General features: G+C 37.5%; 7 protein-coding genes across 9 annotated transcripts in view; 3 read left to right on the top strand and 4 right to left on the bottom strand.

Annotated features, from left to right (window-relative positions):
- Window positions 1–4,523: 4,523 nt before the first annotated feature.
- On the bottom strand, window positions 4,524–29,274 carry LOC121430977 (monocarboxylate transporter 1-like). Of its 2 annotated transcripts, XM_041628421.1 has the most exons (5): window positions 29,128–29,273; window positions 12,343–12,559; window positions 10,824–10,964; window positions 7,736–8,779; window positions 4,524–4,785 (listed from the first exon to the last, which is right to left on the bottom strand). In XM_041628421.1, the coding sequence occupies exons 2-5, from the start codon at window positions 12,548–12,550 to the stop codon at window positions 4,637–4,639; spliced, it is 1,542 nt and encodes a 513-aa protein (XP_041484355.1). In that variant the 5' UTR covers window positions 12,551–12,559; window positions 29,128–29,273; the 3' UTR covers window positions 4,524–4,636. The 2 variants fall into 2 exon arrangements, with proteins under 2 accessions (XP_041484355.1, XP_041484356.1); XM_041628422.1 differs by lacking the exon at window positions 10,824–10,964 and having other exon boundaries at window positions 29,128–29,274.
- Window positions 29,275–35,487: 6,213 nt separating this feature from the next.
- LOC121431022 lies at window positions 35,488–54,703 on the bottom strand. Its single transcript, XM_041628485.1, has 7 exons — window positions 54,516–54,703; window positions 41,629–42,018; window positions 40,545–40,616; window positions 39,784–40,046; window positions 37,925–38,015; window positions 36,915–37,020; window positions 35,488–36,447 (listed from the first exon to the last, which is right to left on the bottom strand). Exons 1-7 carry the CDS (start codon window positions 54,646–54,648, stop codon window positions 35,667–35,669), a joined length of 1,836 nt encoding a protein of 611 aa, XP_041484419.1. The 5' UTR covers window positions 54,649–54,703; the 3' UTR covers window positions 35,488–35,666.
- A 7,396-nt stretch (window positions 54,704–62,099) lies between these two features.
- LOC121431138 (retinol dehydrogenase 8-like) lies at window positions 62,100–68,617 on the top strand. The gene is made up of 4 exons (XM_041628645.1): window positions 62,100–62,364; window positions 63,018–63,197; window positions 66,203–66,296; window positions 68,130–68,617. The coding sequence occupies exons 1-4, from the start codon at window positions 62,100–62,102 to the stop codon at window positions 68,458–68,460; spliced, it is 870 nt and encodes a 289-aa protein (XP_041484579.1). The 3' UTR covers window positions 68,461–68,617.
- A 2,084-nt stretch (window positions 68,618–70,701) lies between these two features.
- Window positions 70,702–75,508, top strand: LOC121431438 (retinol dehydrogenase 8-like). Its single transcript, XM_041629006.1, has 4 exons — window positions 70,702–71,011; window positions 72,268–72,447; window positions 73,672–73,765; window positions 75,115–75,508. Exons 1-4 carry the CDS (start codon window positions 70,747–70,749, stop codon window positions 75,437–75,439), a joined length of 864 nt encoding a protein of 287 aa, XP_041484940.1. The 5' UTR covers window positions 70,702–70,746; the 3' UTR covers window positions 75,440–75,508.
- A 7,416-nt stretch (window positions 75,509–82,924) lies between these two features.
- On the bottom strand, window positions 82,925–89,590 carry LOC121431081 (retinol dehydrogenase 8-like). Of its 2 annotated transcripts, none has more exons than XM_041628561.1 (5): window positions 89,403–89,590; window positions 86,151–86,416; window positions 84,892–85,071; window positions 83,945–84,038; window positions 82,925–83,337 (listed from the first exon to the last, which is right to left on the bottom strand). In XM_041628561.1, the coding sequence occupies exons 1-5, from the start codon at window positions 89,432–89,434 to the stop codon at window positions 83,025–83,027; spliced, it is 885 nt and encodes a 294-aa protein (XP_041484495.1). In that variant the 5' UTR covers window positions 89,435–89,590; the 3' UTR covers window positions 82,925–83,024. The 2 variants fall into 2 exon arrangements, with proteins under 2 accessions (XP_041484495.1, XP_041484496.1); XM_041628562.1 differs by lacking the exon at window positions 89,403–89,590 and adding an exon at window positions 88,259–88,639.
- Window positions 89,591–95,386: 5,796 nt separating this feature from the next.
- LOC121430732 (probable protein phosphatase 2C 21) lies at window positions 95,387–128,054 on the top strand. Its single transcript, XM_041628106.1, has 9 exons — window positions 95,387–95,706; window positions 116,103–116,172; window positions 118,462–118,653; window positions 119,212–119,739; window positions 120,296–120,552; window positions 124,028–124,262; window positions 125,173–125,302; window positions 126,650–126,752; window positions 127,586–128,054. The coding sequence occupies exons 1-9, from the start codon at window positions 95,596–95,598 to the stop codon at window positions 127,769–127,771; spliced, it is 1,812 nt and encodes a 603-aa protein (XP_041484040.1). The 5' UTR covers window positions 95,387–95,595; the 3' UTR covers window positions 127,772–128,054.
- Window positions 128,055–141,890: 13,836 nt separating this feature from the next.
- LOC121431344 overlaps window positions 141,891–144,179 on the bottom strand; it is a 3,270-nt gene continuing 981 nt past the window's right edge. The window contains exon 2 of the mRNA XM_041628883.1: window positions 141,891–142,389. Coding sequence (XP_041484817.1) covers window positions 142,377–142,389 — 13 coding nt within the window. The 3' untranslated portion in view covers window positions 141,891–142,376. The remainder of the gene's footprint in view (window positions 142,390–144,179) is intronic.

Below are 144,179 nucleotides of genomic sequence, written 5' to 3'. Positions count from 1 at the left end.
TTTGTTGCCGACATAAGTGACGAGGGCCTTCTCGGATTTGATTTCATACACCACTTCAATTTTGTTCTCGAACCGAGACGTGGGCTACTCCTGAACGATCGCATGTTTCGCTTTCAGATTGTGGGCGACCACGTAAGCTGTAGTGTGACAACGAAGAGTAACATCGTCAGCCCAGCTAACTCAGAGGTTATCATTGCTGGGTGTTCGGATACTTCAAAGTTAGACACAGAAGAGTTACCCTATGGATTAATTGAACCAATGGGTGACAGGGAGACCTTAGATCCGATACATGAAGCTAGTCGCTTGGTAGATATCAGTAGGAAGGATATCGATTCACCAGTGCGCGTAGCCAATGCACTTGATAAGGATCCTGTGCATGCTGGGAAAAATATTGCAAACCTTCAACAAGGAGACGATGTGCATGGAAAATGTATGGATGGGGTATTTCCGCTGCCGGTAAAAGTAGTGAAAAGTAGTTCTGCATCTGATACATTGGTGTTTGAGGGTGCACGGCCAACAGAGAAACTGTCTGTATCCACCCAAACTCAAACAGCTTCTTCTGCAAAAGAAGGGGCTCCATATGTGAAGAATTTATCTTGTATTAAGTGGTTAGCTGCCGTAGTTGTTGTCGTCGTCGTCGCGTTAGCCGCAGGTGTAAGTCGTGTATTGTCAAGATACAGAGTTATGTTTGGTAGTATGTTAATGTGTTTAATTGGAGTCGTCGCGGTGCGCTGGAATAATGTTAGTGTTGCCCGTGTTAAGGACGGAGCAGCAAGGTCATTAAATTGGAGGTTCCGGTCGATTCTAAGGAGGCTTATGAGAGCAAGTAGTGCCTCAAAGCAGCAGAAGAAGACAAAGTTGGATAAGCATAGAATTAGTGTAAACCAGGATGTCATAGTTGGAAATCTTGCACATGAGGAATTGCTCAAAATTCAGCGAGATGATCCTGGTGTGTCGATTGTGCTTGACTGGCTCACCAAGTCCCCGGACAGACCTATCCCCGGAAGGACGCGACAGCCAACTCGGCTTGTCATGAACTTCAAGTTCGTAGCACTAACCTCGAGCATTGAATTGACTTTTGGATTATCTCATGGCATAAACAAGAAACTTTTGTAATGAAGAACTATTCCCTGTCGCTGTATACACGGACTTTAATTTAAGTATTGTTCTTTTTGTCTTCATTATATTTTTGTCATAATCTCTATATTCACATCCGTCTCCTTCTTTCTCCTCATCCTTGTACTTACTGATGCGTGATGTGCATCTCTCGCTTAACACTTCCTCTTATGGAGACAATATTTTCGTTAAATTTGGTGTGTCTGTTTTTATATTACGCCCTACCTTTTGCTTGAATTTGTTTTACTCTCTGTCTTAATCCTCCATTCTTTTTTATTCTTTCTCATCCTCTATCGGCTTGCTCTGTTTCATTCACTTAATATGTCATGGTTGATAACGTTATCTATTGTTTTATTCAGTAGTTGGTGGTTTAAACTGTTCATTTATTTTGTTTTAATTCATACGTGTCCATTATACTACTTACATATAGATCAGGATATTCCTGGCTTTCTTGGTTTATTGATATTTTTCTTGCGTAGCCATTTTTATAGTGTTTAATTGGTTCTCCCGTGTTGAATGTCGCACTTACTGCCCTGTCACTAATACTGTTGGCGACACGCAACCGTAAGGCACGAAATTCAGCAAAGAGATCGGACAATTCATAGCTAGCCTTAGATAATTAGCTTATATTTAGTAGGCATATCCATTAATTTGTCAGATCCAGTCACACATGATCGGGTTAAATACTGCTAATAATAGTAGTGTATGTTGTAGATAGAGGTTAATTACGACTGTCCATTTTTCTTTACTATTTGGTAATGTTTATTTTAGATGATTTTGCGTCATTATGCTTTGCACAGTCAATAGGTTTGAATCTGTCACTGAGGACAGTGACTTTTTCCGGGGAGGGGGGATAGTGTCACGAATTTGTATTTGTATTATACTGTCATTCTTGGTATTCATTTGTACTATACTGTCATTCTTGATATCCATTGAGAGCAGAGCCTTCTTGAGCTTGTAAATCGCACAGCTTGCGGGATGTCTACATCTCGCTCTGCCTGAGCGTCCTTCCAACATTCCCAGCTGAGGTCAAACATTATTTATTACCTGGGCCTCGCTCGTCAAGAGCGACTGTCCTTCGCTTACGTAACGGCGAGGATAGTCTCTCAGTCGCGTGCGACCTCGCCCAGCGATGACAGATCTCTGTCGCGTGCGACCTCGCCTGACCTCACGCCGAGGACAGTTCTGTTTTGCATAAGTCCAGGGTCTCGCTCGCTCGTAAACAGAGTCTGCCCTTGTGTTATGCAACATCAAGGACCGACTCTCAGTCGCGTGCAGCCCATCTCGGCCGAGGACGAATGTTGTTCTCGGGAGAGGGATATAAACTAGCTCAAGGATGCTTTGCTCGATTTAGCTCTCTATAAAAGGGGTGGTAATTCGCATTTCGGGAGAGATTCTCGGGGCACGTCTTGGAGTCCATTTCAATCGATTGTATAGTTGGATTGTGTCTTATTCCTCGAACGCGTTATTATAATAAACGGACAGTCTAACCTAAAAGTCAGCTCTGATTGTTTCACTTTGCTGTTCCCCACTTTTGAGAGAATAGATGTACGGATAGTTGATTTACGTTCTGAGAGAACTGAAAGAATTGAAGTGAGAACTTTTATACAGAGACAGTGAGAGGGGAGAAAACGAACACTTGTGAACTCAGTGAGATCTGTGAGAGCCTACAGTGATTTAATAATTTCCAATCCCCCTATATAAATTTCGTAACAATATTATAGATTATAATTACAACAGATTCAAAGATAATTAGTACACCACTTACTGTGACCAAAGTACATCAAAATGAAAATACCACCGCTGCCTATATTGGAAGATTTTCCAAAGAAATATATACATATGAAAGTCTGTATTTTACCAATGCCCTTTACATTGCTTTAAATTGCTTTAGAAATTATTTCTAAGATGAGTATAGGCTATGCATTCACTAACAAAGTCAAAGACAGTTTCCACAGGTGCATAGCAAGCAGCGGAAACTAGTCAGGGGATCTTCCACAGTCTACTTTAGGTAAGATAAGTGCTGGTTAGAAGCTGAATTTTTATATTGATGGCTAACCGCAGTCGAAATTATTTTCCCCTCCGCATTTTGGAATAAGACTTCGCATGCGCGTGAACTTGTCTTTACAAAATTGTGGTCATTCTCGTTGCATCCCATGATTCATTCATGGGCCACGAATGAATCAGCACCCTCAAATTGCCGGTACCCAAAAGGTCTTAAGCTTAGATATATGAATCTATTTATCACAAGACAAAATGTTAGGCTAGGCTACGGCTACGCTTGGCTAGGGAGTTAACTTTATCTCAAATCTGGACCTGTCTAATGCCTGCGGCCGACTACTCGTAATTGTTAATTCAGAACTTTACGTTTACTTACGTTAGACCAATGAGCTTGGTAGCCTTGGTTTAATATGTCTAGTCCGTATATAAAACTAGTTCTAGATCAAAAAAAATTTATTTTAGATCAAGTCTCTAGATCTTTATCTTGATAGACCACACACTCACGTATAACGTCAGGCACAACTTCGGTGCGCAGAACCTGCATGTTAATGTAAACGCGCGGTTCTGCATAGCTATTTCGATCGCCGGGGAAGTTGATCAAGAAAAATGTAATTGGTCAATAAGCATGTTCTTTACAAATCATTAAGTTTTTAAGTTCCCGTACTCGAATAGGCAGAATGTTAGTAGTTCTATATACGGACTAGACCTATTAAACTAAGGCTACCAAGCCCTGCAGTAGTTGAACGTAAGTAAACGTAAAGTTCGGAATTAACCAGCTCTAAGCTAACCATGGCATTAGTCGGCTGCCGACATTAGACAGATCCAGATATGAGATAAAGTTAATGCCATAAAGCTAAAACCTTTATAAGGGTACCAGCAACTTGAGGATGTTGATAGCAACGCAAACGACCACGATTTTGCATAGAGTCCGAGCGCATACGTAGTCTTATTCCGAAGACGAAAGTCCTGGGGAGCGTTTCATGAAAGGACTTGTCAGACGTTTCATCCGACAAGCCCTGTTTTATCCGACTGTTACCACAGTAACAGTGCCTCTCAGCCAATCAGAATCAAGGAAAGTTGTCAGATCTGACTACTTGTCGGACAAAAATGTTGATGAAACGTACGCTCCCCTGAATTACGGTCCGGAACTGCGGTGGGAAAAATAATTTCTCGACCGATGTGCAGGGTGGATGACGGACAGGAATACATGATTAGGAGGCGCCAAGTAAAGAAGAAGGGAGGGTTCCTTCTGAGAGGGATGCAAAGCTTTCCTCTGCGTGTGTTACTCTCTTCTTCAATGTCAGGTACGAGTCGGGTACTTCGCTAGAAGAACCTTGAGGACGTAAATAGTAGAAATAGTAGGCTATATTGGCAGAAAACACTCGAAAAGATGTCCTGACCATAAGTGAGATAATCTTTCCCGGCCGGAAGATGCAGATGTAAGAGATTGAGTCAGAAAGAAGGGAATCCCTGTAAGCAGAGGAACAGCCTGCCCTCAGCTCGTTAATCCTTGGAAGAATTACGCAGATTTGATAAAAACTGACTCTGAAGCAGATCTCCTTTTTAAGAGTAGATATATGACTGTTACATTGACGGTGAAACATGCGCTACTGATTCCAGTTATCATGAAGACTTTGGTGTAGGACTGGGTGAAATCCAGTAAGGTGCCTGCACGAGAACATAATATATTTTAGGATTATTACTTTTAGATAAAAGTGAATGTTCTTAGCGACAAGCAATTCATTTTATAAGTTTTTTTTTCTTTCATAGAAAGATTTTATTCAGAAATCAAACACGAAAGCAATTCAATTTACAAAAGAATCATGAAGCGAACATGTTTACAACAACTGTACATGCGTACTATTATCTGACAAAACTATTATATATTAACTATTATATGACAAAATTATGATGTTTTTGACTGAGAACCCTTTCAATTTCACAATAGCAGTTCAATACGCTCTTAAAAGAGCTAAAACACAACCGATTACCCTTACAAAGTGTGGAAAAGTGTGGGCAACCAAACAAAAATAAATTCTTATTCAAATACACGTTATTGTTCAAATAAGAGGTTTGGAAGTTTTGAATAAATTGTTGAGTTACAGGGCAGTCCCAAAACAGATGTGAAATACTTTCAACAGAGGAAGAACAAAATGTACATAAATTAGATTCAGACAAGCCAATATCGTAAAGATGTTTGTTCACCCCCATTATCCGATTGAAAAGTTTATATTGAAAGTAGCGGAGTTTTGTAGAAAGACAGCATTCAAAGGGAATCATATACAATCTGTTCCAATTATTAACCGGTTCATTTAAAATGGATGCCCATTTTGATTGCGAAGTGGGGGACTTTAAGATTTTATCAACAGAAATTCTATGGATAAACTTGCATACCTTAAAAACATTATTTAAATTATACAGCAAATCTTCTTGAGTTGTTTTACTCTCAACAAGATGTTGACTAAAATGTTTCCATTCATTGGGTATTGCAGAAATCAATGAATAATATTCAAGAAAATTACAATTAACTTTGTATTTTTGTAAAAAAGTTGTATGTGAGAGAAAATTGTTTTGTTCATCCATTAAATGTTTAATACTGACGATCCCATTTTTAAGCCAAAGTTATTTATATATAACTTTCCCATCTACTGTGATCAATGAGTTATTCCATAATACTTGATTTTTTATATTCAAATCAGATAAATTAGGAGAGAATGTTAAAAGACTCCAAGTAATTAAAATTTCTCGAATGAATTGATTTTTTACTTGTAATATTTTGGGATCATCGTATTTTAAATTACATGTCCAAAACAATTCTCCTCCAAAGGTGACCAAATTGTGTTCGAAAAAACATTTCCATTTTCCTTTATTTTCTGTGCTCATATAACGTTAACCCACGCAATTTTCAGGCCAGAAATTACAGAAGGTAAATGTAACATTTTCAATCCACCTTGACTATAGTCTCCAATAATTGTAAGACGACTGATTTTATCCGGTTTTTCATTCCAAATAAAAGAGTAAATTAAATGTTCTAATTCTTTCACAAAATCTTCAGGAGGTTTTGGTAATACAGACAACAGAAATATAATTTGAGAGAGGCCGAGTGACTTCAAAATAGTTATTTTCCCTATAGGAGTTAAATTTCTCATTTTCCATATTCTTAAAACATTCTTTATTTTCTTAAGCTTTGGAATAAAATTCAATTCAAATATGTCTTTTAAGTCAGGTGAAAAATATACTCCCAAAAATCTAAATGGGCCATTGGAAAATCTTAATCCGGAAAAGGATATGTCTGGAGGATATGCTTTGTAATAACCAAGTGCCACAATTTCAGATTTATTTCGATTAATGCAAAGCCCTGAAAAAACCTTAAATTCATCCAAAATATACATAATGATTTTAAGAGACTTGACGTCATTTATATAAAATGTTGTGTCATCTGCATAAGAGTTCAGCTTAATTTCTATTCCATTCACTGTTATACCTTTAATATCACTGTTTCCCCTTATCCATAAACACATAATTTCATTACAAATGATATAAAGAAGAGGACTTAAAGGGCAGCCCTGCCTTACTCCACATGAAATTTGAAAAAATTCTGAAGCATGTCCATTATTCAAAATACAAGAATATATATCACTGTACATAAGTCTAATCCATAATATCAAATCTTCACCAAAATTAAAATATTTCAAAGCTTGAAGTAAAAAGGACCATTCTAATTTATCAAATGCCTTTTCTATGTCGGCCATTAACATAAAACCTGGAATATCGTGTTCATTTGTAAATTCAATCATATCTAACAGTCTAAGGCTAAGCGAATATTTTCACCAATATACCGACCATGTAAAAATCCTGTCTGGTCATTATTAATAATACCACCTAACACCTTTCGCAATCTCAAAGCTAAACATTTTGCAAGAAGTTTATAGTCGGTGTTTAAAGTAGAGATGGGCCTCCAACTTTTTAAAAGCAAAGGATTTTGGTCTTTTTTAGGAATGAGGTGAATAATTCCTCTCCTCTGATCCAATGACAATTTACCTTGTATAAAACAATAATTAAAACTATTGATTAAAACGTCTCCTTCATTTTATAAGTTACTCTTTCTTTTCTTGTAAACTTTAATCAATGTTCATTTGGCTGAAAAACATTTGAAAACACCACTAATATATTTGATCACTTAGATATTCTGATTATGGTTATTTCTTCCAGAAGAACTCCTCCCATGTATTACACGCTTTTTGGATTTATTGTGTTAGAAATTATCTTATATTCTCTGGAAATGAGCCTTTGAAAGGAGCCATCATAATAGTGTATTCATCTACTTCAAACGGGATTTCATTCATTCATTAATTTGAATTTAGTTTTTCAGTGAGTCTATCCTAATTGGCAATTGTAGTAATCTTTCTTATAATGGCAAAACAAAAAGGCACCAGGCCAAGACAGATATTTTTTTTCTTGTTTTTCTCCTTACTATACTGCAGGCCCTATTCTTTTATGCTATTTTCGTCACTTGATAAATCAAAGCAAGGCATTGATCAAAGGGCTGTTCTACCCATTAAGCCTATATGTCGCCCCTTATACTCGCCCTAAATAAACTTATATTAGATTATCTTACCTGTGAAAACTCCGGAAAAGGTACTGCCAAAACAATGAGCTAGCAGTATCAGCCCAAGTGCGAAACTGAAGTTGCTTTCATCTCTCAAAACGAATTTCAGATAAGTTGCATCGCACGTGTCCTGTATGAAAAAGCAGACTCCCTGAATGAATGCCCAGATTGAACGAACAAGAAATGATTCATCGATAAAATCCAAGAAAAATGTCAAACTGGTTATAAAACCGACTATGATATAAATTTTGATCATGTCGATTTTTCTAACGAGTAAAACGACTACAATCAATCTGCCAATTAATCCGCCGACACCACCAATTGAAGACAGAAAAACGGCCCTGGATGAACTGATTCCGAGGTCTTCTGCGTGAGGCACCAGGAACAATACCCAAGCTTCGAAAGCATAAACATAAAAGAAGAACGATGGGATACATATCAAGAAAAGTGCTTCATTGGCCAGGAAGAGTTTACAGCGTGATATTAATAGCCAGCAGAATGTATCCTGAGAACCATCACCATGATGATCATCAGTGGTCAACCTGTTGTGCTGCTCTTCAGGCACTTCAGGATTGCTTCCACTATGTTGCTGCGGATTTCGGTGAATATCTCCATCGTCATATGATAATAATCCCTCTTGTTCATCAATCTCAGTTGCATCCTTTCTTGATTCACCTATCGTCCTTTTATCTTGTTGACTTCCTTCAATCTTTAGGCTGCATTTCTCACCGTCACAAAGTTCATGATAGCAAACCTTAGATGCATCTGTATCAGACATGTCAGAAGAAACCTGCTCAGTGATATGGTCTCTAGTATTGTATATCGGTTTCCGAATAACGGCTGCCGCTGCCACCAAATGAAGCATGATTCCCCCAAGTATCAGAAACACCCCTTGATAACCGTAAGCTTCCAGCGATCGTTCAGTAATGATAGGTAAGAACATTATCCCCGTTGTTATACCGAATGATGCTAGGGTATTGGCCAAAACATAGTTTTCCTTGAAATATTTGTTCAACAGGAGCGTGATCGGGAAATATACAAAGGATCTCACACCTGCAAATAGAATAGAGAATATCACAAAAATACACAATGAACATGATGGATCACTTAAAATCAAGGTTCTGTAGCCATCCTAATGATAAATTAAGAGGCATACATTTAAAGTGCTATGGGCAAAATGAATCTTGTATTCCGTTTCTGATTGAAAATTACACAATTTCCCCCCAAATATTACTGCTCGTATTCAGCCAGACGAGAAGGAGAATATTTGTTTTTTTATATATCTTAAAATAACGAACTAACATAAGCCTGGATGATATTTCGTAACACGCAATGAAAGCATTGACAACTCATCAACATGATAGTAGTAGGCTAGTTGATGCTCGTCAAATTCAATTTAGTTCAAGTCTGCAATTTGTTGTAGTCACTGTTGAGGAATATTTGTCATGGAATTATTACCTTAGTTATGTGTGTTCTAAAGTATCTGGTAATGTTTGAGTATTGGCAAAAGTACATTTCTTGCCTTAGCAAACATTGGTTTCTTTATTATAAGCTTTTCAAAAGAAAGCTAATTGATATGAAGAAAAAAAAAATCAAATTATCTGGCACCGAGTTTCCCACTTTTTTGCAGTTGAATGTTGAAATGGTCTCGTTGAATAGTGTTCATGTATATATAGTTTTCATGTATATATATCTATCCCTGCATTATTTCTTTTTAAAAGGAACTTTTGTGGCTTATTCTAAGATTCATAATTATAACTCACGTCTTTTCACCTACCCTTTGCTAGAATCAATGCTACGGTGAAATCCTTCAGAACATTTTGTGTTAAAGAATAGAATATGAGTCCTGGGGGCCGTTTCATAAAGCTGTTCTTGAGTTAAGAGCGACTTAAAGAACGACTGGTGAACCCTTGTACGCGCTAAACAATCGCATATTCAATACCATTTACCACAAGAAGGGATCACCAGTCGTTCTTAAAGTCGCTCTTAACTTACGAACAGCTTTATGAAACACCCACCAGGTGAGTATGCGTGGCAGCAGGACACTGGTTGTCTCGGTATAAGAAATTATGTCATGAATACGTATTAGATTAATCTAAGACCAGGGCTCCGTAACACAAAGGATAGCGATCAATCGCTAAATGAAATGACCAATCAATATCTATGATACATTTGCATTTGGTTCAAAATATTGACCAGGGACCAATCAGTGCGGTTCTGTCATATTTGCAATCCATCGCAGACCTTTGTGTTACGGAGCCCAGCTGTTAGTGGCACCTGAGGGTGACATGTTTGGAGTCTGAATGTGTGTGTGAGTTTGAGCGTGCGTATGCTAGGGTGTGGGTAATGTTTCCTAAATAATTTGTAATTTACAAGGTATGTATAATTATGAAGATCAAAACAGAAACATTACCCACATTTTGTAAATATTTTGTTTATCATAATCTTTCCATGGTCGAGTAAAATATCATATGCAGGGGCCCCTGATTTCAAGCTATGCTTCTTTTAGGGTCCCAAACCTGTCATTTTCAGTTATTTATTATGTAACACTTTGTTTGTACTTTGCACTTCTGTTTTTTAACTGGTTTGAATAGATTCAATTCAAATTAATGGTGCACGCACATTGCAACAAGTTTCTAATTACGATATACAAGATAAAAAATAAATGCACAAATTTTGTTGCAGCAACTCCTTATGGCTGATTTTAGTGAAGTTAAATTTATTTTTGTTTGGTTGCCCTGACGCTCAATACTCTATACTGTAAACCGTTATATTCTTCATGCTACATATTTCATTTTTTTCGACACGTTGCTAAGGGTAATCGGTTGTGTTTTAGTTCTTTTTAGAGCGTATTGAAACGCTATTGTGAAATTGAAAGGGTTCTCAGTCAAAAACATCATAATTTTGTCATATCATTAGATAATAGTACGCATGTACAGTTGTTGTAAACATGTTCGCTTCATGATTCTTTTGTAAATTGAATTGCTTTCGTGTTTGATTTCTGAATAAGAAAAAAATATTATTTTCATTAATACAACGACTAAATGTATTGCAACGCCCCCAAGATAATTATTCCCCATTCCATACACATCTTTACCTGTAAGTCCAAGAAGGATACCGAAAACAGTGAGGTTGTAAGTGAAGCCACATGATATTAGACACACTGCTATTATTACCGCTCCTGACATAGCAGCAACACGATGATCGACCCTCTCAAGCAACAAGGAAGTAAAGGGACCTGTCAATTATAAGCACGATAAATCATACTGCATAAAGTGTGTGCGTGCATGGGTGTGTGTATGTGTGTTCGATTTTTTAAAGCAGTTTAAGCATTAATTCATTGTTCCATCATTATTTTGTTTAATAATTGTAAATTCAACTATGTTGTTAACACAAAATGAAGATTTGTATATCTTGTTGTGATTTAGACTATAGGCGCTGCTTTTCCGACAGCCACGGCGGCGTCAACACCAAATCTTAACCGAAGGTTAAGTTTTTAAAATTACAGAATAACTTAGAAAGTATATGGACCTAGTTCATGAAACTTGGCCATAAGATTAATCAATATTACTGAATATCCTGCCTAAGTTTCATGTCACATGACAAAGGTCAAAGGTCATTTAGGGTCAATGAACTTAGACCATGTTGGGGGAATCAACATCAAAATCTTAACCCAAGGTTAAGTTTTTGAAATGTCATCATAACGTAGAAAATATATAAATCTAGCTCATGAAACTTGCATATAAATCTAATCAAGTATCATTGAATATCCTGTGCAAGTTTCAGGTCACATGACTTAGGTCAAAGGTCATTTAGGGTCAATGAACTTTGGCCAAATTGGGGGTATTTGTTGAATTACCACCAGAACTTTGAAAGTATATTGGTCTAGTTTATAAAACTTGGATGTAAGAGTAATCAAGTACCATTGAACAACCCGTGCGCATTTCGGGTCACATGACCAAGGTCAAAGGTCCATGAACTTTGGCCATAATAGGAGTATCTGTTAAATTACCATCATAAATTTGAAAGTTTCTGTATATGACTCATACAACTTGGAAATAAAAGTTATCAAGTATCACTGAACATCCTGTGCAAGTTTCAGGTCACATGATCAAGGTCAAAGGTCATGTGAGGTCAATGAACTTTGGCCACGTTGGGGGTCAGTTGTTAAATTACCATCATATATCTGTAAGTGTATTGGTCTAGTTCATAAAACATGGAAATAGGAGTAACCAAGTATCACTAAACATCTTGTGCGAGTTATAGCAGTTTCCAAAGTCACCACTGCTTCTATATTGAATCGCGCGATGCAGATGAGACCGCCAGAGGCATTCCACTTGTTCACCTTGAATTTATGTGATCTAGTTTGGATGAACATTTTGTGTGGTTCGACTGTGGGTGTGTGTGCGCATAGATGGGTGGTGTGAGAGTTTACCTGTGTAGTGTGGGTTTTAGTGCATGTGCGCTTAAAACGTGCGTCATGACGTTTGTGTGTGTATAATGTAGGTCTAGGCGTCAGAGGGAGGGTAGGTGAGCTGTTGTCTATGTATCAGGCAAAACGGTATGTTTGAATTTGGCTTAAGAGAAAAAAGTGGAAATACACAATAAAAACTCACCTAAAAAGTGCGTGATTGTACCAGGAATACTACAGATGAATCCTAAAGTGGCGTAATTCGCGCTGAATCTATCAACCATCTCAGGGAGGATAACACCAAAGGATTTGGGGATGCCACACCACATATTGATCACGAACTTGGAGAGTAAGATAGCGTAACCCCACTTCCAGTTAGTGATAGGGGTATTGTAACGGTTGGATTCCTCCATTCCTGTTGTCTGTAAAGATAAAAGCAAATCGGATGATGATAGTAATTCCTATATGCTTGTTTCCTCACATTTTACCTGTTTACGACCCCACAAAAGAAGGAAAAATTACAAAATAAAACATGGTGAAATGCGGTTTCTCTTTCTAAATATTACGTCAAAATTTATCACAAAATGTTTTTTTGATATAACAAAAATGTCAAAATTTTCGGTCGCTGGTAACTTTTAATGAAATTGTTGTACGTACTCATATTCTATTGAGATACATTCTTATGGAGGCCTTTTGTATTTATACTCTCATTGGATAATGATGATACTGTCCATTTAAATTTCAAATCCGTTAGATTGTTCAACCATCTTTTGTGATGTTCATATAATCATGATAATGGGTATTTGTTACTTGACTAACTTAGAGTTTAAAACCTCTTCGTAAACATTTTGAACCTGCTTATAGGTCATCATATCATCTGACGATGTTCAAAATTGACCTTGTGCAATGCAAAATTTGGAGTGGGGGATTGGAAATAAAGGTGATAAGAAAAAGGACAAAAATGAAAACAAAACAAACTTAACTGATCCTTAGTGAATTACTAAAAATAGACCTAATGTAAACAAACAAGCGACAAATATCAACAAGAACGCAAGTAAGCAAAATAAGGCAAGGACAGGAAAAAATAATCATACTGTGTCCGTCTCTCCTGATGAAATCTATTTAAAAAAAATAACAAAACGAGGTCATATCAAATGGAGAAAGCTAAATAGTAATTAAAAAAAAGCAAAGCAAGAAGCAGGACTTAAACCTGTGTGATCTGTAGAATAAGAAAGATCGATCAATGAATGCATTCTAGTGGTCTATCGCAAATACATGTCAAAATTGGCAAAACTGCCAAAGTCATACCAATACTAAAGATAGGTGCCTCTGATCATCTTGGTAATTATCGCCCTATTTCTCTTTTGACCTCCCTCTCTAAAAGTTTCGAAAAACTAGTATATTCACGTACGATGAAATGTTTAATATATCATAATATCTTATCTAAAATCACTTTGGCTTCACACAGAAACACTCCACAAGTCATGCATTACTTGTTTTCTTAGATAAGAGAGCCCATGCCATAGATAACCTGTCTAACACTGTTGGAATTTTTCTTGACTTCTCCAAGGCCTTTCATACTATCAATCAAAATATTTTACAGTAAAATATGCATAAAATATCCCATTATGGGATCCGATGAAAGGCCTTGGAGTGGTTTGGAAATTATCTTTCCGACAAAAAACAATTCGTTAGTATTAATGGACAGGATTAGTATCATGTGGTGTTCCACAAGGTTCCTTGTTAGGCCTCCTATTGTTTATATTGTATATTAATTATTTTCAACTTTCATCTGATAATTTGTCGTTCATTCTTTTTGCAGACGATTCTAATATATTTTTCTCCCACCGTAACCCCACCAGCCTCCTTGAAATTCTGAACGAGGAATTGAAAATTGCCCAAGCCTGGAATAATGCAAATAAGCTATATGTTGTTCAGTAATACTATCAAATCTTTACCCGGTGATATATTGATTGCTAACACAAATTAAAGTCGATTCCACAAAATTTCTGTTACGAGAACTATCGTGGGAATCACATATTCTTTGTATATTAGCGGCTAGAAACACAGGCATTTTAAAGAGACTTTAACATGATCTTCCCCCCAAAAAATCATTATCTCTCTACAATACTTTGATTTTGCCCTATCTCAATTACGGTATTCTTACTTGGGGCAATAGCAGTAAAACTCAACTACATAGGTAGTTTGTCATTCAAAAACGTGCGGTTAGAAATATAAATAATGCTGGTTTCCTTTCCCATACAAGTCGTTACTTTCATTGAAATCAACTTCTCAAAATCTCAGACTGATATAGATATAATTTAGGAATTTTTATGTTCCAGCTATCCACAAATGAATTACCAGCCATTGTCACCTTATTATTTGTTAAAAGAAATGGTATTCATTCATACGCAACTCGACAAAGTACATTTTATCATTTACCACTGAATCGAACATCCTTTGCTCAGAAAACAATTACTTTCTCAGGACCGAAGTACTGGAACGGACTATCCAAAGACATTTCAGACTCCAATCCATTGTTTATATTCAAACATAAACTCTAACATACTTTTCTGAATGATTATGCAGTTCAGGCACCAGTAGACTATAACTTCACCTTTCAGCAGCTCCATTTTACAACCACAGCCCCCTTTAAAACATTACTTTCCTTCCAGGGGAACTGATGATATCACTCACTATTTCTTTTGTATTTTATTATATGAAATGTTAAATATTTTTATTTTCTCGTCATTGTCATGTGAAATGAAGTTTCATTCTTCCCTGAACACGTGGAATTCCATTATTTTAACATTTTGTGCCCCCAGGCAAGGAGGTCCTAATCGTCAAATTCGTAAAAGTTGAAATATTGTATGATTCAAACAATAAAAATAAAAGAAATAGTGAGTGACATCATATACTCTTTCATTTGGATGTAACTGGCTCATTCATATAACTATTTTGCTAAAAATAAGCGAAACTTTGAAATGTCACAACTTTCTTATTTTACATCCGATTTGATGAAATTTTCAGCATTGTGCTTGTCTGATTTTTCTATATTGTTTCAAATCAACGTTTTTCTGAGGTGGACTTGACCTTTAAGTGTACCCATGCATTCAGTAGTGAACCATTGGATTGTAGAGGAACCTGATTCTTATATTACTTTGTATTATGTTTTGAATGGAAATGAAATAAAGAATTGAATTGAATTGAATTATGAGATATACGCAATACAAGACCTGTATATTATTATTAAATTTGTATTTCTGAAAGTATTTTCTCTTTAAATCAATCATTTTCTAAATGCAAGGGGGCACGTGGGGGGCATGGCCGTATGCAGCCGCTGGAGGGAGGCGGCCGTTACCCCCCCCCCCCCCCGACAATTTGAAAGCTAGATTTTTTTTTTACTGACAATTTTCACAAAGTTCTTAAAAAAGTGTGCACGAAATTCTTAATTTTCATTGAATAAAATAATGTCCTCGCGCCCAGTGTAACCAAGGAGATATAATTCTCCGGTGGGGGGGGGGCACTCAGTATAAATGCATAGTGGGTAAGTGAGTATTTTTACACTCAAATTTCCGTTCCAAGGCATAGCATTTTTGTCTCATTGAGAAGAAGAACAAAGAAAGCCGCTCCAAGGCATAGCGCCTCAAAGCTTCCAATATTTTTCGTTACGCCGTTCCGATCGCATTGATCTGCTTGAATAAGCTGCAATTTTTGTGAAAAGCGGCCGCAGAGCGATGTTTTGCCGCTGTACTACCATCGCCTCAGCTATTAGTCCAGGATAGAAGAGGCGTATAACCTTGTTTTTTTATATATACAATATTTTTTAATGGTTTCTTGTCAATTCGAGGGTGCTGATTAAGAATCTGAATGATGCCACTCGTGTAACCTTGAGCATTTTCCGCAAATTGGCAAAGTCCAATATTGCCGCCAAAATATGCAAATTACCCATAAAAATCCTAAAATTGTCCGCACATTTGCTACGAAATGCATGAAATTGTGTGGCAGGAGTGAGATACTCTCTGAAAAATTAACTTTTGACAAAATATTTATTTTCCTCATATTCAAAATGGCCGCCAAAGTCCATTGTATACTGTATTATGTACAATATAAAGAGGGAAAACTAGCTTTCGCAAAAGTGAGCACTAAACTGCAAAAAATCGCGATGTATGAACGAAGTGATATATGCAAATCATTATTACTAACAAGATATATCATTCATTATATCATAAATGGGAAGATTTCTGTATTTTGATATCTAAAATGGTCGCCACTGACCCAAACAGTCATGACAGTATTGCGTACAATGGCAATGGGGGCCAAAAAATTTACAAGAGTGATCACTAAAATGCATATTATTAAGATTACACGAGTGGAATACTGACTAAAAACATTACTGTTAACGAAATATATCATTAATATGCCATGTTTTGTGATGAATGTTGTATTTTGATATTCAAAATGGCTGCCAAATGCCCTAAAAGTATTATACACACAATGAGAAAGAGTGGCAAAGAAATCACAAGAGTGATCACTGAAATGCATATATATGTGATAAATTTATGAGATACTGTTTACAAACATATTTTCTAACGAAATATATAATTCAGGTTTAAAGTTTGTGTTAAATACTGCAGTTTTACTTTCAAAATGGCTGCCATAGACATTAACAGTATTATGCACAAAGCAAAGTGGGAAACCAATATGAGCACCATAAATGCAAGTATTAGTGATCTATGAGTAGAATATTGTCCGAAAGCATAATTTATATTAAGAGATATCATTTATTCTGCCAGTTAGGTGATGAATACTGTTATTGGAAAGTCAAAATGGCCGATACAGGCCCTTATGATATTATGCACAATGTGAATGGGAACAAATTATTTCAACAGAATTTGGCTTTGCTTGGCCAAATGGTGATGTATAATAATAATAATAATAATAGACAGTTCTTGTATAGCGCATAACACATTATAAATAACGTCTCTATGCACTTCCAAAGGACTTGGATATTATTACCCTGGCTTTAGCCCCGCAGCCTTTTACAGCGCGGTGGCATTTCAAGGAATAAATTCCTGCCAGGTACCCATTCACCTCACCTGGGTTGAGTGCAGCACAATGTGGATAAATTTCTTGCTGAAGGAAACTACGCCAAGGCTGGGATTTGAACCCACGACCCTCTGTTTCAAAGTCCGGAGACTAATCCACTGGGCCACAACGCTCCATGTATGAGTGAAATATCGTCTGAAAACACGATTTATAACAAAATATATTATCTTTTATGTAATTTAGGTGATAAATACTGTATTTCAACATTCAAAATGGCTGCCATATGCCCTTTTTGTGAACATTATTTGTCTACACTCAAATTGTATATTATACGATAAGGGCCTATGGTGGCCATTTTCAATTTAAAAATGCAGTGTTTATCACCTTAAATACACGACATTATGATATATCTTGTTACACTCAAATTGTATATTATACGATAAGGGCCTATGGTGGCCATTTTCAATTTAAAAATGCAGTGTTTATCACCTTAAATACACGACATTATGATATATCTTGTTAGAAACCATGGTTTTAGACAACATGTCACCCTTGCATCAGAATTCACAATTATAGGCAATATTTAGAGTCAAACAAAGCCAAATTATGTCAAAATTATATGTCTAATGTTACAATGTACATAATACTTTTAGGACCTATGGCAGCCATTTTGGATTTCAAAGTACAGCATTTATTACCTCCACAACCAATATGTGATGTATTTAGTTAGAAATCATGTTTAAGACAATATTTCTACTCGTATATCACAGTCATATGCATTTTATGATTCTCACTCTTGTGAAAATTAGTTTCTCCATTCGCATTATAAATTATAAATATAGGGATTATGGCGGCCATTTTGAATGTCAAAATACAGCATTTATCACATAAATGGCATATTAACAATGATGTTTTTAGACAGTGTTCCACTAGTTTATCTTAATTATATGCATTTTAGTGCTCACTTTTGTCACTTTTTTCCCCCCGGCCATTGCCCTTGTACATAATACTCTTAATGCCACTGGTCGCCATTTTGAATGTTGAAATACAGTATTTATCAGCTAAATTACATAAGATATGATATATTTTGTTACAAATCATGTTTTCAGACGATATTTACTCATACATCACCATCTGGCCGGCTCGGTGTAAAAATGGCAAAGGTAATAATGGCAGAGATAAAAATGACAGAGATAAAATTTGCAGAGGTAATAGTGGCAGAGGTAAAAATGGCAGAGGTAATAATGGCAGAGGCAAAGTGGCAGAGGTAAAAATGACAGAGATAATAATGGCAGAGGTAAAATGGCAGCTCTAGGTAAAATATGGCCAGCCTCAAACCCCGATGCAATGAATTGTCAAAAAGCCCCCGCATGTACATAGATTGAATTAGAAGTGCATGTCACGGTTAGGCATTTCATCATATCATTATGTCTTTATCGGCCTAACAATGCTATTTATGAATTCGTTGGAGGTGTACCGTGAAGGATTTTTAAAAAGAAATCAAACGACAAATATTTTTTTCATTCAATTCATCAGGAGCAAAATGAAACTCCACTATTCTCATTCATCATTTTTTTAACATTACTTTTTGTCTAGCTGTTTTTTTTTTATGTCTAAAGTTTTGCCAGGTTTACCGTTACAAAGAGGAGGAAGAGTAGACATAAGAGAGGTGGAGAGACAGAGAGGGTAAGGGGTGGGAAAAGAACATAGCGGGAAAAGCTTAGACCTTGAAATTGTCACGAATGATTGAGGTTGAATATTATGTCCTTATTTGTAATGTCGTCTGTACTATTCTTTTTAAATATTTGAATGACAACAAGCATGCATTCCCAGATTTGGCACTGAATATGTAACTGATTATGAAAATCAATAATAATCAGGGGCCCGTTGCAGAAAGAGTTGCAATCAATCGCAACTCTAAAAATCATGCGCAAGTCCCAAATGCGCGTTGTTGATTGGTCGAAAATCAAATTGCGCATGATTTTTAGAGTTGCGATTGATTGCAACTCTTTCTGCAACGGGCCCCTTGACTGGTAAACCAATTTGGGGTCGATCGAGCTAAATACTACAAATATATTACGTACCTGCTTATGGCTCTCATTCATAGAGTAAATAGCTCTCAGAGCTGGGGCCCGTTGCGCAATTTGATTTTCAACCAATCAACAACGCGCATTTGGGACTTGCGCATGATTTTGAGAGTTGCGATTGATTGCAACTCTTTCTGCAACGGGCCCCAGAGCTGGTCTTGGGTCTTGCTTTCTTGGCATTGATTTCACGTACTGTCTGCTGTAACTCATGTTACAGCGATAGACCAGGGGGGTGTTTCACAAAGATTTAAGTATGACTTAAGTCGCACTTAAATGCCGACGCGTACATGATATGCAACGCGCGATCTTATTGATAGATACGCATTAGTGCGCGTCCTCATGACACGATCTGACCAATGCGGTCAAGTCTTTCATACCGTACGCAACTCGGTATTTAAGTGCGACTCTAAGTCATACTTAAATCTTTGTGAAACACCCCCCTGAAGTTGGTACTCTGATATCCATGGAATATATTATTGAAGTGTCCTTAGATCCATTGCCAGATGTAAAATTCGTTGGTAAAAGAGACCCATATTATTCAACATCTGATAGTTCTACATTTCAATTGAGTTTCAATCAATGTGTCTTGGACAGAAACATGGCTCACTGGTGACAGTCGTGACAACATCCCCCTAGCTCAAATATCATCTACTCTTCAGAATTTTAACTTCCATCACAGGCAGAGATCAGATCGCGTTGGAGGTGGTGTCGCAATAATATGCATCGACAAGTCCTACCAAGTGAAGAGGTTTGAATCGAACAGAATCTTTGTATCATTTGAACACATTAATCATGTTAATGTACTTGTTACCTCACATCAACAAGTTTCTGTTCGTCTTGTGGTCATATATAGACCGCAACGTACTGTTACAGGACAGTCAACAGATCGGATTTTTCTGGAAGAATTTGCTACACTCATGGAACAGTTGGTATCCTCGTCGCATCAGTTGATGATAGTGGGTTACTTCAATTATCATTTGGACTCTGCTATACAGTGCGTATCAAAAAAAAGTTTACACTTAGAAAACATCCTGTAAAATTATACATTTAGAATATTCTGAAGATTTTTCCACATTTTAACATTGGTACAGATCCATTTAATCAAATGACGATATAACTGTCGAAAAATATTTCCGCTTTCAAGAGTGAGCACCACTTAATTTTGAAAAGCTGGTGAAAAATGATTTGCGCAGAACTTAAAATAGTTATGCAAATAAAAGTAGACCTTAATCATGAAGAACACGTGGAATTTAGCTAGTATGATTGATTTGAAGATCTCTTTAACCTTTTTAAACTAGTTTCCTTTCCCAAAACCCTCAGAAGAATGCATTGCGCCCCACCCAACTCCCCCACACACCGAGGCCATCGTAACGATATTTGCTTTACACTGAGCTGTGAATTAGATGAAATAACTTAAGCTTGATTTTCATTGTGTTAATCATTTTCAGGCTTGGGAAAACTGTGGAGAAACAAGTATTAAATGAAAAATGAAATGTAAACCCACTTTAAATGATAAAAACTTAGTGAAAAAATGCTAGAGATGTCTGATTTTAACTTTTCTTCAGATTCACTTATGTCCTCAGATCCAGTTGGCACAAAAATGGTAAAGGTTGTGCTTATTAAGTGTTGAAATTTCAATTTAGGTGGACAATTGTTACAAAATGGTTAAATGTACCCGTTTTATTTCAATTGACTGAAAGTGCAAGAGAAATGTATGAGAAATGTTTCGCAGGGTAAGTGTGATTTCGCCCTTTCCCCTTGACACAGCGTGAAAACGAGCATTTCTGCGCAAACAGATTTCTGCGAGCTTTACAAAAATGGATAGTGCTCACTCAAGTGTAACATTCTGTCAAAACTTTTACTTTCATGTGATAGATGAGACCCTAACCCAAGATTATATGTCAAAAAATTACCCACATGTTGTATATTTTTTAATTCCCAGAGCTTTTTCAAAGTGTAAACTTTTTTTTGATACGCACTGTATACATGTAGACTCTCCCTCTAGCATCTTTCTGCATCTGATCACGTCTTTGATCTTTAGCATCATGTCCAATTTCCAACCCATGTGAGTGGACACACACTGGACCTGGTTCTTACTCGAGGGAATGACGATTTTGTGAGCAACTTTTCATCAGTTAAGTTTCTTCCCTCTGATCATGTAGCTGTCTTTTACGCCATGCATATCCGGAAACATAAACCTATGAAGGTACATCTTCGCACTAGGAAGATGCGAAATATTGATAGTGATGCATTTCGGCAATATATCATTTTGTCTGAACTGTACTCACTCTCATCTGACAACATAAACGAACACGTTGATCAGTTTGAGAATACGCTCTCTTCCCTTCTCGACAAATATGCTCCCGAAGTTACGCGCATCATCACAAGTCGTCCTGAATCACCATGGTATTGTGATGATCTCCATCAACTCAAGCGTGAACTGCGAGGACTAGAACGAAAGGCATTCGTGGCTTGGCAATAGATCGTGAGAGCTTCCGAAAAGCAGCCCATCATTAAAAACAATTGTATTATTCATTATTATTCATTAATCCTTCCCCACATTGATTATTGCAGTACAGTCTGGGCGTCTTCAACCAAGAAAAACCTTTTAAGATTACAAAGATGTCAAAATAAATATGCCCGCCTCATATTAAACACTGATTATTATACCCCGACCGTTCAATTACTTAATAGTTTAAAGTGGCAATCCATACAAACGAGATTTAATTATCAATATTGCGTTCTAGTTTATAAGGTAGTAAATGGATTATCCCCTCCATATCTCAGAAGACTAATTACTTACCGTCATATCATCTACCCTACTCGACATGTTCTTACCAATCAGTTATACCTTCCCAACCCCAAAATAAATAACAAAAAACGTTCATTTTCATATATTGCAACCAAACTTTTCAACTCCCTACCACTTCATATTCAAACATCCCCTTCCCTCCAAATCTTCAAAATACGCCTTAGGCAACACCAGACCCTTTGAACAGATTTCCTATAACCATAATGACCATTGTCTTATGATGTTCTTTTTTTCGTTACTTGTACTTGCCCATCTACTTTGTCTTTGTGTTTATATATTATTTTCGTTGTTTTATACTCATTTCATTTATGATTTTTTTTCTTTTTGTTTTATTTAATTTCATTCACTCTGTTTATTTCTGTATTTGTTATGTAAATCATGTATGTACACTTTGACAGGGCTCCCTTGTAAAGCAGGCCTTTTGGCTTGAATGAGACTACCCTGTCTTTTAAAGAAAACGTGAAGAAATAAATAAATTATAGTAAACATGGTAAATGCCTAAAGTCTGCAAATAGCGAATATCATCGTGATCAGTTCAGAAACTGCACACCACGAGAACTGTTCAAAAAAGTTTATCAGTTGACGCGCCCTACCACTTCTGCAATAGTACCTAACGCTAATGGGTATGGTGCTTAATCATTAGCAGAACGCTTTGCCGAGTACTTGACTGAAAAAATAGAGAACATAACACATGAGCTGATAATTATCTCAGCCGACTGCTACAAGTGAACATGATTTTCTTGAGAAGCCATCTCCGTCAATGTTCAGATACTTCGGGACAGATGAGGAAGTTCGTAATGCCATTTTGAAATCCTCCACAACCATGACAACGACATGTGATCTCGACTCCATTCCAACTCTTTTTCTGAAAAAAATCCTTAGATGAACTAGTTCCAATTATGACAATTGTTAATGATTCGGTTGTACCTGGATGCTTCCCTGATAAATTCAAATGTGCCAATATTTTACCCAAACTATAAAGGAAACTACTTGAATGCGGAAGAGCTTCAAATGTTTAGAAATTAGCTTAGAAATTATCGTCCAATCGCTTATCTGAGATTCTGTCCCAAGATCTTAGAAACTCTTGCAACCTCTCAGTTACAAACTTATCCTCAAGAAAATAGTTTGTATGCAAAATTTCAGTCAGGTTATCGTCAGTTCTATGGTGTCGAAACTGTTCTGCTTAGGGTCAAAAATGATATATCGGTGTCTTCGGACAAAGGTGAGGAAGTTATCCTTAAATTTTTAGATTTTTTAGCTGCTTTCGACACCCTGACATGACATTCTCTCACATCGCTTAGAGCACACATTTGGAATATCTGACCTTGCTGTGAAGTGGTTCCAATCATATCATCTTAACCGTAGTTACCGTTTGGTTATTGGGAATGAAAGATCATCCACCCACCCTTTCAATCAAGGCGTTCCGCAAGGATCAGTATTAGGACCGACTTTGTTTACACTTTGTATTTCTCCATTGGAATCCATAATTGATCGATATCATATCCAAAAGGTGTATTATGCAGATGATACGCAACTCAATGTTTCTTTCACGAGATCGACTAATTCTGACCCTACCACTGAAATTTCGCATTGTATACAAGCAATCAAACAATGGTTTAAAAGAATGGTCTTAAACTGAACAGTAGTAAAACAGATTTCCTTCATATATCACGTGTTCGAGAAACAACACCAATACAGAGTTTATATCTTGATGAAACATCAATTGCAAAGGCAAATAATGTAGAAACCTAGGGGCAATATTTGACTCACGGATGACATTTGAGAACTTCATATGACATAAATGTCGCACTGCATCATACGCTCTTTATCGTATAGGAAGAATTCGAAATTATCTGGATAAAACCTACTTTTGGGTTTACCACAGCGACAAATAAACAAACCACAGTCTGCTGCAAGATTAGTTACTCAAACTCGAAAATATGAATCAATCACCCCTGTACTAAGAAACTTACATTGTCTTCCTGCTCATTCTCGTATATCTGTCAAATTATTAGTTTTTACATATGAAAATTTCTTTGAGATAGCCCCATCAAATTTAACCGAACTATCAACATCACATCAGACTACTCGTACTGTAAGATCAAGCATAAAAGCGACTGTTTGCTATTCCTCCCATTGTTACCAAAACATATGGTGGGCGCTCGTTTGCACATGCCTCTTCCGTCTTATGGAACGCACTTCCTAATTATATGAGAAATATACATGATTTAGATAAATTTAAGACTTTTCGAAAAAAAAGTATATGTTTAACTTGTTATGAATTCAGTGCCCAACACTCTTTAGTTATTTTTTTTTCTTAATTTCATCCAAGTGCATCGGGACATGCGTTGCTATGTGTTGTGCGCTATAAAATAACTGAATATTGTTATAACTATTATTATTATTTGAAATTTACGCTATTAGAGCATAATCCTAGTTTGTCCTTGATAGAAGCACTAGCGATTATTACTCATTTAAAAACACTCAACCTATTATATTTTGTGACTTTGCACAGACCTCCCAATTCTAATAGTGCGATTCTCGATTACTATAAACAAATGTTATCTTTTATTTGTGGATTTAACTATTCAATAACGATAATAATGGGAGATGCAAATTTTGATCTAAAACGGCCGAGTAATTCACAGACTTTAAAACATAATAAAATCAATAGTATTTATTCGTTAGAACAAATTATGCTAAATAAACACGAATAGTGGGCGGTTCCTCAACACTAATCGATCATATGCTTACAAATCCATTTCTCTAAATGGGAAAACTTAAATATTAGACCATGTATTGGAGCCCAGAGCCAGTTCTCCACCGGATAGGGGATGGGGGTGTTTAAGGGAGGGTGGGGGGGGGTAAGGCCCAGGGCTGAGTTTGTGTTTGAATTTATTTGGGTGAAGAGGCCGAGGTCATATGGGTTAGAAAATATATATGCTGATGGTTTCAGTTCGTTTAGGTTTTATTAATGATTTATTTATTCATTTATTTTTGTATTTGGAAAATTTCTCTTATGTTTTTTATTTGACACTGAAAAAAATACCAATATTTTGGAATTTTTTGTAGAAGTTTCTTCTTGATGCATATAATTATCATCAATGTTATTTATAATTATGTATTGGAAGATGTCTGACATTGTGTTTTATTGTAACATTCATGAAAATATTATGTTTCAAAGTTCTATTTGTTATATATATTCTATTTTGTATATGAATTGAAGTTGTCAATAAAAACTACTCAATAAAAAAAATCCATAAATAAAGTGAGGTTTTTTGGTATAATCGATAATGGGCTTAGTGATCATGCTAAGAATTTATATACTAATTATGTCATAAGCAAACTAAAAATGAGTGTTGGAATGTATTAAGAGTAAGACATTTTGTATCAAATCGTAATGTATCATCTTCTAACCATTCATGCACTGGTGAAAAAAATGACATTATACATACATGTATCATTAAATGATTACAGATATCAAAGTAAATAAGTCTCGACAATCAGAATAGAAAAAAAATACATAAACATTACCTTTTTGTTAAATTGACCAATGGGTCCAAATTGAAATGAAATTTTAGATAGGTCTAATTATTATTAGTGAGAGCGTATTCAAATTTGCATTTTTTGAAAATGAAATATATGTCTATCATGCCTTTGGAATAATTATATCATCCGTCTGCTTTCTATAATAAGTTGTCTTACACATGGGAAATTGCAATATATTTACAAGAAAATGCATGGTTTTATCATTTATTGCCTATTGAATTCTGTGATGGTGCTGGAAAAAAAGTCATTGCTTGTCAATGATTATGTACCAATTATGGCAAGCATGAATGGGTCTCTTGCAATGTGTAGGCCCATACCCCCATTTAATTGAAGATGATTGAAAGGTGTCCACGGTTGAGAGAGGAAAACACTGTGAGAGGGAGGGGGGGGGGTGAGGGTGAGACAAGGAAAAAAGAGGGATCACTGTTAGGACATGATGAGAAACACATATCTGGGGGCCGTTTCATAAAGATGTTTGTAAGTTAAGAGCAACTTTAAGAACGACTGGTGATCCTATCTTATGCGCTAAACCATCGCCAATGAATATACCATTTACCACAAGAAAGGATCACCAGTCGTTCTTACAGTCGCTCTTCACTTACGAACAGCTTCATGAAACACCACCCTGGATATAACAACACTATAGGCTAAATTATTAATAGTGCGCATAAAGAATCAACCCTCATTCTCTACTTTGAATAATTATACTGGTATATCATATAATCAGGTTAAATGAAATTTGACCATTAAGAAGGAGATTTTTTGCCACTTTCGTCGTGCTCAGAAAAAGGCTACACAATTCTTGGTCACTTGTACAGAGTCCAGTAAAAATTACTACTAATAATGCATGCATGGACAATTGTAAAAACTGTGGTGTTAAAACTGACAGCAATTGGTGTTAATAGAGGACCACACCCTGAGGTGTTAAAATTACACCCTAGAGATTGAACATAACACCAAAGAGTGTAAATGTAACAACCAAAGGTGTTCTAATAACACCTATAGGTGTAAAACTAACACCACCAATTTAACACCGGTGTAAAATAACTGGTGTGGTCCTCTATGTACACCGGTTGTGCTGTGTATATATAATATGAAATGAAGATTTACACACATTGGTAATGTGTGCTTCCATATTCAATTGCGAGTCAAGAAATACTCAAAGATTTCTTACGTTAGAATTTGGTTGTATGACTGAACTGCCAACTGATATCCCGTCAAATTCTAGCTTATTCAGTTATTTAGATGTGCCGATAACTAGCAATTCTGTTTTACTGTCATTTAACATAAGTTTGTTATGCAGCATCCATTCACGTATGTAACCAATACAATCTTCTAGAAGAGAGATGCTCTGCTGCTGAGCAAGCAAGTCTGGCGTAAAAGACAGATAGACCTGTGTGTCATCTGCGTAGCAGTTACAAGATACTTTAGGAAATATACTATGTATATTTGTAATGAGTTGACTTGTGTATAAAGTGAACAGTAGAGGGCCGAGACGGGCCCCTTGCGGGACTCCGAAAGGTACTGAGAAAATTTCAGAAGCAGTTTCATCAATTTGGATCCGCTGACATCTGTCAGTTAAATATGATTCTATCCAGTCAAGTACAACACCCTTGATACCAAAGAATCTGTTTAGTGTATGTTTGGGGTCAATATATACAAAAATTTTAGCTAGCGCTCGCATTGTTTGTTTAGTGAGACAGGTATGTATGTATGATTACAAAAAAAATGCTTATAATGTCCCTTTTAAGGTCTGAATATAAAAAAAAATCAGCTCGCGCTTCTTGCTCGCATTATTTGATCAGTGAGATACATATCCGTTTAATGACACAGTCCTTAAAACACCTCTATTAGCAGAACAGATGCATCGATCCTGGGGGCAGAAGGGGGGGGGGCGATCGCCCCACCAATGAAAATATTGGGGGCAAACGTATAGTTTTGCCCCCCTAATAATTCAGAATGTGCAAAAAATAAAATAAGATTGTAATGTAACACAGAAATCAGCAATTGATAGCGAGATACACAACTCGTTCTTTATTTAAAATATGAGCTCAAAATGTCCGCTTTCATATAGGAATATAACAATTTTCAGCTCAAGCTTCGTGCTCTCATCATTTCTGTAGCGAAAACCCTTACTTTTTATGATTAGATAGGTGAATATAAAATGTCCCGTTCTCAGTACTAAACCTCATAAGAATTCCCGCTCCGATTTGCAATAGTCATGATAATCTTTTGTTGGATATATATCTTGTTCTTAACTAAAAACCTCCATTTAACTGTCACTTTTTCCAGATCGAAATATCAAAATTTTCAGCTCACGCTTCGCGCTCGCATCTACATGTATATTTATATATATAAATATATACAGTGCGTCCCAGAAAAAACGAAACCGAGATTTAGCGATCATTTATCATTACTTAATCATAATAAGGCTTGAATTTCAATAATTTCATAATTAACGAAGAGGTTCTCCAGGCTTGCTTTCAAACTCTCTCGGCACTCTGTTTTGTTGACGATCAGCCATGCATTAAATCTTTTGTTCACCATACGAAACCTTCTGTGGGAAACCGGTGAAAACACGTTTATCTCATGAAATTATGGAAATATGAGCCTTATTTCAAATGACGAGAACTTTTTTATTTCTTGACCATTTTTTGTAATGCGTGAATAAGAAATAACCTAAGTAATATCAGATGAAAGAAGAGATTCTCAGCTTTAAATTGGTAGGTCATTTGTCTATTCTATTTATGATTAAGTTATGAAAAATGATCGCTAAATCTCGGTTTCGTTTATTCTGGGACGCACTAAAATGCTTAGAATATCGAGCTCTCAGGTCAAAATATAAAGAAATTTCAGCTCGCTCTCAGCACTTGCATCATCTGTGTAATGAGGTATCCTCCTCATGGGTTACTACAAGTACAACAGGTCAGTATGCTAAAAAAAATTGATCCCGCGCTTGGCGCTCGCATTAATTTGTTGGTGAGAGATGTGTCGCTTTCTTCTGAATCATTGTGTGTGAGAGAGAGAGAGGTGTTTGTGATTCATGATTTTGCCCCCCCCCCATCTGAAAAAAATGGATCGACGCCCCTGTCTATTAGGTCAGCATACCTGGCAATTGAGGACTTTAAGGTGCTCACAAACGAGATTTCATTTTAAAAGTCAACGCAGAATGTGCTTTCAGTTATTTATTCATAAATAAATGATTATTTTTTACTTTTATTGCAACAGCCATTTAATTCAATGCTTTCTATGTCCGAAATTATTATCACTGACGATTTTCTTTCGAAAAAACACAATGACAATAAAAATAACAAAATAAAAAACAAGTATAGGCCTACGTACAACAAATGAAAAAAAAGAAAATAGAATCGATTATGGTTAACGAAGACTGTTTCCCTTTTTATCATTCATTGTTAGGGATTAAAAAAAAATCTGATTTTAACAAAAAATTGCTGAATTAAAAAATAAAATGTATGAACTTTGAGCAACTTACTTTTATGCAACCGCGTAGCTAATGTAATTCTCTACCTTTCGTCCCTAGACCATGCATGTACACCAACAACTTTGTGCGAGCTGCATATTAACTGCTTGGGCGCACAGCCTAAATCAAGATCATGATCATGATGAGTGTATACAATTTGAACAAAGGCCAGAACGACTTGCCTCACTGCACTAGATTATTCAGGGAGATTTGCCGAGGACGACTAACAATTTCATGTAAAGCCAATGCAATCTTGGTCTCCACCAAAGACTACATGCTGGAGTGCACCTGTGTATTCTTTTGAGAAAATGAAAGAAGAATTTATATTCATTCGTTGTGCATGAGATACAAGTGTGTAAATGGATTAGCTCCCCATTTATTAACTACCAAATTTATTTTTAATGATGATGTATCAGTGCGTATAACACGAAGAACTAATAAATTAATGCTACGAGCCCCGAAATTCAAAACGCAGTATTACAAAAATACATTTATACCGGTAGGCATAGGTGAATGGAACTGTTTATCCCAAGACACTCGATCTGCACAATCATTAGCAATATTCAAACGTCTTCTGAATTCTTGAAAATAATCCCACACCATTTATATCTTAATTGTATCTTATTTGTAAAATTTGTTTCGCTTGTGTCAAATGTAATCATGTTGAATTTATGTTACAAGTAAGTCTGCAGAGTGTAATGGGGGGTGTGTGTGTGTGGGTTTGGTTGCTTCTGTGTGTTTGTGTGTTTCTGATGAGGATTTGGACTTTTAAAGGTTTATTTCTTGTATATTTTGCATATTATGTATTTTATAATTTGTATGTATGTTGATTAACAGGGCCCAATTGCAAACCAGCTTTTTATCTTTGTTAATGTTTTTTATCGTGTATAGCTGAATTGGTCACCCTGTATAAAGATGTGAAATAAATAAATAAATAAATAAATGACTCCATCCTTTCTACCTGCAACATCACGTTTTGCTCCTAAGAAAATTGCTCCTGTCTCGATAATCAGGGGCGGATCCAGGATTTTCCAAAGAGGGGGGGGGGGCACATTTTCCGAGGAAAAATATGACAGACAAACAAAAAAGTTTGGCAAGCAAAAAAAAAACCGGGTTATAACAAACACGTTGAGGGTATTTGTTGATTTACCATAATAACTTTAAAAGTTTATCAATCTGATCCATATAACTTGGACATAAGAGTAATGAAGTATCACTGAACATAGTCTGTGCGAGGTTTAGATCACATGACGAAGGTCGAATGTCACATAAGGTCAATGAACTTTGACCATGTTGGGGGTATTTGTTGATTTACATGTATGGATCTAGTTCATAAAACTTATTCATAACGGTATTCAGGTATTATTGAACATCCCTTGCGAGTTTCAGGTCACATGATCAAAGTCAAAGGTCATTTATGGTCTATGAACTTTGGCCATATGTTGGGGATTTTTGTTGCATTACCATCACAACTCTGAAAGTGTATTTTTCTAGTTCATCAAACTATAATAGTAACCAAGTATCACAGAACATCCTGTGCGGGTTTCAGGTCATATGGAGTGCTAATTCAGCACTTACGGTGCTTGTATAATGACCTGATGACTGCACTACGAGTGTTGATTTTCTAGTTCAAATTTAAACTAGAAAATCAGCACTCGTAGTGCAGTCACTATACAAGCTCCGTAAGTGCTAAATTAGCACTTCATTTTTTACAGTGTAGGGTTGTTTTTAAGTGCTTTTGAATGCTTGCAAATAAATCCATTTAATAGTTTCATTGTTGCAAACAAAAGAAAAAAGGGGAAAAGAAAGGAAAAAAGAAAAAGAAGGGAAAAGAGAGGAGAAAAGAAGGAAGACAAGCATAAGAGGAGGAAGATGAGTGAATAAAATACGATGAGGGGAAGACTTTGAAAATAATTTCTAACAAAATCTTTCATAATGGGATATAAATTTTTCGCTCGCGCTTCGCGCTCGCATTGCCTTTTAGGTGATATCTTGCTCAATATGGACCTTAAAGTTAAAATATCAAATTTTGAAGTCAATATACAAAACATATTTCAGCTGGGAAATTGAACTTTCATTATTCTGTTTTATTTACAAATTGATTTTTTAAAAAAATTTGATTTGTCAGGTACCTATTATTTTCCTGTATTTCATAAAGTTCTCAAAATATCCCTATTTAGGTCAAATTTTCAAAACGTATCAGCTAGCGCTGCACGCTCGCATTTTGATTAGTGAGTTATGTATATCTCAATATTAATTCTAAAACAAACTACTTAAAATCACCATTTGATGACAATTAATCATAAATTTCTGCTCGCGATTTGCGCTCGCATTGATAGATATTAAACTCATGCATCTTATGCATATTACAAAAGTGCTTTAAATGTCCAGTTTTCAGGCCATAATATTAATAGATTTCGCGCATTCATGCTTAGGAAGAGAAATAGGAAGATATTCATCATTTTCTTATGATGACATAATGTCCGTATAAAATATCCCAGTCCTATGTCATAAACTCAAAGTAACAATAATGAAAAATATCAGCTCTGTTTTAACTGTGATCCTTTTTCACCTCACAAGCAATACAGAGCTTAAAGTGACCCCTTTTCAGATCGGAATATCATATATTTTAGCTCGCTCATGATAAAAAAGGTATTTAGAATACCCAAATTCTAGGTAGAAATCTGAAACACACGTTTATTCAGATACGCAGCTTGTTCTCCATTTAAATAATTATCCAGTTTTAGATCACAATATAAAACAATTGTCTGCTCGCGCTTTTTGCTCGCATTATTAATGTATGAAAAGTGTCCAGAATTTTTCCGCTCGCGCTTCGCTCTTCAGTGCATCAGTACTGTTAAGTTTTTGTCTTATCCTTTCCGCGATTACAAAAAGTGCTTAAAATTTCCATTATTCAGGTAGAAATGTCAAAAATTTTCAGCTCGCACTTCGCGCTCGCAATATTTGAATGTTGAAATATGTAACGTCTTTCATGGCTAAGTTCAAGCAGTCCATAACAGGTACGTTTTCGATCAGCTCAAAACGTATATAAAAAATTTTCGCTCGCGCTCTGCGCTCGCATTAATAATGTAAAGAAGATCCCCACTTCCTCATCCTTTTCATGATTTATAAAACTTGAATAGTGTCTCGTTCAGTAGGTCTAAATCTCGAAATTTTTTGCTCACGCTTCGCGCTCGCACCAATCGTATAATTATATACCTATTCTGTTAAGTTACAAAAAAGTGCTTAGAATTTCCATTCCTTACGGGTAAAAATGTCAAAAATTTTCAGCTCGCGCTTCGCACTCGCATTGTTTGATTTTTTTTAAATATGTAGCGTCTTCATCATGGCTAACTGCAAGCAAGTCCTTAATTAAGAGTACCTTTTCCATCAGCTCATTTCTGCTTGCGCTTCACGTTCGTAATAATTATTCACTTGCATACACATCTTTTTTCAGGATAACAAACATTGCCCAGAATGTTCAAAACTTTAGGAAAAAGTACATAAGATTCCCACCCCCCAAAAAAAACAAATAGCTCGCGCTTCGCGCTCGCATTATATAAATAAGGATAACGGTGTTATATATGTTTATTCATAAGAATAAAAGCTAAGAAGTGACTATTAGGACTACCCATTTAAAGAAACCAAAAATCCCGGCAAATATCATATTTGAGTGGCCGATCGGGGAAAATATGGCTGAAAAAAAAATTCCGGGCCCCCCCTATTGGCGAAGGCTGGATCCGCCCCTGTTCATTAATCACTAAAAACAGTCCTAATTGAGTTCCTTTTCACGTTACTATGATAAAATTTTGGCTCGCGCTTCGCGCTCGCATTGTTTAGTTGGATACTTATCTTTTTCATGATTATAAAAACTGCTCAGAATCTTCAGTTCTAAGGACATAAAATATGAAACCATTTTATCTCGCGCTTCGCGCTCGCATTATACATTAAGACCATATGATATACCTTATCTTGTTTATAGCAATAAAAACTAACATATACTTAAAATTTCAGTCTTTAGTTACGTCTACCACCTGAAAAACCAACCAAAAAAATTATAGCGGCAAATCGAGAAAAATGTTGATGAAAATATTTTCGCCCCCCCCCCCTATTGGCGAAAGCTGACGTTCGTGAAGTTATCATTAATATTATTATCATCATCAACTTTATTATTATCATTCGCCAATATGTTAGCGATCACATGGCCAGATGACTCCTGTATTGAATCAGCCCACTGATTTTTAACAAATGTGCATCTAACGTTTGCGAACCCATTCGGTTTTCATTCGTTTTGAAGCAGTCCGCATTTTTTTTATTGCTCGTGCGATCGTTTGCTCATAATGTTATGCGGCACAAAATCGCAACTGTTGTAAGCAGTCACACCACCCATGTTTGAAAGGACAGCATTGTTTCGCCGTGAATGAACTTGGTTTAAAGGTCAAGTCCACCTAAAAAAATGTTGATTTGAATCAATAGAGAATAATCAGACAAGCACAATGCTGAAAATTTCATCAAAATCGGATGTAAAATAAGAAAGTTATGACAATTCAAAGTTTCGCCTATTTTTCAACAAAACAGTTATATGAACGAGCCAGTTACATCCATATGAGAGAGTCGATGATGTCACTCACTCACTATTTCTTTTGTTTTTTATTGTTTGAAATATACAATATTTCAATTTTTACGAATTTGACGATTAGGACCTCCTTGCCTGAAGCACAAAATGTTAAAATAATGGAATTCCACGTTCAGGGAGGAATGAAACTTCATTTCACATGACAATGACGAGAAAATCAAAATATTTAATATTTTAAACAATAAAAAACAAAATAAATAGTGAGTGAATGACATCATCGACTCTCTCATTTGGATGTAACTGGCTCGTTCATATAACTGTTTTTGTGAAATGAAGCGAAACTTTGAAATGTCATAACTTTCTTATTTTACATCCGATCTTGATGAAATTTTCAGTGTTATGCTTGTTGAATTTTTCTCTTCTTATTCAAATCAAGTTTTTGTTGGGGTGGACTTGTCCTTTAAGAAAGACCACGAGGAGTGGATGTAAGCTTGTCAAAAATACTGTTGAACTCAAATATCCTTTCATTACATTAGGTATGCTAAGTCCCGAGAGTCTAATTATCCGTGTATAATCTTAACATGCGATATTAGGTTTCAAGAAACGAACAGGATTTTTTTTTCGTACACAAAAGACTCCATAAACAAAAAGAATAAACTTTCGTCTTTCTTCCAAGTGCATTTGCAATCATTTATTCAGCTTTCAAACAAGTTATCTTACAAAACATTAAACTTACCAATAACAAGAACTAATTTTGAAAACATCTAATTATCTGCATCATCAATAATCATGAATGGAAGGGAAATAAATTAGCATATTTTCCTCCTTAATCAAGAATTCTGGAATATTCTCTGAGCGCAATGACAAAAAATATATATTTTACCTGATAATTGAAATCACTACTTTTACAATAATTTTCGAAAATTGAGGTTCAACGTTCGAACCTGGTTAAGTGGCCAAGGCACTATCGTCATACTATGAGCAGAACGAGAAACACCAAAAGAACTCTAAAAGGGCACTACAAGAAACTTGCGATCAATTGCAAGTCAATTTTTGGTCCTTAATCACTCAAATGTCTGGAATTAATTGCAAATTTATGATTAATTGCTGATCTACTCCTGGAAACAAGGAGTGTAATCTGATTTGCTACAACTAACGGCGATCTATCAGCTGTAATATTGAAACAGAATATTTGCAATCGATTGCAAATACTTTCTTGCAACACCCCCTAACGGTGTTTTCAAAACAACTATGCAGACGCTTTTTGTAACGTAGAGAACCTATCGTCAAATGCCCGTCATGACAATAATTAAACCTTTGTCGAAAATCCGTGAGCCGTACGTAACAGGAGTTTCGTCTGTGACTGTGGAAACGACGTATTTGCGATTTTCTTTTGGTCAGCTGTGAAACGTCGGACGAGAATGCTGTTCCTATCCACCGATCTTCGACAAAGACTTTATTGTAATTTGACTTGCATTTACATTTACTGCGTTGTAGGATTCATTCCACGTCGCTAAGCGAAAATTCCCTATTGTCAGTTGAGGTCGGTTATGAGTGTCTCTTAAATGCTTTTAAGTAGTGTTCGTATTATTATCAATATGATATACCAGTTTATGTTAACGTTAATTTCCATGAGAAATAGATGTCAATTTGAGAGCACCGAATTCTGTGAAAAGCTAAATCCATCCAATTAACCCAAATAGGCCTATACGACACTTTTGTAACTCACCAATTTGTAATTCCTTTACTTGATCATGTTGTTTAGATGAGGTAAATCAAAACATAGCAATCGCATGACTTTTATGGTCGTCCAACCTGATTCTAATATATCTTATGAATATAACAGTTTAATTGTTAAACGGTCAATAGTTTTCAAATGAAAAAAAAGAAAATAACGTTAAAACGTCTTTTACAGAGCCTAGCCGTAAATCAGCCTTTGATCAACATGTTACCAGAGGTTTGCCCCTAAACCATGTTAACAATCAGTATTTGCCTCGATAACAAAGTAGTCAGGAGGTGCAGGATGGTTGTCTATGGCAATGTCAAGCTTTCCATAGTTCTCCTCGCTGACATCCGGACCTTCAGAGGACACGTCTCTTGCTGCCTGACCCTGTCTCGATGCGTTGAATGGAATATCCTGACGCTTGAGATGCTGATAGAGATCCTGGTGAGCCAGGACAGGTTGTCCATTCTTGTCCTGCAGTTTTAAGGACTCGATCTCTTCTGACGATAGGATCTCCAGATATTCACACTCGCCTGGAGACGGTTTCGGTCGCTGGGTCTCCTTTTCAGAGACGCCCTTGTCCTCCGCGAAAGGTGGCGCTGTGTCTTTGCTGGACGTTGGCTCGTTGGTGCCATCTAAGTTCTCGTATCCCATGCCTCGGTTCTTACACCTGGACAACATTGGGGAACTTGGTACCGGCAACTTCTCCGTAGATCGGGACACCTTCTTGTTGGAATCGAGACTTCCGTCTTTAGGTAGTTCGAGAAGGTCGTAGGCATTTTTCCCGACTTCGCGGTTGTCTTTGGCGTTTGGAGATGGCGAATGACCCTTCTTGTCTTTCTTTTCGATCTCTTGATAGATGGTGTCTCCATCCTTCGGGGGAGGACTAAGAGGGAAGCTCGGGTAGTGATAAGTACCTTCATCAGGATCTTCAATGGTTCTGACGTTCCCGAGTTGAAATCCAGTGTTATCATGGCCTTTGTCGAGCGTTTGCTTAGAATTTCTTTCCTGTGACTTTTCTGCGTCTTGTGACCTATTTATTTGTTTAAAAAAGCAACGATACCGTTATTATATGATCTTTCGGCAATACATTATTTGCCACAATTAAGCTTGTAAAAACACACATACACTACAAGCTTAGTTGTCGCGACCCGTATCTTTAAAAGTAAATATTACAGACAGATTAACGTTATGTTTAATACATGCTTCGGTTTTTTTGTAAGGATTAGTAAACCAAAATTTGCCCCCCAAAATATACACATATTTAAAACCTGTCTTTATTTTAATAAGAACACTGTGACATTCTAAAATTTCAGCAAAAAGAAAACCGTTATTATGGTTATATGCACATCCTGGCCGGTATGCAAAGCTTGAAATGGCAAATAAGGGGACCGATGAGATCACCCACACACTATTTCTTTATATTTCATTCCGTGAAATATTAAATACTTCAATTTTCTTTTCATTGTATTGTAAAACAAAGTTTTTTTTTTCTCTTACCTCTTTCGGCGGAAGATAGCAATCATTAGAACGGAGACCACCACCAGACCAATGAAGACGGAGATTCCAGCAATGACAGGAAGCACTGATGAATCTGAAGATGGCTCTGAAAACAAAATCCCCGCGAGGGTAAAAAAAGGGGCTTAGCATCACCATGATCATATGCGACGGAAGCGGTGGATCAAGGGAGTAGTCGCCCCTCCTTGTAAAAACTCGGAAAGGGGCCCTTTTGGATTTACCATCCATTAACCATCAGTGGCGGACCGTGACCCAGAGGAGACAAAGCATTGGAGGGGCACAGCATTGTTCAGAAATAATTCAGTGCCCCTCCAATGCTTTGTCTCCTTCGGGTCACGGTCCGCCACTGTTAACCATACATCTAAACGTATAAAACAAATTAACCCAACTTGACCATGTTGACGGCGGGACTGATTTAAGTGAATAAATTTCAGTCATACTGGCAAAACCGAATCTATTATTTCTCATTATTTAAATATTTTTTAACACTTGCACACGTTGGTATAAATAATGCATAAAGCATTTCCATTTAATTGGTGCAAGATAAAAGGGCAATGTTGATGAATTGCCCTGGTGAAGGGCAGTGCCGGGAATCAAACACCGGACTTTCATAGTCCTGAAAGATATGATATAATCCCCCCCCCCCCCAAAAAAAAAAAAAACAGAACATCGGTTAGTTCGGATTCTGACTTTGAAACAGATAGCCGTGGGTTCGAATCCCAGCCGTGGCGTAATTTCTTTCAGCAAGAAATGTATCCACACTGTGCTGCACTCAACCCAGGTGAGGTGAATGGGACGAAATTCCTTGAATGCTTCGAGCGCCTAAAGGCAGCCCAGCTAAACATGCTAAAGCCGGGGTAATAGTAATAGCAGGGCCCGCTGGGAGAACAGTTGTCAGAACTGAAATGGCTGACCTGGGTAAATATACGTACATCATCATCATTATCATTATTATTATTATTCATAAGTGTAAAGGTAGAGCTTGATCTTACCTGGATCACCGATGCCCATGGAGATCTTGGCATCGTGTAAGTCGACGTCAGTGATAACGAGCCGTAAGCTCCCGTGGGCTGTGAATGTTATCTATCATAAAACAATGTGGGAATAAAAAATCTTTAGCAAGGGATTGTTCCCACTTCTCTGCTTGAACTATCATACGCACGCATGTGCGTTTACGTTCTGGGGGGCATTTCATGAACATTTTTGTCTGACAAGTTGTCAGATCTGACATCTGTCCTCGATTCTGATTGGCTGAGAATATGTTTTTAGGAATATATTTTTTTTCCCTAATGGAAGTTATTAGTTAGAAGGGAGATAACCATGGGGCCAACAAAGACTTTACATGCATATATCCGAAGAACAAACTGCAAAATGATTAAGGTGTGGGCAGTACTGGCGTACCTAGGATTTTCCAAGGGGGGGGGATTGGCGCAAAAAAGAAAAGGTCTTCAACAACAAGTAAAGCACATTTCATACCAGTAAACAAGAAAAAAAAGTAGTCATCCACAAGTAAAGAACATTTCGCACCTGGAAAAAAATAAGCAAAAAAAGGGTCTTCAAGTTCAAAGAAGGGGCCACTTGTGGCTCCGTCAGGGAACACTTTTGACTCGTCAGGGGGGGGGGACGTCCCTTGCATGGGTTGTGACTCGTCGGGGGGGGGGGGGCAGTCTGACCCCCTTACATACGATAGTGTGTGTTGGTCTGTTTCTTTGTTTGCTTTTTATTTTTATCATTATCATTTTTTTTTGGGGGGGGGCTTTATTACTCGTGAAATACAAAAGAGACGTATAAAAGTTTTTGGGAGGGGAAAAAATATAAAAATATACATAGAGAACGGGGAGTCGAAGTCAGATAAAGCTCTGAATGAAGGATAGAGGGAGAATATAATAGAATAGAATAGAATAAAGTGAAAGAGGGAGAGAGAGAGAGATAGAGAGAGAAAGAAAGGACTTCACTTTGGAAGTGGGTTGGAAAGGGATAGGTTAAAGGTCAATGTCGTGTACAGGATGAAGTTTTTAGTCATTTCTAATTTGATGATGACTCTCTTTGTTTCATTTTTAAAATCGATTTTATTTAGAATTGAATTTACCGATTGAGGGCGTATTGCCTTTTTGTCTGGTCCTGGGAAGCGTGTCGCTTGTCCATAGTTGTTGTTAAATTTCTTTAATATCGTAATACGAGCCCAATGACGTAAGTATGTTGTTAATTTTAAAGCTTATTAGTTATATTATCAGATAAGCCGAGTGGCGTGCTGAAATATTGTTCTTAAGTAATGAAATTATTGTGTCAAAATTATGTAGGCCGAGCGAATTTGTTCAAATGAAAACGCCGTATACGTTAATGCATGCATTATGTAATAGAAAGCGTACTCGGCGGTAGTTTCGTATGAAAGGCAGGCAACTTGAATTTGGCGCCTTCGAACACGTGATGTATGCATTGTCATAAACCATGTAAACATTAAGTATACCATGTATACAGAAACGCATTTATTGTCGTAGCTTATTTCATTTACCATGAAAGATGTTTTACAAAAAAAAACTAAATTTAGGGTACATTAATCAATACATGAAACTTACAGTATGCTAATACTTGATATGACCTTAAAACATATCAATGTTATTCTTGGTTGTTGAATAATGCAATTCAACGTTATTTGCCTGTTTGGAAATCTGTAGACATTATTTATTCAGTGTCATGACATGTTGTCAACTCAGCTTATACAAGTATTGTTTATTCTGTTATTAAATTGCAGATTGAACCAGTCTCATTGCGCACACATCAAGACTTCTAAGGTTTTGTTTAGTTTCGACGTAACACACGCCACAGCCAATGAAAACAAAAGGATGCATACCGACAAGTCATCGACGTTGCAGTCAACGACCAACTGGGTCACCCCATCTTCCGAAATCCCGAAATTTTTTCTTCCTGGGCACTCGACGGTGACCCTCCCCTCCTCATCCTTGGACTGGCCCCCGCTGGTACCCATGATGCCCTGGTAGTCGAACACGTAACCGAAGGAAGCGTATCCTTTCCCCGCAAGCTTGGTTCCTTTGGGTAAGTGAACTGTGAGCGCGCCCTCATCGGTGGTCGTGCTGCCCTTGTAAACGTAACCGTCTGGGATTGGAAAGGTATAAACAGCTGTCCTGTTTCATTAAAAGTTCCATGATAATAACATATCCACCATTCTATAACAAGTTTCTTGTAAGCAAAACAGATTGAATTAATGATTTCAATAGCTTCTGTATATTATTCCAAATTGTTATCATCTGAGCATTACAAGTTTATGGAACGGACTGTGTCACCAATGTATACATAGGGAGCGTTCATAAGGCATCTGCCAAGGTGTCTGGTGTTTTGTCAGACAGAGATGATTCAACCATCAGTAACCATAGTAACAGGTAGAGACCTGTGCTTCTCCACAGTCATCAAAAGCCATGAAAAGTTGGCAGATTGGTGGTGGTGGTGGTGATGGTAATGATGATGACAATAGTCATTAAATGGTTCAGGTAAAGGTAATGATGAAGATGGTGACAACAACGTTGCAAAAAAAAGCTCCCAATACGCTGGTATATTTATGGTGATGGTGTTTCTGTGTTAAAAAATCTGGTTTACCTGATTTTCGTTTCCAGTGTGAAGTAGATTCCATATCACAGGATGTAGTACTTAGTTTGCAACGGAATATCTCTGTTGTAGAATATCAGAAAACAAAAAATTAAGTAATAATGATAGTAAAATATGACCTGAGTGCCCGCCTCAGTGTAAAAAGCAACAAAGAGAGAATGAGGAAAGGCGAGTGGGAGTGGATTATACGTTTGTTTGCGTGACCCTTATCATTTTTCATAGCCACTTGTGAATTTCACCCTAATTGTACATAACTGTGCGCTTCGCGCAATATGTTTAGACAAAGGCATAATGATGAATGAACTCGAATGAAGAAGGTATGTTGTGTATTTTAACGGCCAATAGAGATCATCTTCGCTCTTCTCTCGTTTGCTTGCCTTTTCTTTTCATGAAAGAGAGGAGGAGAGAACACATCTTTTTCATCGTCATACATAACTTTGCATTGGGACGAATTAATGCTGTTGGGAGTTGCTTTTGATAAAAATGAGATGCAGCCCATAATATCAGATCAAAATAGAAGGCATTAAACTGTCTTCAAAGGAGAGATATGACCAAGATTTGCCTTAGAGCACCCACCAGGCAGATCGATTGGGTGACCCTGCATAGCGGTATTACCATGCGACTTAAGGCGAAAATGCATGTAGGAAAAATCCAGCGAAATATTAAATGAAAATCTATCAAATTTCTGTGGAAGAATGAACTAACGGTATGATGTTGTCCTTGTTGTGGAATGGTATACATCTTGAAAATGAAATGGTCACTTGTGATGAAATAAACTGGCAATTAGCAGCATGTGCTTAATTAAGTTTGACTTCGAATCCGGGAGCCCGTAACAAAATGCTTAGCATTGGTCGCGGAACATTTTTCTACGATTGATTGCAATTACTACGACGTCCACTCAATCGTGAAAATCAAGGGTACGATTTATCGCTAACCTGTGTGTTACGGGACCCAGGACAACATTAGTATGCACCACTGCGTTTAAAAACCAACTAAATTTACCAAGAGAGTGTAAAAATGATAAATCCTTTTCTTTTTAATTTACCACCTGAACCACCATATGCAGAAATCATACCTTGGACTGTGCATGCTGTAAACTTCATTCTGAACGAGGGTATACTCGGGAGCTCGGCAATAATCGGCATATCCATTTCCATCCTCATCGAGTGCGTTCCGGAGAGGAAGATCCCCGATTTGATCACCTGAGTGTTGTATTCGGGAAAGATCGGAAAAACATTTCCTTCGTGCCGGATCGCAACCTGGTTCGGATTCTGGTCTTCGAATTTGAGGTCGGTCTTCGGCCAGTTGATTTCCTCGATGACGAAGGCGATTCGCTTTTGTTGGTTTGATGCCGTAATCGTCCATCGTACCTCATCGAGGGTGCCGATCACGGATTCAAAGCTCCCTGGGAAACTGACCTCTTGTGACTCACCGTTTTGGAGTTGTGTTTTACACCGACGGCTGGCTACAATTGAGGATTGAAAACATTAATCATTAATAAAATATTCTTCAGCATAATTTTCCACTTCATCTTGTTCTTATTTGCATAAAACTCCTCCAATTTCATTCGCTTCAATTCATTGTTTATTACATAGAGAAAGAAATAACATGGACAGAAACATCCTATATTCATATCAATAAGCCCGGGGGGATTAGATTTGGTTTGGACAGTGGTGTGCGGCTAAAGGTTCAGAACCCATACCTATATTTACGGGTCTTTATTAGAATAAAAAAAAAAATTGAACAAGAAGAAAAAAAAGAATATCATTCAAGAGTGGAGAATATAGGCCCACGTTTAAGGCCAGTATCTACAAATTGGGGCCTTGGACCCATCTTTAAGGCCAGTATCTAAAAATTGGGGCCACACTTAGGGATTTTCCAGCATAAAACCATGCCCAATGTTTAGGAATTTCTTACAAAAAAGCGACCCATTCCAGCGGCACATCCCCATACGCCTGATTTCGTGAGTACCCCCCCCGGTCAATGAGTATGTAATTTCGATTTTTATGCGTATCTAATTAGATATTCATCATGAGATCATCAGCACCTATGAACCTTGTCTAACAGACAACATTCCGACTTTATAGTTTGCACTGTCAATCAAACGGCAGTTATAAATGAGCAGACATAATGGTGGAGTTGACATGGTTGAAGGTGAACTAGACTACAGTTTTGCCAAACAGACAGTCGATTTGAATCAATACAGAGCAATATAATCGGAATTTGATGCAAAATTAGTATCTTATTAACACTCTTAAAGAGGTTGGGCAAAAAAGGCACAATTTCCAACCATCACTGTGCAACATACTGTCCACACAACTATTGGTTAAAATCTGTCCATATTGGGAAATAAGTTTGCTCAAATTTAATTGAAATTGCCCAGAATATATCTTTTTACCATTATACATTACACAACACATTGATAGTATGTTGCCCAACATTTTAGGTGTGTATGTGCACTATGGGAGATGTCGTGAATATAGCCTACTGAGGATATTGATACAAGTTTTATTCAAAATAAGACAATAATCGCATGCACAACATGAGGATCCAATATACAAATTAAAGATCCGATGACGACATAGACTTATTGTTTTTCTTTGAAAATGAAATACCAAAATATAATTACGAAAATATAAAATAAATTACGAGTGCAGTCGAGCCTTAATAGCCTTGAATAGTGCCCGTGTAATGCACGTCGTGGTTTATGAAGTTATTGCAAAATTCTTGAATTCTTTACATTTCTATTTTTTGCACGTTTACCCGAATTCGATGAAATGTTTAGTTCTTTGCTTGTTTTCATCTGTTCCCCATTACTTTTCTGCCAGGTGGGCTGAGCCTTAAAGGAATGATTGACGCAATAAGTTACTGTCATTCTGTTTTAATTGAATATTGTAAGGGGACGGCCCCCTTCTCCCCCAGTATCTACATCACATTCCCCTTATAGCCAAAGAGGCTCATAACAATTATAGTTCATGACTAATTTGATACAAGGGGTGTCTGAGGCCGAGTTCACATTTCATTTTATTCCTGGTAATTTCGATAGCTTGAAAACTGCCAAGATGTTGAAACGCTACACGAACGTAAAGGCAAATAGTTCCAAAAGAGCAATAGAGCAAAAAACAAATAATAAAAGAGTATGATCCTAAGGAAAGATATTGTTTATAGAAATGAAAACAGAAGTAGTTTTGATATAAACTAAAACCTCCTATGTGCAGAGTCGGCATATTAAAACGAAGTAATCGATTTCATGTGCACTGAATTCTAGCTCTATGTCATGATAATGACATTTTATATAATATGTATTGTCGTTCTGTTTCAATTAGATATTGTAAGTATAGTAAAGGGGACGGCCCCTTTCTCCCCAAGAATATATGACAATATTCTTGTACTTGTTTTGTTAAATATTCTGCAATTGAGCCTTTGGCTGTGATTGATTTTTCAATAAACCATTACCATTAGCATGATTAACAAAAATGTTTTTTAGGAGTCAGAGAGAGAGCTAATGCTGGCACTTTCACCATTGACTTACTTCTGTTAGGCCTACATGATATACTTATTTATGATTTTTTTTAATTATTTGTTTATAAGCCTTTATAAGGGCCCTATTATAACAGATCCGTTTTCACGTTTAGATACAACCCGGTTAAAAAAATAATCCGTGGATCTTGCAATATGAAACCGAAACAGCCTTTTTTGTAATTTTGAAACCCAAATATCTGTTGTTGTGTTTTATATATATTTGATAGTCACTGAGAAACGTCAGATTTTTTTTCATACGAATGAGGAAACCTTAGAATAATCTGATTAATGAATCAGTAAATACACACATGTAAGTTTTTTTTATACAATGGAATGAGGAAACCATGGAATAGTCTGAGTAAGGAATCAGTAAATGCACCCAGTGCCCACAGCTTTAAAAATGGACTGAATAAGTACTGGAGATGTGAACCAGTGAAGTTCAAGTGTGACGCTGACCCACCAGGACATGATCCGGCCAACCTAAACAGGAGACAGAATTTGCCGGGGGGGAGGGGTCAAATGTATTGCTGTACACACGCGTGGCCAAATTATTTCCAAAACACCCCGGCCCTAAACGAGTTTATCTCTGTGTGCAAAATAATCCCTAAACAAGTTTTTTTCGCGGGCTGTAATTACACATTTTGGCCCCTTAACAGGTAGTCGCCAGAATATGACCCCGGGAAAAAAGCTTGGAGAAAAGAAGATACCCTAAATACGTTTGACCCTGCGATTGGCCATTGGCCAGTTTGACCAACACTTTATGTGGTCTATCATTGACTGTGCGTTATAAATGACTAGTATTAAAATAATCATACATTTTAAGGTAACCATCAATAGTACAAAAATGAATTAGCATGTACGTTTATTCACAGAAAGAAACTAAAATGTTTTTGAGAAGAAAGTACTTATTTTGTTATTTGAAAACATAGCTAGTGTGGTATGAATGTATTGAGTGGTGGATTAATGTTGTTTTTTATTCCAGTGGGCCTTTATTACAAGAATATGCAACTCAGAATGTTCCATTATGCTGGCCAGATGTGAGTAGTTGAGGACATGAGATGGCGCTATTTTATGAGGCTAATTGTTCGTTTCTTTTATAAGTAAGTAATGAAAGTTTAAGCAGTAACAAATGAGCTCAAGTTATGCCAAATAGTGAGGAGGGGGGGGGGGGTTCATGGAAAAATATTTTCACTGATAAGTTCATTTGATCGAAGCGGATGAAATTATTTCAGTAGCTGAAATCATATTTGCTTGAAATGATAGCTTGCCGGGTTTAATCAAATTTATGCAAGTTGTTTAACTTTGTCTGCAGAATCGGTGACCATTTTTGCTAAGTAAGAACACAGCCATTGATATCATATCATGGAAACATTCATCATACATTATGCATTTCCTGGCCTGGGGATGGGAGCGGGGGAAGATTTGTTTTTAAATCTCACTTGATCTTTCAGTGATCTTAACAATGGTGATCATGCACGCTCTATTGAGAACAATACTGAGTGTTGAAATATGTCGTTATTAAAACAGCAATGGAGGATGGGTGGATGGATGGATGGGTCGATGCATAGATGGATGGGTGGATGGATGGTTGGATGGATGGATGGGTGGGTAGATGGATGGATGGACGGAAGGACTGACGGATGGATGGATGGGTTGATGGATGGGTGGGTGGATGGATGGGTGGATGGACGGACGGACGGACGGATGGATGGATGGATGGATGGACGGACGGACGGATGAATGGATGGGTTGACGGATGGGTGGGTGGATGGATGAATGGATGAATGGATGGATGGATTGATGGATGGGTGGATGGACGGATGGATGGGTGGATCGATAGATGGATGGATGGATGTATGGATAGATGAATGGAGGGATGGATAGATAGATGGATGGATGGATGGATGGAAGGGTGGGTGGAAGGAAGGTTGGATGGATGGATGGATAGATAGATGATGGATGGATGGATGGGTGGATGGATGGATGGGTGGATGGATGGGTGGATGCATAGATGGATGGGTGGATGGATTGATGGATGGATGGAAGGGTGGATAGATGGATGGATGGATGGATAGATGGATGGGTGGGTGGGTGGATGGATGGATGGATGGATGGACGGACGGATGGATGGATGGATGGGTGGGTGGGTGGATGGATTGGATAGATGGATGGATGGATGGATGGATAGATGGATGGATGGGTGGATGGATGGAAGGGTGGGTGGATTGATGGATGGATGGACGGATGGATGGATAAGTGGATGGATGGGTGAATGGATGCGTGGATGAACGGATGGATGGGTCACTGTGATGAATGGATGAATGATTGCTTTATTGATTGATTGATTTGATTGATTGATTAATTGATTGATGTTTAGATTGAATTAATTAAACTAAATAATATTATGTGAAAATCTCTCACAAAATTAGATGTTTGTAATAAAAAATGTCGATTTTTTTTGGCTTCTTCGCTCGCTCGCAACTTTTTAACGATTAATTCTGCCTGATAAGCAATATCTAGCCCCCATCAGATTTTTTTGACTCATTACGCCACTTGGGATAAAGGTATAAACGCATCTGCAATGGATCGATGAATGAATGAATGAGTGAGTGAGTGAGTGAATGAATGAATGAATGGATGAATGAATGAATGAACGTACGAATGAAAGAATGAACGAATGAATGAACGAATGAACCCAATGAATGAACGAATGAATGAATATATGAATTAATTAATAAAGTAGATCAGTAATGATTCAATCCATAATACATGAATCAATACATCATGAATGAATGATGGAGGTATAAGAATTGATAGCTGATGAATTTATGAATAAATGATTGAACATGTGAAATGGATGTATGAATAAATCAATGAATGAAATGTTACGAGTATGAATTTAAACATAATTGAATGAATGATTAAGCACAGACATAACTACAGCGAAGTTAGTAGGAATAAATCACGTCAAATGAAAAAAAAAAGAATATAAGTTTGAATGAATAAATGGAAGAATGAATAATTGAGTCATTTATTCGAATGGAATAATGAATTATTCATTTAATTATTGAGTCAATTAATTTGGTGAGTTGCCATCTATTCAGTAATCATTGATAGACGATTTATTGATGTATATTTAATGAAAACATCTAAAGAAGAAAAAAACAATATCATAAGTGAATAGATTACTGCAAGAATAATGAATATGCAAATTAATTGATGAAAAAAATGATAGATGAATAGATCGACAAATGAGCGGAAAAATAATGAATAAATATTAATAGATGAAGGATTGCATGAGTTAAGGAATCAACTCTTACTGAACAAACAAATAAAAAGCTACATGAATGGCGAAACGAACACTGCAAGAAATGCAATAATTTAGGCCAAATTCCAAAATCCAAAATTCGAAGTTGTCATAGTCTCTATCCCATCTTTTATGAGTGTATGTATAGATTTAGACAGGTGATGTATTTAGTTACATTTAACCCATCAATCAATTCTGTATACAACAATCATGGCTAGAAAATAGATGTAGGTGTAAGTGGTCAAGAGAGAGAGAGAGAAAAAAAATATTTTATGATGGAAGGCAGGGATCGGGGGATATGTGATATTTATATCTGTTCATTCTGAAACCCTAAAGCAGACCACTCTGGCATGAACGGGACAAATAATCTTTTGAAAGAAAACCTATATAGCAATAACTTACTAAATAGATAACGAAATAAATTAAAAATGCATAAATAAATAAATAAATGAATAAATAAATAAATAAATAAATGAATGAATAAATAAATAAATAAATAAATAAATAAATAAATATTTGATTGATTGGGTCGGTTATCCGTTTTTTTCATAGCTATGTCTACATAAAATAGCTCCATTAGCATGATTAGTGTTACAACGCTGACAATGATGGAAAATCGTTAAAAAGAAAAAAATAATCTTGCACCAAGGAGAGACTTTATATGTTATCAAACAATTATTTCAGAACGGGACGTTCACAATGATAATGATCAGCCCCTAATACAGCTAGTTCCGATCGAGATTTCAATCAGCAAATCCTTTATAGCGCCACAAGTCACGGGTTTAAATGCATGGAGTTAAACACGAAGTGTTAATCTACATTAGAACAGGAAAAGATGTGTAGAACATATTTCGACAAAAATCATTCACTTTAAAAACTACGAAAATGAAATCAAAGCAGCGTTGTTGAATTCGAGTCATTGTTTTGGGGGCTAATTATTGTTCAGTTATGTTTAACTCATATACCCCACGTCTCAGCCTTTTTAGGGGAAAATCTATGTACTATATACAGTATATGTCCAAGTTCCAGTAACGTTTAGATGCACAAGATAAAAAAAAAACATAAATCATATATTTCAATGATTATGTTGTTAATATTTGATTTTGCGAAATAATCACATTTTACGTTATCCCACCATTTAATCATATAGCTGATGAAAACACCTACATATTAAAGTTACTTTCTAAATATAACAAGATAAATTGATAAGCAGTCAAATATACACGAATGTTAATGTTATATTTTCTTAATATTAATTCACTTTTCACGATAATCAAATTACGAAACGGTATTTTTATCCATCGTCACACGATCTCCTTATTAGTTTTTGCTACATTGCCTCTTCTGAAATCAAAGCAAAATTATGTATAAATATATCATTAAAATGATCATATTTCATAATGAAAACTACGAATGAATAATTTTCATAAATGTATGATATGATGCATATTCTAAAATTAAACTTTCAGGGTGGGGGTGGTTGAGTTTTGGACGGACAAAAAGCGAAGTAGGCCTAAAATTACCCACTCCCCTTTTTATCTGCCCCCCCTCCCCCTCTGGCCTTCTCTTCCCCTCACGTGTATCAAATGACAATGTATACGAAGACTCTGATGAGAATAACCGGAAATGACAAAAATAGAGCCATTGGGATGATATTGCGATTTTATGAACAGATAACGGTTTTTGTTAAACGTGTTCGCATTGTTCTTTGACAAACCCTGAAATGTGTCTGATATATATCATGTGAAGCTGATAATCTGATTTTTGTTTTTCTGGGGAGGGGTCATATTTTGAATGTTAACGTAGAGTGCACTCGTGATTTTGGGGGGTAAATTTTGTAGGTTAAGTGGGCAACACATTGTACGTGTTACCCTCCCCCCCCCCCCCCCGGAGTAGTTTCTGCCTATATAACGATCAAGATCAACCCATTTGAGCTCAGCTAACTTCAAGTTGGTCATCTTCTTACCAACTGACTGACAAAATTTACAGAAAGTAACTGTAACAAAACTGCCATTGGGGACATAGAGCCCGAAATGTTTTACGACCAAGGAAGGGGGCGGGTAAAGGAAAGAAAGGGAATGGGAAAAGGGTTGCTTATGATATCATTTTCTGAATATGTTAAAACCTGTTAGAAAATTATATTCTAGTATTAAAAAGGTTATTAAAAAAATCGCTATGCCAGGTCTGGCCCCCTTAAAAATGTTGACTCATTATAGTCCTACGTCACTTCTGGGCAAACCTGGGTGAAACACAGCTGCTGCAATGGGATCGTTCATCATTGGTCACTGGTTGGTCACTGAGAAACAACAAATGTTTACCAATTTTCGATTAACCAACATTAGGTAACTCAAGTGACCAACGCTTATCAATAAAATAGTCATGATACTTGATATAAACCATACACTATAAAAAATGTTTCAAATTACACGCACGTTGTTTATGCCCTTTAACTATTGTTCAAAGTTTTAAACAAGTTGTCTAAAAAAGTTTAAACAATTTCAAACAAGTTTTAAAAATTCGAACAACTTATTTTACCATGAACGGCCTATATCAAGGTAAGGGTCGGTTAAAAGTTAGAAGACTGATCAGTTGTGAATGTTCGAATAGAATAGTTTTAAATTGAGCATTACTTATCATTTGAATTGGAGCCGTTGATTACAATATTCTTCCTAAATGGCATGAAAAACTTACAATGGCTGCGGCTTCCCGAAAGACTTTCCCGTTAAACATATATAAATAACGTTTTGTAAAAAAAATGTAATTTAAAGATCATACCACACAGGAAAAACGCTGCTTACTATATGAACATTACAGTAGTTCTTTTTAAACTGTCTAAACAAGTAATTCTCAATAAATCAAGCATGTTTTTTTTAACAACTACCTTAAGATTCAAAGAGATTATTCGATATTATCAACCCCTCAGAATGAATTTGAAGTGAAAACATTCTAAAGGTACAAAATACTTGGTCACTCGATAGCTCCCAGACAAAACAAAGGTGTTTTTAATGAAACTTAACAGACCCTGAAAGACACCGCGTTAAGCGTTAATTAGGTGATTCCCGGATGTAGCCCCACGTGCCAGGCAGTAAGTAATTATTTCTCCAATGAAATTATCCCATTACGCTTTGAAGTTACATAATCTTGTCTCGTACTATGTAAAATTATCCCATAAACAATTCGAGAGCTCCTCCCTTTCTTCATAAATTAGGAGAAGTAATGATGTACATGTTTCTGTATTTTTTTTCATCGTGACATTTTTTTTTTCATTTGTTTTGTTTTTTGTATTTCTTGTCTGTTGCTTAAGCCATAGGTCCATGCATAAACGTTCCCCATTTCTGTTTAAAATTATGAAATATCATTTTGTCTACGCTCTTTTAAAACATCCTTGCATATCAGAAGTTGAATATATGAGAATTATTCGGATTAATTATCATTTGACTGTGTTGTGTTTTATGATTTCTCCAAAACCAGTAATTGAAAAACCGATGTCAGTAAAATGCTAGTCTGCAGGCACAGATACTAGGCTTGGTTTTCGAAATTCGCATAGTGCCTAGAGTAGAGTCTGAAGTAGTGAGACTAGATTCACTTTGTACTGTGGCTGTCTCTACCAAGGGCAGACAGAGCATTTGGCTTTTACTCTAGACATATATTATTGGTTAAGGCGACCGCACACCTTACGATTGGTCTGCGACTCCATTTTATAATAAAACGTAGTAGAATTTGATGCTATATAATATTGAGACTTGGAATATCTTACTGTGTAATGTTCGAAATCATCGTACGAATACATATGCTCAATTCTGTGGCTATGCTACCATCCTTTCTTAGAATAAAAGCAAATTTAATATCTAGTCGCAATGACGTCATAGCAGTCGTACGATTGGCTACGATTTGAAACTAATTTGGCCTTTACTCCAAAATAAAGGCTTACAATCTTACAAAATGGTTTATATTAGCATTCTTTCAATTAATTTCAACCTCAAGTAAAATGATATGCTCCATTCACATTTTCAGAAAATGACCAAAATGCGATTTGTTCCAAAATTGGATCGCGAACAGTCGTATTAAGGTGTGCGGTGGCCTTTAGAGAAGGGAAATTGAACTCCTTGGCTAGTGTCAAATGTGAGTCTGCGCTTGGAGACTAAGCAAATGCTATGATTGAAAACACGTTTCTTGTATCAATTCATTATGTGTGTGGTTCATAGGCACGTGAAATTGCGGTAGCAGAGACGAAGCACACACCAAGTACTATTTTTACAGATGAATATTAGAGAGATGAGTGAGAAGCAGGGGCCGCGGAACGGTTTTCAAATGGGGGGGGGGGGGGTTGACCATGTAAAAAAAATCACAATCATATGGTAATTTTTACGTTTTTTGTACACTGTTTTGGAAGAAAGGGGGGTGCTGAAGCCCCCAGCCCCCCCCCCCCCCCGCTTTCGGGCCCTTGGGAATAAAAAACCCAAATAATTTGCTTGGATTAGGATGGGGGCATGGGAATTTGGGGCTAATAATGGACGATCGCACCCACAGAAATTAGGCAAAAAGTAGGAAAAGATCCAAGGTTGCATCCCCCCCTCGCCTGGGCACAGTACTTTAAAATTTGAACTTTATGCAATTGCAGGTAGTCGTAATCATGCAAAACCACACTAGGAGCTGTTGGAAACAGATTCTCAAACACAAATAATGCACATCAACCCCCCCCCCCCCTCCCGCCCCCACCTAAAAAATCAATAAAAAAGAAACATGTTTACTACTATCTTTTACACAAACTACAACCTTTCAAATTAAAAATAAATCACGAAAACTCATTAGGGGGTGGGCAGAAATTGGTATATTTCATGCAACTGATACTGATATATTCAGCGATTCAGAGGGTCGTGTGGTCCAGTGGTTAGAGCACTGGATTCATAATCGGAGGGTTGTGAGTTCGAATCCCAACTATGCCATTGTCGCCACTTTGATAAAAAGGCCCGAGAGTGATATCTGTCGTCTGTAACGTCCGCCTATAATATGACTGCTTAACCTAGACATGCTAGACGTAAAATGTTTCCTAGGTAATTGGTTATATACCAGCTTAACGTTAACCAGCAAAATGCTGTCCTGCCGAGTTCCTACGGGATTTACCATAAACAGAAACATAACAGAAATGATTGGGTTAACAGGCGGAAAACTTTTACACAGGAGGCCTCCTATTAATTTAAACAAGGGCCCGCAATGTTATGCATAAAAGTTTACGGAGGCCTGATATGTATAAGAGTAGAGAAAGAACGTATAGTTATTACTGCCTTGTCTGAAAAGAAGGAATAAATGATATACAATAAGAAAATATCAAATTAACAATTAAAAAGACAATTTTACAGTAAAATGAAGATTATAAGATTCATGTATAACAATGGGCGAATTAGGTAAAGAAATCTATATAATCTTATAGACTTTGGCTATCTAGTATATGAATAGAATACAGTAAATAAAGTCATGATCAGTCATCGAAGACAATGCCAACTGTTTTAGCTCTCTATTTCAAACAGCTGTTTTAGTCTTATTGACCCCCCCCCCCCTTCCCCCTTGGAAACATGACGCCCAAGACGGATTGCTATCTTGGACATACATGACATATATAGTGTGATATCTCGGGTAGGCCTGTGTAGCTAAACATCCTGCCATATACATGATATAGGCCTACTGCCGAGTAATGATACTTGTCAAAACGAATTAATTCGTTTGTCTTTATTTTTCCCCTTTTTTGTTTGTTTTACTTACCTTTTTAAATGTATTCTTCGGCTATAGACGTTCAGCATACGAATACAGGCAAATGACAGTAATATGGCTGGGACCATTTTAAACATTCAACATAATGTGATGAAAGCTGTATTCTCTGCATGACACTGGGACTTTGCATTTCACCCCCCCCCCCCATGAATGAAAACACTGGCGGCATCACCCCCTTGTTATTTTCTCCAATTTGGAAAAAAAGAGGAAAAGATAGGATTAAAAAACGAAAGTAAGGAAGACGAATATAATAATGTAAAAAAAGATAACCCCACAATGCCCCTATAATTCAAGCGAGAGAGTATGTTGCGTCACCATAAGGGGTCTTCTTAATTCAATTCAATTCTTTATTTCATTTCCATTCAAAACATAATACAAAGTAATATAAAGTAATACAAATCACGTACAATTTTACAGAAGGGCATTCTTCGTTAAAAAAACACAGTATAATATAGAGCATAAATGGAAATGAGGGAGGTCCACTGGGCAAAGCTTGTAAAGTGTGGATCCTTCTTGGAAATCAAGAAAATAGTCAACTTTAAATTACAGGAAAGAAAAAAGAAAAGGAACAAAAGAAATCATATCAATGTAAACATAATAACTGAACAAATGCAAAGTTTATTCACACAAAGAATAAGCTTACCCAACAAAAACGAAAAACACACACACATAGGAATGCTGAGTTAGCACGGAGTGGATCTGCGATCCTGGCCCAAATTTTCTTATTTTTGTATTATCAAGCAAATGGTTTGTCTGTTCAAGGTCAGAATTATTTCTTGATTCAAATAAAATGTAGACAATGTAGTGTACCAAGTCGTAATTCCAGGGGGTGCTCTCTTTAGTGTATAACATACGCAAACATGCACCCAGATTAATAATGGAGGGAGGGCGCTTCAGCATCGCCTGCTTCTCCGGGTCATGTCGGGTACCATTCTAACACAGATATGGAGAGCGACGATCGTGGATACCAAAAGGACGCTAGCGCCAGATGGGATTCGAAACCTCGACCCTTGGTTTAAGAGTCAACCGACTGAACTATACCACGATATCTCCAAAAGTTACTTTTTACTTGTTACTTGTCGCAATAATCCAAAACGCAGCTCCTTGGAAGACAAAAGTACTAGCACCAAACGAGATTTTGTATATTTATTACAAGTATCATTAATTTAAACAATATGGTTCAACAAAACAAAATAATGTATGAATATTCGTTATGAAAACAAATTATTCTTCATTTTCAAGGATTGACTATGGAAAACAATACAACAATCTATAGACCCCTGCATTCGTTCAGGGGAAAAAAACCCACAACAACAATAGCGAAACAAAAATGAAAATATTTTATATAAGCCTACTTTACATACCACACGAAACTTGGGTCCGAACGGTTTCAAACGCTGAGATGACAATAGCAGTTTGAAGGAGGAATTTGACTATTTCCCGCATATTTAGATGAAAGGCCATGACAGAAAATGAGTTTCCCGAAACATATCTCATGTCATCTTATCATGATGTGCATATTCCGAGTGGTCCGCAATTCGTGTGTTCCCGCGCGTAAACCATGTAATACGCGCGCTGTGCCATGTCGAAGACTGCAGCTCTTAGTTCACGGACTGTTTCATTTTGAGATAATTGGAAGTCTGTCTTTTCCCTTTCTTCGTCAAATTTGGATAATTTCCATCTTCCTGAGAAAAGTCATTATTTTGTCGGAAGTGTTCCGGAGTGACCATGCCATCTCATCAGGTGCAGCTCGTGAGGGGGGTGGAATCAGGGGTTCATGTCCCCCCCACACCCTTTAACCACCCCCCCCCCCCAAAGAAGGAGCAAATAGCATGCATGCCCATTTTCTAAGAATGTTCCTTCACTACCACTCTGAAGTATTAAGGTCCATAATTTGCTTGCTCTTTTGCTAATTGCTTTGAAAAATATAGCGGGGGAAATACGAATTAGTCGCCACCCCCACCCCCCCCCACCTCTTCATTTATGAATGCCTGGATCTACCCTGCCTGACAGGGCGTATCAAGTTCAATCGTGAACTGATCCTTGGTTTTGAGGGCCAATAATTTCAATCATTTGGATAGAGCATGAAAGTGTCAACTCTGAATTAAATTATATTAACTTCTATTGAATGATAGATGACACAAACTTGCTTGCCAATATTCATATTGGCTCTACATTGTATATGTATTTGAATACAATTTCGTTTTTGACAATCTCTGCCTCGGTAATTTCAATAACTTTTAAGATTTAGATTTAGATTTTTATTTTGCAAACCCCTACCATACCATTGAGGTTCGAAATTTCTGATTATTCATTTTATATCATGCCGCAGCTTTACCTTCTGCAGTTTTCTTTCTTCTCTTAAATTCTTGTGTCGATATGGGGTCTATTGTTTCACTTTCTCCCAACTTTACTTTGGAATAGTGCATAGCTGGCGAAACTATATAGCACGACTACCCCGATCGGGTACTCAAGCAGTAAAGGAATTCCGATTTATACCGAGTACCGATTTACTGCACTTTGATGAAGAGCGGCAAATGTAGATAGACGCTTTGGCAAAAGACGTGAGTGGTGCAGCGGGACTCGAATCCCAGACCTTGTAGTTCAAAGTCCAGAGACTGATCCAGTGAGCCACAACACTTTATTTGCACTCGATACCTACTGAAACCCTGCAGGGCCGTAGCCAGGAACTATTTTCGGGAGGGAGGGGGTCTGAGTTAGACGAAAGTGAACCTTTCTCCGATATGCCTGCACATTTTAGTTGGACTCTACTTATTGTGGACCAGTGAGGGGGGGATTCGAAACCCTCGAACTTTCAATCCACCAAGCAAAAAGGAACGACCCTTTTCCTTTTGTTTTTCTTCTCTCTCTTTTTTCTGTTGGAAAGCGGTATGGGTTCCGCGGAATCCAGAGACCCCCCCCCCTCCCGGCTACGACCTGCCCTTCTGACGAGAGCAGTATTTTGTTGCCAATGTAGATCTATTTCATTCGACTTCCCCAACTTTGGAAGAAGACCAAACTGAATTCACCTGCTACAAGTCTGGCAAAAGCCGTACATAATTATCTCGCCGATATTAACGTAATTTCCGTTGCCATGGTAATTCTTTGACTAATTCCACACAAACGCATGCTCTAGAATCCAGCTAATTCCCAACTAATCTTCAAAACACAACTTTATGGCAAGAAAATCAGGCTTAAGTTGCATAACGGCTTGTTATAATAAAAAAACGCACATTTTTAAAACAAATTCATCATCAGCCAATCAAATCGAAGGATTTCAGTAGCTTTTAACTGTTGTTGCAATTGTGTTGTTATAATAAGTTTATGAAATGGGTCCCATGTTACTAAAGAAACAAGGGGCACCTTTTTGTCATTATCATTATTTTTAGATGTCCATCCAATTAAAAACCTTTTAAAAAAATCACCAAATGAAGTTCTTTGGTACATTAGTAACTAAACAAAACAGTAATAAGCTTCGAAATCACATATAAATTGTTGAAAATTAACATCTGGAAGTTTTTGAATTACCGGTACGTTTCATATAACTTCTGACCCAAGGGGCCTTTTGCAGGTAATTGGGATTACAATTTTTGAAGAGGATGTAAACAGGTGGGTGTTTCATAAAGCTGTTCGTAAGTTACGAGCGACTTTACTAACGATCGGTGATCCTTTCTTTAAATCAGCACCAAATGAGAATTTGTATATTACACCATTTAAGAAAGGATCACCAGTCGTCACTCGTAACTAAAGAACGACTTTATAAAACGCCCAGCACCTGGTTTGTAAAAAAATGGCAAGCAAACAAAGAAACATTCAAAACATCCCCTAAACAAGCAAACAAACAAATAAACACTCATAATGTAAAAAAAAAAGAATGATATTCAATTATACGAAATTAAAGTTGGATAACTTATTTTATTATATATATATTCCCATTTTTGAAAAAAAAACATGTTTAAAACACGTTTTTTATATAGCAAAAATAGTACTTCTATCTGAATTTTATTTCGGAATTATTGAGTTATAATTTGTGCTTCAGTATGAGCAAGTAGGATTTTATTTTGATTTCTTTTATTCATTCTACGTGTGTGGAATTCAGTGACCTCAAAGCATCGTTGAGGGCGGCAATCAATAAGCTGAACAAACCAAGTTGAGTCGTTTCATTTCCAATGATAGAACAACATTCTGAAACATGATATATATATATTGTAAAGAAATGAGGAGAACAAAGGTAGGCGTAGCTTAAATTAGGGTTCCCCAAAGCTATATACCCTTTGGAAAAATTGGTGATGCCAAAAAAATGTCTCTGCCGGGAATCGAACCCGGCCCCAGCTTTGAACGCCGGTGCCTTGTTTAGTTATTAACTTATCCTCTTCGTGATTACAAAAAGTGCTCGTAATGTCAATTTTTTTTGGATGAGAATGCCAAATATTTTTAGCTCGCGCTTCGCGCTCGCATTATGTATCGCTTTAAAGGGTAGCTGCAAACAGTCTAAACAGACCCCTTTTCGATCAGACCAGAACGTGTATTTAAAATTTCTGCTCGCGATCGGCAGTCGCAGTAATTATTTAGTTACATAAACATCTTGTTCACGATCACAAACATTGCTCAGAATTTTCAGGACAAAATGCATGAAATAAAAAAAATGCTTGCACTTTGCGCTCGAACTATTCAATTATAGGGCTTATATGAAATTATTATTTGTTAATGTTTTGTAAGTATAAAGCCTAAAAGTGACTGTTAATACTACCCTTTTAAAGAATCAAACAACAATTAACTTTGAGCAGCTGATCGGGAGAAATATGGGTACAATTGTTTTTTGCCCCCCCCCCCCCATTGACGAAAGCTGGATCCGCCCCTGCTATACGAACCACACAGCTGTTTTCGACTCGCCATACGGCAGTCGTAGGCAAAATGTGACTGGGCCATAAACTTTATTTGGGTAGACTTTGAGCACTCATTGTAAACTATAAAACATAACTGAATCATATGTCCTTCTAGCGTAGCATGCATCTCGACCTTAATTGTTTTGTTTATTCATTCATTCATTTATTGATTCCACTTTTAAAACAAATATCATAATATACGTAACAAATGTGGTCATAAACATAGAGTGTCAATGATAAAATTAAGTATCTAACATAAGTTTTTAAGCGTACACTGTTAAAAATACCCTGATTTTACAGAAAAAATAAAGACTATTTTGCAAAGAGCAATCACAGAATCATTCTGTAAATTCATAAAACAGGATTTTTTCTGCAATTTAACAGATCAGGTCTGTTTAAAAAGGGGAAAAGGGTGTTTTATTAAAGGAAATTTGTAAGGTTCCATACACCCAATACCAATTTCCTGTAAGATTACGCAATTTGGTAAGATTACAGGTGTTCTCGAGACTCTGCTGCAGGAACTTCTTTTATTTTAAGGACAAATTTTCTAACAGTGTAAGGTACACTACAAAATGTAAAAAAGTGAGGAGCCTAAATAAAAAGCAGAGCTTGTAGAGCTAAATAAAAAGCAGAGCTTATATCCAGTGTGTGCGGCTATCGTGTTCAAATATCGAACTTTACTCCACTACCCATCGTCATAAACATATATAAAGTTCCATTTTGATTCAATACAATAAAACAGTATAACAAAAAAAGTCCATCTTAACCCCTTGAACACAAATATATTTTCGAAACTTAAATATTTTATTTTCAAGAGTGCCTAGTGGCACCCGTGAAAAGGTATGAGGGGATATTTGCCCCCCCCCCCCTCCTTGCCCTGTCCTTGAAAACTGCGGGGAGAATTATAAAATGATTATGAAGAAGCACTAAAGTTGTCATATTAAAGCACACTTTCCAAGTTTTTAAGCTAGAGGGTGGCTGCCAGACTTGTGCCGGTACGTCCTGTGATTTCCTGCACAAAGTCCAAATGCTGTTTATTGTCTAGGAGAAAAAAAAAAATAATTCAAAGGTCAAGTCCACATCAGAAAAATGTTGATATGAATCGATACAGAAAACCAGACAAGCACAATGCTGAAAATTTCATCAAAATTGGATGTAAAATAAGAAAGTTATGACATTTCAAAGTTTCGCTTATTTTTAACAAAATAGTTATATGAACGAGCCAGTTACATCCAAATGAGTCAGTCGACGATGTCCATCACTCACTATTTCTTTTGTTTTTTATTGTTTGAATTAAACAACTATTTCATTTTTTAGGAATTTAATGATTAGGACCTCCTTGCCTGAAGCACAAAATGTTAAAATAATGGACATTCCACACGTTCAAGGAGGAATGAAACTTCATTTCACATGACAATGACGAGAAAATCAAAATATTATATAATTATAACAAAATACAAAAGAAATAGTGTGTGAGTGATGTCATCAGTTCCCTCATTTGCATACCGACCGAGATGTGCATAACTGTTTTGTGAAATGAAGTGAAAATTTAAAATGTCATAACTTTCTTATTTTACATCCGATTTTGATGAAATGTTCAGTGTTATGCTTGTTGAGCTTTCTCTTTTTATTCAAATCAAGTTTTTGTTGGGGTGGACTTGTCCTTTAATTATGATAATAATAATGATAGTAATGATAATTTTAACAATACTGATGATGATAATAATAAAAAACATGATAATAAGACCAATGATAACGTCATATTTTATCCAGGATGGCCACTTCAAAGTAATCGGAAAACTATTCCCCCAGGGGGACCTGCATGCTCAACATGATAATGTTATCATTGTGACCCACGAAAAGTAGGTTCAAATAATACTTTTTGATTACTTTGCCCTGGCCTTTTTCATGTTAGTACAAATGCGATACCGCATGGGCACTAGTATTCAACCCGGCAGAATTCAAAGATTTTGACATATTCCCGAAAATATTTAGAAATTGGGAATTTATCTTAATTTCATACCTTTGTTATTTCCAGGGTAATCTGTTGTCAGTATTTTCTTTATCAATCTGTCAACTGTATGTGCGTAGGATCGAATTATGCGGCGATGGCTTTTGCACTGAATGGCACTAGTATTCAACCTAGTGAGGATAGATAGAAAATCTCAAAAGGGTTTAGATTGCTAAATTAGATCTAGATCTATGTAAGTCTCTGGCCTTGATTAATTCCCTGTTTGGTCTCATCTCAAATGGTCTAGTCCATAGTCGGATGGGACGAGGGCAGATTGAGAGACAGGACCATCTTTTATCGCTAGGTTGAATACTAGTGCCAACGGATTGAATATTAGTGCCAAAAACCGTCGCCATGTAATTCGATCGCCCGTGCACACAGTCGACTGGTTGAAGAAAAAAATAACGGAAAAGGAATAATCAGCATTTGCTCCACGAAATAAGATGGGTCTGAAATTCAGGTAAATTCTATATTTCTATATATTTGAGGAAACTCTCCAAACGGGTTGAATACTAGTGCCCTTACGGTAAATATATCAACTCATTTGTTTTCACCGAAGTGACAACATGATCATGATAGGGCTAGGGCTAATTCTGTTGGTCATTGTATATTGACATTGACCTTCATGATAGGAGGCGGTGCCATGGTTCTTATATGGAAGAGGAACCAAGTCGACTTATACACTGTACAGCAAAAACCGGTGTTATACCGGTGTAATTATATATCACCACTGACACCAGCCATTTTATTCCGGTGTTAATTTTACACAGTTAGTTCACCACATATATGTGTTATTACAACACTCTCGGTTGTTAGTTTAACGCTCTGGTATTCAATCTATAGGGTGTAATTTTAACACCTCAGTTGGGTGGTCCTCAGTCTAGAAACACAAACTGGTGTCAAATTTAACACCACAGTTTCAGAACAGTCTGGATTACGAGGGTAATCTGGAGTCAATGACACCACACTCACTCGGATCTCTCTCTTTAATAATATCATTTCTTCTTTCTGTCCTTTTTCTTCTTCAGTTCTTTTCGTCTCCACTCTTCTCCTTTAATAGATACCGGCCCCTGCCTCCCCCCGCCCCGCCCCCGCACTTTAGCTCCGCCCCTATTTATACTATAATTATCATGATCATTGTTGCAAAGTGCATTTACTATCGATAGTGATATTCTCAATAGTGTGCCAACTGTTGCTCTTAAATTTCGAAAGTAAGTAGACCTATACCAATATAACCTTTATGTGCAATGTTCGGTCTCACAAAAATCTAACCATTTGGTTGTTGATTTTTTTTCATTTATTTTTTATTACTATATAGATTATTTTCGCTAGAATTTTGTATACTTTGAGTTTGAATATCATCTGCAATTATAAGGAACGTCACTTTTGGGGTATGGCTGGGTGCAGTATCTTTTAATAATAATAATAATAATATTCCGCATTTATATAGCGCTCAACACATCGGAACGACGTCTCTAAGCGCTTTACAGATTATATTATTACCCCGGTCATCGGATCCTTGCATGCCCGCATAAAATGTATGCACCTTCTCCACTCCCTGGGGAGCATTCCAACAAGAGTTCCAAGACTCAATTGATAGGCATACGACGTAGGCTTTCGCATCCTACCGGGTACCCATTTAGCACCTGGGTCTAGAGTGGCAAAGTGTGGATTAAAGCCTTGCCAAAGGACACTAGGCCATGGTGGGATTCGAACACACGACCCTCTGATTACAAGGCGAGAGTCAGAACCGCTACACCACGGCGCTTTTCAATGCAAAGCGTCTGGTCAATACTTTGTGAGTACTTAATCAACCATATAACCAGTACGTTTGATTTTTTTAACAATAATGAGAAGAACTTGTCTGTTTTAGCGGCATTTACCCATAAGTATGTTCATCGTTTTTGTTCATTGGTTTGTATTTTGATTTAGAAATTGGAGATTGTAAAAAAAAAAATTATATAAATCAACGAGACTATCTAATACCCTTGGTCTTGCATTGTTAGCTGGAGAATTTGCTTTCATTTCATAAAATAGTTTATTTTGTCAACATGGCTCCTCAAATCGTCCTAATGACTGGTTGCTCAACTGGAATGGGTCTCGCGATGGTGCAACGTCTCGCCCGAGATCCCGACCACCGATTCATCATCATTGCCACCGTGATCGCTATGTCGGAGAAGACTGACCTCGAGGCAGCTGTCAAGGACGACATCGATAAGACAGTTTTCATCAAGGAATTGGACATCACAAAAGATGACAACATCACCGAAGTCGTTGAGAATGTCATCAACGATCATGGTCGAATCGATATCTTGCGTAAGAAAAACTTGTTACTAATTTCTTTTCATGGTGTACCCGGGGCTGAAAATAATATGATTTGAACGGATGAAGGAAAATCAGACGAGGAAGTCACTGGAAATTTCATCAAAATCTGATAAGGAAGAACAATGTTATAACATTTTAGAATTTTTCGTTACTTCGGAAAACGGTTCTGCGCGTAACTTGATGAATTTGAACTTAATAAAGTCTTGATGAAACAACATTAATAACTAGATATGTAGATATAGATATGTAACATGTTTCCACTTTCTCATGTGCATTATTCCTCCTCTTTATTTTCCTCTCTATTTCCTCTATTTCTTTCATTCATAATATTTTAGTGTAAAATGCCGTAAAAAAATAAGCATGCCGACTTAAATGAGCCAAAGATTTCGATGTGATAGGCCTGAAATAAGACGAATTGGCCGACCTTTTAATAAAAAGGCGTGAGTGCGCGATGCAAGCAAGCGAAAAGGAAATACCCAATTCGAAGCCCCCCCCCCCCCTTCTATACGGCACTGAAAAAAATAAAAAGTAGACTTAATTTTATATTAGTCAAAGCTTCCTCATTTAACATATTCCTTCAAGGTTTTTTTCTTTATACGTTTATTTAATTATTCAACTATCTTCTTCCCTTCCTGTTCTTAAAGTCAACATCGCTGGTCTTGCAATCGTCGGGATTCCCGAAAGGTTAACGCGGGAGCAGATCGATAAGACCTTCGGCGTGAATGTTATCGGGACTATCCGACTGACCCAGGCCGTCCTGCCTCGCATGAAGGAGAAACAGTCGGGAAAGATCATCACATTTTCCAGCATAGTCGGCAGAATAGGTAAGCTCCACAATTCTTGTTCGGAATGTAAAATGCTCTACTAACAATCCAACACGCGAACGAGCAATGTATTTTTTTTTTGGGGGGGAAGAGGGGAGGGTCCGGGATCCAGGTAAAGGCTTCCCGTGGCGAGGGGAGGGGGAGGGGTCGCAGATGCAGATCCCCTGAAGCTTAGGAATCTGAGGCCTTCAAAATGGCCAGGAGGGGCTCTCATTACTATCAACAGAACAAAATAAATGCCCAAAACTACACAATTTATTTTGTTTAAGTGATAATAGTCACTTCAAATCAGTTATACCACTAGTTCACACCATTTCAGAATCTTTGGCTTAAGACATCAAATTGTTTTATAATATCAAGCCACCAAAACGCTGAAAGCTTTAAAAATATCTGACGTAAAATAGGACTGTTGTTGATTAATTGAATTTTGTTTAGTCATGTTAGTTGCAAAAAGCGGTATGCATATACTATTGAATGAATGAATGTGGTTAATGTGGAAACGTATGTGTTATTTTTCGTTATATATTTCATAGCACTCAAGAAGCCCTTTAAATTATTGAAATTTTGAATCAAAATTGTTTTGTAATCTTGGCAATTTTACACGATAACGGGCCCCATGCATATAGTAGAATAGGTGAAGCACATGGGTCGTATATGGACTAAGTGGTTAGAGCATCAATCATGATCGTTAAGGCCTGGTCACACCGCCCGAGCGTTGTTGGAGCGGTAGGCATGGTAGGGAAAGAGTGTCGAATTTCGCTCTCAAAATTGGGAAAAATCGAAAACAAAAAAACAACAATCGAAATCGAAAATAATAAACGGTAGCGAGCGGTGATGATTTTTTTTTCTCTCCACTCCAACAACGCTCGTGCGGTATGACCAGGGGGGCGTTTCATGAAAGGACTTGTCGGACGTTTTATACGACAAGTCCCATTTTTTCCGACAGTTACCATAGGAACAGTGCCTCTCAGCCAATCAAAATCATGGAAAGATGTCAGATCTGACAAATTGTCGGATGAAAATATTGATGAAACGCTTGTCAGGGGTCAGTGGCATCCCCTCTGCCCAATCGTGCCGATAGTAATTCTGTAATACGATCAGCCATTAACGAATAAACATAACGTTTCCTATATACGCGATTGGATTTGGATGTATAGCAGCTTGGCGTACTATACACTGTACCATCAAAAAGCTGTCCAGCCAGGCACTGGCGGATCCAGGGGAGGGGGGCACAGCCGGCCCGTGCCGCCCCCCCCCCTTTTTTGAACGTGAAGATCCTTTTTTTTCCTTAATTTCTTTCGGGGACGCAATATCCTTAATTTTTTGTTAAAAACCTGTCGGAAAAATGTGCCCCCAAACCCCTTTAAGAAAATTCTGGATCCACCCCTGCTGCCAAGTTCCTGGTACGTTCCTCGTATCTCAACACGGAGTTTTCTCGCTAAGTCGACAATAAACATATTAAAAGTATTATGTCGTCGCATAAGATGTTGATTTTTAGCCATGCAACTACGCGCCGCAGACTGGATTCGTTTCCACCTGGATATTGTGTGAGCACGCTTTGGATTTATACAGTGCGTATCAAAAAAAAGTTTACACTTTGAAAAAGCTCTGGGAATTAAAAAATATACAACATGTGGGTAATTTTTTCACATATAATCTTGGGTTTGGGTCTCATCTATCCAATGAAAGTAAAAGTTTTGACAGAATGTTACACTTGAGTGAGCACTGACCATTTTTGTAAAGCTCGTAGAAATCTGTTTGCGCAGAAAGGCTTGTTTTCACGCTGTGTCCAGGAGAAAGGGTGAAATCAAACCTACCCTGCAAAACATTTCTCACACATTTCCCTTGCACTTTTAGTCAATTGAAATTAAAAGGATACATTCAAACATTTTGTAACAGTTTTACCACCCAAATTGGAATTTCAATACTTAGTAAGCACAACCTTTACCCTTTTTGTGCCAGCTGGATCTGAGGACATAACTGAATCTGAACACAAATTTATATCAGACATCTCCAGCATTTTATCACAAAATTTTATCATTTAAAGTTGGTTTACACTTCATTTTTCATTTAATACTTGTTTTTTCTCCCCACTTTTCCAAAGCTTGACAATGATTAAAAAAATGAAAATCAAGCCTGAGCCATTTCATGTAAATCACAGTTCAGTGTAAAGCAAATATCGTCACGATGGCCCCCGGTGTGTGGGGTAGTGGGGGGGGGGGGGGGGGGCGCAATGCACACTTCGAAGTGTTTTGGGCGAGGAAACATGTTGAAAAGGTAAAAGATATCTTCAAATCAATTTTACTACCTAAATTCCATGTGTTCTTCATGATTAAGGTCTACTTTTATTCGCATAACTATTTCAAAGTTCTGCGCAAATCATTTTTCACTAACTTTTCAAAAGTAAGTGGTGCTCACTCAAGCGGAAATATTTTTCGACAGTTATAGCGTCATTTGCTTAAATGGATCTGTATCAATGTGAAAATGTGGAAAAATCCTCAGGATATTACAAATGTATAATTTTACAGGACTTTTTCTAAGTGTAAACTTTTTTTTGATACGCACTGTATATATAGAATAAAATCTCGCCGTTCACTTTTTGCTGGCGAGAAAACGTATATATCTCGCGAAATCATGTCGGAGTAGAAACACCGTAGACCTAATTATCAATTTTCGAAGTTCGCGTACATAAGAAAAAAAATGTTTATGTCGATCTCCAACTTGCCCGCAATACTTTCACCAATCATGCCAAGTAAGATTGTCTTGATCCCCGAGAGAACAAGGTATAATAGTTCACAGTCCTCCAGTGTCAGTAACTGAGGCCGCGAAGCTTAGAGGTTCCCCCCCCCCCCACCCACTCCAAAAAAGTGTACAAAAACGTAAAGACCCCCCACCCCCTTGAAAACCGCTGCGTGGCCCCTGAGTATGTATTGTATATCCGCGAACGTCATTATTTTGTCTGATATTTTCGAAACCTTGTAACAAAATCATATTTTACGTCACAGGAGTTCCATACAATGAACTTTACTCTTCTTCCAAGTTCGCCGTAGAGGGCTTCTTTGAAGGCTTAGCCGCAGGCCTAAGGGCATTCAATATCAGGTAAGTCGAATTTGATCTCTTAACAAAATAAACTTGGTAAATGTTTTCCCTGTTTGTTTGTTAGTTTACTTGTTTATTTATTCATTAATTTAATTGTTAAATTCTATTAATAATAAAACAGGTGTGACAGTTGAAATTGGACTACTTGACCACTTTATCCGCCTGTGTAAATTTAATTGTCATGGTAAAAACTATAAGCATATTGAAAGTATTTTGTATGTACTGTGTGAATTGCATGTTCACATAGTCTACTCTGTAAACGCACATAACAATTGAAATAACGCTCTACTTGTTTAGGGGGTCAAGAATTGAGTAGGCCTACTTGTCAAAAGTACCATTTTGTTTCTAACAGAGGATAGGATTTCACACGCCAATACCAGTTAAAACCTGTGTATAGCTTTGGTAAAGGGTCAATAATGTGATTGATAATCGAATATCATCTAATATGACAGTCTTACTGAAGCGTAGAGACTGTTAGATATTTTTCCAACTGCACTTCTCTGAGAAAATTTCAAATATTCAAATCTTGGATATATAGCGCCCTCTCTCGGCGATGCTTGTTTTAAATTAAAAAAAATGGCATTCAAGCACTTATCTTATAAATTTAGTGATTAGATATCCAAAAGTTACAGACAAAGAACATATCTTGAAAGTTTCAGCCCATTCCATGATTTGGAATAGGATTTAATTGAAAGACAAAAACACACAGATATTTTAATTTGATCGGGTGACCCGATCAAGTTAAATTTCCATGTAAAATCGCAAAAATTATCCTGTAAAACACATTTTCATTTCATATCCTCCACATCATAACTGTTATAGGGCATATCCATTCATATTAGCTAGCAATGCATTGGAATAGTGATAGGTGCATTTTGGTGGATTTACCAAAACTATACACAAGCTTTAAGGGGTGCATTTTCAGAATAGGGAAAATAGGCTACTTGTTTAGGGTGCTTAGGGGATCCAGGGTGGGGGACCGCCCCCCCCCCCCTTGGGGGAACGAAGTAAGACTCCTTATTAAACTTGAGAGGAACGCTGAAAAACAGAAAGAAAAGTAAGAAAAAAGTATTATACCCATGTTTAATTTACAGCCTTGTAACGTCCGGCCCACGACTCCCATGCATATTACTCGCAGTGGCCCACATTCTGTTCCACGCTACTGCACCTGCATGCGCCCTCAAAGACACTCTCCGGCACGCCATCAGCGGCCGAGTAGCTTTGCATGGGAGTATTACAAAAGACCAAGACATATAGTAGCCAGATTTCGACATGGCGCCAACATTCTATGATTACTAATTTTTGAACACGTACACCTCTTTGTATCAATAGGTAGTTTTCGCATTTACAATGGGGAAACTCTCTTCAATGCATCGATTCATTTCAATATGCAATCAAAATCGCGGTGGGGAGCTGAGAGGATTTTGTCGAAAGATGGTGGACTGGGACGACAGATCATCCGAAGATTTACACCGGACGAACAGTTGCAAATATGTCGTTGTCCGATGCAGCTGCCCCGGCCGGTCGACGAACTCTAGACAAGAAAACCTCTCAGCTCTTCGTTGTGATTCAACTTGCATTTTCGAAGGATTTGGTGCTTTGTAGAGAGTTTCCCCGTAGTTGATGCGAAAAGTTCGGGATAATGAATTGAGCATATTATCTTTACTCAATACAAGATAGAATAACCATATAGATACAAATGCACTGGTCAAAGGCCATGCCAGGAATCGAGCTCCGGATTTCCATGGTGAAGACAACCGCCTTCTTAAACCACTTGGCCACGGCACCTCGCCCAGTGCCATATTTTATCGATATCACATCATGAATTTACAGGGTGTGTCTAATAGAACCACGACAAGTTCAGACCGAACTCTTTGATGGGATAACAACCGGTCTCAAGGCATCCTCCGAGGACGAGTCCGCCTTCGACATCGATCGCCGGCAGCTTCGGAAGATGCTCGCTCGCATGGAGGCAGGCGCACCGCCCCTAACTCGAGAGGACATCGTCGACGCAGTGATCACCAGGTGCATAGATGTTGAGAAACCCGTCTTCCGACATTTCCTAGGCGGGAGGCTGAATGAGGTCTTGCCGAACACCTTGGGAGACCTGACAGGCGAATCCACCCTTGCCATTTGGGGCGCTGAGGCTGTTAACTCGCCCTGAAAAGGCCTGAATAATGTTAAGCTTCAGTTTTATTTTTTTTTCTCCCTTCCAACAGAACAGCATACAAAATCCATAGAAAACAATTATAATAAACAATTCTAGGAAATGAGTTTGAAGCTGTTAACACCCCTGAATAAAATCCATTTTTAGTTTAATTTGTTTTCTCTCATTTCTAACAGAACAGTATACACAATCCATAGAAAACAATTTTTTATTATAATAAACAATTGATTGATGATAATAAATTGCATTTACACAGCGCTTTTAACAACTAAGAGTGTTTCTGAGCCTTTTACATATAGGAATTAGCACAAAATCATAATACATATAACTGAACGCGTACATTAATGGTAACAAGAATTGAGTTAACAGAATTAACAGAAATGAAGAATAATTACAATTATTATTGCTTGATTAGGACAGGACGAGATGTGTTTTCAGTCGAGAGATAACCATATGTAATGGAAAATTATTCAAGGAAATGGGATCTCTGCAACCAAAATAAAGCACGTGTCCATGCGAGTAATAACAAGAAGAACGGGACAAGACATGTAAAAGAATGGATATAAATATCAGGCTTTAATCAGGCTTTTTTTTGGGGGGGGGGGCGGGATCGGAGGTTGAAAACATCGACAAACCCAGGAAAGAGGGCACCAATGCAATACAAAGATCACAAACTTTTTTTCAAAGTATACATGTAATTGATTTTAGATCCCTCCCCCCAAAAAAAAAAAAATCTCAAGGAATGAGATCACTACGAAATAAAGTTAACTTTGCTCACTCTGGAATTTTGACAAACAAGCAAAAAAAGGAGGGGGGGGGGCTGGGTTCACTTTATTTCGTTTTATTTCTCGACTTTGGTAAACCTTACAGAATCCAATGGGTGCTGCCTATGGATAATAACACATGCAGCACCCCCTTCCCATGAAATTTAGGGGGTGCTTCAGCAAGCCCGCTTCCGAAATCCATGGCCCGATGCCACATAGGCTGAACCCATTCGACGCTGTCAACGTTTCTATGCAGACATGGCAGATGCATGCGCGTAGTTATGTGGATTCCCTGAAACGCCCCCCAAAATAATGATATCATTTCCTATTATAATTAAATATGTATGAATGATTGAATGAACCGTTTTAGACGAAAAAATGAATAAATATCGATATGAAAAAATAATAAACAGTTTCTCTCTCTTCATTTTTTACGATGAAGTTTGGTGATTTGATTTTGCTGAAAGTGCTTGCATTATGTATGCAAGACTCCTAGATGTATACGTAACTAGAGATGAAAGCATGAAGGAAATTTATGTTGTGTTTGTTCAGATATTTCCTCATTTTATGACTAATTTTGTGCAGGTCAATTGCTGCACGGCACCGAGTTTATTTAGGCTTATTCTTTTTTTTTATTTATAATTGCAAAATTTATCCCTTGAAATACATTTTCAATTTCATATCCTCAATGTTTTTATTGTTTCAGGGTATATATATATATATATATATATATATTGGTAAAAATAAATTATAAATGAGACTACTGCAAGGAGGATATTTGGAGGATTTATTAGTTATACATGTATAACGTCATATTTAAAAATTGTTTTCATTTTAGTCCTCTACAACATTAACTGTTATTATTGTAAACATACACTCTAAAAATTCGAATGTTAAATCAACATTTGAAAGGTTGGAGGAGTGACAACCTTTTTCAATAGTTACATCCAACCTTGTATAAAGCTGTATCCAGCATTTTAAGTGTTGGGTAGAACCATTTAAAGTAGTAAATGCAATGTTGTCACTCCTCCAACCTTTCAAATGTTTAGTTTACATTTCTTTTTTTTAGAGTGTATGTATAACAATCTAGTAAATGGGAATAGGGTTATTTACTTAATGATATTTGCATAATTTGGGAGGTTTGCCAAAGCTGCAGGCTATGACGATAAAACGTGCAGTATATATTTAGCGTCTGATTTATTGCACATTTATATTAAATGCAAATTAATGATGATGTAAACTATAGGCTTTCGATCGATCGGGTTCCTACATCATCCAGACAATCCAGAGATCAATGGCGCAGGTCCAAAGGTCAATGATATACTAGCACCACTCCAAACCAAAACTATGATACTTTATTCCCAATAAAGTCATATATTTGATCGGCCCAAAGTCTGTTTCCGTTGGTGTGCACTGTTCTGTTTTTCATGTTTATTGGAAGTGAATTATACACATGCACTGAAATTGAATACTGAGTAAACATGGCCAAGAGTATTATAGTCTAGCTGTTAAAATCAACATGGCGCCTCAAATCGTGCTCATAACTGGTTGCTCTTCCGGAATTGGGCTCGCGATGGTTCAACGTCTCACCCGAGACCCCGACCACCGATTCATCATCATTGCCACCGTGATCGCGATGTCGGAGAAGAACGATCTCGAGGCAGCTGTCAAGGATTACATCGACAAGGTAGTTTTCATCAAGGAGATGGACGTCACGAAAGACGGAGATATTACTACTGTAGTGGAGAGCGTCATCAACGATCACGGTCAGATCGATATATTGCGTAAGAAACTCTAAACACTATGGTCCGTATTCTAAAGTCGGGTTTAACTTAAACTCAGGTTTAAAGTTGTGGTGTAAGTATGGACAGCCAATTGTTACATAATCACGAACAGTAGAGATATCAGACTTCAGCTCATTCGGCTCTCAAATCATTCATAATTGTGTAGGAAGTATAAATAGATGATTGCCTTCACCATCAATGAATCAGGAAAGAGCACAGTAAATACAAGAAACATTCAACTTAATAAAAAAATTGATACTTTGGTTTCCCATACTTAAACCACAACTTTAAAACTGAGTTTAAGTTAAACCCGACTTCAGAATACAGGCCAACATCTTAATATTTTTTCAGGCCATATCATGGCAGCTAGTACGCAGAATCCGGGGGCGGGAGGGGGTGGGACGCGATCCGGACGCGTAAAATACTTTCAAAGAAATTCGAACGGCGAGGAAGAAGACCGCCTGGGGTAATTTTGCGTTTTCTAAAGTAGAATTGAAGGAGTTTCACGCACAGATTGAACATTTTCAGTAAAATACGTACTGAAATTTTTGGGGAAGGGGCACCTCTTCTCCATTTTTCCTAATCGCGGTGTTATGACAGAAATATATTTAGGCCTATATGATCCCATTGCTCACCATTATGAAAATAGCTTTCTTGATAGTGTTTGCCCTTGCAGATTTGCATGAGCTATCAGCTGCAGGTGTTTAACCAAGCTTATAAGATAATATCACACATAATGATTAATATTTGGTGTGAAACATATTGAATACACTGTAAAAACTGCGGTATTAAAACTGACATCAATTGGTGTTAATAGAGGACCACACCCTGAGGTGTTAAAACTACACCCTAGAGATTAAACATAACACCAAAGAGTGTAAATGTAACAACAAAAGGTGTTGTTATAACACCTTTAGGTGTAAAACTAACACCACCAATTTAACACCGGTGAAAAATAACTGGTGTTAACACCACAGTTTTTGCTGTGTGTTATCGAAAATCCGAGGGGAAATGAATCCCCATGGGCTGTTCAAAAAGGGCCTTATGGGGCATGTTGGGATGTGCCAAATTTCAGTTTAGAAAGAAAGAATCTCCTTCAAAATAATCATGAAAACAAAAAACACTTTCTCTCAAACATAAAAGATCACTCACAAATGTAAAATTGTGGACCTCATTATTTTCCGTTGATACTGACCATTCTTTAAAAAAAAGTTAAAGCCCGACTATTTTCGTTTTCACCTTTTTTGTAATTGCAGTTAACATAGCTGGACTTTCTGTCGTCGGCATTCCCGAAAACATCTCTCGGGAACAGGTTGATCAGATCTTCAGTGTGAATGTTATCGGGACTATACGACTTACCCAGGCCGTCCTGCCTCACATGAAGGAGAAGCAATCGGGGAAGATCATCACATTCTCCAGTGTAGCAGGAAGGATTGGTAGGACTTTCATAATTCTTTCATGTTGGGGTTCACTTTTATACATTCAAGTTTTCATTTGTGACGCGTTCGACAATCATGTATTATTGTGTCTTCCATTTCCTTCAGAGCTTTGATTTTGTTTTCCTGTCGTCGAGGTCAGCACCCCAGCTTTCCAGGGCCATGCAAGATTTCATTTTGAAATGGCATTTGAATAAATCCATCGAACCCCATGCTATTTTTGTCTCCTTTTTTTCTTGTTTTTGGTTTGTTTTGTTTAATTTACAGCATTGTTAAATCTGCTTCTTACTCTCAAAAGTCTGATTGCACAGAATACTTTGATTTGAAAATCCCTTAAACAAATAAGAACTGAGGTGTTGATGTGTTGATAGGTGTAGACAGCGGACCACACCAGACACTTTACATCGGCGTTAAATTGATGATGTTAGTTCAATACACATAGGTGTTATTACAACACATTTGTCGTTGCTTTCACACCCTTTGGTCGGAGCTATATCAACTCTAGAATGTATAGTTTAATACCTAAGGATGTGATGTGTTATCAGTCTTAAAGGACAAGTCCACCCCAACAAAAAAATGATTTGAATAAAAAGAGAAAAATCCAACGAGCATAACACTGAAAATTCAATCAAAATTGGATGTAAAATAAGAAAGTTATGACATTTTAAAGTTTCGCTTCATTTCTATATGCACATCTCGGTCGGTATGCAAATGAGGGAACTGATGACATTACTCACTATTTCTTTTGTATTTGATTGTATGAAATATGAAATATTTTAATTTTCTCGTCATTTTCATGTGAAATGAAGTTTCATTCCTCCCTGAACACGTGGAATTCCATTATTTCAACATTTTGTGCTTCAGGCAAGGAGGTCCTCAAATCATCAAATTCGTAAAAATTGATATATTGTTTAATTCAAACAATAAAAAACAAAAGAAATAGTGAGTTAGTGACATCATCGACTCTCTCATTTGGATGTAACTGGCTCGTTCATATAACTATTTTGTTAAAAATAAGCGAAAGTTTGAAATGTCACAACTTTCTTCTTTTACATCCGATATTGATGAAATTTTCAGCATTGTGCTTGTCTGATTTTTCTCTATTGATTCAAAATAACATTTTTCTGAGGTGGACTTGACCTTTATATTAACACCCCAGATGTTAAAGTGAAGGGAAAGTGTCCATTGGGAACCATGCCATCCTATTCATTGTTCTATCACTAGGTTTTGCATACCTTGAACTGTACTGTGCATCGAAGTTTGCTGTGGAAGGTTTCTTCGAGTCTTTGGCTGCTGGCATCCGTGCCTTTAACATCAGGTAGACCTATTGCCTTTAACATCAGATATACCGCAAAAATGTCAATGCCAGCCTATTGCATAGCTGTGCGGAAAACAGCAGAAGTTTTGAAACAGCACCAGTATTTTGTGCTAACACCAGATAGGCATTTAAACAACATCGGAAAGTGCTTACAAAAAAAAACATTGGTTTGCACTTCTTCGGTGGTTATATCCATGGTATGTATTAATACCTTGGTCACATTTGATCTACGGCGGCCATACGGCGTGTGGACAACAGCCGTTTTATTGATTTCAATTCAAACCACCTATATGTAGTTGGTACAAAAATGTTGATACGGCTGTTGTCGACTCGCCGTACGGCCGCCGTAGAGCAAATGTGACCAAGGTATTAATTAGCATCAGTAATAAAACAAATACATTGTGCCCCACAGTGTAAACGCACTATGTTAACATTTTTTTTTGTCGCATGAAGCATGAAGATTTGAGTAATAGACATATTTTTTGTTACCATGAGAACGCTTCAACACAATCTATTATGGTTTGTGTTATGTGGTGAACACATCGTGTCAAAAAGAAAGAAAAAAAAACATCCTTTCGAAATTGTAGTGAACCCCCACATTTCCAATATTATGCTTTGTTTTATAAGATCCTATTTCCCTTGGTCTGATTTACTGCAACATATCATGTTACGTGCACTATTTCTTTCATTTCATCTTTTTTATGGAAATTGAACACAGGCATTGAATCTTACGTAATGATGATGCGTCATAACTGCATCCTGTAGCAGTATAATACACTGTTCTCATTGGTCTACGATCATGGGAGGGTTACCTCCAGGGTGATCGTAGACTGCTTATTGTGCAATAAAGAGGGTGGAGAGCGTTAATCGTGCGATGTTCGTAAGGATTTTCGGTCATTATGCTCCGTGTTTATGTTTAGCGCGAACTTCAGAGAAGTTATGCAAAAAAATTCTAAATCGTAGGATCGTAGCTCTTAACTACATTGCCGTGGCATCGTATAGCTCAGGGGTATCGTATGATTTGAGCATCGCACAATCAGCGCAAAGACATTGTACCGGCATCGTACAATTAGCGCAGGGACATCGGACAATCTCCGTTCGTCCTCTGTATATGGCTTCGTCTTTGGCCCTCTACGATGCCAGACACAGTACAGGAAATCGTACGATTGCCGTAAAAAAAAAAGCTTAAACACCAAAATCGTAGCCGTAGCCGGGGCCGTAGCGAACGACGATGCCACCAAAACATTGTATAGATAAATATTTCGTACGATAATCGTAACAAATGCATACGATGTATAATAACAAAGAAAAACATTCCAACCTTATACGTATATCATGTTTATAAACAGAGTTTGTCTGGTGGAGCCTGGGCCGGTGAAGACAGGTCTTTGGGATTTCACGGCTAAACAATACACGTCACACTCCAACGACGATACGATCCACGCAATCGACAGACGCCAGCTCCAGAACAAAGTTCCACGAGTAAGTGTGGAACCGGTCTTTGAAATTGACGACGTTGTCAACAGGGTAATGTCGAACTGTATCAACGCTGACGAACCGGCTCTTCGGCTCCTGATTGCAGACACCCCGACAGACACCAACTTGGCCCAAATCGCTTCGGATTTAACAGGAGAAGCTGGACTTCAAGAATTTGGTCTTAAAGAACTCTCCTAAATTGAATGAATAAAACGGAAATGCTATATGTGGAGCGTTGTGGCCCAGTGGATTAGTCTTCTGACTTTGAAAAAGATGGTCGTGGGTTCGAATCCCAGCCATGGCGTAATTTCCTTCAGCTAGAAATTCATCTACATTGTGCTGCACTCAACCCAGGTGAGGTGAATGGGTACCTGGCAGGAATTTATTCCTTGAAATGCGTGTGCGCTGTAATCTTTGTAATTACGGCTGCCAAGCTACAACTGGGGTAATAATATCCAAGTCCTTTGGAAGCGCATAGAGACATTATTTATAATGCGATATACAAGAACTGTATATTATTATTATTAAATTTGTATTTCTGAAAGTATTTTCTCTTTAGATCTATCATTTTCTAAATGCAAGGGGACACATGGGGGTGGGGCATGGCCGTATGCAGCCGCTGGAGGGAGGCGGTCGTTACCCCCCCCCCCCCCCGACAATTTGAAAGCTAGATTTTTCTACTGACAATTTTCACAACGTTCTTTAAAAAGTGTGCACGAAATTCTTCATTTTCATTGAGGAAAATGTGTGCTCTCGCCCAGTGTAATCAAGAAGATATCATCATAATAGAAAGTACCTTGAACCTGAACATGAGAGAAAATAATGATATAGTCCAGGATAGACCCCATAGAAACTTGACCAAACCTTGTTTTTTTATATATATACAATATTTTTTAATGGTTTCTTGTCAATTCGAGGGTGCTGATTACGAATCTGGATGATGCCACTCGTGTAACCTTGAGCATTTTCCGCAAATTGGCAAAATACAATATGGCCGCCAAAATGTGCAAATTACCCATGAAAATCCTAAAATTTGTCCGCACATTGGCTATGAAATGCATGAAATCGTGTGGCAGGAGTAAAATACACTCTGAAAAAGTAATTGTTGACAAAACATTTGTTTTCCTGATATTCAAAATTGCCGCCATAGTCCATTGTATACTCATTATGTACAATATAAATAGGGAAAACCAATTTTCACAAAAATGAGCACTAAACCGCAAAAAATTGCGATGTATGAACGAAGTAATGTATGCAAATCATCATTACTAACGAGATATATCATTCATTATATCATAAATGGGAACATTTCTGTATTTTGATATCTAAAATGGCAGCCACTGGCCCAAACAGTATTGTGTACAATGGCAATGGGGGCCGAAAAAATTCACAAGAGTGATCACAGAAATGCATATTATTAAGATTAAACGAGTGGAGACTAAAAACATAATTGTTAACAAAATATATTATTAATATGTCATGTATGTGATGAATGTTGTATTTTGATATTCAAAATGGCTGCCAAAGGCCCTAAAAGTATTATCCACAATGAGAAAGTGGGGCAAAGAAATCACAAGAGTAATCACTAAAATGCATATATATGTGATAAATTAATGAGATACTGTTTAAAAACATATTTTCTAACGAAATATATCATTCAGGTTTAAAGTGTGTGTTAAAAACTGTATTTTTACTCTCAAAATGGCCGCCAGAGACATTAAAGAGAGTGCCAGTAGTTGCAGTAAACACTGATTTCATGAGAAAGTCTGTAAACCGGGCTTAATTGTCAGAATATCATTGAGGATCTAGATCTGGTACAATTACATATACTGAACTTTGTGAAATCTTGAAATCTACGCTGAAAAACCTTCAAACTAAAGATCACCAACAACGATAAGCACACGTGGGACAGTGTATTATTATTGCTGGAATAAAGACCCGACGGAAGTGACCGAATCCGCGCTTATTTTGCTTATTTCTCAGCAATTACACAATTTCTCCCAAAATCCTTTGGCACATATTTTTTATTCATACAAACAGACACTTGGGTGGTCATTATATTAGATTCTGTAAAAAGTCATTTTGAGATCGTTACCAAAACTGGAATTTATCTTTAACAGTATTATGCACAATGCAAAGTGGGAAACCAATATTCACAGGAGTGAGCACCATAAATGCAGGTATTACTTATCTATGAGTAAAATATTGTCTGAAAGCATAATTTCTATTAAGCAGTTAAGAGATATCATTTATTCTGCCAGTTAGGTGATAAATACTAACTGTTATTGGAAAGTCAAAATGGCCGCTACAGGCCCTTGCGGTATCATGCACAATGTGAATGGGAACAAATTATTTCAGCAGAATTTGGCTTTGCTTGGCCAGATGGTGCCAGGTAAAAATGGCAGAGGTAATAATGGCAGAGGTAAAAATGGCAGATACTGAGGTAAAAATGGCAGTAGTAAAAATGGCAGAGGTAATAATGGCAGAGGTAAAAAAATGGCAGAGGTAAAAATGGCAGAGGTAAAAATGGCAGAGGTAATAATGGCAGAGGTAAAAATGGCAGAGGTAAGAACAGCAGATATAAAAAGAGCAGAGGCATAAATGACAAGAGGTAAAAATGGAAGACGTGACAATAGCAGAGGTAAAAGTGGCCGAGGTACACTATTAGAAAAAAACAGTAGATTCTACAGAAGAAAAATAAAAAAAACAGGTTTTACAGAAAAAAACAAATAATTTTGAAGATTATAATAACAGGAGGGTTTTCCACAATTTTTCTACAATTTTAAAGAACAGTTTTATTACAATACATTTGCAAGGGTACATGCACAAAATACCAATTTTCTGTAAGTTTATACAAATGCATGCATGTAGGATTACACAGTGCAGTAAGATTACAGGTGTTCTCCAGACTCTGTTGCAGGATTTTTTTTTTATTTTTAAGTCTAAATTTTCTAACAGTGTAAAAAATGGCGGAGTTGAAAATGGCAAAGGTAAAGATGGCATAAGCAAAAATGAAAGAGATATGGGGTGCTGGTTTGTTAAAAAGCCGAGAAGAAAAAAGTTTTCACTCTAAAATCAAAGGGGATTTGGTTAAGGGGGAAAATGACTTTAAAAATTATTTCAACTAAGTGAAGTTCTTTTGACTCAGAAAAAGAATTATACAACAAAGATAATAACAATCAGATGATAAACAATGTTTTTTTAGCATACCAAGCTAATTACCAAGAGGGTGCTGCTTATGGTGTACAAAATACCCAACAGCACTTCCGCTTCCAAGGGTTATGACCATCAAGCCGTCTATATCATATTGGATGCAATGGTAAAGAAGGTTCAGGGTCTTCTTTTATGCAAAGAATCTCAACCAGACGGTCCCCCTCGATCGACCCCAAATTATTGGTTTGCCAGTCAAGATTATTATTGATTTTCATAATAAGTTACATATTCAGTACCAAGCCTGGGAACGCATGCTTATTGTCATTCAAATATTTAAAAAGAATAGTACCCTAACCCTCTCTGTCTCTCCACCTCTCTTATGTCTACTCTTTTTCCTTTTTGTAACGGTAAACCTGGCAAAACTTTAGATATAGAAAAAAACAGCTAGACAAAAAGTAATGTTATAAAATGATGAATGAGAATAGTGCAGTTTCATTTTGCTCCTGATGAATTGAATGAAAAAATATTTGTCGTTTGATTTCTTTTTAAAAAGCCTTCACGGTACACCTCAAACAAATTCGTAAATAGCATTGTTATAAAATATTTGTCGTTTGATTTCTTTTTAAAAAGCCTTCACGGTACACCTCCAACGAATTCGTAAATAGCATTGTTAGGCCGATAAAAGACATAATGATATGATGAAATGCCTAACCGTGACATGCACTTCTAATTTAATCTATGTACATGAGGGGCTTTTTGACAATTCATTGCATCGGGATTTGAGGCTGGCCATATTTTACCTAGAGCTGTCATTTTTACCTCTCCCATTATGACCTCTGCCATTTTACCCCTGCCATTATTACCTCTGCCATTTTTACCTCTGCCACTTTTACCTCTGCCATTATTACCTCTGCCATTTTTACCTCTGCCATTATTACCTCTGCCAATTTTACCTCTGCCATTATTACCTCTGCCATTTTTATCTCTGCCATTTTTACCTCTGCCATTATTACCTCTGCCATTATTACCTCTGCCATTTTTACACCGAGCCGGCCAGATGGTGATGTATGAGTAAAGTATCGTGATTTATAACAAAATATATCATATCTTATGTAATTTAGGTGATAAATACTGTATTTCAACATTCAAAATGGCGACCAGTGGCATAAAGAGTATTATGTACAAGGGCAATGGCGGGGCAAAAAAAGTGACAAGAGTGAGCACTAAAATGCATATAATTAATATAAACTAGTGGAATACTGACTAAAAACATCATTGTTAATATGCTAATGATTTGCATATATCACTTCGTTCATACATCGCGATTTTTTGCAGTTTAGTGCTCACTTTTGCGAAAGCTAGTTTTCCTAGCTCTTTATATTGTACATAATAGAGTATACAATGGACTTTGGCGGCCATTTTGAATATGAGGAAAATAAATATTTTGTCAAAAATTAATTTTTCAGAGAGTATCTCACTCCTGCCACACAATTTCATGCATTTCGTAGCAAATGTGCGGACAATTTTAGGATTTTTATGGGTAATTTGCATATTTTGGCGGCCATATTGGATTTTGCCAATTTGCGGAAAATGCTCAAAGTTACACGAGTGGCATCATTCAGATTCGTAATCAGCACCCTCGAATTGACAAGAAACCATTAAAAAAAATTGTATATGTAAAAACAAGTGGAATGCCTCTGGCCGTCTCACCTGCATCACGCGGTTCAATATAGCAGCAGTGCTGACTTTGAATACTACTCTAACTCGCACAAGATGTTCAGTGATACATGGTTACTCTTATGTCCACTTTTTATGAACTAGACCAATAAACTTACAGAGATATGATGGTTATTCAACAAAAAAACCCCAACATTGCAAAAGTTCACTGACCTTACATGACCTTTGACCTTGATCATGTGACCTGAAACTCGCACAGGATGTTCAGTGATACTTGATTACTCTTTATATGTACAAAATTCATGGATCAGATCCATAAAATTTCAAAATTATGATGGTAATTCAACAGATACATCCAATTCGGAGAAAGTTCATTGACCTTTGACCTTGGTCATGTGACCTGAAACGCGCACAGGATGTTCAGTGATACTTGATTACTCTAATGTACAAGTTTAATGAACTAGACCAATAAACTTTCAAAGTTATGATGGTAATTCAACAGATACCCCCGATTCGGCCAAAGTTCATTGACCCTAAATGACCTTTGACCTTACTCATTAGACCTGAAACTTGCACAAAATGTTCAGTGATGCTTGATTACTATTATGTCAAAGTTTCATGAATCAGATCCATAAACTCTCAAAGTTATGATGGGAATTCAACAGATATCCCCAATTAGGCCAAAGTTCATTGACCCTAAATGACCTTTGACCTTGGTCATGTGACGTAAAACTCATGCAGGATGTTAGTGATACTTGATTGAACTTATGTCCAAGTTTCATGAACTAGGTCCATATATTTTCTAAGTTATGATGACATTTCAAAAACTTAACCTCGGGTTAAGATTTCGATGTTGATTCCTCCAACATGGTCTAAGTTCATTGACCCTAAATGACCTTTGACCTTGGTCATGTGACATGAAACTCTAATAGGATGTTCAGTAATACTTGATTAACCTTATGGCCAAGTTTCATTAACTAGGTCCATATACTTTCTAAGTTATGACGTCATTTCAAAAACTTAACCTCAGGTTAAGATTTGATGTTGACGCCGCCGCCGCCGTCGCCGTCGGAAAAGCGGCGCCTATAGTCTCACTCTGCTTCGCAGGTGAGACAAAAAACAAGGTTACACCTCTTCTATCCTAGACTAATATAGGTACATAGAACTAAGCATGCATGCGTTTGGGATTAAAATAATGTTTGGATTAATGTTGTACCCGTCATGAATGTTTCTATAGGAATGGACACTGAATTCATAGAGTACAATAATTTGTTTACCTCTTTCCTCTATTTCTTGCAACAGTTTAACTGGATTATGACACGCAATTTGAGAAATATTGGTAATTTCGTCATGTTTAGTCTCATTCTCTTTATTTATAGAAAGAAGTATTCTGTCAATGTAATTGTTAAAAAAAAATTAAGAACATAGTATATACATACTGTATATAAAAAATCCCTTATATCATTTATTGATTCATAAATTACGTAATTTTATGATAAATTCTAGTTAAAACTCTAAACAAAAATAACGGCCTACACTTATATTCTTGTTATGGTTATTCGTAAATTATTTGGTAATGTTACTATCAGAAACAGCCTAAGTCCTGATTGGCGCTTAATTAGTTTTATTATTATTATTAATATTCAACAAATGTCCTACCAAACAGACTTAAAATGCAATATAACTAAGCAACATATTCCTTTAATGGTTTCTTATTCTTTACTATCAAATGATTAACAACTCGCATCTTGATTTCGAACTACAGGTTGGTCCAAACTACACATGCTCTGGAAAAGTTTAGAGTGATATGTCGGCCCTTTTTTCAAGTCGATAACCCTTCATTTTCCATTGTCGACCTTATTGGACGAAGTAAAAAAAAAATCCAAACAAAAGTTACGGCCTCCATTTAGGCACTTCGTATACCTGTTAGTCGTAAATTTATAGTTAGTAATTTTACCAACAGATTTTTTTTTACAGACAAAGTCCTTAATGGCGCAGTTAAATATTCATCAAACGTCTGACCAAACAGACGAAATAACACAACCCAGTAAAAAATATATGATTTCTTATCGTCAAATAGGCCTATAATTTTATGCATTGGAAGTAGAACATCGTCAATGCCAACGATAGTCGTTAAACTCTTAGCAAGAACTGATGCTGTATCAGTATCAACTTATTAAAACTGACATCTATACATGTATTTGAAACTAGAATGGTACAAACTAGAGATCCGCTATGGAAAAGTGAAGAGGGAAATTGCGGCTTTTTTAGTCGATATTCCTCCTTTCTTTGAACTTTTTGGACAAAGTTAACCCATTAACACCCCCCCCCAAAAAAAAAATGTAAGTGCTTTAAAGTCAAGTTTCCCCCCAGAAAAATGCTAATTTGAATAAATAGAAAAAAATCAAACTAGCATAATGCTGAAAATTTCATCAAAATCGGATGTAAAATAAGAAAGTTATGGCATTTTAAAGTTTCGCTTATTTTTCACAAAACAGTGATATGCACATACAAATGAGTCAGTCGACGATGTCCATCACTCACTATTTTTTTTTTTTTTTTTTTTTTGAATTATACAATATTTCATACATATTTGACAATGAAGACCAACTTGACTGAACCATATAGTATTAAACAGTGCTCATTCCACACGTTCAAGGAGGAATTAATCGTTGTTTAACTAGACAATGAGAAGAAAATTATAATGTTTCATATTTCACATAATAAAATACAAAAGAAATAGTGAGTGGATGATGTCATCAGTCCCCTCATTTGCATACCGACCTGGAAGTGCATATATCTGTTTTATAAAAATAAGCAAAACTTTAAAATGTCATAACTTTCTTATTTTACAACCGATTTTGATGAAATTTTCAGTTTTATGCTTGTTGGATTTTTCTCTTTTTATTCAAATTAACTTTTTGTAGGGGTGGACTAAGTTCCAAGTTTAATGTCAGAATCCAAAAGCAGAAATCCCCGCTTCACCCGTCAAGTCTGCCAATGTTTTCTGAAGGACGTCACATGTTTCCCCCGGCGCCAGTAAATGACGCAGAACAGGTTCGTCGACGTCTAAACAACGCGTTATCACCGCTCCAACGACGTCGTCAGCAGACATGCGAGTTCCTTCTTTGGAGCGAGCATGCGTGATTCGATTCTGTCGGCGATCGATTTCCGAAAGGGTTTGGTCGTTGGCTAAAGACTCCATCTGATGCAGTATCCAATCCCAGAGGGCGCTCTCCACCTGGGCAGGCTCGATCAAACATACTCTGTTTAAAAATATTTTGATAATTACAATTATCATTCATTCGTATTAGTATGATGAACACCATCCCGGTACCTAAACGTTTCTATACAGAGAAGTTGTTAAGAAACTATACCATAGTATCATATTAAGTTTTAGAACAGACCCTTTGCCAGTTTGCGTCTATAAATTCCTGAACATGCTAAAGGTAAACAATTCAGTTTCACTGTTCCTAATATTTTGTATAGACTCACTAACAATCCTTTCATATCCTTTGGTAAAAGTTAATAAAAAAGAAAAAGCTTAATAAAAAATTGTGTTTTTCTCTATAACATCCACTGTATACACAGTGCAAACACTTGCAAAGTGGAACAATTCATTGATATTTTATATAGTGTTTAGCATACTCAGATCGAAAAGCAAGAATGTAGGCCTATGTTTCTTGTTTATGCTTTTATTTATTTTATTTTATTTATTTTTACTTTCATTTATCTCTTTATTTATGTATTTATTCATTTATTTATTAATTAATTTATTCATTTCATTTTTTTTTATTTATTCCTTTTTTTTGGGGGGGGGGTATGATTATTATTAGCAGACTTGCGCCAAACATTACAAGAAATAAAATGTACCTGATTTTAAATGCCCTCAAGCCCCCTGCCAGGGATTCGAAGAACCCTTCAAGAGCAAACTTAGATGCACAGTAAAATTCAGAGTACGGAAAACCTGACAATAAAAGCGTATACATTAGTCTTGCATGCAGTTGCGAATCTACATGTATCAATGACAGTCCGAGAAATATAGTTACAAGAATTATGACACATGATGCTGAAAATGACCCCCCCCCCCGAAACACACACACACAATAACTAAAATTGTATCAGGAAAAAAAATGTGCACATATGGGTTTAGTGATGCGGTTAAGTTAATACGTTCTTAACCTTATTCATATAGGGCGTTGAGTTAGAACAGAGTTCAACGAAATTTTACGAAAATATTACATAGTGCAACAAAATTCACGCAGCATATAGTCGACACGTTAGAATGCATAACCTGGCTTTATCGACACGACCAGGCCTTTTGAAGGGGCCGCGAGGAATATATTGACAGTATACGGGGGGGGGGGGGGGTGTGACGCTGGCCATACGGCAAAACGCCATTATAAATTATGGTATATTTACGTTTTTGTACACGTATATATATTGAAAAAAAATCAGCTCCCTCAATTAATTCCCCACCCCCTCATTCTTTGGATGTCAGCAAAACAGTCCAGATTGCCGCCGTGGAGAAAATACGATTTATAAATTGTAAAACCATAATGTAGGCCAGTAAGTATTTTGATATGTTAATACATTATGAGCCCCCCCCAATAAAAAAAACTTTATAAATGAATAAATAGATAAATAATTAAAGGAATAACAAATAAATAAGTAAGTAGATAAATAAGTAATAAATAATGATGATGAAAATAATGTTAATGATTTTAAATTTCAGTTAATCTATTAATTAATTAATTAGCATGAATAAACAAATGAAATGATATATTTCTAACCATTCATATTCAAGGTGAAGGGCATACCTATTTTACCAGCGATACTAGAGAATGTGATGATCTTTCCAGATTGTCGCTCTTTCATGTGAGGCAGAACGGCCTGGGTTAGTCGTATGGTCCCGATAACATTCACGTTGAAAATCTTATCGATTTGTTCCCGAGACACTCTCTCTGCTATGGCAGGCAAAGCAAGGCCTGCAATATTTACTGTGATTTTTTTTAAGTGAGAGAGAAAAGAGAGAAACACAAATATATAAGCAGCCTAAGTTGTTTGTTTGACTTGAGCGAACATGCACATTGAACATGCATTTTATGATGAATAATGTATTTAGATTTGAATTTATTTCCGTTTAATAAAATAGCAAAATATAATCGAAATAATAGTACGCATTCAAAATAATACAGACAGTTCAATAAAATTACATAAAATAAATTAAATGAACCGAGGGACTTGCCAAGAAAAGCAATGCTTGTGTAAAGGACAAGTCCCTATATAAACTTAGTTTCAATCATGGGCGGAAATCCCAGGGGGATGCGTCCCCCTATCAAATATAGTTGGGGGCATATCAAATGCCCACTATTTTTAAAGGGGGGCGGGGGTTATGATGGAGAAAAAACATCATTTACACTCGAAATAATACATGTATTTTGGACTAAATGAATTACATATTGGATGAAAACTTCTTTTTTTGCTTGTCAATTTTTCCAACCCCCTTGTCCCCCTACCTTTGAGAACAGATTTACGCCCATGGTTTCCATACTAATAAACAAAGCTATAACAATAATGGAGACGGAGACGAACATCAAGTAATCTACAAAATATAACAAAGCAAATAAGCGAATACAAAAATAAGAGAAAGTGATTTAAATAATAAGAACAATGATGGTGAGAATAAATTTGAAATAGCAATTATGAAATTATAAAAAAGGAGGAAAAAAGTTGGCAACGGAAAAGGGGGGAGAGAAGGGTAATGCAAATAAAACTGAAAATTAAAAGAGGAATATGGCCGGTGCATAGGTTATTGGGCAATGTAGTGTCATTATTTAGAATATGCATAAGTATAGTACTTGACATACTTATTGATAGTTAATTCAAGGTTTTAGGTTTTAATGCATTAATCTTGTAAATAGCTTTATCAAAGTTCGAATTGGTATTTAAACAGGCTTATTACAGAAATAAACAGTTTCCATAATTATGCCACCATAAGAACAAGTTTATATATCATGAAAGTCAATTCCACACGCAGAGATTTTTTTTTGGGGGGGTCCATCTATTTTTTTCTCACTCAATACATCAATGCGTCCATGCCTGCTGATAACACCCTCAACTACTTCAGTAATGCGTTCATCTTTTGTGATGTCCAACTCCTTGATGAAAACTGTCTTGTCGATGACGTCCTTGACAGCAGCCTCGAGATCGTTCTTCTCCGACATCGCGATCACGGTGGCGATGACGATGAATCGGTGATCGGGATCTCGGGCGAGACGTTGAGCCATGACGAGACCAATTCCAGAAGAAGAACCGGTCATAAGAACGATTTGAGGCGCCATTCTAGAAATAAGAGAGAACGATCGAAGGGGACAAGACAAATGAAAAACAAATCTTCATACACATTCAAGACAAAATTAATCAACAAGCATCATTCCTATACAGCTTGGTTTACTAAAACTACCCAAAACTGGCTTTCCGTTGTTTTTAAGAGTTTTAAAGAGAGGGCTTACTAAAATGATTTGATAATGTAAACAATTTTCTATATTTAAGTAATATAAGGAATTCTTAAGTTTGCTGTTTATTAGAATTAAATATCTAATTTAAAAAATAAACAATACACGAACGTTCATATATACTCCAAACCAGATTGTATTAAACATTTTGTTTTGTAATATTCGACTCAATGATATATAAAAAAAAAAATGAATTATCCCTTTGTTTGGGAGGGGGTACTGTGGCCAAGTGAATTGGTCTTTGAAAGAAAGTTCATAGGGGGTTCGAATCCAGACATTGCGATATAAATTGATCCACATTGACCTGAACCAAAAGCGATGTAAAAGGGTATCAGGTATGCGCCGGGTGACCTAAATTACTCATCATGGTTACACTTAGTAATTCCAAAGGTGCTTTATTCCGAAGGTTCGTAATTCCGAAACACGTAAATTGCCTATACCTCGATGTTCGTTAATCCGCAAACGTAAAAGGGTTCATTTATCCGAACATTTGTGGCGTTATTCCGAAGGTTCGTCATTCCCATGATTCCGAAGGTTCGATAATCCAAAAAACGAAATAAGGTTCGATCTTCCGAAGGTTCGTTAATCCGAAAAGCGAAATAAGGTTCGTTGCTCCGAAGGTTCGTTAGTCCGGAAACGAAATGAGCTTAGTTAATCATTTAGTTTTCGGAATAACGAACCTTTGGAATTACGAACCTCATTTCGTTTTCGGATTAACGCACCTTCGGAATTACGAACTTCACTTCGTTTTCGGACTAACGAACCTTGGAATTACGAACCTTCGGAAATACGAACCTTCGGAATAACGAACCTTCGGAATATCCGAACCTTCGGAATAACGAAGCTTCGGAATTACGAATGTATGTGACTCATCATAGCCAACATCATCTCCGCCACAAAATATCCAATTAAAAGAGTTCTCCAGGATGAAAAAATATATATATTCAAATATATAGAGAGTAAAAATTCACGGAGCAAAATGCTAAAAATTTCATCAAAATCTGATAACAAACAATGAAGTCATTGAATTTTAAAGTTTAGCACTATTTTATTAAAGCAGATATTCACGTTGTCATGAATATTTAGGAGGTGGACTGATGTTATTACATTCTCACTTTCCCTTTCCTTATGTTATGAGATAAAAGAAAATCTAATTGTGTTATGTTTTCATACATTTAAAAAAGATATGTCTCCTTTACAAGGAAATAAGTTAAAACAATGAATATCTAATGCACTACATCATTAATGTTTTTAATCCATTTTTATAGATCTTGGAGGAAATTTTTTGAATAAACCTAATTTAATCTCATAAAATACAAAAGATGACGGTGGGATATCACATAATCAGATTGCTCATTGAATATTCATGAAGACATGCCTAGAACTGCATCTTTAAACTCCCATGACTTTGTTATTCTTTGTCCGATTTGATCAAATTGTCATTGTTTTGTTTGTCTGATTTTTCATTTCTTCAATTCATATTATTTTTCAGCCTGAATTACCCCCTTTAAGTTTATTTTGCAAATTGCATCCTTCCGAACCTTAATGCTCATCATGATAGTGAATTTGGAATCTCCGACGCACAAACAATTTTTGACAAATATAAAGTTAGCAAGACTCCTTTGAGAGATCATAATTCTCTACAGGTGGACATAACAATCGTACTTACCTTTGAAGTCAGAGATGTTTGATCAACAGAATTAAATTTTCATTGCAATGAGTTTGAAAATTCCAGCTACATGCACCCCTTAAATATAACAGCAAAACTGTGATTGTCTCGGTGATAATCAACGGAAGAGTGTTCCCAAAAGGCGTTAAGTCACTTTTTGTTCCTTCTTTTTAATGTGAATTTTATTTGGAACAGAATTCTGACGAAAGGTCCTTGGGCATGCGTTACAGTAAAATCTTGCCACAAATGGAACATGGCATCGCGAATTTACAGGTGAATGATCACTGCTTTTGAAAACAGATTGAATACATATTATCAACTCTACTTTTTCTTATTTACTTCGCCATGAATTTTAATGTTGGACTTTGTTCTGAAAGGCATTGTTAGCTCTAAGAAAGGAAATAATGAACAATGTTGGTTCCTGTCCTAGCAAACCAGAGGTTATGTGAGCCTACATGTATATACTTTTTTTCTACGATAAGGTACAACTTCGTGGTGACCAGTCAATATACTCAATATCTACACCCAAGCTCATGGTGTAAACAACGCTGCATGCTAAATACACAATAAAACAGCCTACGTACAGGGGGGGGGGTAGTCTGAAGACCCTGATAGAAAATTTGAACTAGTGTGTCTCCACGCAAAGAGCATATATAAAACTTGCTGTTCCTGAGCGAGAGGGCATTCAATACACAAGGCATGAGTAGGCTGCAGTTCAGACCCTTTACTCGAGTGAAGGGTTTGCACAGCAGACTAGAGGGGGGGGGGGGGGAGTGGGGTACATTGAAAAAGAGAGAGAAACTACTCATGGTTATGCAAGTGGGAATCAACATTCATTACGGCCGTATCAAGGATTTTAGAAGTGAAAATTGAAATAACAAAAGTACTTAATTCAGTTCACAGGTGATCTGTCATTTCCACTTTCTTTCAAAAGATGGTGTGGAAAAATAGGGGGTACAACAACCCACAGGGTACTTACCCCCCCCCCCCAAAAAAAAAAATGTATTTGCAATAGGCTATATCCAGCTATCTCAATACGAATATGCTTTAATTCCAGTTTGAAAAATCATTTAATAACCGATTTGTTCCCAACATCGCAACACCCCCCCCCCCAAAAAAAAAATGTCTAACTCGCATTACTCACTGGCTCGACTGGCGGCATCGAACATCTGACATCAAATCATTTGAGCTCACAGTTCCATGGCCATGATGGACAGCCTATCCCTTCATACTCCTGCTAGTGCTGAGCAGTCATCATACCCCTCATCAAAAGAACTGTTTTAAAAGGCCTATATGTTGTAAATAAATGTGAGGCAACAGTTGAACCTCAAGTAAGAAACAGGCCACTGTATAGACCTATATCTATATATCAATCGTTCTTAGTCACAGCATGTAAGAAATACTGGGTAATTTTTTTACCACCACGAGGATAATTATTGTGTCTATACTGTCTAACGAATTTGGGGCAGTAGGCTATTTTACCCAATGCCATGTGAATGAGGGAAGCATTTTGTATAGTAAGATTAATTTACTTTGGAATGCCCTTCTTCTCCTTCTTCTTTTTCTTCTTCTTCTTTTTCATCTCCTCCTTATTCTTCTTTTTCATTTTCTTTATGAAAAACTATAACATAACGTCCTCATTTATAAGTACATTTTTTTAACACCGTTATAATCGATTATTCATCATAATCGATTACAATAAGATATTAAACACAAATCATATGAAAAGCTAGTAATAAGCTTCATATTCTTCTTTCTATCTTTTATTTTTTGCTTTGTTTTAATTATCAAAATAACCAAAAAAATGGGTTTGGGAGATTAATTACTGATTTTACATTACTGATTTCCTTTTTTTAATTTTTGTTTTAACTAAGAAACATGTATATCTTTTTTTACTTATAAAGCTGATCTACCAACAGTATTTATCACATTACAACAAATAAATAGTTTGAAAATCCTTGTTTGTGGGAAGGCAAAGGAACGACCGACGGTTTCTTTTGCCTACATACAGAAAATACGGCGTAACGTCACTACGGATGGAGTTCTGACTCTCGCGTACGCTACATGCCTAGCCCTGAGCTCGGCGCCGGTAATCCTCTGACAGCACTTTCACACCCAACAAATGAAGGCCGCTCGTAAATCAGATAGGGAATTATAATTAAAAAATATTTGTTAAAGTTTTAAATTCAATAAATTTCAAGCACTTTGCTCTCTAAATTTTACTTAATTTATTCAAATATGAATATTCTCAGCCCGGAGCACCCCGGTTTAAAGGAAATAGTTGTTTTTATGTTCTATCAAACCAATGGAATTGATCGAAATTTTATTTCAATATCAACATGAGAGAATGACATCAGGTTAATGCAGAAACATTGATAGAAATATCAAAATGTATAACCGTTTACTTGAGAATACGTTGTATCCATAATGCGAAATTTCATTTATTTCAAGATAAAATAGAAATGTCAATAAAAAAATCCCTGGTTAAGGGCCGTGATAAGAATCGAACCTCGGACTTTCACGATGTAGTCGAGCGCCTATGGAAAAAAATACAAGTCTACAAAGAGTTTCCAAGAATACATACATAATTTCCATTTATTTTCGAATAAATCAACTGCTCACGGGCATAGGTGCATTTCAAAATGTCTAATCGGCGCCAAACCACTCGGCCCTTCCACAGAGGTGCCGTGAATACTATAATCGATTAGAAAAAGATAAACACAAAATTGATTAAAAAAAAAAGATAAACACAAATATGATTAAATAAAAAAAGCAAATCATGAAATATATATTTTTTACTATATCATAATAAATCATATCTTTAATGTTGAATATCAATCTAATTGTTTTTTTATTTGCTTAAAATGAGAAAAATAGGAAACATTCACGTTATTGAATATATTTTTCCGCTCCCCCCCCCTCGTCCACATGGTTCGTTGTTAAAAGCATAATTGCATTGACGCCCAATGGCGACAATGCATTGTTCTTGTTCCATATTCCTATTCCGTAATCTTCTTCTTCTTCTTCTTCTTCTTCTTCTTCCACCAAAATCCCATTTGTTTAACACATGGTTTTGTTAGCTCTACCCTGGCTCCGTCCTCCATCCAAATTCAACCAAATTTGGTAGACATGTTGTCCAGCATCTCTAGTTGTGCCTCTCGTCTTCCAATTCCAAAATCACTCATGCATGACCATCCAGGCGCCATTTTGTCAATTTCAAGTCCATTTGCATACCATTCTTCATTCTTTCATATCTCAGTTATCCTGCATGCTAAAGACTTCTAACAAATTGCTATAGATAGTCCAAGAGTTGCTCCGTCATCTGCGACGTATAAATTGACCTTCAAAATGCCATCTTCATGCCTTAAATTCAATTCAAAATAGCCTTCCTTCAAAAACTTCATATTTATTTAAATGTAAAGTCAAAAAATCGTAAAATGGCCATAATTTTCTTGTTTTTATTCATTTCGAGCTCATATATTCAGGAGTTGATTACAGTATCATATCATACATACTACTCAGTTTTCACGCATCACTGATTTTTCGTCATTGAAATAGCGCCCTCTAAAGTTTCAAAAACACTTACCTTTGAATGCTCCTCATTGCGTCATGCATGGCCAAACCCGTACCCTTTCTTGGATTTAGGGTCTTCAAGATATGCCCTTTCATGCCATTTAAAAAAATATATACCTTACAACTGACGAAATATCTGAAAAATGCTCCCCAAAATCAGCAAAATACCCCAAAAGGCACTTTAATGCCAGCACAACTTCAACTTGCTCTTATTTCCTTATTATTGAAGCTTATTCTTTCTAACTTGGCAGATATGAGTATTGATATATACTTCAACAATTCGTTAATGTTTTGTAACAGAAGCTAACAAATTGCTGAAGTCAGCTTAAAATTATTGTGCAAAACCTTCATTTTTAATGTCTTTCTTTATATGGCATTTACTTCGGCCTATTGCCTCCCCACAAATAAAAGTGGTATCAATGTCACCGCATTGGAATACTCTTTCCAGTGATACCAAATACGACATAGGTTACAACAGAAAATTTCAAGATAAGTCAATCTGAACATATGGTATACTGCTTGCTCACAATGCACACATTTTCAACAACAACGTATGGGGTGCCAAATGGTCTAAAAAATTTTACTCGAGAATGTAACTTCCTATGGACAGTGAAATGTGCTAAAATCCAATTTGATTAACATGTAATTTTTGTTAGTCCTCCCCTGCCACCGTTCCTCATCCAAATTCATTCTAATTTGGTATTGGTAGACATGTTATCCATAATTAGTGACCATAACTTTCTCTCTCTCTCTCTTTCTTCAGTGGCCACATGGTCTAAAAATGGACGAAATTTGTTTGACTCGAGAATGTAATTTCCTATGAAAAGCAAAATCTGCCAAAATCCAATTTAACATGTAATTTTTGTTAGTCTTCTCCTGCCTCCGTTTCTCATCCAAATTCATTCTGATTTGGTAGACATACTGTTCATAATTAGGGACCATAACCTTTAGAAATAGCGCCTTCTATTGCAAAGTCTTGAAATAGTTAAATTGCCATAACTTCCTTGTTTGAATTTATTTTGGTCTCATGTTTTCAGGGTTTGCCAATTGTATCATTTCACATACTCCAACTGTGTTTTACGCATCAGTGATCATTCCTTTAAGAAATAGCGCCCTCTAATATTTTGAGAATGTATATCATCTAGAGTTTTCTCTTGATCTCCTCCTGTTTCTTGCCCTCTATTAAATCAGAGGCGTCAATGCATGCACATCGTTCTGAAACGATTGCAGTTCTAGTTACACTATAGAAACGTTTACAATTTTATTATTAAATTTTATTTAATATGTCCGATTGTTCGTGTACAGCTTTTCTAAAAACGTACGTTTTATGAACTCTTTGGCACAAACACTGTAAGTCACGTTCACATAGTGTCACGTGGATACCAGAGGTAGACCTGTACGCTACTGTATTTTATATAGGTAGCCAACATTGTTTATTATTTTATACATACCATTTAATAGAAGAAGGAAACATATCGCTGAATATTGTGAACTAATAAGTTATGTCATTATGGAATATATATTTTTATTAAAGTGTTGAATACACCAGACTTTGATGGGCACTTGAAAGAGTTGATATCATTTAATGACTATTAATTTGTTTTGTTTTTTGAGGAATGATATATCAATTTTGACAGACATCACAGTCATTGACGAGACACTTCATACAATCACAGTATGGTAATATATTACGTGTGCACTTTTTTCCATGGAGCATACCCAATATTAGTGTAATCCAACCTTCCCTTTTTCTGTGTAAGATGACATAAGAATTAGAGGATATCGGCTAAATTACTTTATTTTTTCCGGGGGGGGGGTGGGTGGCACAGCCGGCCCGTCCCATGCCGTCCCCCCTCAACCCCCCCCCTGAGAAGCAAAGTTGAAATTTGTAATGTAAAAATGCCATTAAAACAGAAGTGTGCCCCTTCCCCCACCTCTTTAAAGTGAAAACCTCTTTTTTATTGTTTTTTTGCTTGTCAATTTTTTTCGGGGACGAAATATCATAAATTTTTATTAACCCCCATTTTTTTTTGCTTGTTAAATTTTTTTCCTCGGAAAAATGTGCCCCCTGGAAAATCTTGAATCCGCCCCTGTCAGGAGACCTATATGCCGGTGGTAAATGGTACACCAAAATATTATTGGCGATGGTTTATACATGTATAGCTCGTGAGAAAGAAGTATCCCTTATTTGACTTCAACATGGCCATAAAATGAACTTCCATTAATGATTTAATAGAAAAGGTAAAGTAGGGGTTGTTGGGTTGTACCCTGACAGTTCGAGAATTACTATCTCATCAAAGGGCTATTTCCCGTCACCTACCCCCCCCCCGCTATTTTACTTTTTGTTTGGTCAGTTGAGTGGAGGGGGGGGGGTCTTCTTTTTATTTGGCAGCCAGTCATACATTGACCGATTTTTCAAATTTTAGATTATGTATATATTTTTAAATATTTTTTTCTTGTCCGGGTTATCGCATTTAGTTGAGTTGAGTTAAGATCCTTTTAGTTGAATTTATACTTTTAGTTATGTTGTTTAGTTTAGTTTACTTCAGTGTAATTTAATTGTTCCGTTTCCTTCAGGAAATTGAGTTTAGATTTGGGTAAATCTATGTTTAGTTTCTTTGAAGTGTGCTAAATAAAAACATTTGGCCAGTTGATTTGGGGAGGGTCCTATCATTTGGCAGCCAGTTATATAAGTGACTGTTTTCTTAAATTTTAGAATATATGTTTTAGTTTAGTCCTGTTTGGGTTATGTTGAGTTTTGTTGAGTTCATGTATATGCTTAATTTTCACATTGCATTTCCTTAACCCCATACTATCCTTAACCCCGGACTAATCTTAACCCTGTACTATCTTTTTTTCGATTCACAATGTCTTTCTTAACCCCATACTGTATCTGCTCAACCGTGGTTAATGCCTTAACCCCGGATTATCCCTCAGCTCATGAATATTGATGATTTTACCATACAGAGCGTGATTAACGTGCAATTCGACTTCTGTGATTGGTTAATGCTTAGCCCTACTTTCCTTAGCCCTGTTTTGTTTTCACACTGCATCTCTTAGCACCGCAATAAGCCGGCTATCCCTGCTTTTTTGCAGGGCCAGATATAGTACCGTACTATTTACCGTGCTAGCCCACTTTGCTAAAACGTAGTGTGAAAACGAAGTGGGCTAAGCTTAACCCTGGGAGATTGGTGGGACTAAGACCCCCCCCCCCCCCCACCAATTTAGGACAAAGAGTACAGTGTGAAAAGCATATAAGTTTACTTCAGGCAATTGATTTGAGTTAAGAATAAAGTTAATTTAGTTTAGTTGAATTCTGCTAAATAAAAATGGCTAAACTGAACTAAACTATATTAAACGAAACTAACTAAACTTATAAAATCTAAGTGAAGTGAACTAAATTGATCTTAATCTAATCTAATCTAATCTAAACCAAACTAAAGTAAACCAAACCAATCGTCAGCCTGTAGTGTTTATCAACGTTGATGGGGTACTCTCTGAAAAAGAAATCAATAAGGGTCACCTCAAATGACCCTGCTAGTCCTATAAAGTACGTGTGTGTGTGTGCTAGATGCGCTATCCATGATTTATGCACAGAAGTTGTTTTTGAATGGCCAAAATCGACCGCGACAAACACCCCACGTGAAAAGACGCACGGGGCACCCTGTGCTCACGTCACAATAATTGACCTTCATTAGGGGAGAAATCATCAAAATTGTGAATATTTCAGGTCGAAGAGGTGTCAGTCGAGTTACAGGATCAAAATGGGAGCCTACTTATCAGAACCAAACGTGGAGAAGATCTCAGATGACGGAACTTGCGGGAAACTTTCGTACGGAGCCTCTGCAATGCAAGGTTGGCGAGTTGGCATGGAGGTCGGTATTGAAAATAATTGAACGAATGAATGTTTGTGTCTTTGTCAAGTTTGTGCACTGTCTCAGTGTCGCTGCGCTGAAGAGTGGTCATGTCTGATTATAATATGAGATAAGAAGAGTTTTGTGATTAGAAGTTTAGTTTCAATTTAGTTTTTTTCGGATTACGTTACTACAATCCAATTAATGTCAACGTCGAACTGAGGATGGGAGGTCGGGTGTCGGGACACTTTTTATTTTTGAACTAGGCCTAAGCCTTCTTTATTATTGTCTTTGGATTAGGCCCTACAAAAATATGAATTCAGTACATGATGTAGTTGTTATCGACTTCTAATTTGTTCTCTAGGATATTTCCTAACATTTTGTACTGAAAATTGATGAAACTTTGCTTGTAATTTTTTCCAAATGGCTTTCTAAATCTAAAATTGATCGTCCGGACACACGACAACTGGGTAGGCCTAGCCTAGGCTATATGATTATTGATACGCATGCCTGAGGTCGATATAATATGAGCAGATGAGACAAAACGAGGCATTGACATTGAGACAGGTCATTTCGTATGTACATGTACCTAAAGTGCTTAATTTCTTTCCATCCATCCCCCGATTAGCCTTGAAACTGGTGATTTACAACCAGCAGCGAGGTCCTCATGAAATAATATGCTGCAGATTTAAAAACATCGCATGCGCATTCGCGAGGGTTGCAGCTCCGACCCTTGAGCATGCGATGTTTTGAAATCGGCAGTGAATATGAATACTTTACATGTGCATGATGTGACTGTGCAGTGTGAGGAACTCGATGCTGGATCTACATGTAAGTAGGAGTGGGCTATAAATGGGTTATTTTTGGTTTTACCGTGGGAACAGTTTTTTGTGTTCCTTTTACCTTATCTCAAAATGAAATGACAATATTTTTTGTCTCAGGTCCGAGAAAAAAGTGTGCCAGGCTAAAATCCAAAATGGCCGCCAAAACCCCCCAAATCACAGTTTTGGCCACAACTTCTTCATTTGGTGGTCTTTTTCTCTGGTTTTGGTGTCTATTCATATGTTGTTTTTTTTTTCGGGGGGGGGGGGGGTAGGCAATTTGTTTTTCCTATGATTAGCACTTTTAAACCATTATTTGTAGAGTTAAAAGGTAATTATACCTAAAATTGCTTGTATAGATACATAATGATGTGATTGGGGGAGGTATTGTGGGGGCTGGCTTGAGGTGAACAAGTATGACCATTGTATTCTGCCAATTATAAATATCTTCATTTTATTTTTATTTTCACCATTTTAATAGTGTTATGACCTGGATGGGGTTGGGAGGTTTGGGGAGGAAGACCTGTGGGTTATGGCTATTAAGTTAGCCTTTTCCATACCCAGGCAGCCTCTCCAACTCTCATCCATATCTTATTTTCTCTATCATGTACAAGTTTGATCGATCTTGTCTTGATCTGTTCGTATTCTTTGTTTTTTGAATGCCAAATAAAATAATAATAAAAAAATTCAAATTTGTATAGCCTTTTTCAGCCAAATGTAGGTTTTATTGTCCTGGAGTTCTTGGATATTAAATGGTACGAGGTCAACAATAGCAAATACTGCTTTTATTCCTCTACTATGGGTTTTACAGATATTTGTGAAATATACCTTATTAAATAATAAAGGTTAATTATCCATAGGGGCTATACAGTATACAATGCACTGTTACTGTATACTTCACTGCATATATTCATGCATTGACCACCTTGTACTTGTACTTGTAAATTTCCTTCCTCCGGTCTACGGAGATCGGCGGCAAGCCGCAGGGTTCAGGTCCTTTCTAGATGATTTTGCCGGCATAGATGGATTTTTAGAATGTACCTTAAGCAGTGACATGTCAAAGAGGAAGCAGAAGAAGAGGGCAGGGAGTGTGAGGGGAAGAGAATGGAGGATGCGAGTATGAGGGGGTCATTTCCAGTGAAGTCATTTAGGATGGATGTAGGCAAGTCAAGGTTCTCAAGATGCTGTAGAAGGTTTAGACGCTGCGTCAAAAAGACTGGACATGAGGCAAGAAAGTGGGTAGTGGTTTCTTCCTCCAGAGAGTAGAGCTTGCAGGTTGGGTCTGGGCTCTTTCCAATGGTAACTAGGCGTCGTTGTGTGGGATAAGTGGACGTAAGCAGCTGAGCACGTAAATTACAGCTGATCAATAGGTGGTTTCAGACCGCCTCGAAGTTCGCCAGTTCCAGGTATTCTCTGATCGGGAAATTTACCCCGATCAGAAAATACCAGGTATTTTGGTAATGTGAAAGCAAACTACGCGTAATTTCCCCGAAAGAAAATACCCGCTAAATAGTAGGTACTTGGCGAAATTACGAGAACTTTCGTGGGGATTTTTCCAAGGTCGCAGGTATTTTGGCGATGTGAAAGCAAATTACGGGAACTTTTATCCCAGCGTGTCGTTGGGCGCGGCGGCGTGGGTGGCTGCTGGGCAAGTGATTCAATCTCCCGCCTTGCCTGCTTATCAGACCACACTGCGCATGCTCGTAACTTCGGGAACTTATCCCGAAGGATGTGTTTCGGGGCGGTGTGAATGCAGGAATAATTAACGGGTATTTTTTAGCCTTAAAAAGTTCTCGTAATTTAACGGGGATTCTTGTGATCGAGGCGGTTTGAAACCGCCTATGGATGGGTTGGTAGGGAAGAAGAATTCATTGTAGGCGCGCGGTGTGAACGGACGTGTTTTTCTTAGCTCTGCAATTCACAGGATTTTCTCCTGTTTTTTAACCTTAGAATTTTGCTTTTTCGCAACATTTTTAGCTTGAAAAGTGTTCTTAATGTTTTTAGTACCAGCTGAATCGTGCAGTTTGCGCTTTTATCGAATTTTTAAAGTATGATTTTATGAACTTTGAATTGCAAATTTACTGCATCACGAACACAATAACCGCCATCTTGCCTCCTATACATAGTGTGTGGAGCGGGAGTACAGCATGCACGGCACTATTCACTTTCGACGCGTTTTCTTGGAATTTTATCACGCTTTTAAACAATTTAATCATTTTCATCGTGTCGTCACCAGTTTACTTTGTATTTGGCTCAGTTTTGGTGTCTTCTTCGTAATTTGTGAATACTATTAGCATCACTAATAGTGGCAATTGCCTAGCGAGTCTGAATTTCCCGCCACTGGCCCCATCTTTGATCTTTGTCGGCCTGAAACATGAGCAACAAAAAGGATTTTCTGATCACATTGCTAGCAGGAATTGGAATCTTGCTGGTGCATAACACTTTCATTTATGAGCAGCTGACACTAGTGACAGGGTCACTTCATCCCGGCTTCAGGGACCATTGGCCTCTCCCCACTCCAGCTACCTGTAGCACGGCGAACCGGGTGAGCTCGTTCCATTTTTCTATTATGCATGATTTCCATTATGCATGATTTCCATAAGAAGAACATACCACTTACAGCCAGGTCAAGAACTTATATGTTTCTTATTCTAATCTTGGCAAATGACATTAATATGAACCCAGGGCCCTACAATTATAAGCCCAAATTTCCTTGTATAGTATGCAAAAGAGCAGCTAGATATGGGCAACAAGCCATAGAGTGTGAATCTTGTAACTCGTGGTTCTATCGTGCATGTATTGAAATGAATGAAGAGATATATAAAGTATTAGTTGAACATCCATCGTACTCGTGGACCTGCTGTAACTGCGGCCTGGTCAGCTTTGATTCCTCTTTTTTCACATCTGACATTGAAATGCAGAATAAATTTGAACCTCTAGCATCACACAACCATTTGATACTGATCACAACATCTCACAGTCAAGTGGAAGTGATTCCTTTTTAATTGGACCTCCCACCAGTGAATCCACACCAAACAAAGGAAGGCAAAATAAAACCAGCAATCCAAGGAAGAGGGTTCCACAGAAGCCAAAATCCTTGAAAATTCTGAATATGAATTGTCAAAGTCTTAGATCGAAAAAATCTAATTTCCTGACTAATTGATGATAAGAACCCTGTTATTATTGTAGGAACTGAATCATGGTTAAATGGTGACATCGCCTCGGGGGGATATTTCCACCCAACTTTCAAGTCTTCAGAAAAGACCAGGGTTGGCAATTTTTTTGATTTTTTTAAAAAAATCAAAAAAATCGGATTTATTTGATTTAAATCAGATTTTTTTTATTTAAATCAGATTTTTTTGATTTTTTTGATTTTTTTAAAGTTCCTTTGAAAAAAGGTAATTATCCCCCCCCTTACTCTTACAATGACATCAATATTGATGTTATACATTTCACTCCTAATATTGTTCTTAACCACATATCTTGTAATTAAAATCCAGTAAAAATGGACAATTAAAAATAAATTTGAGGAATCATGTATCTGAACTTAATTCTCTCATACATAGGCCTATGAAGGAATATTCCATAGGGAATTCCCAGTGAGTAGAGAAAATTCCCCTCTGGGATTTTTCATTCAAATATTTAAAAAAATCCAAGAGAAAAAATCCCTTATCAAAACTGCCAACAAACCCTTTGCCAATTACTAGTATTCATGTATATTGTAAGAGAAATAATTCAAATCAATGATTTTTTTCAATTAGTCACAACTTTACAATAGTCAAAGAGAGACTACAACTGTATATGTTAAGGATCTTTTTGATAAAAAGCTCTTCTCTTGCTACAGATATAGATGCAAAACTCTCAGTTTTGGAGAACAATATAGGAGATAGCTTAGTCAAAGGGTGACTATACTACATTCTGTTACTGTGATTTTTTTACATTAATCTACAATTTTTATTCCCATATTCTCTACAAAAAAATCTGTTTGATCCATGAAGTATGAAAAAAAATCTACTTTTAACTTAAAGGATAAAAACTGCAAAACTGCTTAAATTACAACATATGTATTACAAAAAGAAGTATTTTATTTTAAATGAGACACAGCTTACAACTGCCAATGATTGTAACTGAAGTACCTGCATCTTAACGTTAAAATACAGTGTTAAATGTTTATTCTGAGTTTTGCAAATTGTTGTTATAGAGCTCTTTCCATTATTACATGCAGATACAAAACTTCCATTATTTGTAGCACTGAACATAAAATGGGCTGCAGTGACTTAAAAGGTTTATAAGAGAAAGCTTTTCTCAACAGTCAAATTATGACTGTACTACATTATGTTAATGTGATTTTTATAATTATGTTATTCAAAACATCAAATGTATGATAAATGTAACAATACGAAATAAGAGGCATGTTAAATATGTTGATTACATGCAGGTATCATTTTTTATTTTACATGACAGAAGTAGTTATGTGTAGGTGAAGGATCAAAACTGGAAAACTGCCAACAAACCTTTTCTCATCGACTTTTATATATTATTTTTTTTTTTACAAACTGCTCTCTGAAAAGTCTTTGGATTATGTGAAAACTTTACGTTAAGAAAGAAATTGACTCATAATAACTGACAAAGAATGTAAAATTTCAGAAGAAAAACTCGACATAATTTACAAAAAATGAGTACCTATTGACAACATACATCTGTAGTTTTTAAGGAATTACCTGATTTTATTAATTTGATTTTAATTTGTTTTAAGTAGATATGAAGACTTTGTTGATCTTTTATTGATATAAAGTTAATTCAAAGTTTTTCAGTTGACTTGAAGAATTAAAACTGCATTGAACAAATACTTTGTCCATGATTTGTACATGTTTCAATGGAAGTGATTTAAATCAATGATTTTTTAAAAAAAATCATGGTGATTTAAATCGCGATTTAAATCACGATTTAAATCAACGTGATTTAAATCCGCCAACCCTGGAAAAGACAGGCAAATAGGCTCGCATGGTGGTGTCTTTATAGCAGTCAAAAACACTCTTATAGCCACGGAAGAAAATAATCTGGATGCCAATTGTGAAATAAAATGGATCAGTATTCATATTACAGGTCATAAAACAGTGTATATAGGTGCATTCTATCGCCCTCCATCAACTGATGCTGAATACCTGAAAGAATTAGATTTGTCACTAACCAAAATCCCAAAATCTGCATCTATCTGGCTACTTGGAGATTTTAACATGTACCTAGTGTAGATTGGAACACCAATTCGATACGTCTTGGGGGTAGTCATACGACAGTAAGTAAACTAATGCTCGATATTGCTGCTGATTTTAACTTGACTCAAATCGTCAACCAGCCTACGAGAGAACTTAACATTTTGGATCTTTGCTTTGTGTCACACCCTGATTTAGTACTAAACCAGCAGGTCATTGCTGGAATTAGTGACCATGATATAGTTGAAGTTGATATGAAACTTACTGCAAAGCTAATCAAACCTCCCAAGCGGAAAGTATTCCTATACAAGAAGGCAGAATTTGGTAAAATATCTGAAATCATAAGTGAATTTGATAGATCATTAAGTGAGGAATATATCCGATCGTCAGATGTTAATAAACTATGGGCTGATTTCCAATCAACTCTCCAGGCAGCCATAGACAACTATGTCCCCTCCAAACTTAGCTCCACCAGGTACAGCTTACCATGGGTAGACCGTTCCATCCATCGAGATATACGCCGAAAACAAAGACTACAATAAAGCCAGAACATCTGGCAGCAGCAAGGATTGGGAAAGCTTTAAGTCCCTACGCCGCCTTATAGATAGGAACATTAGTAAAGCCCATAATCACTATGTAAATAATGTCATAGGAGAAAGTCTCAAAAGTGATAACACTAAACCCTTCTGGAAATTTATGAAGAACACCAGACAAGAGGTATTTGGAATCTATTCTCTCTGTACTGACGGTAGAATGGTATCAAGTGCAAGAGGCAAAGCACAAGCACTTAATCAACAGTTTTGTTCTGTTTTCACTGAGGAAAACTTGGATGAATATCCTGATCTAGACCACCCTAAATTACCAGATCTGCCAAAACTTACCATAACAGTAACAGGAGTTCAGAAACTTTTGGAGGATCTGCAACCAAGTAAAGCAACAGGACCAGATCAAATCCCAGCCAAAATACTGAAGAGTTGTTCTTCTCCGGTATTTCAAAAGATCTTCCAGAAATCTGTTGACACAGGGATTGTACCAGAAGACTGGCTTAAAGCAAATGTCGTCCCAATCTACAAAAAAGGAGAACGTACAAACCCCGAGAATTACAGACCTGTTTCACTCACTTCCATTCCATGTAAAATCTTGGAACATATTATCTTCCGTCATATCAAGGATCATTTGGATATATCACCCATCATCAGCATGGATTCCGACAAGGCAGATCATGCGAAACACAACTCGCAGGCCTGATAGACGACCTAGCAAAAATCCTGGACAACAGGAGCCAAGCTGATCTCATCATACTTGATTTCAGTAAGGCCTTCGACAAGGTCCCTCACAGAAGATTGTTACGCAAGCTTGAACATGATGGTATTAACAACATTAACAACAGCCTTTTTCACTGGCTAAGCATGTTTCTTACCAAGAGATATCAGCGAGTACTCCTGGAGGGAGCTGAGTCTCAGGAATCTCCAGTAACATCCGGAGTACCTCAAGGGACGGTTCTAGGGCCTTTGTTGTTTCTTATCTACATAAATGACCTACCGATGATGGTTAAGTCCAAGGTCCGGTTGTTTGCTGACGATTGCATAATCTACAAGGAAATAAGAAAAGAAGAAGATACACAAGCTCTTCAGGAAGACATCGACTCACTATGTCGATGGGAGTCTCAATGGCAGATGTCATTTAACCCGTCTAAGTGCTACACCATGCATGTTAGCCACAAAGTCAAACCAATCATCACTCCATATACAATGAAGGGGAAAAGGCTAGAACAAGTGACTCACCACTCATATCTTGGCCTTGAAATACACAAGGATCTCACTTGGTCTCATCACATAAACAAGATTACAACTAAAGCAAACCAAATGCTGGGTATCATCAGAAGAAATCTCCATTCATGCAACCAATCAGTTAAAGCCACGGCCTACAAAACGCTTGTCCGCCCACGATTAGAGTATTGTGCTGCAATCTGGGACCCATACCAAGCTACCAGTAAGAGGAGCATCGAGGCTACTCAGCGTCGGGCTGCTCGATTTGTGGTGAACAATTATGACAGACGATCCAGTATTACAACCATCCTGTCCAACCTACAATGGGAAACCCTTGAAAATCGTCGTACCAAGCTCCGCTTGATTGCCATGTTCAAAGAGGTTCATAATATCACTCCGTCGAATATCAAGCTTCATGAGTGGCCTGGTCCAACACGACGGCAAATTGGACCTAATATATTAGAAACCCCTTCATTTAATAAGAACTGTTACCAGCAGCCATTCTACCCAAGAACAACCAGGGAGTGGAACCTATTGCCACCAGATCTGCGCAGCATTTCAAATATAAATACCTTCAAGAATAAGCTGGATGAAATCAATGTAGAGGAGCTAGTTAAAAAGGCCCATTTTAAAATATAATTGAGGAAACAGACCCGTTCACACCGACTGCGCGGTATAACAGCCACCAGGCAGTGTTTGCGCAGTATCCACCAGAACCAGAACCAGAAGGGTAGAGTAACGATATCTTGGGAAGCATTGAGAGGTTACTCCAAAGGCTGAGGGATGAGAATTTCTCAATGCACACTCTGGCTTCTTCCATTTGGGCATCATACACTCTGCTTCTGCACAAAGTTTTCCAACAGTGGTATGAGAAATCTTCAGATAAGAGAGATGTGAGTGAGGGAAGGTTGTACTTGGACAGCAGCTTATTCCAATAGATGATAGTAGGAGTCTTGGTGGAGAGGGCATGGAGGAATGAGCGAAATTCAAATCTACTATGATCAATGTTGAAGAGTTGTCCTATCAGAAGAAAAGTGTTCAGTTCAATCTCTCGGGAGAGGTGAAGTAGGTCGGTTAACAGGAATACAGAGATATTGGGGGCAGATCTGGGTAGACCCAACAGTTTCTTGAAAAGGGAGTGTTGGGCAGAATCAAGTTTGTTGAGTGAGGATTGAGTGAAACACAGGAGCTGTGAGCCGTAAGTCATTCGGGGTAGGCAGAAGGTTTTCCAGAGCTTTGCAAGGGTGTGCTGCTGTTGCTACCGATGATGGCAAAGAGGGTGTTGTATCCCTTCGTGATTATGTGTTGAGTGTGGTCATACGGAATGGTTGATTTGATGATGCCAAGATGGGGATGATGAGAGACCTCTCTGATTCTGTCACCATCAATGAAGAATTGGCAGGGTGAATGGATGCTGCACTTTGACTTGAAGACGAGGATGGCACTTTTGGAGGGATTGATGGAGTATTCCCAATGAGTGGCGTATTCATCTGCGGCATTCAGCATTTGCTGAAGTTCAGTGGGAGAATTGCGAGAAGGGCAACATCATCAGCAAGGATTATTACACCTGCGTACATGTATCTATTCTGGAAGGTGCAGCCAAGTCCCTTGTCCCGGAGAGTCTTGATGAGGCCATCAATGAATACATTGTACGTTGGAGAGAGTATTCCTCCTTGTCTGACACCCTTGTTTAGTGGAATGAAGGGACTGACAGAGCCTTTCCAGGTGACACGGCTTGAAGCACCTTGGTAGAGGGCATTCAAAGTGGATTGTATAGAGGATGGAACTGGTGTGTCTTGAAGTTTTGAGAAGAGGCCACTATGAGAAACAGAGTAGAAGGCTTTATTTGCATCCAGGAGGGCAAGATAGGTAGGGTTCATGGCAGATATATTGAGTTTGATTGAGAGTTGGAGGGTGAGGGAAGTCAGAGTACATGATTTTCCTGCCTGGAACCCAAATTGAAGCTTGTCCAGGACATTGACAGAAGAGAGAGGCTTTTCAATATGGGGCTTCAGAACGTTCTCCAGCAGTTTGGACATGCAGGAGGTAAGAGAGATACACCGGTAACTAGATGGGTCATGTATGGGCTTACCTTTGCCTTTGTGCAAGGGGATTATGAGGGCATCTTTCAGGGAGGAGGGGAAGTATCCAATTCTGATGCAGGATTGAATGAGAAGTAGAAGGAGTCTGCGAGTAGTAGGTCCAGAGTGCTTGACATGATTGGAGGTTATGTTATCCGATCCAGGGGTTTTGTTTGGTCTGAGTAAGGCTATCGCATTGTATAAATCTTCCAGGGTTAGAGTAACTTGTTGAGGAGCGGAGGCGGTTCCAGAGTGGAGGGCGGAGTGTGGCGAGGAAGCTACCTCGGAGTGACAGGAACTAGAGGAATGAGAAGGGGCGGAGGGAGAATGATTAATGTCCTGGTCTTCTACAGGGGTTTCCGGTGGGTTGATAGAGCAGGCAGAGAACATTGAGAAGTATCTATGCCATCCTTCGATTGCCTGCTCTCCAGTGAAGCGTGTGTTTTCGTACTCTAAGTAGGCCAGATTTTGATTTGGGCATTACTTGATTTTTGCTTGTTGACTAGCTTATAGAAAATCGGAGCGTTGCGAGATTGGGCATCTTTTATCTCCAGTCTTGTGTTGAGTTTAACCTTAGCAGAGGACTGCCTAAGGGATTTGCGGAAGTTCTTCTTGGCGGTAAGGTACTTGGATTTGAGTGAGTTGTTGTTTTCTGTAGGTTTGCCAGCATTCCTCCATGCTTTCCAGGAAGAGAGGGAGATGGCATATGCTTCGCCCACAGCATGTGACCATTCTTGTTTACCAGACCTTTTCTTTGAATTAATTTTGTGTGGAAGTTCAAGAGAGAGAGAAAAAAGCATATTCTTCTGAAGGATGTTGAAGATGGAGTCAATGTCTATGGGGGAAAGCTCCAGAGACTCTAAATTGAGGAAGATCTTGGACGACAAGGAATCAAGAGGGATGGTGTATTTGTCACGGATGATAGCAGAGTCAGAGGGCCAAGATATGGAAATGCGTTGAATTCCTTCAGCAGTGGGAGCAGAGGATGATGAGGCGAAGACTATACCAGATTGGTGAGGAGGGTAGAGTGACACAAGAACTGGCCGATGGTCAGATGTGTTAAGTGGATGCTCTTTCAGGATTGCTGGGTTGCTGAAGAGGCTAGAAGAGTGAGCTGGTACTAAGAAACCATCAATCAAAGAGGTGCGTGAACCGTCATCTGACATGAAGGAATACAGCCCCTTTTGGCTCGCCTTTTGTAGGAGACTGGCTAGACCATTTTCGTAGATGAATTCGTTGAGCAGAATAGCAGATTTCTTTTTTGGTAAAGGACGAGATATGTCAGCAGGTCAATTCCAGCCAAATGTTGCATTTTTCCATTTTCAAAAATTTCTTTTCTGAGCAATTTTGTTTATACTGTTTATAAGTATACAGTTTAAGGTTTACAAAAACACACTTATATTTACTATACCCTCATTCATTCATAAAATACACAATGTACACTCCGTTGCATTGTGGTACTAAGATTTCATAGAAAATGTACAACTTTCACCCATCCCTGGCTCCTGGCAAGCAAAGGCTGCTGATGAAAAATTCCACTGTCCATGTGACCTCCAAGCTATAATTTAGCATTAGCTGTATTGTTTTACACGCTGCAGTTAAACTGTGAGGCACAAAATACATTTCAAGGTGTGTATGTTTGATGTCCCATAAGTCACAGTTTTGAGCATTAAGTTTCCCTCATATGCTGCCATAGACTCCTGGAGACAAGTATTGGACTTTTTTATCTACCATAGTACATGCTTGCTTCAACAAATCAAGCAGCATCTGTATTGGACTTGAAATAGCTATACTGGGGGGACATACATTTCAGTCCCATAAGTCACATGTCCCATAAGTCACATATACAGTTCGTAAACCATGCCACCTTAAAGCTGTCCATGACAGCAAAGAGAGAGACAAGAATGCTTAAAAGCTGGAGAACAGTATGCTGTCAGAAAAAACAGTCTGAATATCATAGGCAGTGCATTGAACAACAACAAAAAAGTTTGCATTGTGTGCCCAGTCCAGAAAGAAGGAGAAAACTGAATATGATCGCTAAAATGCAAAGCTGAGTGCAGGTAAATTGGGTTTGTTTCACCCTAGCTTTTATTCATTTTTTAGGTCCAGATCATTCTCTTGGTTTTCTTGTCCCCTTGGAGTATGCATCCACTGTTTTACATATGATGTGAACTTGGTATATACATGTAGTTCCATGGAAACTATTAAAACCTATGTCAATGTCCCATCAGTCACAAATTTTGTAGTTGAGCGACCCTCTGGATCCTGTCAAAATAAGAACACCAGTCCTCAGATGCATTTAAGGCTACCATGAGCAGAGCTATTCAAGCCCCTGTAAATGCCCAAAAATTGTTCAGAAGCTTGCAATCAAGTTTTCTCAGAATCATTCCTGCCGCCTGCCAATAGAAAGGAACATGCGCATTTAACGAGGACCAAAGGGTGGTGTCACAATGTCATGAACATGGAATCGCCGGTTCTAAACCTAGTCGCAGCTGCATGATCGTCTTACACATTTGTATTTGCAAAAATGGTGATGTGTGTTGTCCCTGGTTGTTACCATCATTCTGATAGTCGTAAAAGGGCACTGGTTCATAAAGCTTTTCGTAACTTAAGAGCGACTTTAAGAACGACCGATGATCCTTGTGGTAAATGTCATCATAAATTGGCAATGTTTTAGCATATAAGAAAGGATCACTAGTCATTCTGAAAAGTTGCTCCTTACTTACAACAGCTTTATGAAATGGCCCCAGGTTATTTTGTTTAGAACCAGGCTGCCATTACACCATGACAACTAACATCACTTTGGTACTCTATAAATGATGATGTCCTTACAGGCATTCAGAATTTCTATGAAAGAGATGACATATCAACCCAAGCAGCTGGCAAAAAAAGAAGTTGTGATAGGGTGCATCCCCATGGTATATTTTTAACCAACATTTTTTGTATTGCCTGAAGTGTATAGTTAATGAATCTTGATGTTCCCTTTGTCAAATCGTGTCCCATGGGGTTCCAAATTGGCAATTTTTGGCGGCCATCTTGGATTTTTCATGAAAATCAATTATTTTCATATTTTTTGCACAGACAATGGTAAATCTTCCATGTAAATGAATACACTTTTTACTAAACAAGTATACATGTACGTGCAGTTTAGATAGTAGAAAGCGATTGCAACCGTTTTCTAGACAGTCCAATTAATGAATTTTAAAAAAATTTATGCCAAAATTTTAATATTTTTTGTCAAAAATTTGCCTGTGCACTGATATCCATCTGTTTTATCATAAACATCAACAGCTAATGAAAAATATGAGCATTTGACACAAAATAGAGTATATTAACAAGAATATTGATATACTTCATGGCAGCATTAATGTCTTAATTTCTTACATGTAATACACTGTAAAGGTCATTTTCTTACCATACTGTATGAGACAGATAGAGAAAAGCAACATTTATTTGTCCCATCTGTAACAAATATGTCCTATCATTATGTCCCATCAGTCACAATTGAAAGTATGTACATTATTTCTAATTGTTCATTTTTCATCTGTTTGCTAAATATTTACATGTATGATTGTAATTGTTTATTGATTATTTTGTACTTATTTGATTACAGTTCTTAAAACTTGATGACAAGGAAGCTTTTTTTTTGGTTAATGTTCCCTTTATATAAATGAAGTGCATGAAAAGATGTTTCTGCCCTTTGTTGAATTTATTTCTGACACAATGGCATGAATTATTAAAGGTGTCATCTTATTAGGGAATATTTATTCATGCTGAAATTAAGTTTGACTTAAAAAGTCATCGAGAGGAAATGTAAATTCCATGAAATGAGATAGGGTCCCATCAGTCACATTCACTTGTCCCATAAGTCACACACGATTGCACACAACTACTGAAACAAATGAAATGAATCAAGTCCAATTCAAGCACTGTGAGCCCTATCACTAGTTAATCTCCAAGCCCAAATCTAAAAACATTGTCATAAAACTGAGATAGATATAGCACTTTGAACAAAAGAGCCCAATTTGTGTGGTCCATCGATGTCCCATAAGTCACAATGACATTTCTGAATATCTAGCACCCTATGCAACCAAGCTGAAAGCATACATTTTTGTATATAGTAAGTTTAAGTATTCTTCTTACAGTTTAATAAAGTAAATCCATGTTTGTGCAGCTACTATTTCAGATATGCACCTCAGTTATGTGGAAAAAAGTATCAAATGTCCCATAAGTCACAATGGAATTGACCAGCATTGAAGTATCATAACATATGACAAGGCCAAAGGTTTAAAATTAAAATGTGAATATGATTGCTTGTCAGCTGATGTACATGATGAAACCAGCAACGTAAATTACACATAAAAATATATACGTACATCACATATCTAGCCATATCTTCTTCATTTGGAGGCTTTTTTTTACCTGGTTGTGGTGTCTAACTGGCCTATGTTAATGGGGTCAGGTAACTATCATGGTAACATTGATCAACAGCCAATCAGAGCCAAGGAATCCACGTAAGTTACCATTAATTTAAGTTAAAGAGAAATTCCAGTAGTTGCAGTAAACACTGATTTCATGAGAAAGTCTGTAAAACAAGGCTTAATTGTCAGTATATCATCAAGGATCTAGATCTGGTACAGTTACATTAACTGAACTTTGTGAATCTTGAAATCTACGCTAAAAAATGTTCACACCGAAGATCCCCAACACAGATAAGCACACGTGGGACAGTGTATAATTACTGCTTAGAGCGTCGGGCCCGACGCTCTACCCAAATCCTGTTCTTATTTGCTGATTTCTCAGCAATTACACTATTTCTTCCAGAATCCTTTGGCACATGCGTTTTATTTATACAAACAGACACTTAGGTGGTCATTTCATTGGATTCTGTACGAACTCACTTTGATATTGTTACCAAAACTAGCATTTACCTTTAAACATAATGGTAATTTTTTTATGCAACGGGGCCCAGAATAGCTACATGTACACTGTACAGTGTAAATGCCATGATGTGGGGTTAATTACCTTTCTCCGCCCCCTGAATTAGCATTTTTGACAAAACATGTCCTCAGTTTCTGGGACAAAACATGTATATGATCTTCAATTTCTGAGGCATCTAATTCTAAACCTAAGAGCTCATTTCTACATGTACATGTACTATAGTTTAATATACAGGCCTTGTCATGGTGGCCAATGCATTTATGCAGTGCAGTATGTACAGTACATTGTATACTGTACATACATACATGTATAGCCCCTACATATGGATGATTAACATTTTTTTTATTTAATAAGATATATTTCACAAACATCCGTGAAACTCATAGCAGAGGAATAAATGCGATATAGCTCTATGAAGCTGCTTCCTATTGTTGACCTCGTACCATCTAATATCCAAGAACCCAAGGACGATAAAACCTACTTTTTGGCTGAAAAAAGGCTATAAAAATTAAAAAATTTAGGTATAATTACCTTTTAACTCTACAAATAATGGTTTAAAAGTACTAATTATGGGGAAAACAAATTGCCTGCCCTCAAACACATACATGTATGAATAGACACCAAAACCATAGAAAAAGACCAAAGTAAAGGAGTTGTGGTAGTGGCCCAAACTGTGATTTTGGGGCGTTTGGCGGCCATTTTGGATTTTGGCCCGGCACTCTTTTCTCAGACCTGAGAAAAAAAATATTGTTCTTTCATGTTCAGATACATTACAAGGAATAGAAAAAAAATGTTCCCATATTGAAATAAAAAAAAAAGTATTTTTGACCCATGTATAGCCCACTCCTAATCTAAGTCACCAATTTTGATTTATTGTAATTTTTTTAATTTAGGGCCACCGAGAATAAGACATTGATGATTTTGGTGAACCTATAACTGTATCAGGCCAGAAAAATAGCTACATGTACTGTTGAGCACTGATCTCTCCCCTAACTGGATATGCGGGGAGGGTCCTTTGTTTGAAGCCCGCGAGTTCTATTGTCCGCCATACCAGTTCCCCCAAAAGGAACGCGATCGCTCCATTAGCATGTGCATTGTGAGCGATACGCTAGCTGTCTGCACACTGAAGCTCTCATTGCTTTTCATACAAAACTTCATATATTTAAGGTGCCAGAATTCGCAATTTTCTTGAAACCATGGTACTTTCCCAGTATACATTTCGGAAACATAATTTTTAAGGGGTTGGTGTTTTTCTCACCTAAGGAAGAATGGAGTGACTAAATCCTTGACTTGTCTAGGGGTATTTTGGAGGTTTGCCAAATAACATCATAGGATCGACATGGCGAGGACTTTCTAGGTTATGCAAGCTTAACACTGGGCTTGAAACCCCCTTTAATTTAAGTCCACCCCACCCCCCAAAAAAAAAACAAGCGTAACACCGAAACTTTAAAAATATAACTTTCATATTTTACTTCTGATTTTGAATAAATTTTGAGCATTATTGTGTTTTTTCTCTCTATTCAAATAATCGTTTCCATGAAGTGGACTCGCCCTTTAAAGAACAATTTTACCCCAACAGTGATTTGAATAAAAAGAGAAAAAATCAACAATCATAGCACTGAAAATTTCATCAAAATCGGTTGTAATATGAAAGTAATGGCATTTTAAAGTTTCATTTCACAAAACAGTTATATGCACATCTCGGTTGCTATTCCATTATTTTAACATTTTGTGCTTCCGGCAAGGAGGTCCTAATCGTCAAATTCGTAAAAATTGAAATATTGTATCATTCAAACTATAAAACACAAAAGAAATAGTGAGTGAGTGACATCATCTCTCATTTGGATGTAACTGGCTCGTTTATATCACTATTTAAAAAAAATAAGCGAAACTTTGAAATGTCATAACTTTCTTATTTTACATCCGATTTTAATGAAATTTTCAGAATTGTGCTTGTCTGATTTTTCTCTATTGATTCAAATCAACATTTTTCTGAGGTGGATTTGACCCGTTCTCTCTCTCTCTCTCCTTCTGTCACATCGACCGACCGGCCCTCTTCAATTATCCTCTACCCAGTTTGTTCATATAGGCAGCGGAAGCGGGGGGGGGGGATCCTGTCGATCCCCCTAAATTTTAGGTGGTGGACAGACCCCCAAAAATTTATGTTGACAACTTTTTTTATTCTTTTTGCTTGTCATTTTTTTTCCTGCATCCCCCTAAATTCAGGTGGACCCCCCAAAAATCGTTGTGGTCCGCCCTCAAATTCTGGTTGATAACATTTTTTTGATGCTTGTCAGATTATTTCTTTTGTTTTTGCATCCCTAAAATTTTGGGTTTATAACCTTTTTTTTTTTGCTTGTCGGGTTATTTTTCTTGCGTCCCCCCCTAAATTTCTGGTTGATAATCCCCCTTTTTTTGCTCCACCGAGACATTTTATTTCTTTGAAGACATTCGGCATCTCAAAATAAGTTCTGTGAAATTTCTGAAGTCGTAAATCAGTCTCTCTATATAGCTAAATGTCTTTTCACGTACTTTTTTTTTAAAATGAGTTCTTGGAAAAAATAATTCGATCTATTGTTGACAGAGAAATATCACAAATTCACATGCCACAAGTTACATAAGCCCCCTAAAGTCCTAGTCCTACCGTACATGTACCTTTAGCTTGTAAATTTTATTGTCCTTTCACAAATAAAAAATAAAATAATTAATAATTTTTTAACTCCTCCGAAACGGCAGATTTTCACAGGCTACACGGTCAGTATTTTCGTGACTCGTGATATTCTTTGTCCAAACATGACTGATTAACTCATAAAAGTTGGTAACATTTGTGAATATTAATACACTGAATATTTATTTGAATCATGGTTTAAATTCATCACGCTTCCAGAGAAATCACAACAATCGATAACCCCCTCCCCCTGGAGTTTTAAAGTTTTGGAAACTTGCTCTGGTAATTTAGAATTACCACACATGTATTTGAGCACATGGGACTACATAAAGTCTACAACTATGCAGTTCACCAGCTTGACTTATCTGTGAAAAGTAATCCCCCTTTCTCTGTTTCCACAGTCGTCACGATAAGTGCAATTATACGTGGCACAGGACGACATCTTAAACTTTGTATCAGGTATAAATTCACATTGAAAAGTGCTGTTAAAAGAGTTGATCTGGTAAGTATAATGAAGAATTGACACTATTGCCGTGAACCAGAATCTACTCCGATTTTAGCTTTTTTGGGGGAACTCGGCGTGCGGAGGTACCAACTTCCGGTGCTTCAACACGGAATAGGCCAATCAGCGTTATTGTTCCCATCCAGATAAGGGAGAGATCAGTAGTGTTGAGCCTTGCCATTTCACTTTCAGAGGCCATTATTTTTGGGGGGTTTGTTTCTGTTTGCAGTAATAGTCATGATTTTATGACTCAAACCTATTCAATTTTGTCTAATCCGGCTGGGTCCATACCTGCCAAAGTCTAAGATATATTTTTTTAATACAATGATGAGTGAAACTGGCCCTGTTTCTACCTGGCCCAATATATGTAACATATAAAGTTTAGGTGTCTGCCGCAAAAAACGAACTCTTCCCAATAGAGCATGTTTTACCAAAAAAAATGAAAATAAGAAATGGATAAAAACCCACTGATTTTTCCTTTCAGCCCATCTCCTCAATTCTATCATTTATGTGGTGATAAATTTGTGAGTGGCAAATCAAATAAGGGGGAAAAATACTGGAGTTGAGGCGTATCCAGGAAACTGAATAAATCTAACTCATTACTTTTTTTTCAGAAATATGAAAAGTAATTAATCATTAAATCAATTCCTTCATTATTTGATAATAAATTCAATTCGTTACTTCTACTGGGGCTTCATGAATGTTTCCGTAAAACAGAAGAGAAAAATGTTAGGGGAGAATGGGGTAAATAAGGCCACCTTTTTGATAATTCCAATGAGATCTTTTAATGCAAAGCAATAGAAAAGTGATTAGATATAATACCAGATCTAGAGTAGACCGACATTATCTTAATGAGCCATAAATATTTCTGTCAAGTGGCCTAATTAGCCCCATCTAAATCTGGCAAATGCGGCCGCCTGATTAAAACCTGTTTTTCTTGCTGTATTAAAAGTAAAAATGGTTCAGTTGGTTTGATACAATCACTAAACATTTACCGTACTAGAAACAATCATTAGCATTTATTTATTTACCAAACACCCCCATTTTAGGATCAATTTATTAATCATATACATTGTACAATATGCTGGGAAAAAAGAATCTCGGATTGTGTTTTCTACTGGACAGTTTCATCATTGTGTATCTATGAGTTTTATTGGTAGTGGACCTATCAAGGGTGGTGATGTCTACACTGCATTTTAAAGTTTTAACAGATGTAACTTTATAGTTTGATATCCAGGTGGCCTCATTTATTTGCCCCATTGGACATGTTGAGTTAATAGGCATCCAGTCAGACACACACACAAAAAAGGGGAGAAATTTGGAAATTTACCACAGTTCGGGCTTGCACAAAGTACTGTCTTACACAAGTAAACTAAGAATAAAAGTTAGTACACATTAACAGGTAGGTACTGTACTCGCCCCTCTAAAGTGGCAATGCTACTCTCAAAATTGTTATTTTGACGTGCTGCTAGTTTTGTGCTCCTGCCCGTGTGGACTGCTGGGCTGTGAGACGTTCTCTATGCTCAAAATCTGTGCTAAGGAACTGTCTCTAATACTACAAAAACAGTAATCCATTTGACCCTACCATTCTTGAGCAGTGAGCTTAAAGAGAAATGCCAGTAGTTGCAGTAAACACTGATTTCTTGAGAAAGTCTGTAAAACCAGGCTTAATCGTCAGTATATCATCAAGAATCTAGATCTGGTACCGTTACATAAACTGAACTTTGTGAAATCTTGAAATCTAAGCTGAAAAATGTTCACACTGAAGATCACCAACACAGATAGGTACACGTGGGACTGTGCATTATTATTGCTGGAATAAAGACCCGACGGAAGTGACCGAATCCGCGCTCATTATGCTTATTTCTCAGCAATTACACAATTTCTTCCAGAATCCTTTGGCACATATTTTTTATTCATACAAACAGACACTTGGGTGTTCATTATATTAGATTCTGTAAAAAGTCATTTTGAGATCGTTACCAATACTGAAATTTATCTTTAAAAGTAATGCATGTAGGTGGCCCATGGCCTTATACCTCACTCTCCCCTGAACATCAGTTGAAGGAGAGTCTAGCACCGTCACTTTCTTCTTTCCTACAAGAGGTAGTACTTTAACGCCCAGTATTGTATTATTGGATTCTTCCAGCACAACCAAGTATGTTTTTTTTGGGGGGGGGGGCCTATGGTTGTAAGCCTCTTTCACACGTCTCAGCAAGAGCAATTACATGTTCCTGTACATGTACCAATATAATACATTCACCCAAAAGTTTGTGATAATGTATAGTCTGTATGATCTTTATCTCATTTATATCTCTACACATGTAATACTATATTATCAGGACTGTCATGAGTTCATAACGGTACTCTATTCATGATAAATATGATCTCTCTTTATCTCTCCCCCTTTTCCTCACAATAGGATGCCCATAACTGTATCACCCAACTCACAGATGACACATCTCTGTTTGCAGTCTATGATGGCCATGGAGGTATATAAATTACATGTTCTCTATTATAAAAAGGTTTTGATTCAAAGCGCGAAGGCTTTGGAGAAATTACAGGGAAAAGTATGGTAAAGTATGAAATACAGTGCGCCCCAGAAAAAAAAAGGAAACCAGGATTCCCATATCTTTTTTTTTCGAAGGCAAATTGATTTTGATATTTCATTTGCACCATCATACAATTCAATCATTCCTCTACATTTTGATACCTAATATGTGATGATAACTTCACACGTTATTGAGCAAGATGAGTTTGAAATTTTAATATCGAACTCAGGTTGTGCAGAAATATTGGACAAGATAGGTTCGTGATATGATAACCAAGGTTATCTGACAATTGACTAATTGGCATTTCTTTTGTATTCTTTGCTCAGTTTCCTTTACTGATCCCTGAAATGTGAGTCGATTCTGATAATTATGTCAGTTTTTGCACAAATCGTTTATGATAGGCCTCAGCATTTGTTTGTTTACCTGCCATGCATGAATGATCTGAAAATGATTTAAAAACGGGTTTCTTTTTTTGTGAGACGCACTGAACATGTACCTGTCAGTGATATACAATGAATTCTTGTCAGGAATGGCATTTCTCAAAATCATTTATGGCATGCCATTCCTGACATAAATTTTATGCTCATATTTACTGAATATCAGTCGACAATATGCAATTTGAGGAAAACTGGGGGAAAAATATGGACTTGCCATATGTAGTTTATGAAAAAGTTCAATTTTCTTCCCCCCATTGGGGTAGAGTACACTTTGTATTGTTGGCAACAATACACAACCCATGCAAGTGATGTATCCCTGCCCCCCCCCCCTCCCCCGACGAGCTTGGAGACCTTTTTTTTGGTACAAAATCCTCCTATATTATGGGGGGGTTGTCAATTTTTTTTGGTACAAAATCCTATATAATGGTTGAAGCCCTTTTTTTTTCCTTGTCAAATTTTTGGGCGTGAAAAACAAGTGATAAGCACTGGCGGCGGAAGCCAAAAAAATGTATGGGGGGTCCACCTGAAATTTTGTGATGGACACACATGTGTAAAAAAATTGACAAGCAAAAAAAAAAATGGTTATCAACTCAAAATTTAGGGGGGAACCTTCCCCCCTCCTCAAATTTAGGTGGGGACCTGTCCCCCCCCGCTTCCGCCTCCTATGGTGATAAGTACCGGTACGGTATTTGAGCCATGCCTCATGCACCAACGTGAATTTTTGTGCTTGTGACATGTCAAGACGTACGCCCGGGGCCTGCGGGATCTCCGGTCCGCGATCTGGAATTACAGTGCATGCCATGAACGAGGCGATCCCAAACTCGTAACTTCTGGGCGATCCCCCTTCCGCGCGGAATGCAAAGCCCGAACTAATGTCGCAGCACGCACAAAACGTGAAGAGCATGTATGAACGTTACGTTTGATACCGCCAACCAAACAAGGCGATTCCCTTCTCGTGATCGATCGAACGGTACTCGTTCTTCCGTGGACTATTGTCCTTGACTAGCTGAGTGAAACGTAATTTGAGATACACGACATCCGGGTTGACCCGTCCGCGCACACTATAACGTGGAGACGTGAGTCAAAGAATTGTGACTGGTACTGTATGGAATGTTTATTGTTGCTATCCACAACGAAATAATTGAATAAATTTTCAGTTATATTGTCATATCTGAAATGATGATAGATTTAAAGGGGAAGTTCACCCTGAAGAAAACTTTGTTGTAAAAATAGCAGAAAAAATAGTAAAAAATATTGGTGAAGGTTTGAGGAAAATCCGTTAAAGAGTAAGAAAGTTATTAGAGTTCAAAATTTTGGATTTGTGACGTCATAAACGAGCAGCTGCCCCATGTGTTATGTAATATAAAATGTATGAATTTCAAATTTTGTATGGTTCCTGATGACTTAATTTTGTTTTCTTTTCATGATCGGGTGTGAAACGATTTGTCTATTGATATACAAAAGTTACAGTGAAAACCATTTTCAATTTTCTGAGAAAATGACATTGCGTTGATTTTTAACCATTCGCTATGTAGGAATGCTGCTCGCATATGACGTCACAAATCAAATAATTGAAATTGTAATAACTTTTTTATTATTTGATAAATTTTTCTCAAACCTTTGGCAATATTTTTTATTATTTTTTCTGCTATTTTTACAATAAACTTTTTGTCAGGGTGAACTTCCCCTTTAACATTTTTCAACATACAGTACATGGCCATTAGAAGAAATATTTCATGAAGGTGGTTTGGCAAAGAAAATGAAAATGCATGTTCCTATCTTCTCTCTGCAGGTGCGGAGGTTGCAGTTTACACAGCTCAACAGTTTCCCAAGCTGCTGACGAATCTAAAGTCGTTCAAAGATGGGGACATCAACGCCGCGTTGGAGGAGGCTTTCATGACCTTCGACGCATCTTTAAAACAGAAGGCCATCATTGAGAAACTCAGAAGGATCGCAGGAATGGAAGAAGGGGAAGAAAAAGAAGGTTTGATTGCTCTTAAAACCATCAAAGTCTCCTGAAAAATATTTCATTAATCGATGCAATTTATTCAACCATGAAAAATAGCAAACTATTATAATAATGATAGGCATTTATATGTATATAGCGCTATCTACATGTATATAGATATTTTCTATTGCAAGGCTATTTGTGTAATGTTATCATTACCCCGGCTTTTAAATAAAATTTGTGAAGATCAACCATGCCGGGTTGGTGTTTAATAAAGCTGTTCGTAAAGTTACGAACGACTTATGCACAACTGGAACATGTTCTTAGGTCATAACTGAATTACATAGGGATATCACATAGCACAAGAAAGGATCACCAGTCGTGTGTAAAGTCATTCGTATCATACGAACAGCTTTATGAAACACCCACCTGGTGCCAAAGTTGATTGCATCTATCATATCTTCACAAACTTCATTTACATGTACTTTCATTCTGAAGAGCAAATTTATCAGTGAAAATCACTATTTCATGAAACATTCCTCAGAAGTCAGGTAGTTAATTCTGATATTTTCATTCCAATTCGAATTGTTGCAGAGGACGGAGAAACAGAGGCACTCTTGGAAGAGGCGGAACTACCATTGGAACAACTCGTCGCTCGCTACTGTTCACAGCCCTCCAAGAGCAAAAGAGCGAAGATCAAGCAGGCACACGCCAGCGACCTCCTCTCCCCCATGATCCAGAAGAAACAACCCAGGTTCCCCCTCACAGCCGTGAATGGATCGATCCAAGACGGGGACGGGCCTGTGCCTAACAAGACTGTTCCATTTGACGAGGAGGGGGATGTGGTTTCAAAAGGAAAAGGGGACGATGAGACTGTGGATAGTGTCAACGGCCCCGGTGGGGATAGGAGAAGGGAGGGGGAGAACGGAACGGACAGTGATGATGATGATGATATGGGTGAGGGGGGCGATGAAAAGAAAGGGTCAGCGGAGATTGGTGAAGGAGAAGGGTCATCGGAGAATGGGTCATTGAAAACAGAAGTTAAGGAAGAGGAAGCAGGATCATCTGGAAACTCAGGGAGCCATAATGGCGATGTACAGCAAAGTGATACCAAAGAATCGGGTAAGTTCTGCCGTCAGTAGCCTCAATTTGAGCCCAAGTTTATCTGAAAATGTGGTCTTCAGATTTAGTTTAACCCTAATAATAACACCAGGGTACTAATGTAGTAACATTAGAAGCTTGGGCTGCCTTGTTTCTTGAATTTTCTGTTAAATTTTATGTGTGCGCTATGAACGCCTAGCTTAGCCGCGTAATATAGGAGCGCCTTGAGCACCTAACAAGGTGGATATGTGCGCAATATAAATACCCCATATTATTATTATTAAACTCCTGCATTTTATAGCATGTTATTATTATATCGGAAGCAACAATATATTGAAAAAACCTATGAAATTTTTGGCACATACTGTGCTTATGGTTTCTTTGCCTTTTTGTGCATAAAGGATAAATAAAATAAAATGAAATACTGGTACATTGCAAGAATTCATCATCCTGAAGTTCATCATATTTTCATTATCCTGTATTTACTTAATAAAGTATCTGAAATACAATGAATCTCTTTCTAAATCAACTGTTGCCTTTGATATAAATAGTTTCCATTATCTTTATTTCTGTGTAGGATCAAGCAGCTCAGGATCAAGTACCGACAGTAAGCCTAAGCTGGTTGTCCCACCATATCTAGACGACGACGATGACAGCGACGAAGAAGACGAGGACTACCGATCAGGAGATGATGAGGATGAAGAGGAGGACGATGAGGAGGATGACGACGAGGAAGAAGAGGAAGGGGATTTTGATGTGGAGGGGGAGGAGGAAGGAGATGAGGAAGATGAAGAGGAGGACTACAGAATGGCATTGCCGGCTGGAAAAGAAGAGGTTTGTAAAAATACAGTACAAGAAAGAAAGAATTTTGTTTCTTCATTTTCCTTTGTCTCACCTGCGAAGCAAAGTGAGACTATAGGCGCCGCTTTTCTGACGGCGGCGACAGCACCGGCGTCAACATCAAATCTTAACCTGAGGTTAAGTTGTTGAAATGACGTCATAACTTAGAAAGTATATGGACCTAGTTAATAAAACTTGGCCATAAGGTTAATCAAGAATTACTGAACATCCTATTAAAGTTGCATGTCACATGACCAAGGTCAAAGGTCATTTAGGGTCAATGAACTTAGACCATGTTGGAGGAATCAACATCGAAATCTTAACCTGAGGTTAAGTTTTTGAAATGTCATCATAATTGAGAAAATATATGGACCTAATACTAAATAGCTTCATTATTGCGGATTGAAATAATCGCTAGAGGGTATTCATTTGTCTCGCAATCTACTATGGTCAACAAGGAAATTTGTGATCACTCTCGCAAAAAGTGTTCACTGGCTTTCTAGAATACTTTCAAGAAAAAACAACCACCAAGGGATCAGAAGGTTTTCAAGACTTGTACAGTCTTGCCATACATAGATGGCCTTTCACAACAACTTAAACGCCGATTAGAAGGTCACGGTATCCGAACGGTTTTCCGCTCGGACACCACCTTACGCAAACAGCTTGTACGCCCCAAAGACCCTATCCCTGATCACAGACGTGATGGCGTAGTATACAACATTCCTTGTCAGGGATGTGACAGGTCTTACATCGGAGAGACAGCCCGACCGATAGTTGAATGCATTTCTGAACACAAGCGCGATGTTCGGTTACAGCGAACCGACACATCCGCGGTGGCAGAACATGCTTGGGAGAAGCAACACCACCCAGATTGGGAGGATGTACATTGCATTGCCAAAGAAAGACATTGGTATACACGCAGGATTAAGGAGGTTATTAGTATACGTCTTTGTCCTAACAATTTCAACAGAGACAGCGGGATCGACATCCCCGATTTCTGGATGCGAGCCATCCGACAGCACAATACCCCCTTACCTGGCAGTGCACGCCGACCCGATCGTTCCTGGCCCCGATCGAGGGACCGCTCAGCCAGTCAACCCCCGCCCACGGGAAACTAGCGAGCCCGCCAATTTTGGTCTCATTTGCATATTGCCGACCCACGGCGTATTTGCATATACCCCCAGCTTATTTGCATAACTCCTGACCAATCACACAACAGATCAGTGCCCACCTATTGTTCTCGCGTTTGTGTGTACGGTCTTGGAGGTTAGTATAAATAGAGTACGATATCGGACAATCCGTGTCACTTGATAAAGAGTTGCAGCGGCACTCGAAAGCTCGTGAACTTGTAAGCTAGTGAACACTTTTTGCGAGAGTGATCACGAATTTCCTAGAAAGCCAGTGAACACTTTGCGAGAGTGATCACGAATTTCCTTGTTGACCATAGTAGATTGCGAGACAAATGAATACCCTCTAGCGATTATATGGACCTAGTTCATGAAACTTGGACATAAGGTTAATCAAGTATCACTGAACATCCTGCATGAGTTTCACGTCACATGACCAAGGTCAAAGGTCATTTAGGGTCAATGAACTTTGGCCGAATTGGGGATATCTGTTGAATTCCCATCATAACTTTGAAAGTTTATGGATCTGATTCATGAAACTTGGACATAATAGTAATCAAGCATCACTGAAAATTTTGTGCAAGTTTCAGGTCTCATGATTAAGGTCAAAGGTCATTTAGGGTCAATGAACTTTGGCCGAATCGGGGGTATCTGTTGAATTACCATCATAACTATGAAAGTTTATTGGTCTAGTTCATTAAACTTGGACATTAGAGTAATCAAGTATCACTGAACATCCTGTGCGTGTTTCAGGTCACATGACCAAGGTCAAAGGTCAATGAACTTTGGCCGAATTGGGTGTATCTGTTGAATTACCATCATAACTTTGAAAGTTTATGGATCTGATTCATGAAACTTGTACATAAGAGTAATCAAGTATCACTGAACATCCTGTTCGAGTTTCAGGTCACATGATCAAGGTCAAAGGTCATGTAAGGTCAATGAACTTTGGCCATGTTGGGGTTTTTTGTTGAATAACCATCATATCTCTGTAAGTTTATTGGTCTAGTTCATAAAAAGTGGACATAAGAGTAACCATGTATCACTGAACATCTTGTGCGAGTTAGAGTAGTATTCAAAGTCAGCACTGCTGCTATATTGAACCGCGTGATGCAGGTGAGACGGCCAGAGGCATTCCACTTGTTAACCCTTGTAAGCTTAAGATATTCTGAGGGATGATAGTAACATTTTCTTTGAATCTAGATTTCCATATTACACCATTGATACTGATTAATATTTGTTTTTAGGACACCTGGGGCACGTTGCAGAAAGAGTTGCAATTGAACGCAACTCTAAAAATCATGCGCAACTTTATTTTCAACCAATCAACATCGTGCGTTTGGGACTTGCGATTGATTTTTTTTTACTTGCGTTTAAACGCAACTCTTTCTGCAACGGACCCCCGGATAAATCCTTGTTATTCGATTTGTTCAGTATCGATCATTCAGCCCATTTTAGAATGACTTCATGCAATTTTTTATCCATACAATAATGTCCATTGCCATCATCATGGTGTATGGATGCGACAACCAAAACACCTCGCTCGCTCAGCTGCATGCACTGTTGATTAAGACCGAGTAAAATCTGTAAATCATTTGAAAATCAAACATAGTTTTAGAACATTCAAGCATTTCTACCATTTGTGATTTGGGTTGATGGACAAATGTCATAAATTTTTAAATAACCAGAAAGGGGAGTAGTTCCTGTAGAGTTGCTCTATTATATATAAATCATCTTTATTTCATAATTAAATAGAGAAGGTACATGTACAATAAACCCAGGTCCTCTACCAGTGATTGGACAAACTCCCCTTCACTGGCAATAGGCGGGGTGATAATACATGATATTGTTTGAACAGGTACAATGCATAAGAGTTATCACATAATTCACATTACGTAAGAAAGCTCAATATTAAGATATACTTGACGAAATGGAATGATGTACATTATGTGGAAAGAGACAAGCATGTTATTAAATGAAAAAGAAAGGGGAAAGAGAGATTGAGAGAGGGGCCAGACAGTAGCAAAATACAAAAAAGAAACCATCATTTTGTGATGAAAATACATACATTCATAATGCAAATACGCTTCATAGAACCTTGTTATGAGACATATTTCCATTATGTTTACTTTTGCAATTATATTTTAAATTATTTTTTTATAAAACCCTCAAAATGTTATAAGATACAATTAAAACATTGTGAATTTCAGTACCTCAAATTGTAAAACTTTCCACCCACCCACTTGGAGTTCACTCTCTATGTTCCTTCTCGAGCAGCAATGTTTATTTTATGTATGTTTAATATTTCTGTCTCATGCCTGCTTTTATTTCTCAATTGGTAGCCTGGCAGTGACAGCGGATCCACAGCAGTCGTTGCGCTTCTCAGAGGAAAGACACTCACCGTGGCTAACATAGGGGATTCACGTTGCGTCCTATCGCGGGACGGGAAAGCCCTCGATATGTCGTACGATCACAAACCCGAGGATGATATCGAGCTGAGGAGAATAGAGAAGGCCGGCGGGAAAGTCACTCCCGATGGAAGAGTCAACGGGGGACTCAACCTCTCCAGAGCTTTCGGTGAGTGAGAGTGACAAAAAATAAACAATGTGATTGTGTAAAATTTGAGACTTGGTCGCTTTCGCAACAAAAATAGTAAAAGTTACAATACTTTGTTTGTAAGCACCTTGCAGTGGAATTATAATTACCCCAGTCATCAGATCCTGGCATGCCCGCACACAATGGCCCGAATTCACTAAGGTGGCTTTGAAAACCCATGGATGAATCCATGGTTTATGCAGATTTTCCTGAATAAATTACAGTTAATTTAGCGCGTATCGGGTACGTGTATAAAAAAAATGTCCAATGCTGATGCGCGCTTTTGTCACAGTGCGCCAAATTGACTCCTGTTACCATGGTTAGATACGCCATTTTATTCATGAGTCCAATGTTCGAAGAGTAGACCCATTAATTCAAAACAGTGGACTCATGAATAAAATCACATGGATAACCACGGCGACAGGCATCAATTTGGCGCACTGCTACTAAAGCGCAAATGAGCATTGGACATTTTTTTAATTATACGCAGTAAAATAAGCGTAAGTTATACAGGAAATCTGCATAAACCATGGACTCAACCGTGGGTTTTCAAAACCACCTTTGTGAATTCAGGCCAATGTATGCACTTTTTCCACCACATGGAGAGTGGAAAGACTCGATTGCTAGACATGACGCATAGTAGGCTTGAGTCATTAAGTTTGTTTTGAAAATGTTTAAAACGCTATTACTTCACAGACATTTAGGCATAACCGATGGGGTGGTAAAACCCTAACCCTATCCCTAAACCTTCCCTAAAAGTTGCTGAAGTTTCACATTTCACACCTTTGCATCTATGAAATGGCCATCTATTTGTCATATTTCCAACAAGTTGTCCGGTCATTTTAGAGTTACCAATCCAACGTCATTGACGCCATTTCATTCTTTATATCAGGTGATCACTGTTACAAACTGACAACCTCACTACCTCCAGAAGAACAGATGATAAGTGCCTTCCCGGACATCCAGACTGTCACACTTACAGACCAAGATGACTTCATGGTTGTAGCATGCGATGGCATCTGGTATGTACACTCTTCACATCTGGCCGACAGTGTAGGAAATGCATGAAGGCAACGGGTGATTTGCCCTTGTTAAGGCTTGGTCCCACTGCACTTATGGACGCAGAGAGGATGTAAAACGGGAACAAATCTTGCCATCCGTTGGAAAACGTTATGTATCCATTGTGTACTCTTTACATTCATGTTTCATACGCTCTATATCCATCTATCATTAGTCCACTGTGATTTCACTGTTCGCCCATTTTGTCCATTTTCTGGAGCGGATGAAAACAGATGTAGCCACCCCTAAATTGTGCTAGTCCGCTGTATCTATTATGAATACTTTTTGTGTCCGTTGTCCAGTGGGAGCAGGCCTTTACATCCAAAATTGTCCCCCTTTAATTCCCCAAATTGAATGTTTCGAGGGACCATCTTTTCTAAATTGGTCCCAAGATCTGCCTCAAATAATATTCAAGAAAGTTGTAAGAAAATTGATATTCTCCTTACAGCCGAATAATGAGAAATACCTATACAGCATAATTACCTGTTGTACAAAAAGGAATCCTTGAAATGAAATAAATAGCCCCCAAATGTGGAAAAAATAGCCCCTAAAATATAAGAAATTATTTCAACTGAATCCTAATCCTTGCATGATTCTACCCCTCCCCGTTAAAAAGGTTTCATTTGGTGTACCATCAGTTTATCCACTATGTCCACATGGTCTAATTACCATTTCGTCCACTCACCCTTTTGTCTAATAACCAGGGGCCCGTTGCATAAAACTTTTTACCTGAGAAAACTCAGGTTGTTTTTACCAGAGTTTTTGCCCTGTGTTAATGTCAATGGCAGAAATCAGACTAACCTTTGGTTTTCAGTTTTTACCAGAGTTTTCTCAGGTAAAAAGTTTTATCCAACGGCCCCCAGATGGTCCAATAGCCATTTAGTCCATATACCATTTGGTCTTATTGGATTAAGTGTTAATTGGCAAATGAATGAACATAAAATGTATATTAGACCAACTGATTATGATCCACAATGGTCATAGTTAAACTGGTGATAAGACAAAATTATTGGACCAAATGGTTGTTGGACGAAATGTAGATCGACGGAATGGCATTAGACTAAATGAAGGCAGACCATGTGATGAACGGACGAATTGGCAATTTACCCCACATAAATGACCTTCACCTATTATGTTCCGAGAAGTTAGCGGAGGAGCAATTGTTTTTGTAGGAGCAAATGTCGCGTTACCCAATTATACCCAATGAAGACGAACAGAGTACTTCTCATTCTGCCAGAAGCAAGTTTCTTTTGTCTTTGAAAAAAGTTGACTCAACTCTTTTGTTTTATTTTGAATCATTATTATTCCAGGAATGCCATGACAAGTCAAGAGGTGATTGACTTTGTTAGGAGTAGACTAGAGAACTCGGTAGAGACGGACCAAACTAATAAACTTTCCAAGATCTGTGAAGAGGTGAGTTCCTTGTTCTTATTTATTTTATTTATTGATTTTGTTTTATTCATACAGGGGCATTCGTATCTCTTTGAAAGACAGAGCCCAGGTGATAAAGCTGAAGTAGCTACCATGAGTAAATGTGAGATGAAATTATTGGTATTATTAAAGGGATGGTCCAGGCTGGAGATATCTATAGATATGGCAAAATTTACAGAGCAAAATGCTGAATATTTGATCAGAATCGGATAACAAAAAAGAAATGATTGAATTTTAAATATTTGCATTATTCTGGTGAAACAGTTCTAGGCATGTCTTTATGAATATTCATTAGGTTGGCTGATGATGTCATACATGTACCCCCCTTGTCCTTTTGTATTTTATTACATGAAATTAGGTTTACTCAAAAGTTTTCTACCAAGAACTTAAACAATTGCATTGAAAACCGATTAAGTGCATTTATTGCCACAACTTATTTCATCATAATGAAGACACATCATTTACACAAGTATGAAAAAATGATGCATTTATGATTTCATGTAATAACATAAGAAAAAGGAAAGTGGGAATGTGTGGGGATCATCAGGCCACCTAATGAATATTCATGGCGATTTGCATGTAACTGTTTTCACAAAATATTGATAAACTCTAAAAATTCAATAACTTTGTTATTTGTTTTCCGATTTTGATGAAATTTTCAGCATTTTGCTGGGTGAATTTCACCCTATTTATTGAGATATAAATATTGTCAGCCCGGACCATCCCTTTTATTATCAACACCGTGCCCATTTTATCACATGAACACCTTCAGTCACCAGTTTTGTCCCTTTTTTATCCTTTCATTCTGTCCATAGCTCTTCGACTTCTGCCTAGCACCCGACACATCCGGTGACGGCACAGGGTGCGACAACATGACCTGCGTCATTGTACAATTCCACAGCAACAACGCAGACTCCCTCTCAGGTGCTACAGTCGGCGGCAAGAGAAAATCGGCCGAGGACAAACCTACAGATACAGATAGCAAGAAGCCGAGACATTGACATTTGACCTTTGGCCTATGCAAGCGTGTCTTCGCCCTGATAAGCGGAAGCCAGCCCAGTAAGATGAGTTAGTTTGAATCAAAAGCAGAAATACGATGGACGACCAAAAATCAGTGAATTTTTTGGGGAAATCCGATGTTGAATAAAAAGAATATGTGTTTCAATTTGTTATTTGTAAACTCATTACTAGGTGAGTTTTCATTCCATCTCCTGTGTCTTCATACTCTTGTGTCCCTTGGGCCACGGAACACAAAGGTTAGCAATTAAAGGGAAATGAAACCTTTTGAATAAGTAGGCTTGTATCAAAACAGAAAAATCAAAGAATAAGAACAAAGAAAGTTTGAGAAAAATCGGATTAACAATGAGAAAGTTATGAGCATTGCAATCACTAATGCTATGGAGATCCTCCAATTGGCAATGCGACAATGATATGTGATGTCACATGTGAACAACTTTCCCTTTGATGGACTATAAAATACCCTCAAAATGTCTCTTTTTGCTTTTTCTTATGGTGATACATACTCTCTATCCATGATGTATTCTTTTAAAATCTGTATTACATGCCCTCCTTTAGAAAGAACACATGATATCGTAATTGATGTGATACAAGAGGCAATTTAAGTAAAATGTATACTAAAGTAATTGGGAGAGTTGTTCACAAGTGACATCACACATCTTTGTCGCATTGCCAATTTGAGGACTTCCATAGCATTAGTGATCGCAATATTCAAATGCTCATAACTTTCTTATTATTTGTCCGATTTTTCTCAAACTTTCGTTGATCTGTTTCTTTGATTTTTCTGTTTTTACACAAGCCTACTTGTTCCAAAGGTTTCATTCTCATTTAATAGCTAAATGAAATGGCCTATCGAGACCATTGTTGGATGCGCATTTTGCTGAGGGGACTGACAGGCAACGAATCAGAATTGTTCTTTGAAATTAGAGATTAATCTCTAATCCTTGTGTTAAGGGGCCCTGGTCCCTGCAGCACAAATGCTAGCAATCACACATGGAATATCTCCAGATAGACACAAATTCGCTTAAAAAACTTTGATTCCTATTTCAATGATGAATTGCCACTTGGTCCTCACCCATTTCGTCTACTTTTCGTTTGGTCTCAACTCATGGAGTCTAATAATCTGTCTTATTTTCCAGTTAAGCTGTAAGCTGTTTCTTCTAAAACCCACTTGGTCTAATTTCTCAGGCCTGGTAATCTGAACTCGGGTTCAAATAAAATTCTTGTTTAAAGTTGTGGTTTAACTATGGATTGTGGCACAAATCTCATTCCAATGGTGCATGTTGAGTTTATCAACTGGTTTGGCACACAAATCATGCATAACTGTCTGGGAATGATAACTTTAGTATTTTTCTTCATCCTGCATCGAAGGAGAAACAAAATAGCAAACACAAGAAATATAGGATATAAACAGAAGTATTAATGTGTTGGCTTGTCATAATTTTAGCACCGAGTTAGACCATGGCCTAAGGGAAAATTTGGAATGCAGGCCTAGGTCTATATGGTTAGAAGAACGGTCAGTAAACCAATTTGTCGTTTGACAAAGTACAAAATGATAGTTATTAGACTAAATGTCACTTGAGACCATGTGAGTACCAAACGAAGTGACAGTTTGACCTGGGGCCCGTAACACAAAGCTTAGCCATGACCGTAGAACATTTTTCTATGATTGATTCCATTGACTACAATGTACAATCAATCGTAAAAATCAAGCGTACAGTTAATCGCTAACCTTTGTGTTACGGGACTCGGAGCATACATTTGTGGTTACACCAAACTGATAGCAAAACAAGTGGGTTTTAGTCATGATGGTGTTAGGTGATCGGAGAATTAGACCACCTGCAAGTTTTCTACAAACTGTTACAGTTCAGAATGATGTGCTGTCCGTGAATAAAAACTGTTTAGGTGATCATCTCATCTCACGCTCTATTGAGTTGGCAATGATGTGGCCGAGTTGACATCACTCTGCATTAAATGTTCATTAGTAATTTTGCATAAAATAATTGCAATTATCATTCATTGCAACATTTTGATTTACATTATATCCATATACTATTTTTTTTAAATAGAGGGTTATAAAGGAACAATTATTATTGCCAATTTAGGGATCGAAATCCAATTAATAGGGAATTGGAGTACCTCTACATTATGCCTTTGATGTACATCATGCATAGTTGAAGAGATTAATCTTGCGAAAGTAAACTTTTATTACAATTATTGCCAATTTGATAATGATCATTTTCTTGGCTCGGTGCAAGAACCTGAAATGATTTGTGTGTAATTTTCTGAAATTACTAGTATCATGAGTTGAGTATGAAGTAAAGTACAAATCTAGGGTTCAACATATAAAGGAGTAGATAATCATATGAGATTCTCCCATAACAAAATGACTGGGGTTGCTAATGGCATTGATAATGACAGTATCCAACTCTCAAAATGGATAATATATAGCTTCCTTTCCCTTCAAAATTCTCTGATGATTTTATCTTATTTTGTTGCTTTTCTTCAAAGACATATGCAAGGGTATGCTTCCAATGTCTCTTTTTTTTCTATGTTGTAAGCTAACATTTATGTTATAGCCTGTCTTTTTCTCTCGATTCTGTATTCACTCACATTGAAATATGTATCAGCTGAAAGTTCACACCTTATGAAGTTCTTTTAATGAGTTATCTTGGAACATCATGGAAGACCTTTTATGGAGTTGTTTTGCTTCTCTGGTAGTTGTATTTCAATATTTTTAATGACTCTAATCATTCGACGACAGTAAATCGCAGATTAATCCATCAATTCAAAGCGTTATCCCTGGATACCTTATACATTCCATGCAAGCTAGTGGTTTTTATGTTTGTAGTATTTTTTGTTTTTTTACCACTGCTGTGAAAATTGATCATGATGACAGAGGACTAATAGACTTCCATTGGGATTTCATGAAATAGTTGGAATGAAATTTCTCGATCATGATCTAAAAAAAGAAAGAAAAAAATCAAGATATTTTATTGATCTTCCTTCGCTGAGATTTGAACTTTCCTCTCTGTATATTTGTACAATCAAACCTAATGGTGGGGATTTTTTTACCTGATTGTTATTTAATAAAGAAACCTGTCTATAAAGATTGCAAAGGGAAGACAAGAAAAGTGGTCTATATGAATAAGGGGCCTCTATAGACAGGTTCATGAAATACAGTTAAACAGGTTTGTATAGACCAACCATGGGAGACGAGAAAACTGGTGTTTATGAGCTGGAGGTCTCTTTCAAAGACAGAGTTAAAATTGCTTGTACTATCACATTCAGACATGCCAACCGTTTCCTTTTTAGAGTATTTGATCCTCTTTTTCTCTGAATACACCAATACTTTTTTGTATGATTTGTTCCTTTTTTTTAAATTTCTGATCATGTAGTATGTATTAACTCAGCGCGTGACACTAGCGCCGGTCCGTCAGTCCAAGACCGGTAAAAATCACTGTCGGGCCAGTAACTGCATGAAAAGAACAAGTAAATTCTCACCTGGGAGCACATGTTTAAAAGGGTGAATTATCAAGTTTTCAAGTAGACTCATTTCACATGTTTTCTCACCGATCTCACTACAACAGCCAAATTGTTAAAAATACTCTTTTTTTGTCAAAAAATACTTATTTTTCCTTCTAACAATACTTCTTGTAGTTGTAGAAGGTTGGCAGGTCTGGGCATAGGATTATTGCATCTGGTCAGTCAGTCAATCGCGTAGACCGACCTTTGGAGAAAAGGACGGCCCACGATTCCCAAAGGGGGAGCGTTTAATCAATATTTTCATCCGACAAGTTGTCAGATCTGATATCTTTCCTTGATTCTGATTGGCTGAGAGGCACTGTTCCCATGGTAACTGTCGGATAAACTGGTACTTGTCGGATAAAATGTCCGACAAGTCCTTTCATGAAATGCCCCCCAGGTACAGTTTACCCTACCCTTTGTTTATTTGGTTTATTATTTTAACAAAACCTCTGAGATAATTGACCCATACATTTGTATATTTACAGTGGTGCTCAAAGGTAATAGTGAACCCCAGCAGAAGCTGAGCATATATGAAGTGTTTAGGTTCTGCCATGTTTTGGATATTTGATTGTGTAGTAAGGTGATGAAATATTATGTTCCATTAATTTTTTTAAAAATCTTTTTCCTCTCCACAGGGATTTTATTGGCAATCAAAAATCAATAGATACAGAGTACAATGAATAATACAATCACTGATATAAACAATGAACTTACAAGTATAACAAAATAATTTTACATGTGGAAGTCAAACGATAAAGATATTTTTCAATCGAAACCATCTTTTGTCAAATCTGTGTTGCTTAAAATTAAGTTGGGCAATGTATTTTTCATTTTGGTAGTGATTGATTATTGAGGATTTAATGATACTGAAAAGAGGAATTGTATTGTTTATTTTACAATCATACACAGTTTTTCTTACTGTAATGAAAATACAATTGAGTGCACATGTTCCATAAAGTTTGTTTCTCTGGCCTTGCTGGACATCGGAGTGTTGTTCTCTATACATACATTCAACACTTGGCATGAAGGCATGTTTTTTCTGATGGGGCTCACTAGCTTTTGAGCACAGTTCTGTATTAAAATTTTCTCAAAGCGTAATGTAAACTGATCCCGATGTTACGGGATTTCAGGACTCCCTTTTCTCGTATTGTCAGGTTACACGATTGTCCGACCGGATGCAATCACGCAGTGGGATGGCACAAGCCGTAAAACTTCTACATGTATATCAAGACTTCACAAAGGATACAGGCAAAAGTGGCCTTTAAAATAGCATAGCAGTTAACATTTACAGAAGGGTTCTTGTAACACATGTGCTTTTATCAATAAGGAATACTATCCAAGGGGAACTTGTGGTCTTCATAGAGAGGCGGTCTTTATAGAGAGGTGGTCCTTTTGTACAGGTGCAGAATCAGGGTCCTGTTTCATAAAGATATCTCATAACAAATGCACAATTTCAATTTCAACTAGTTTGCTATCAGCCAATCAGAATGAAGGATTTCAGTAGCTTTTAACTATTATTGCAAATTTGTTAATAAGTTTTATGAAACAGGCCCTAGGTTTGACTTTAAATGTGATCTTGAGTATTTATGGTTTACGGCATCTCGTCCAAATTTTCAGATTTGTATGGCCCAACGACCAATTGTTTGTGCGTTCAAATAATGTTGAATAACACATCTTACATTTAGTTCTTACTGCGTATGTGTAATTTTGTACAAACGTTTCCACATTTTTGTAAGGTGTTTTTTTCGTATTATGCAATCGAAAATTGATGATCATGAAATTGAATGATCAAATTTGAAAACTGAGTTTACGTTGTTAAAAAACTATTACTGTTTGTTTGTGCATCATGTTGTATGGCATTTTGCCTGAGATGCCAAAAATACTGGGTTTTTTTATTAAAAAAAGGGCAACCATTTTTTTTTTTAAATCAATCGCATTGGTATACATTTCCCTACACTTCTCAAGCTAGGGACTTATTTAATTAGTCATTCATTCAAATTTTGAATGGATTCGTTCTGCTCAACAATGAACTCTAGGAGTAAAAAGAATTCATTCAAAATGAAAGCTTCAAGTCTACGATTTATGTGGATCTCAGACTCGATTTGTTTTTAATTTAGAATGTACATTATGAATGTGCTGTTATTCCATTTTCCTCCCCAAATTTTCCGTTTTCAGACACGAATACAGCAGTGCTGATTCGCATATGGCGTCATGTTTCATGTACAAGAACTGCACACATACGTGCGTATGCATTCAAGTACATGTACGTAAAATAATTTTGTTTAATTTCTCGCATTAGATGATCTCTATGATAATGAGATGGTACTAATTTTTAGAAAATGATTTATTGTCTGAAACGACATCAACTTACAAAACTATTTTTATACTTGAATCAACATTGTAGCTATTTTTGTTGAAATGAATCTGAGCTATCGAGTTACTTTCCCTCATGTTGAAATAAACTTCAATGTTTTGTCTATAACCCTCAAATGATTTTTCAACCTGTGTGTTATATTTTCAAGGGGGGGGTTGTGGTTTTTAATGGAGATTTTGATACCATTATAAATGTCATCATGGATTTCTTTTTTCCAGCTTAGACAAGACCAAAGGGCCATGATCTGGGCCCCGTCTTACAAGGAGTTACGATCAATCAATCACAACTCTATGGAAATCCATCAGTGTCATAATTTCTTTTCTCCAGGAGACTTGCAAATTGTCCTTTGTAAACAAAGGAGACAGCACCAAATTGTCAAGAAATCAATGAAGTTATGGATATACATTCATATCTATAATTTATTTTGAACAAACATGCATTTAATCTGTTGACTTTGCTGGCTCTCCATAGTTGCGATTGATCGGATCAATGGCAACTCTTTGTAAGACAAAATAAAGCAAAATATAGGCCCCCACCAAATTTAGTAGTTGATAACATAAATCCTAAATTGTTCAATGTTACTCGACTGGGTTTTTTTACAATTATTGCTTGGACCCACCACCCACTAGGTAACAGGTTGATAATATTTGAAATATTGTGAGCAAGAATACTAATGAATAAGCGATTGATTCTGTAATGAATTTGGCTGTACATGTACTTTCAATAGAATGGAATTCAATCAATTATTACCTTATCTTATATGACACTTAAACAATCAACAATCACACTTACCATGAAATACTAGTTATTGATTCTGTATATCTGCAGAGTAGATCGGGGGGGGGGGGGGTGGCCTCAATCAGGTGCTGCACGGCATATTAACAAAAAACTAGCTGTGAATCAAAGGGTTTGGACTAAAGATTTCAGTTTGCGTACTATCCATTGATAAGGTATGAAAATCACTGAAATGCAAAAAAAAAATCTTTTTATATATATATTTTTTTGACGTTATTGCTTTGGTACCTCTTTTATGTGCCTGTATCCTAAAAGTGTAAAGTCTTGTTATTTCTGGAGTACACAATCAGAGTGTAGACAGTATTTCATTGTACATGTATGTTGGTTTTGGTGGGAAGAAAACCAAAATATAGATAATTATGTTTCATATGTTGGAATAAATAGAACACTGCAAGTTTGCTACCTATTTTCCTGATATAGCATTTATTCTTTTCCGCGTTTCCATTTGTGAGTAAACAAGAGTGTGAGATTAACCCTATTTTACGTGGCTATTTTTTCAGACCAGTATATATGGGGGGGGGGTCAAGTTGACTGCCCCCCCCCCCAGATTTCGGCAACTGCTTGCGCGATCTCCGTGAAAATTTGCACGCGCGTATCCAAGACTGTATCGTAAAATTTTCACAAATTTGTTTATATTTGTTATCAATTAATTTTGCAATAAGCGTATGAAATTTGCCCCCATTTTAAAAAAAAATGTATTTTGCTATTAACTTTTTATAGCTAGTAGAATGCAAATTTTTGGTGAGAGTGTCAACTTTTACATTTATAACAAATATCGGAAAAAAATTGCCAAAATGTAATTAATTTCTTATGTATTTCTTTTAAAACGTAAACAAAAGTAAAGACTTACGATACTGCAACAAATAATGAAAATCTAATTTTGAATTTGATTTCCTTTTTTATTACAGGAAATATATGGATCACTAAACAAAACAAATACATATTTATCTTACATCTCTTGAAGCATCAGTTCTATTAATAATAATTAAATAAGATTAATGTAAATCTCTTATAATTCTACTTATATATATAGGTTTTCCAGGTCAAATGTCCGCAGATTGGAACCAATCGTCCATATAGGTATTTCAAATGTCAAAATTCAAATTTCAAATGTATACATGAACAAATGTCAGCATAAGAATATGGATGTCCGACAGTGTTTCCACTTTGAAGGAAAGTACCCGGATTCCGGGAAATCCTGACGTTTTTCAGGTAATTTCCGGGAAATAAAAAATCCAGGAAATTCTGGGAAATCCAAAAATTACAATGAAACAACAATTAAATATAGCAACTATTAATAATCATGTTATATTTACATGATTTAACCTCCATACGTAGCTCAAAATTTTTCGCTCGCGCTCCGCGCTCGCATTTCGTAATGTTGTTCCTATTTTTTAAGAGTGCGGCTGGGGACAAAAAAAGGTTACACTTCGTAATTCCGAAGCTTCGTAATTCCGAAGGTTCGTATTTCCGAAACACGTAAATTGCCTATACCTCGATGTTCGTTAATCCGAAAACGAAAAAGGGTTCGTTAATCCGAACATTTGTGGCGTTATTCCGACGGTTCGTTATTCCGAAGGTTCGATAATCCGAAAACGAAATAAGGTTCGTTGTTCCGAAGGTTCGATAATCCGAAAACGAAATAAGGTTCGTTATTCCGAAGGTTCGTTAATCCGAAAACGAAATAAGGTTCGTTGTTCCGAAGGTTCGTTAATCCGAAAACGAAATAAGGTTCGTTGTTCCGAAGGTTCGTTAATCCGAAAACAAAATAAGGTTGGTTTTTCCGAAGGTTCGTTAATCCGAAAACGAAATAAGGTTCGTTAATCCGAAAACGAAATAAGGTTCGTTAATCCGAAAACGAAATAAGGTTCGTTAATCCGGAAACTAAATAAGGTTCGTTTATCCGAAAACAAAATTTACATCAATAACTGGGATATACCCATTTGATTTGCTAGTTCATTACGATGAACCTGCGTGCCGAATATAGAGTACACAACTTTTCCTGCGCGCGCGCTGCATCTCCCTAACAACGCACTATCCCAAGATCGTCGCGCAATTTGGCGTCCATTTCCTCTTTTACTTTCGCCTGCGGTCGAGTGCAGTCGCAAGCTAAGTACACTCTCAAAATTGCTTTTCTGTTTTCCGTTTGGATACTTTATTGTGCAATTCTTCCCTTATTTCAATCTTATTTTCTCTCATCTAAGATTGTTATAGGATTATCACGTCGCGCGGAGCTTCCGTGATATTATTTTAACGTTTCTTGTCCCTCTTCGTGAGTTTGTTTTTTAAAGATACGTTTCTCACAGGCGGGTTGTCTTCACCTCTCCGCCCCATAGCTCCGCGCCTTCCTGCTCGGGCGTTGTCTTCGCTCCTTTTTAATTCTTTTTATTCACTGACTTCTTCGTTTATACGACTCGTCGTGAATTTAATTGATTTATTTCTCCACAGATAGGTTCTGTAGGACGTTAGGAGCGTCGTATTCCAGCCTCTTTTCAAGTTCTTTGTCTCTTGTTTCGAGTTAGTTGATTGTTCTTTTGTTTCAATCAATCCTTTGTTCTTGTATTTATTAATTGAATTAATTGGTTAATTGATTAATTAATTGATTGATTCTTTTAATTCTTGACTTGCTCCTTTGCCTCGATTCAAGTTCTTTGTTTCTTGTTTCGAGTTAGTTGATTGTTCTTTTGTTTCAATCAATCCTTTGTTCTTGTGTTTATTAATTGATTAATTATTCAATTAATTAAAAAAAAAAAAATTATTTTCTTTCCTTCACAAGAATACTTAGATTTTTTTTTTAGGAAGCCGTCTCCTGTCAGCGTTCGTCGCCTTTGACTCGGCCTTCCTTCTCGGGAAAGCTATCTTTGTTTTTCCCCCCTTCCTTTTCAAGTCAGCTACCGGTCTCTGGACTTATAAATTTTTTTTTCTTAAACTTCTTGTTTATAAAAAAAAAAAAAGAAAGGGAATCTTGCTCCCCTTTTTTCCTTAGCTGATCCTCACCTCAAGAAAAATTATTTTTTCTTTTGAACAGGTGGACACAAAAAAAAAAAAAACTTAGTGTTTTCTTCTTTTTAGATGCTTCCCCCCTTCCTTCTTTTCAGAATTTTGGCGGAAGCAGATTCTTGTTGTGATAATCAAATAATTAATTTTTCTAACGGACTTCAGGGACAGTGTCTCTTAATAATTCTTAATTATTACTGTTTCCTTTGTTCTGGGATTTTACCTTGTATCATCCTTGTGAGATCCGTTTTTGACTCTCAAAAGTCCGCTTTTTGAGGTCCTTGTCTTCTGGGTTGGGGTTTGTTACCCCCCCTACCCCCTTTGCTTCTGTTTTTTTATCTTACTACTAGATCACCCTACAGCAATAATGAGCCTTTCGGACTCTCTTTCTGAAGAGCCTCAGGCGACTGCTGTTTCGGGGCCCGACACCGGGGTCTTATCCCCCACCACAGGTAGTATAGATAGCGAGAACAGAGTCAGAGCCCCGTGGGCTCTCAAAGGGGTGGAACCGTGGACGCGCGTTCACGTGCCCCGCTTAATAAGGGTGGAACCGTGGATTTGCGACCACGTGCCCGCACGGTGATGGCCAAGGCTTCCGTCCCGGAACCTGAACCTTATTGGGGAGCGTCGCACTAGTACAGAAAACGGCGACTCCTCTAGGGCTGTCAGACCCACCGGCCATCGGGTCACCTAAAGTCCGGGGGGAGAGCACGGGTCTCTCCACCCGGCAAAGACTAGGCTCGATGCCGTGTAAGACCCCTCTAGGGAGCGTCGGCAAAGGGCTACCAGCCCCTAGTCGGAAGAGGCACCTGAGTCCGACCGTGTCGGACTCTCAATTCAATCTGACGCCGTCAGATTCGGCCGACGCCTCCTCTCGCTCGGCTAGCTCTCCCCGTGGGAGAGCTAAGGAGAGGAAGACAGGCGCAGTCCAGTCTCTGGTCCAGCGTCTGGTCCTCGGCTGGCTCTCCCTGTGGGAGAGCTAAGGAGAGGAAGACAGGCGCAGCCCAGCCTCTTGTCCCTTCTTCCGCTCCGGCGCCGGAGCAACTGAAGAAGAAGAAAAGAAGAAGAGGAGAACCACAGACGTAAGCCCCGCTCCGTCGGGCGGTCTGTCCTCTGATTCTTTTGATGGCCAGGCCTCTCAGCTTCTCAAGCTAATCTAGAGTGCCCTCCAGCACTGCGGGTTTTTACCCCCAGGCTTGCCTGCTTCAGCCGACGGTACTACCAACCGAGCGGATCAAGCAGACACCGGCCATCCAACACACCTCGGAGAGTCACCGGCAATATCATGTTTCGCCGGCTCACGCACCTGCAAGGGAAATTCCCGCTAATACACAGGTGCTATCGACATACGGGCGTCGCCCGCCATTATGTCACCAGACTCCCGATCATTATACCCTCTTCTGCCCCCCGGCGGGGGCCGCATAGAAGAGGAAGAAGAAGAGGAAATTCTAGGTCGCTAACCCCGCTGTGCGGACAGACCTTCCCTTCTGATTCTTGTGCCGACGGCCAGGCGTCGTAACTTCATGTTACAACAGAACGCCCTCGAGCACCACGGATCTTCATCCTAATGCTCTCTGTCAGCTAAAACCGCCGTGTCGAGCACCAGGCAGGTCAAGCAGACAGTTGCCGTCTCGCACCTCGGAGAGTCACCGGCAATATGATTCGCCGGCCCACGCACCTGCAAGGGAAATCCCCGCTAATACACAGGTGCTATCGACATACGGGCGTCGCCCGCCACTATGTCGCCAGACTCCCGATGATTGTTCCCTCTTCTGCCCCCCGGCGGGGGCCGCACAGAAGAGGAAGAACAAGAAGAAAGTCTAGGTCGCTAATCCCACTTTGCGGGCAGACCTTTCTTTCTGATTCTTGTGCCGATGGCCAGGCGTCGTAACTTCATGTTACAACAGAACGCCCTCGAGCATCACGGATCTTTATCCTCATGCTCCCTGTCAGCTAAAACCGCCGTGTCGAGCACCGGGCAGGTTAAGCAGACATTCGCCATCTTGCACCTCGGAGAGTCACCGGCGATTTCATGATTCGCCGGCTCACGCACCTGCAAGGGAAATCCCCGCTAATACACAGGTGTTATCGACATACAGGCATCGCCCTCCATTATGTCACCAGACTCCCGATATTTGTGGGTCAGGCGTCGCACATACTCCCATGAGCAGTGCGGGTAATTCACCCACGCTTCATATCAGCTTCAGCCGCCTTGCTAAGCACTGTGCGGCTCAAGCAATCACCTGTCCTCTCACACCGGGCATTTATTGAAACGCTGTCACCTACAAGGTGACCCCCGTTTCTATGCAGGTGCTTCCGACATACGGCTTTCAAGCATCAATATGTCGGCAAGCTCTCGGTGACCGACGGCTGGACGTTGCATCCGTTCAGGCTGCATCTATGCGTCCCCGAGCATTACGGTTTCTTATCCTCGTGTTCTCCGTCATTATAAGACCGCCGCGGTCTTATTGCCGGCGTCGGGTATTGAGCGGATTGAGACTTCTCTCGCCAACCCGCACTCCGGGGAGCCATCGGCGAGTTACCTGCATGGGTATTCCCCCTTTTTATGCAGGTACTCCCGAATTCGCCCTCTACGTCAAGCCCACGTACGGCGACGACTCCTTCAGCGGTAACTCTCTCCATTCTACCCCCTAAGCGGGCCCGTAGATTGGAGGTAAGAATCTCTTACATACCGCATGCCGCACTTCTCTCGTGAGAATGTTTGGCTGCTTTGAGGGGGCAACCTATCACGTCCGCGGACCGTCCGCCCAGGCGACGGGACCGTCGGTTTCTGGCCTGAACCTCACTTTCTATTCGAAAGTAAGGGTGCCCTGTCTTACTTAGCTCCTACCCTTGCAAGGCCAGAGTCAGGGCTAGTACAGACACCCGTCCTCCAGCGATCGCCGCTGAAGAGAGGGCGACTCCGATATGAGCACCATCACCGCTCAGCGGTATGTCTCGCTACCTCATAGCTCTCCGAACTTATGAGTATGTATATCGGATCTGAATGTCACGGCGATTAAAAGTTCTCCTGTGCTTAGTAATCGCTACGCCTTCACCACCCGGTGCATTATGGTTATGTTAACCTATTGTCTCGTATTCGGGCGGCTCGTTCGAGCCCTGCCCGAGCTGCCATCACCGGTCGTCCAGCCGGACACCGCCGAAAGCACCCGCACCGAATACCTGGAGGGAATCAGCTTTTCATATGCTAGATATCCCTCCTGTTGACATTTGTATTTGTATTTTATTTATTTAATCACGGTTAAAAAGCCTGCTTTCAGCTAGAAGCTGCTTTTCAGCAAGGCCGTGGACAAATGATAATAACAAATAATATCAACATAAAACAAGCATACACAAATAAAAACGAAGAACAAAAATATATCAAAGCATGGGTAAAATACAATTGGCAAAAGTAAAATTGGAGTAAACAAAAATGAAAAATAAATAGACGAAAATAATATACAAAGTTATGTCAAAATTAAACATAAAAAATGAAGATATATAATGCGGTATCATCAAGGGTGAATCGGGGTGGAGAATTAAATTAAGAAAGTGATATGAGACGTGCAAATGTAGCCGGGTTTTTTTCTAATCGGGTTGTTGCGGGTAAGTTATTGAATAATTTAGAAGCTGAATAAATGGGACTGTTCTTTAGATAATTAGAATGAGGCTTCGGTAATTGAATTTGTCGGTCTATGTTTCTTAAAAGATATTTTCGTGATTTAAGTGTGATTCGAGAACAAAGGATAGATGGAGCTAGATTATTGACCAATTTAAAAATGGTGAAGATTGACTGATTGTTCCATCTCTTGTTGAGTTGATCAACCTTTAAAATGGCATATATATTCGCTGTACTAAATCTACTGTTTACTTCTAATACAGATTTCAGTGCCCTGTTTTGTAGAACTTGGAGACGATTTAGTTGGCTTTTATTGCCATTTCTCCAGATTGTACAACAATAGTCAAATATCGGTTGGATTAAAGCCCTATACAACATAAGAGCTGTGTTTTGGGGTATATAACATCGAATGCGTTTTAAAGAATAAAATGTCTGTAAAACTTTCTTCCGAACACTGTCAATTTGGGGGGTCCAGGTTAGGGAGCTGTCTATTATTACACCAAGATATTTACATTGGCTTACCCTTTGCAATTCGTAATTTTGCATTTGTATTTTTATATTATCAAATAGACGGAGTTTTGCTTTAGATCCTAATAACATGAATTGACACTTATCGATGTTAATTAATAGTTCATTATTAGAAAACCATTTAGAAATTAACTTCAAATCTCTATTAATAGTCATTTCTAAATTTCTGGGCTCTTTAGATGCAAAGTAAATGCATGTGTCGTCTGCATATAAAGAGAGGGAGCATTGTTCTACAGATCTGACCAAATCATTTTGAGTGATTATAAAGAGGAGGGGGCCTAGGATACTCCCCTGAGGCACTCCGCTTTCAACAGTACGAAAACCTGACATATTACCATTGACAACCGTTGATTGCTGCCTACCATAGAAATAATTGCGAAACCATTTTACTGCATCCTGATCAAATCCAAAGTAAAATAATTTCTTTAACAGTAATTCAGACGATATTAAATCAAATGCCTTCTCCAGGTCTATAGTGACCATACCAATAACGTAACCTTGATCAATTTTGTTAGCAAAATCATCAGTAATATTTAACAAGGCAGTGGTTGTTGAGTGGCCTGGACGAAAACCATGCTGGCATGGATCAAGCAAACTATTGTTTGACAGGTAGTTATACACTTGATTAAACACAATCTTTTCTAAGACTTTAGACAAAACCGGGAGTACTGAGATTGGTCTATAGTTTGACGGATTAGTATTGTCACCACTTTTGAAGATTGGCGTTACACGAGCCCTTTTCCATGCATCAGGAATCCTCCCTGTGGACAGAGAAGTATTGACAATATGTGTCAATGGCGCAATGATGTAGTCAATACCTTCTTTAATTACATGTGCTGGAATTTGATCCAGGCCAGTGGCCTTATTACTTGCAATTTCATTGATGTGTTTTTTAACATCTCGACTTGAGATCGGCTTAAAACTGAAAGTGGTTGATGCTTTGTTTAAGTATTGATCCATATTGTCTTCGAAGGTAATTAAACCTTTCTTTGCGTTTAGCTGCCAGGTCAACGAAGTGATCATTTAAGCGTGAGGCAATTTCCTTAAATCCCAAAATATCTTTACCATTAAAAGACAGTTTCTGAATTAACTTCTTGTGTTTTTTATTAGGAAGCATACATCGTGAAGATTTCCACATAGCAGAACTATTCCCTTTGTTGATCAAGATTATCTCTGAAATATATTGCTTTTTTGCCTTTCGTATCATATCTGTGACAGTATTTCTAAGTTTTCTGTATAATATCCAGTCACTGTCAGATTTCGAAGATTTAGCACGGTTTTTTATTTCATTCCTTTCCTTTATCTTGGTCAATATGTCACTATTTATCCATGGAGTTTCTTTTTGTCGCACTCTTTTTTTCCTAAGAGGTGCGTGTTTATTCAAAACTGAACAAAATTTACTGGACCAAATTTCATAGGCAATATTAGCGTCTGTTTCAGAAAGAACATCTTGCCAACATACATCGCTTAAATCGTTCTTAAAATCGCTTATATTCATTTTCTTTAGATTCCTTGAATACACATATTTATGACACACAGATGGGGATTTGTGCTTTCCTAATGAGCAGATCACCATATAGTGATCGCTCATGCCTAGTGGAATGACATCACAAAAAGTAATTTTGTTATGATTTGAGGAATATATGACATCAATAAGTGTTGCAGATGTCTGTGTTATCCTCGTTGGCTTATCAACAAATTGTTTTAAATTGTATTCTTCTACTAAGTTCAACAATCGTTTTGTTTGGCAAGTGGGTGGCTCCTTAGCAATGTCACAATTCAGATCTCCTAAAAGGATGACATCTTTAGACAAAGATTCAATAGATTCAAGTATCTTCTCAAACAAATCAAAAACAGCACTTTGAGAGTTTGGTGGTCTGTACCAATACACAACGATAAAAGGTTTTTGCTTATCAATGCATATTTCAACGCATATCAATTCTAAACCATCAACAATAAGGTCACATTTGATATTAAACAAAATATTTTCTTTAATGTAGATCAAAATCCCACCTCCGTTTCGGTTTCTATCCGTTCTAACAACTCTATAACCTTGAACATCGATCTCACTATTAAATACAGATGAGTCTAATCTTGTTTCACAGAGACATAATATTTGAATATTTTGCCTAGATAAGATATTACGAACTTCATCAATGTTTTTCAATAATGAACATATATTAAGGTGGGCAATATTGATACCGGACAATGACTTGACTTTCATGAAAATGTCATCGGGAGAATGATAATTAGGTAATGGAAGTTCGGCTTGGTTTGGCAATCTAGTGTGTTCAACGGCATTATCATTATCAAAATTTATGTCTTTAGGTAGTTCATCAAATATACAAGGGATACATATCCAATTTGAATTAGACAGAAAGATTTCACGAGTTGCCATAGAACAATCAAGATGGGCCCATCTTTTGCAAGATATGCACAATAAAGCATTTTGATTCGATCTAACTTCTTTCGAACAGGTTAGACATGGATACTTCATATTCCTGGTGGCTGCACGTGTAGGAAAGTTTGCAGAATTAATAGAAGACATAAA

The sequence above is a fragment of the Lytechinus variegatus genome, chromosome 17, assembly GCF_018143015.1.
Source record: "Lytechinus variegatus isolate NC3 chromosome 17, Lvar_3.0, whole genome shotgun sequence".
Taxonomy (NCBI): domain Eukaryota; kingdom Metazoa; phylum Echinodermata; class Echinoidea; order Temnopleuroida; family Toxopneustidae; genus Lytechinus; species Lytechinus variegatus.
Note: the sequence above shows the minus strand (reverse complement) of the source record. Positions and strands in the feature narration are given on the sequence as shown.

Excerpts from the sequence above, each read along its gene's own strand:
- LOC121431081 (XM_041628561.1), bottom strand. The coding sequence starts at position 89,434 with ATGTCAGATGTTCGATGCCGCCAGTCGAGCCA. Across the intron at positions 86,417-89,402 it reads CGATGCCGCCAGTCGAGCCA|AATGGCGCCTCAAATCGTTC; the intron begins GTGAGTAATGCG and ends TCTTATTTCTAG. Across the intron at positions 84,039-84,891 it reads TAGTATCGCTGGTAAAATAG|GTTTTCCGTACTCTGAATTT; the intron begins GTATGCCCTTCA and ends TTTTATTGTCAG.
- LOC121431138 (XM_041628645.1), top strand. The coding sequence starts at position 62,100 with ATGGCTCCTCAAATCGTCCTAATGACTGGTTGCTCAACTGGAATGGGT. Across the intron at positions 63,198-66,202 it reads CAGCATAGTCGGCAGAATAG|GAGTTCCATACAATGAACTT; the intron begins GTAAGCTCCACA and ends TTTACGTCACAG. Across the intron at positions 66,297-68,129 it reads CTAAGGGCATTCAATATCAG|GGTGTGTCTAATAGAACCAC; the intron begins GTAAGTCGAATT and ends ATGAATTTACAG.
- LOC121431438 (XM_041629006.1), top strand. The coding sequence starts at position 70,747 with ATGGCGCCTCAAATCGTGCTCATAACTGGTTGCTCTTCCGGAATTGGG. Across the intron at positions 71,012-72,267 it reads CGGTCAGATCGATATATTGC|TTAACATAGCTGGACTTTCT; the intron begins GTAAGAAACTCT and ends TTGTAATTGCAG. Across the intron at positions 73,766-75,114 it reads ATCCGTGCCTTTAACATCAG|AGTTTGTCTGGTGGAGCCTG; the intron begins GTAGACCTATTG and ends GTTTATAAACAG.
- LOC121431022 (XM_041628485.1), bottom strand. The coding sequence starts at position 54,648 with ATGAGATATGTTTCGGGAAACTCATTTTCTGTCATGGCCTTTCATCTA. Across the intron at positions 40,617-41,628 it reads TACAGCATGCACAGTCCAAG|AGATATTCCGTTGCAAACTA; the intron begins GTATGATTTCTG and ends ATTCTACAACAG. Across the intron at positions 37,021-37,924 it reads CATGGGCATCGGTGATCCAG|AGCCATCTTCAGATTCATCA; the intron begins GTAAGATCAAGC and ends TTTTGTTTTCAG.
- LOC121430977 (XM_041628421.1), bottom strand. The coding sequence starts at position 12,550 with ATGGAGGAATCCAACCGTTACAATACCCCTATCACTAACTGGAAGTGG. Across the intron at positions 10,965-12,342 it reads TACAATCACGCACTTTTTAG|GTCCCTTTACTTCCTTGTTG; the intron begins GTGAGTTTTTAT and ends TATAATTGACAG. Across the intron at positions 8,780-10,823 it reads TATCCTTCTTGGACTTACAG|GTGTGAGATCCTTTGTATAT; the intron begins GTAAAGATGTGT and ends TTCTATTTGCAG.
- LOC121430732 (XM_041628106.1), top strand. The coding sequence starts at position 95,596 with ATGGGAGCCTACTTATCAGAACCAAACGTGGAGAAGATCTCAGATGAC. Across the intron at positions 95,707-116,102 it reads GTTGGCGAGTTGGCATGGAG|GATGCCCATAACTGTATCAC; the intron begins GTCGGTATTGAA and ends TCCTCACAATAG. Across the intron at positions 119,740-120,295 it reads AAGTGATACCAAAGAATCGG|GATCAAGCAGCTCAGGATCA; the intron begins GTAAGTTCTGCC and ends ATTTCTGTGTAG.